This window comes from Accipiter gentilis, chromosome 8 (genome assembly GCF_929443795.1).
Source record: "Accipiter gentilis chromosome 8, bAccGen1.1, whole genome shotgun sequence".
NCBI classification, from domain to species: Eukaryota; Metazoa; Chordata; class Aves; order Accipitriformes; family Accipitridae; genus Astur; species Astur gentilis.
This window is the reverse complement of record NC_064887.1, coordinates 40,025,108-40,166,693: the sequence shown is the minus strand read 5'-3', so window position 1 is coordinate 40,166,693 and position 141,586 is coordinate 40,025,108. Positions and strand designations below refer to the sequence as shown.

Genomic DNA, 141,586 nt, shown 5'->3' with positions numbered 1-141,586 from the left:
TGCAGCGCCAGCAGTGGAGAGGGACAGGAGCCGAGAAGCGTCAGGCAGCGACTGGCAGCTTCTGGGTGCTGTGTCCCGACGCCCAAGGAGTCTTCCCAATGAAGTGTCAGGGCAACTACAAGAGGTGCCAGACCACAGAGGACTTGTGGAAGCTCTTAGGTTGGGATGACACGGAGCCCATGGAGGTTGACCCAGTGGGCGATGAGGAGGAGCCCATGGAGGTTGACCCAGTGGGCGATGAGGAGGAGCCCATGGAGGTCGATCCAATTCCAGCAGACCTAGTTGCGCTCTGCACTGCCGGTTCCAAGCTATGCCCGAAGAAGGGAGCCCGTCGCACTGGGAAGATCTGGCCCCACCCAAGACTCTACCGGCGCGGGACCACCTTCTCACCAGTGGGCAGGTATGCTTGGGGGTGGTGGGAAGCCGTGGCCTTGGTGGAGCCAGCCTGTGCGTGGCTCCCAGCCATCACTCGATCATTTCCTTTCTCTCCCTTGAAATACGGTGGAGCTTCAAGCGCTGCTTGGGCTCTTCCTCCCCACCCTGCACTCCCCCGCTGCCCCTGATATTCATCAGGTATCTCCCTTGTCCTTTTCAGCGTGTGGGTGGCACAGCACCGGAGGGTCACGCTACGGAGACGATCTGCGGCGAACAGACACCCCGTGCTGGGCACCACTCTCACCAGCAGAGTTTGCAGAACCCAGAGGATCAAAGCCTTCCTCAGATCCCTCCTCCTCAAATAAATCTCTTCTAACCTTGGCTTTGTGGTGCTTTCTTGGGGGGGGGGGTGTGTGTGGGGTGGTGGGGAAAGCGCTGGAACAAGAGGGGGCAACGCTTTGTGGAGGCCTAGCACCCAAGAGCGGCTCAGGGCCCTGAGCTCTGGAAATGGCCTCCCTCTCCTTCTCGAGACCATCATCTCAGTCACTCGCAGCCCGGTTAGAGTCGGAGAATCATAGACTCGCAGAATGGTTTGGGTGGGAAGGCCCGCTAGACAGCCAAGTGGGTTTTGCTGAGCAGCAGAGAAGCTGCGATCGGCTGATGAGCGGGTCAAAAGTGGTTTAAGTGGATTTAAGATTCGGCTCAACGGGGCGCTGGGCCATCTTCCCTAGACTGTGCTTTTGCCATGAAAGGTTGGGCCTGGTGACCCTTGAGGTCCATTCCAACTTAGATTCTATGATACTAATACATAATTTCAAGCGATGTTCCTGCTGCTGCGCTCTGCCCGGCTTCCCCTTCTCCCACCGCTCATTGTGATGGTACCACATCGCCGATCCCAGGCTGTGCCTGAAGAAAAGAGCCCATCGCGCTGAGCGGTTCTGGCCCTACCCAAAACTCTATCCTATGGGCGAGGGCCGAGCCTATGGCAGTGGTCAGCCCCCCCAACAGAAAGCAGCCAAGAGGGGGCAAAGAACAGAGGTATGCTGCGGTGGGAAGCCGAGGCCTGAGCACGGCTCTCCACCGCCACGTCCCCACTGTCCCCTGCAGGCCTGCCATCCTGAGATGGTCCCTCCGCTCCCCCGGCACGGCAGTGGCAGAGCCCACAGGCTCGGGAACCAGCACCCGCAGGGCTCGGCCTGCCGCTGCCGCAGCAGGTCCGTGCCGGCTCCGCACGCACATGGAGCAAGGGCTGTCCATGCCTGGGAGCGCTCAGCTGCTGCACAGCCCAGCCCGGGGCTGCGCTGCCCTCTGTCCATCCTGCGGGCACCAGGTTTGGTGCCCAGCGACCGAGAGGATCGCCCCTCCTTGGGGGCTATCAGAGAGCTCTGATGTCCATGAGCGAGGGGGGGTGGGGAAAGCAGGGAGGTTTGCCGGGAAAGGAAAGGTCTGACGCCCTGTGGGGACAGCACTTGGCCGCTTACCTCACAGAGGTCCCAGAACCATTTTTTAAAATTTATTTATTTATTTAATTTTATTTTATTTATGTATTTTACTTATTTATCTATTTCATGGTCTTTATTTCTTTCATTATTTATTTAATTTTATTCATTCATTCATTCATTCATTCTTTCATTCAATTTTTTACTGTACTTTAAACCATTTATTTATTTATTTATTTATTTAGATATCTTTTTACCCACCCCCATGTATCGTCCTTTGGATTGCACAGCAGAGGGTGCCGGCTGGAGCATTCAGCCTCCCACCAGGGCCCGGGCTGGAGACCAGAGGCTATGGCCAACCAGCTCGGTCCGATCACAAACTGATGGCAAATTCTGCCAACGCCAGGCGTGGGGCAGCCCACCAGCAGGCGGAGAGCCACCAGGGCTCTAAGGGTTTGCTCTGATCGCAGGCAGCCGTGGCCGGAGAAGTAAGTTGGCCATGGCAGAGCCAGCGGCTGCTTCGCCTTCTGTCGGCCAGAGCAGCCGTTCCTCCCCCAAGCACGCGCGGGGCGGCGGGAGGTGTGGAGAGCGGCTCCCAGCACAGCGGGACTGGGCAGGGGCAGAGCACCTCAGCCCCAGGCACCCTGCTCTTCCCAGGCAGGTCCTTTTTCAGGCCAGGCACCCGGCAGCCAAAGGGACGCACGCTCGGCCGTGCGCTTGGGCCGACATCACAATGGCCTCCCGATGTCGCGGGCCTGGGCCGACATCACAATGGCCTCCCGATGTCGCGGGCCTGGGCCGACATCACAATGGCCTCCCGCTGTCGCGGCCTACCTCACTGCCCATTGTCCCCCACCCTATAAAAAGGCAGACCTGGCCCTGGCCACCACTCGCAGAGCTGCTTGCGCCTGCAGCGCCAGCAGTGGAGCGGGACAGGAGCCGAGAAGCGTCAGGCAGCGACTGGCAGCTTCTGGGTGCTGTGTCCCGACGCCCAAGGAGTCTTCCCAATGAAGTGTCAGGGCAACTACAAGAGGTGCCAGACCACAGAGGACTTGTGGAAGCTCTTAGGTTGGGATGACACGGAGCCCATGGAGGTTGACCCAGTGGGCGATGAGGAGGAGCCCATGGAGGTTGACCCAGTGGGCGATGAGGAGGAGCCCATGGAGGTTGACCCAGTGGGCGATGAGGAGGAGCCCATGGAGGTCGATCCAATTCCAGCAGACCTAGTTGCGCTCTGCACTGCCGGTTCCAGGCTATGCCCGAAGAAGGGAGCCCGTCGCACTGGGAAGATCTGGCCCCACCCAAGACTCTACCGGCGCGGGACCACCTTCTCACCAGTGGGCAGGTATGCTTGGGGGTGGTGGGAAGCCGTGGCCTTGGTGGAGCCAGCCTGTGCGTGGCTCCCAGCCATCACTCGATCATTTCCTTTCTCTCCCTTGAAATACGGTGGAGCTTCAAGCGCTGCTTGGGCTCTTCCTCCCCACCCTGCACTCCCCCGCTGCCCCCGATATTCATCAGGTATCTCCCTTGTCCTTTTCAGCGTGTGGGTGGCACAGCACCGGAGGGTCACGCTACGGAGACGATCTGCGGCGAACAGACACCCCGTGCTGGGCACCACTCTCACCAGCAGAGTTTGCAGAACCCAGAGGATCAAAGCCTTCCTCAGATCCCTCCTCCTCAAATAAATCTCTTCTAACCTTGGCTTTGTGGTGCTTTCTTGGGGGGGGGGGTTGTGGGGTGGTGGGGAAAGCGCTGGAACAAGAGGGGGCAACGCTTTGTGGAGGCCTAGCACCCAAGAGCGGCTCAGGGCCCTGAGCTCTGGAAATGGCCTCTCTCTCCTTCTCGAGACCATCATCTCAGTCACTCGCAGCCCGGTTAGAGTCGGAGAATCATAGACTCGCAGAATGGTTTGGGTGGGAAGGCCCGCTAGACAGCCAAGTGGGATTTGCTGAGCAGCAGAGAAGCTGCGATCGGCTGATGAGCGGGTCAAAAGTGGTTTAAGTGGATTTAAGATTCGGCTCAACGGGGCGCTGGGCCATCTTCCCTAGACTGTGCTTTTGCCATGAAAGGTTGGGCCTGGTGACCCTTGAGGTCCATTCCAACTTAGATTCTATGATACTAATACATAATTTCAAGCGATGTTCCTGCTGCCGCGCTCTGCCCGGCTTCCCCTTCTCCCACCGCTCATTGTGATGGTACCGCAATGCCGATCCCAGGCTGTGCCTGAAGAAAAGAGCCCATCGCGCTGAGCGGTTCTGGCCCTACCCAAAACTCTATCCTATGGGCGAGGGCCGAGCCTATGGCAGTGGTCAGCCCCCCCAACAGAAAGCAGCCAAGAGGGGGCAAAGAACAGAGGTATGCTGCGGTGGGAAGCCGAGGCCTGAGCACGGCTCTCCACCGCCACGTCCCCACTGTCCCCTGCAGGCCTGCCATCCTGAGATGGTCCCTCCGCTCCCCCGGCACGGCAGTGGCAGAGCCCACAGGCTCGGGAACCGGCACCCGCAGGGCTCGGCCTGCCGCTGCCGCAGCAGGTCTGTGCCGGCTCCGCACGCACATGGAGCAAGGGCTGTCCATGCCTGGGAGCGCTCAGCTGCTGCACAGCCCAGCCCGGGGCTGCGCTGCCCTCTGTCCATCCTGCGGGCACCAGGTATGGTGCCCAGCGACCGAGAGGATCGCCCCTCCTTGGGGGCTATCAGAGAGCTCTGATGTCCATGAGCGAGGGGGGGTGGGGAAAGCAGGGAGGTTTGCCGGGAAAGGAAAGGTCTGACGCCCTGTGGGGATAGCACTTGGCCGCTTACCTCACAGAGGTCCCAGAACCATTTTTTAAAATTTATTTATTTATTTAATTTTATTTTATTTATGTATTTTACTTATTTATCTATTTCATGGTCTTTATTTCTTTCATTATTTATTTAATTTTATTCATTCATTCATTCATTCATTCATTCAATTTTTTACTGTACTTTAAAACATTTATTTATTTATTTATTTATTTAGATATCTTTTTACCCACCCCCATGTATCGTCCTTTGGATTGCACAGCAGAGGGTGCCGGCTGGAGCACTCAGCCTCCCACCAGGGCCCGGGCTGGAGACCAGAGGCTATGGCCAACCAGCTCGGTCCGATCACAAACTGATGGCAAATTCTGCCAACGCCAGGCGTGGGGCAGCCCACCAGCAGGCGGAGAGCCACCAGAGCTCTAAGGGTTTGCTCTGATCGCAGGCAGCCGTGGCCGGAGAAGGAAGTTGGCCATGGCAGAGCCAGCGGCTGCTTCGCCTTCTGTCGGCCAGAGCAGCCGTTCCTCCCCCAAGCACGCGCGGGGCGGCGGGAGGTGTGGAGAGCGGCTCCCAGCACAGCGGGACTGGGCAGGGGCAGAGCACCTCAGCCCCAGGCACCCTGCTCTTCCCAGGCAGGTCCTTTTTCAGGCCAGGCACCCGGCAGCCAAAGGGACGCACGCTCGGCCGTGCGCTTGGGCCGACATCACAATGGCCTCCCGATGTCGCGGGCCTGGGCCGACATCACAATGGCCTCCCGATGTCGCGGGCCTGGGCCGACATCACAATGGCCTCCCGCTGTCGCGGCCTACCTCACTGCCCATTGTCCCCCACCCTATAAAAAGGCAGACCTGGCCCTGGCCACCACTCGCAGAGCTGCTTGCGCCTGCAGCGCCAGCAGTGGAGAGGGACAGGAGCCGAGAAGCGTCAGGCAGCGACTGGCAGCTTCTGGGTGCTGTGTCCCGACGCCCAAGGAGTCTTCCCAATGAAGTGTCAGGGCAACTACAAGAGGTGCCAGACCACAGAGGACTTGTGGAAGCTCTTAGGTTGGGATGACACGGAGCCCATGGAGGTTGACCCAGTGGGCGATGAGGAGGAGCCCATGGAGGTTGACCCAGTGGGCGATGAGGAGGAGCCCATGGAGGTTGACCCAGTGGGCGATGAGGAGGAGCCCATGGAGGTCGATCCAATTCCAGCAGACCTAGTTGCGCTCTGCACTGCCGGTTCCAGGCTATGCCCGAAGAAGGGAGCCCGTCGCACTGGGAAGATCTGGCCCCACCCAAGACTCTACCGGCGCGGGACCACCTTCTCACCAGTGGGCAGGTATGCTTGGGGGTGGTGGGAAGCCGTGGCCTTGGTGGAGCCAGCCTGTGCGTGGCTCCCAGCCATCACTCGATCATTTCCTTTCTCTCCCTTGAAATACGGTGGAGCTTCAAGCGCTGCTTGGGCTCTTCCTCCCCACCCTGCACTCCCCCGCTGCCCCCGATATTCATCAGGTATCTCCCTTGTCCTTTTCAGCGTGTGGGTGGCACAGCACCGGAAGGTCACGCTACGGAGACGATCTGCGGCGAACAGACACCCCGTGCTGGGCACCACTCTCACCAGCAGAGTTTGCAGAACCCAGAGGATCAAAGCCTTCCTCAGATCCCTCCTCCTCAAATAAATCTCTTCTAACCTTGGCTTTGTGGTGCTTTCTTGGGGGGGGGGGTTGTGGGGTGGTGGGGAAAGCGCTGGAACAAGAGGGGGCAACGCTTTGTGGAGGCCTAGCACCCAAGAGCGGCTCAGGGCCCTGAGCTCTGGAAATGGCCTCTCTCTCCTTCTCGAGACCATCATCTCAGTCACTCGCAGCCCGGTTAGAGTCGGAGAATCATAGACTCGCAGAATGGTTTGGGTGGGAAGGCCCGCTAGACAGCCAAGTGGGATTTGCTGAGCAGCAGAGAAGCTGCGATCGGCTGATGAGCGGGTCAAAAGTGGTTTAAGTGGATTTAAGATTCGGCTCAACGGGGCGCTGGGCCATCTTCCCTAGACTGTGCTTTTGCCATGAAAGGTTGGGCCTGGTGACCCTTGAGGTCCATTCCAACTTAGATTCTATGATACTAATACATAATTTCAAGCGATGTTCCTGCTGCCGCGCTCTGCCCGGCTTCCCCTTCTCCCACCGCTCATTGTGATGGTACCGCAATGCCGATCCCAGGCTGTGCCTGAAGAAAAGAGCCCATCGCGCTGAGCGGTTCTGGCCCTACCCAAAACTCTATCCTATGGGCGAGGGCCGAGCCTATGGCAGTGGTCAGCCCCCCCAACAGAAAGCAGCCAAGAGGGGGCAAAGAACAGAGGTATGCTGCGGTGGGAAGCCGAGGCCTGAGCACGGCTCTCCACCGCCACGTCCCCACTGTCCCCTGCAGGCCTGCCATCCTGAGATGGTCCCTCCGCTCCCCCGGCACGGCAGTGGCAGAGCCCACAGGCTCGGGAACCGGCACCCGCAGGGCTCGGCCTGCCGCTGCCGCAGCAGGTCTGTGCCGGCTCCGCACGCACATGGAGCAAGGGCTGTCCATGCCTGGGAGCGCTCAGCTGCTGCACAGCCCAGCCCGGGGCTGCGCTGCCCTCTGTCCATCCTGCGGGCACCAGGTATGGTGCCCAGCGACCGAGAGGATCGCCCCTCCTTGGGGGCTATCAGAGAGCTCTGATGTCCATGAGCGAGGGGGGGTGGGGAAAGCAGGGAGGTTTGCCGGGAAAGGAAAGGTCTGACGCCCTGTGGGGATAGCACTTGGCCGCTTACCTCACAGAGGTCCCAGAACCATTTTTTAAAATTTATTTATTTATTTAATTTTATTTTATTTATGTATTTTACTTATTTATCTATTTCATGGTCTTTATTTCTTTCATTATTTATTTAATTTTATTCATTCATTCATTCATTCATTCATTCAATTTTTTACTGTACTTTAAACCATTTATTTATTTATTTATTTATTTAGATATCTTTTTACCCACCCCCATGTATCGTCCTTTGGATTGCACAGCAGAGGGTGCCGGCTGGAGCACTCAGCCTCCCACCAGGGCCCGGGCTGGAGACCAGAGGCTATGGCCAACCAGCTCGGTCCGATCACAAACTGATGGCAAATTCTGCCAACGCCAGGCGTGGGGCAGCCCACCAGCAGGCGGAGAGCCACCAGGGCTCTAAGGGTTTGCTCTGATCGCAGGCAGCCGTGGCCGGAGAAGGAAGTTGTCCATGGCAGAGCCAGCGGCTGCTTCGCCTTCTGTCGGCCAGAGCAGCCGTTCCTCCCCCAAGCACGCGCGGGGCGGCGGGAGGTGTGGAGAGCGGCTCCCAGCACAGCGGGACTGGGCAGGGGCAGAGCACCTCAGCCCCAGGCACCCTGCTCTTCCCAGGCAGGTCCTTTTTCAGGCCAGGCACCCGGCAGCCAAAGGGACGCACGCTCGGCCGTGCGCTTGGGCCGACATCACAATGGCCTCCCGATGTCGCGGGCCTGGGCCGACATCACAATGGCCTCCCGATGTCGCGGCCTACCTCACTGCCCATTGTCCCCCACCCTATAAAAAGGCAGACCTGGCCCTGGCCACCACTCGCAGAGCTGCTTGCGCCTGCAGCGCCAGCAGTGGAGCGGGACAGGAGCCGAGAAGCGTCAGGCAGCGACTGGCAGCTTCTGGGTGCTGTGTCCCGACGCCCAAGGAGTCTTCCCAATGAAGTGTCAGTGCAACTACAAGAGGTGCCAGACCACAGAGGACTTGTGGAAGCTCTTAGGTTGGGATGACACGGAGCCCATGGAGGTTGACCCAGTGGGCGATGAGGAGGAGCCCATGGAGGTTGACCCAGTGGGCGATGAGGAGGAGCCCATGGAGGTTGACCCAGTGGGCGATGAGGAGGAGCCCATGGAGGTCGATCCAATTCCAGCAGACCTAGTTGCGCTCTGCACTGCTGGTTCCAGGCTATGCCCGAAGAAGGGAGCCCGTCGCACTGGGAAGATCTGGCCCCACCCAAGACTCTACCGGCGCGGGACCACCTTCTCACCAGTGGGCAGGTATGCTTGGGGGTGGTGGGAAGCCGTGGCCTTGGTGGAGCCAGCCTGTGCGTGGCTCCCAGCCATCACTCGATCATTTCCTTTCTCTCCCTTGAAATACGGTGGAGCTTCAAGCGCTGCTTGGGCTCTTCCTCCCCACCCTGCACTCCCCCGCTGCCCCCGATATTCATCAGGTATCTCCCTTGTCCTTTTCAGCGTGTGGGTGGCACAGCACCGGAGGGTCACGCTACGGAGACGATCTGCGGCGAACAGACACCCCGTGCTGGGCACCACTCTCACCAGCAGAGTTTGCAGAACCCAGAGGATCAAAGCCTTCCTCAGATCCCTCCTCCTCAAATAAATCTCTTCTAACCTTGGCTTTGTGGTGCTTTCTTGGGGGGGGGGGGTGTGGGGTGGTGGGGAAAGCGCTGGAACAAGAGGGGGCAACGCTTTGTGGAGGCCTAGCACCCAAGAGCGGCTCAGGGCCCTGAGCTCTGGAAATGGCCTCCCTCTCCTTCTCGAGACCATCATCTCAGTCACTCGCAGCCCGGTTAGAGTCGGAGAATCATAGACTCGCAGAATGGTTTGGGTGGGAAGGCCCGCTAGACAGCCAAGTGGGATTTGCTGAGCAGCAGAGAAGCTGCGATCGGCTGATGAGCGGGTCAAAAGTGGTTTAAGTGGATTTAAGATTCGGCTCAACGGGGCGCTGGGCCATCTTCCCTAGACTGTGCTTTTGCCATGAAAGGTTGGGCCTGGTGACCCTTGAGGTCCATTCCAACTTAGATTCTATGATACTAATACATAATTTCAAGCGATGTCCCTGCTGCCGCGCTCTGCCCGGCTTCCCCTTCTCCCACCGCTCATTGTGATGGTACCACAATGCCGATCCCAGGCTGTGCCTGAAGAAAAGAGCCCATCGCGCTGAGCGGTTCTGGCCCTACCCAAAACTCTATCCTATGGGCGAGGGCCGAGCCTATGGCAGTGGTCAGCCCCCCCAACAGAAAGCAGCCAAGAGGGGGCAAAGAACAGAGGTATGCTGCGGTGGGAAGCCGAGGCCTGAGCACGGCTCTCCACCGCCACGTCCCCACTGTCCCCTGCAGGCCTGCCATCCTGAGATGGTCCCTCCGCTCCCCCGGCACGGCAGTGGCAGAGCCCACAGGCTCGGGAACCGGCACCCGCAGGGCTCGGCCTGCCGCTGCCGCAGCAGGTCCGTGCCGGCTCCGCACGCACATGGAGCAAGGGCTGTCCATGCCTGGGAGCGCTCAGCTGCTGCACAGCCCAGCCCGGGGCTGCGCTGCCCTCTGTCCATCCTGCGGGCACCAGGTATGGTGCCCAGCGACCGAGAGGATCGCCCCTCCTTGGGGGCTATCAGAGAGCTCTGATGTCCATGAGCGAGGGGGGGTGGGGAAAGCAGGGAGGTTTGCCGGGAAAGGAAAGGTCTGACGCCCTGTGGGGACAGCACTTGGCCGCTTACCTCACAGAGGTCCCAGAACCATTTTTTAAAATTTATTTATTTATTTAATTTTATTTTATTTATGTATTTTACTTATTTATCTATTTCATGGTCTTTATTTCTTTCATTATTTATTTAATTTTATTCTTTCATTCATTCATTCATTCATTCAATTTTTTACTGTACTTTAAACCATTTATTTATTTATTTATTTATTTATTTAGATATCTTTTTACCCACCCCCATGTATCGTCCTTTGGATTGCACAGCAGAGGGTGCCGGCTGGAGCACTCAGCCTCCCACCAGGGCCCGGGCTGGAGACCAGAGGCTATGGCCAACCAGCTCGGTCCGATCACAAACTGATGGCAAATTCTGCCAACGCCAGGCGTGGGGCAGCCCACCAGCAGGCGGAGAGCCACCAGAGCTCTAAGGGTTTGCTCTGATCGCAGGCAGCCGTGGCCGGAGAAGGAAGTTGGCCATGGCAGAGCCAGCGGCTGCTTCGCCTTCTGTCGGCCAGAGCAGCCGTTCCTCCCCCAAGCACGCGCGGGGCGGCGGGAGGTGTGGAGAGCGGCTCCCAGCACAGCGGGACTGGGCAGGGGCAGAGCACCTCAGCCCCAGGCACCCTGCTCTTCCCAGGCAGGTCCTTTTTCAGGCCAGGCACCCGGCAGCCAAAGGGACGCACGCTCGGCCGTGCGCTTGGGCCGACATCACAATGGCCTCCCGATGTCGCGGGCCTGGGCCGACATCACAATGGCCTCCCGATGTCGCGGCCTACCTCACTGCCCATTGTCCCCCACCCTATAAAAAGGCAGACCTGGCCCTGGCCACCACTCGCAGAGCTGCTTGCGCCTGCAGCGCCAGCAGTGGAGCGGGACAGGAGCCGAGAAGCGTCAGGCAGCGACTGGCAGCTTCTGGGTGCTGTGTCCCGACGCCCAAGGAGTCTTCCCAATGAAGTGTCAGGGCAACTACAAGAGGTGCCAGACCACAGAGGACTTGTGGAAGCTCTTAGGTTGGGATGACACGGAGCCCATGGAGGTTGACCCAGTGGGCGATGAGGAGGAGCCCATGGAGGTTGACCCAGTGGGCGATGAGGAGGAGCCCATGGAGGTCGATCCAATTCCAGCAGACCTAGTTGCGCTCTGCACTGCTGGTTCCAGGCTATGCCCGAAGAAGGGAGCCCGTCGCACTGGGAAGATCTGGCCCCACCCAAGACTCTACCGGCGCGGGACCACCTTCTCACCAGTGGGCAGGTATGCTTGGGGGTGGTGGGAAGCCGTGGCCTTGGTGGAGCCAGCCTGTGCGTGGCTCCCAGCCATCACTCGATCATTTCCTCTCTCTCCCTTGAAATACGGTGGAGCTTCAAGCGCTGCTTGGGCTCTTCCTCCCCACCCTGCACTCCCCCGCTGCCCCCGATATTCATCAGGTATCTCCCTTGTCCTTTTCAGCGTGTGGGTGGCACAGCACCGGAGGGTCACGCTACGGAGACGATCTGCGGCGAACAGACACCCCGTGCTGGGCACCACTCTCACCAGCAGAGTTTGCAGAACCCAGAGGATCAAAGCCTTCCTCAGATCCCTCCTCCTCAAATAAATCTCTTCTAACCTTGGCTTTGTGGTGCTTTCTTGGGGGGGGGGGTTGTGGGGTGGTGGGGAAAGCGCTGGAACAAGAGGGGGCAACGCTTTGTGGAGGCCTAGCACCCAAGAGCGGCTCAGGGCCCTGAGCTCTGGAAATGGCCTCTCTCTCCTTCTCGAGACCATCATCTCAGTCACTCGCAGCCCGGTTAGAGTCGGAGAATCATAGACTCGCAGAATGGTTTGGGTGGGAAGGCCCGCTCGACAGCCAAGTGGGATTTGCTGAGCAGCAGAGAAGCTGCGATCGGCTGATGAGCGGGTCAAAAGTGGTTTAAGTGGATTTAAGATTCGGCTCAACGGGGCGCTGGGCCATCTTCCCTAGACTGTGCTTTTGCCATGAAAGGTTGGGCCTGGTGACCCTTGAGGTCCATTCCAACTTAGATTCTATGATACTAATACATAATTTCAAGCGATGTTCCTGCTGCCGCGCTCTGCCCGGCTTCCCCTTCTCCCACCGCTCATTGTGATGGTACCACAACGCCGATCCCAGGCTGTGCCTGAAGAAAAGAGCCCATCGCGCTGAGCAGTTCTGGCCCTACCCAAAACTCTATCCTATGGGCGAGGGCCGAGCCTATGGCAGTGGTCAGCCCCCCCAACAGAAAGCAGCCAAGAGGGGGCAAAGAACAGAGGTATGCTGCGGTGGGAAGCCGAGGCCTGAGCACGGCTCTCCACCGCCACGTCCCCACTGTCCCCTGCAGGCCTGCCATCCTGAGATGGTCCCTCCGCTCCGCCGGCACGGCAGTGGCAGAGCCCACAGGCTCGGGAACCGGCACCCGCAGGGCTCGGCCTGCCGCTGCCGCAGCAGGTCCGTGCCGGCTCCGCACGCACATGGAGCAAGGGCTGTCCATGCCTGGGAGCGCTCAGCTGCTGCACAGCCCAGCCCGGGGCTGCGCTGCCCTCTGTCCATCCTGCGGGCACCAGGTATGGTGCCCAGCGACCGAGAGGATCGCCCCTCCTTGGGGGCAATCAGAGAGCTCTGATGTCCATGAGCGAGGGGGGGTGGGGAAAGCAGGGAGGTTTGCCGGGAAAGGAAAGGTCTGACGCCCTGTGGGGACAGCACTTGGCCGCTTACCTCACAGAGGTCCCAGAACCATTTTTAAAAATTTATTTATTTATTTAATTTTATTTTATTTATGTATTTTACTTATTTATCTATTTCATGGTCTTTATTTCTTTCATTATTTATTTAATTTTATTCATTCATTCATTCATTCATTCTTTCATTCAATTTTTTACTGTACTTTAAACCATTTATTTATTTATTTATTTATTTAGATATCTTTTTACCCACCCCCATGTATCGTCCTTTGGATTGCACAGCAGAGGGTGCCGGCTGGAGCACTCAGCCTCCCACCAGGGCCCGGGCTGGAGACCAGAGGCTATGGCCAACCAGCTCGGTCCGATCACAAACTGATGGCAAATTCTGCCAACGCCAGGCGTGGGGCAGCCCACCAGCAGGCGGAGAGCCACCAGGGCTCTAAGGGTTTGCTCTGATCGCAGGCAGCCGTGGCCGGAGAAGGAAGTTGGCCATGGCAGAGCCAGCGGCTGCTTCGCCTTCTGTCGGCCAGAGCAGCCGTTCCTCCCCCAAGCACGCGCGGGGCGGCGGGAGGTGTGGAGAGCGGCTCCCAGCACAGCGGGACTGGGCAGGGGCAGAGCGCCTCAGCCCCAGGCACCCTGCTCTTCCCAGGCAGGTCCTTTTTCAGGCCAGGCACCCGGCAGCCAAAGGGACGCACGCTCGGCCGTGCGCTTGGGCCGACATCACAATGGCCTCCCGATGTCGCGGGCCTGGGCCGACATCACAATGGCCTCCCGATGTCGCGGGCCTGGGCCGACATCACAATGGCCTCCCGATGTCGCGGCCTACCTCACTGCCCATTGTCCCCCACCCTATAAAAAGGCAGACCTGGCCCTGGCCACCACTCGCAGAGCTGCTTGCGCCTGCAGCGCCAGCAGTGGAGCGGGACAGGAGCCGAGAAGCGTCAGGCAGCGACTGGCAGCTTCTGGGTGCTGTGTCCCGACGCCCAAGGAGTCTTCCCAATGAAGTGTCAGGGCAACTACAAGAGGTGCCAGACCACAGAGGACTTGTGGAAGCTCTTAGGTTGGGATGACACGGAGCCCATGGAGGTTGACCCAGTGGGCGATGAGGAGGAGCCCATGGAGGTTGACCCAGTGGGCGATGAGGAGGAGCCCATGGAGGTTGACCCAGTGGGCGATGAGGAGGAGCCCATGGAGGTCGATCCAATTCCAGCAGACCTAGTTGCGCTCTGCACTGCTGGTTCCAGGCTATGCCCGAAGAAGGGAGCCCGTCGCACTGGGAAGATCTGGCCCCACCCAAGACTCTACCGGCGCGGGACCACCTTCTCACCAGTGGGCAGGTATGCTTGGGGGTGGTGGGAAGCCGTGGCCTTGGTGGAGCCAGCCTGTGCGTGGCTCCCAGCCATCACTCGATCATTTCCTCTCTCTCCCTTGAAATACGGTGGAGCTTCAAGCGCTGCTTGGGCTCTTCCTCCCCACCCTGCACTCCCCCGCTGCCCCCGATATTCATCAGGTATCTCCCTTGTCCTTTTCAGCGTGTGGGTGGCACAGCACCGGAGGGTCACGCTACGGAGACGATCTGCGGCGAACAGACACCCCGTGCTGGGCACCACTCTCACCAGCAGAGTTTGCAGAACCCAGAGGATCAAAGCCTTCCTCAGATCCCTCCTCCTCAAATAAATCTCTTCTAACCTTGGCTTTGTGGTGCTTTCTTGGGGGGTGTGTGTGTGTGGGGTGGTGGGGAAAGCGCTGGAACAAGAGGGGGCAACGCTTTGTGGAGGCCTAGCACCCAAGAGCGGCTCAGGGCCCTGAGCTCTGGAAATGGCCTCCCTCTCCTTCTCGAGACCATCATCTCAGTCACTCGCAGCCCGGTTAGAGTCGGAGAATCATAGACTCGCAGAATGGTTTGGGTGGGAAGGCCCGCTCGACAGCCAAGTGGGATTTGCTGAGCAGCAGAGAAGCTGCGATCGGCTGATGAGCGGGTCAAAAGTGGTTTAAGTGGATTTAAGATTCGGCTCAACGGGGCGCTGGGCCATCTTCCCTAGACTGTGCTTTTGCCATGAAAGGTTGGGCCTGGTGACCCTTGAGGTCCATTCCAACTTAGATTCTATGATACTAATACATAATTTCAAGCGATGTTCCTGCTGCCGCGCTCTGCCCGGCTTCCCCTTCTCCCACCGCTCATTGTGATGGTACCACAACGCCGATCCCAGGCTGTGCCTGAAGAAAAGAGCCCATCGCGCTGAGCGGTTCTGGCCCTACCCAAAACTCTATCCTATGGGCGAGGGCCGAGCCTATGGCAGTGGTCAGCCCCCCCAACAGAAAGCAGCCAAGAGGGGGCAAAGAACAGAGGTATGCTGCGGTGGGAAGCCGAGGCCTGAGCACGGCTCTCCACCGCCACGTCCCCACTGTCCCCTGCAGGCCTGCCATCCTGAGATGGTCCCTCCGCTCCCCCGGCACGGCAGTGGCAGAGCCCACAGGCTCGGGAACCGGCACCCGCAGGGCTCGGCCTGCCGCTGCCGCAGCAGGTCCGTGCCGGCTCCGCACGCACATGGAGCAAGGGCTGTCCATGCCTGGGAGCGCTCAGCTGCTGCACAGCCCAGCCCGGGGCTGCGCTGCCCTCTGTCCATCCTGCGGGCACCAGGTATGGTGCCCAGCGACCGAGAGGATCGCCCCTCCTTGGGGGCTATCAGAGAGCTCTGATGTCCATGAGCGAGGGGGGGTGGGGAAAGCAGGGAGGTTTGCCGGGAAAGGAAAGGTCTGACGCCCTGTGGGGACAGCACTTGGCCGCTTACCTCACAGAGGTCCCAGAACCATTTTTTAAAATTTATTTATTTATTTAATTTTATTTTATTTATGTATTTTACTTATTTATCTATTTCATGGTCTTTATTTCTTTCATTATTTATTTAATTTTATTCTTTCATTCATTCATTCATTCATTCAATTTTTTACTGTACTTTAAACCATTTATTTATTTATTTATTTATTTAGATATCTTTTTACCCACCCCCATGTATTGTCCTTTGGATTGCACAGCAGAGGGTGCCGGCTGGAGCACTCAGCCTCCCACCAGGGCCCGGGCTGGAGACCAGAGGCTATGGCCAACCAGCTCGGTCCGATCACAAACTGATGGCAAATTCTGCCAACGCCAGGCGTGGGGCAGCCCACCAGCAGGCGGAGAGCCACCAGGGCTCTAAGGGTTTGCTCTGATCGCAGGCAGCCGTGGCTGGAGAAGGAAGTTGGCCATGGCAGAGCCAGCGGCTGCTTCGCCTTCTGTCGGCCAGAGCAGCCGTTCCTCCCCCAAGCACGCGCGGGGCGGCGGGAGGTGTGGAGAGCGGCTCCCAGCACAGCGGGACTGGGCAGGGGCAGAGCACCTCAGCCCCAGGCACCCTGCTCTTCCCAGGCAGGTCCTTTTTCAGGCCAGGCACCCGGCAGCCAAAGGGACGCACGCTCGGCCGTGCGCTTGGGCCGACATCACAATGGCCTCCCGATGTCGCGGGCCTGGGCCGACATCACAATGGCCTCCCGATGTCGCGGGCCTGGGCCGACATCACAATGGCCTCCCGCTGTCGCGGCCTACCTCACTGCCCATTGTCCCCCACCCTATAAAAAGGCAGACCTGGCCCTGGCCACCACTCGCAGAGCTGCTTGCGCCTGCAGCGCCAGCAGTGGAGCGGGACAGGAGCCGAGAAGCATCAGGCAGCGACTGGCAGCTTCTGGGTGCTGTGTCCCGACGCCCAAGGAGTCTTCCCAATGAAGTGTCAGGGCAACTACAAGAGGTGCCAGACCACAGAGGACTTGTGGAAGCTCTTAGGTTGGGATGACACGGAGCCCATGGAGGTTGACCCAGTGGGCGATGAGGAGGAGCCCATGGAGGTTGACCCAGTGGGCGATGAGGAGGAGCCCATGGAAGTCGATCCAATTCCAGCAGACCTAGTTGCGCTCTGCACTGCTGGTTCCAGGCTATGCCCGAAGAAGGGAGCCCGTCGCACTGGGAAGATCTGGCCCCACCCAAGACTCTACCGGCGCGGGACCACCTTCTCACCAGTGGGCAGGTATGCTTGGGGGTGGTGGGAAGCCGTGGCCTTGGTGGAGCCAGCCTGTGCGTGGCTCCCAGCCATCACTCGATCATTTCCTCTCTCTCCCTTGAAATACGGTGGAGCTTCAAGCGCTGCTTGGGCTCTTCCTCCCCACCCTGCACTCCCCCGCTGCCCCCGATATTCATCAGGTATCTCCCTTGTCCTTTTCAGCGTGTGGGTGGCACAGCACCGGAGGGTCACGCTACGGAGACGATCTGCGGCGAACAGACACCCCGTGCTGGGCACCACTCTCACCAGCAGAGTTTGCAGAACCCAGAGGATCAAAGCCTTCCTCAGATCCCTCCTCCTCAAATAAATCTCTTCTAACCTTGGCTTTGTGGTGCTTTCTTGGGGGGGGGGGGGGGTGTGGGGTGGTGGGGAAAGCGCTGGAACAAGAGGGGGCAACGCTTTGTGGAGGCCTAGCACCCAAGAGCGGCTCAGGGCCCTGAGCTTTGGAAATGGCCTCTCTCTCCTTCTCGAGACCATCATCTCAGTCACTCGCAGCCCGGTTAGAGTCGGAGAATCATAGACTCGCAGAATGGTTTGGGTGGGAAGGCCCGCTCGACAGCCAAGTGGGATTTGCTGAGCAGCAGAGAAGCTGCGATCGGCTGATGAGCGGGTCAAAAGTGGTTTAAGTGGATTTAAGATTCGGCTCAACGGGGCGCTGGGCCATCTTCCCTAGACTGTGCTTTTGCCATGAAAGGTTGGGCCTGGTGACCCTTGAGGTCCATTCCAACTTAGATTCTATGATACTAATACATAATTTCAAGCGATGTTCCTGCTGCCGCGCTCTGCCCGGCTTCCCCTTCTCCCACCGCTCATTGTGATGGTACCACAACGCCGATCCCAGGCTGTGCCTGAAGAAAAGAGCCCATCGCGCTGAGCGGTTCTGGCCCTACCCAAAACTCTATCCTATGGGCGAGGGCCGAGCCTATGGCAGTGGTCAGCCCCCCCAACAGAAAGCAGCCAAGAGGGGGCAAAGAACAGAGGTATGCTGCGGTGGGAAGCCGAGGCCTGAGCACGGCTCTCCACCGCCACGTCCCCACTGTCCCCTGCAGGCCTGCCATCCTGAGATGGTCCCTCCGCTCCCCCGGCACGGCAGTGGCAGAGCCCACAGGCTCGGGAACCGGCACCCGCAGGGCTCGGCCTGCCGCTGCCGCAGCAGGTCCGTGCCGGCTCCGCACGCACATGGAGCAAGGGCTGTCCATGCCTGGGAGCGCTCAGCTGCTGCACAGCCCAGCCCGGGGCTGCGCTGCCCTCTGTCCATCCTGCGGGCACCAGGTATGGTGCCCAGCGACCGAGAGGATCGCCCCTCCTTGAGGGCTATCAGAGAGCTCTGATGTCCATGAGCGAGGGGGGGTGGGGAAAGCAGGGAGGTTTGCCGGGAAAGGAAAGGTCTGACGCCCTGTGGGGACAGCACTTGGCCGCTTACCTCACAGAGGTCCCAGAACCATTTTTTAAAATTTATTTATTTATTTAATTTTATTTTATTTATGTATTTTACTTATTTATCTATTTCATGGTCTTTATTTCTTTCATTATTTATTTAATTTTATTCATTCATTCATTCATTCATTCTTTCATTCAATTTTTTACTGTACTTTAAACCATTTATTTATTTATTTATTTATTTAGATATCTTTTTACCCACCCCCATGTATCGTCCTTTGGATTGCACAGCAGAGGGTGCCGGCTGGAGCACTCAGCCTCCCACCAGGGCCCGGGCTGGAGACCAGAGGCTATGGCCAACCAGCTCGGTCCGATCACAAACTGATGGCAAATTCTGCCAACGCCAGGCGTGGGGCAGCCCACCAGCAGGCGGAGAGCCACCAGGGCTCTAAGGGTTTGCTCTGATCGCAGGCAGCCGTGGCCGGAGAAGTAAGTTGGCCATGGCAGAGCCAGCGGCTGCTTCGCCTTCTGTCGGCCAGAGCAGCCGTTCCTCCCCCAAGCACGCGCGGGGCGGCGGGAGGTGTGGAGAGCGGCTCCCAGCACAGCGGGACTGGGCAGGGGCAGAGCACCTCAGCCCCAGGCACCCTGCTCTTCCCAGGCAGGTCCTTTTTCAGGCCAGGCACCCGGCAGCCAAAGGGACGCACGCTCGGCCGTGCGCTTGGGCCGACATCACAATGGCCTCCCGATGTCGCGGGCCTGGGCCGACATCACAATGGCCTCCCGATGTCGCGGGCCTGGGCCGACATCACAATGGCCTCCCGCTGTCGCGGCCTACCTCACTGCCCATTGTCCCCCACCCTATAAAAAGGCAGACCTGGCCCTGGCCACCACTCGCAGAGCTGCTTGCGCCTGCAGCGCCAGCAGTGGAGAGGGACAGGAGCCGAGAAGCGTCAGGCAGCGACTGGCAGCTTCTGGGTGCTGTGTCCCGACGCCCAAGGAGTCTTCCCAATGAAGTGTCAGGGCAACTACAAGAGGTGCCAGACCACAGAGGACTTGTGGAAGCTCTTAGGTTGGGATGACACGGAGCCCATGGAGGTTGACCCAGTGGGCGATGAGGAGGAGCCCATGGAGGTTGACCCAGTGGGCGATGAGGAGGAGCCCATGGAGGTTGACCCAGTGGGCGATGAGGAGGAGCCCATGGAGGTCGATCCAATTCCAGCAGACCTAGTTGCGCTCTGCACTGCCGGTTCCAAGCTATGCCCGAAGAAGGGAGCCCGTCGCACTGGGAAGATCTGGCCCCACCCAAGACTCTACCGGCGCGGGACCACCTTCTCAGCAGTGGGCAGGTATGCTTGGGGGTGGTGGGAAGCCGTGGCCTTGGTGGAGCCAGCCTGTGCGTGGCTCCCAGCCATCACTCGATCATTTCCTTTCTCTCCCTTGAAATACGGTGGAGCTTCAAGCGCTGCTTGGGCTCTTCCTCCCCACCCTGCACTGCCCCGCTGCCCCCGATATTCATCAGGTATCTCCCTTGTCCTTTTCAGCGTGTGGGTGGCACAGCACCGGAGGGTCACGCTACGGAGACGATCTGCGGCGAACAGACACCCCGTGCTGGGCACCACTCTCACCAGCAGAGTTTGCAGAACCCAGAGGATCAAAGCCTTCCTCAGATCCCTCCTCCTCAAATAAATCTCTTCTAACCTTGGCTTTGTGGTGCTTTCTTGGGGGGGGGTGTGTGCGTGGGGTGGTGGGGAAAGCGCTGGAACAAGAGGGGGCAACGCTTTGTGGAGGCCTAGCACCCAAGAGCGGCTCAGGGCCCTGAGCTCTGGAAATGGCCTCCCTCTCCTTCTCGAGACCATCATCTCAGTCACTCGCAGCCCGGTTAGAGTCGGAGAATCATAGACTCGCAGAATGGTTTGGGTGGGAAGGCCCGCTCGACAGCCAAGTGGGATTTGCTGAGCAGCAGAGAAGCTGCGATCGGCTGATGAGCGGGTCAAAAGTGGTTTAAGTGGATTTAAGATTCGGCTCAACGGGGCGCTGGGCCATCTTCCCTAGACTGTGCTTTTGCCATGAAAGGTTGGGCCTGGTGACCCTTGAGGTCCATTCCAACTTAGATTCTATGATACTAATACATAATTTCAAGCGATGTTCCTGCTGCCGCGCTCTGCCCGGCTTCCCCTTCTCCCACCGCTCATTGTGATGGTACCACAACGCCGATCCCAGGCTGTGCCTGAAGAAAAGAGCCCATTGCGCTGAGCGGTTCTGGCCCTACCCAAAACTCTATCCTATGGGCGAGGGCCGAGCCTATGGCAGTGGTCAGCCCCCCCAACAGAAAGCAGCCAAGAGGGGGCAAAGAACAGAGGTATGCTGCGGTGGGAAGCCGAGGCCTGAGCACGGCTCTCCACCGCCACGTCCCCACTGTCCCCTGCAGGCCTGCCATCCTGAGATGGTCCCTCCGCTCCCCCGGCACGGCAGTGGCAGAGCCCACAGGCTCGGGAACCGGCACCCGCAGGGCTCGGCCTGCCGCTGCCGCAGCAGGTCCGTGCCGGCTCCGCACGCACATGGAGCAAGGGCTGTCCATGCCTGGGAGCGCTCAGCTGCTGCACAGCCCAGCCCGGGGCTGCGCTGCCCTCTGTCCATCCTGCGGGCACCAGGTATGGTGCCCAGCGACCGAGAGGATCGCCCCTCCTTGAGGGCTATCAGAGAGCTCTGATGTCCATGAGCGAGGGGGGGTGGGGAAAGCAGGGAGGTTTGCCGGGAAAGGAAAGGTCTGACGCCCTGTGGGGACAGCACTTGGCCGCTTACCTCACAGAGGTCCCAGAACCATTTTTTAAAATTTATTTATTTATTTAATTTTATTTTATTTATGTATTTTACTTATTTACCTATTTCATGGTCTTTATTTCTTTCATTATTTATTTAATTTTATTCATTCATTCATTCATTCATTCTTTCATTCAATTTTTTACTGTACTTTAAACCATTTATTTATTTATTTATTTATTTAGATATCTTTTTACCCACCCCCATGTATCGTCCTTTGGATTGCACAGCAGAGGGTGCCGGCTGGAGCACTCAGCCTCCCACCAGGGCCCGGGCTGGAGACCAGAGGCTATGGCCAACCAGCTCGGTCCGATCACAAACTGATGGCAAATTCTGCCAACGCCAGGCGTGGGGCAGCCCACCAGCAGGCGGAGAGCCACCAGGGCTCTAAGGGTTTGCTCTGATCGCAGGCAGCCGTGGCCGGAGAAGTAAGTTGGCCATGGCAGAGCCAGCGGCTGCTTCGCCTTCTGTCGGCCAGAGCAGCCGTTCCTCCCCCAAGCACGCGCGGGGCGGCGGGAGGTGTGGAGAGCGGCTCCCAGCACAGCGGGACTGGGCAGGGGCAGAGCACCTCAGCCCCAGGCACCCTGCTCTTCCCAGGCAGGTCCTTTTTCAGGCCAGGCACCCGGCAGCCAAAGGGACGCACGCTCGGCCGTGCGCTTGGGCCGACATCACAATGGCCTCCCGATGTCGCGGGCCTGGGCCGACATCACAATGGCCTCCCGATGTCGCGGGCCTGGGCCGACATCACAATGGCCTCCCGCTGTCGCGGCCTACCTCACTGCCCATTGTCCCCCACCCTATAAAAAGGCAGACCTGGCCCTGGCCACCACTCGCAGAGCTGCTTGCGCCTGCAGCGCCAGCAGTGGAGAGGGACAGGAGCCGAGAAGCGTCAGGCAGCGACTGGCAGCTTCTGGGTGCTGTGTCCCGACGCCCAAGGAGTCTTCCCAATGAAGTGTCAGGGCAACTACAAGAGGTGCCAGACCACAGAGGACTTGTGGAAGCTCTTAGGTTGGGATGACACGGAGCCCATGGAGGTTGACCCAGTGGGCGATGAGGAGGAGCCCATGGAGGTTGACCCAGTGGGCGATGAGGAGGAGCCCATGGAGGTTGACCCAGTGGGCGATGAGGAGGAGCCCATGGAGGTCGATCCAATTCCAGCAGACCTAGTTGCGCTCTGCACTGCCGGTTCCAAGCTATGCCCGAAGAAGGGAGCCCGTCGCACTGGGAAGATCTGGCCCCACCCAAGACTCTACCGGCGCGGGACCACCTTCTCAGCAGTGGGCAGGTATGCTTGGGGGTGGTGGGAAGCCGTGGCCTTGGTGGAGCCAGCCTGTGCGTGGCTCCCAGCCATCACTCGATCATTTCCTTTCTCTCCCTTGAAATACGGTGGAGCTTCAAGCGCTGCTTGGGCTCTTCCTCCCCACCCTGCACTGCCCCGCTGCCCCCGATATTCATCAGGTATCTCCCTTGTCCTTTTCAGCGTGTGGGTGGCACAGCACCGGAGGGTCACGCTACGGAGACGATCTGCGGCGAACAGACACCCCGTGCTGGGCACCACTCTCACCAGCAGAGTTTGCAGAACCCAGAGGATCAAAGCCTTCCTCAGATCCCTCCTCCTCAAATAAATCTCTTCTAACCTTGGCTTTGTGGTGCTTTCTTGGGGGGGGGTGTGTGCGTGGGGTGGTGGGGAAAGCGCTGGAACAAGAGGGGGCAACGCTTTGTGGAGGCCTAGCACCCAAGAGCGGCTCAGGGCCCTGAGCTCTGGAAATGGCCTCCCTCTCCTTCTCGAGACCATCATCTCAGTCACTCGCAGCCCGGTTAGAGTCGGAGAATCATAGACTCGCAGAATGGTTTGGGTGGGAAGGCCCGCTCGACAGCCAAGTGGGATTTGCTGAGCAGCAGAGAAGCTGCGATCGGCTGATGAGCGGGTCAAAAGTGGTTTAAGTGGATTTAAGATTCGGCTCAACGGGGCGCTGGGCCATCTTCCCTAGACTGTGCTTTTGCCATGAAAGGTTGGGCCTGGTGACCCTTGAGGTCCATTCCAACTTAGATTCTATGATACTAATACATAATTTCAAGCGATGTTCCTGCTGCCGCGCTCTGCCCGGCTTCCCCTTCTCCCACCGCTCATTGTGATGGTACCACAACGCCGATCCCAGGCTGTGCCTGAAGAAAAGAGCCCATCGCGCTGAGCGGTTCTGGCCCTACCCAAAACTCTATCCTATGGGCGAGGGCCGAGCCTATGGCAGTGGTCAGCCCCCCCAACAGAAAGCAGCCAAGAGGGGGCAAAGAACAGAGGTATGCTGCGGTGGGAAGCCGAGGCCTGAGCACGGCTCTCCACCGCCACGTCCCCACTGTCCCCTGCAGGCCTGCCATCCTGAGATGGTCCCTCCGCTCCCCCGGCACGGCAGTGGCAGAGCCCACAGGCTCGGGAACCGGCACCCGCAGGGCTCGGCCTGCCGCTGCCGCAGCAGGTCCGTGCCGGCTCCGCACGCACATGGAGCAAGGGCTGTCCATGCCTGGGAGCGCTCAGCTGCTGCACAGCCCAGCCCGGGGCTGCGCTGCCCTCTGTCCATCCTGCGGGCACCAGGTATGGTGCCCAGCGACCGAGAGGATCGCCCCTCCTTAGGGGCTATCAGAGAGCTCTGATGTCCATGAGCGAGGGGGGGTGGGGAAAGCAGGGAGGTTTGCCGGGAAAGGAAAGGTCTGACGCCCTGTGGGGACAGCACTTGGCCGCTTACCTCACAGAGGTCCCAGAACCATTTTTTAAAATTTATTTATTTATTTAATTTTATTTTATTTATGTATTTTACTTATTTATCTATTTCATGGTCTTTATTTCTTTAATTATTTATTTAATTTTATTCATTCATTCATTCATTCATTCTTTCATTCAATTTTTTACTGTACTTTAAACCATTTATTTATTTATTTATTTATTTAGATATCTTTTTACCCACCCCCATGTATCGTCCTTTGGATTGCACAGCAGAGGGTGCCGGCTGGAGCACTCAGCCTCCCACCAGGGCCCGGGCTGGAGACCAGAGGCTATGGCCAACAAGCTCGGTCCGATCACAAACTGATGGCAAATTCTGCCAACGCCAGGCGTGGGGCAGCCCACCAGCAGGCGGAGAGCCACCAGGGCTCTAAGGGTTTGCTCTGATCGCAGGCAGCCGTGGCCGGAGAAGGAAGTTGGCCATGGCAGAGCCAGCGGCTGCTTCGCCTTCTGTCGGCCAGAGCAGCCGTTCCTCCCCCAAGCACGCGCGGGGCGGCGGGAGGTGTGGAGAGCGGCTCCCAGCACAGCGGGACTGGGCAGGGGCAGAGCACCTCAGCCCCAGGCACCCTGCTCTTCCCAGGCAGGTCCTTTTTCAGGCCAGGCACCCGGCAGCCAAAGGGACGCACGCTCGGCCGTGCGCTTGGGCCGACATCACAATGGCCTCCCGATGTCGCGGGCCTGGGCCGACATCACAATGGCCTCCCGATGTCGCGGCCTACCTCACTGCCCATTGTCCCCCACCCTATAAAAAGGCAGACCTGGCCCTGGCCACCACTCGCAGAGCTGCTTGCGCCTGCAGCGCCAGCAGTGGAGCGGGACAGGAGCCGAGAAGCGTCAGGCAGCGACTGGCAGCTTCTGGGTGCTGTGTCCCGACGCCCAAGGAGTCTTCCCAATGAAGTGTCAGGGCAACTACAAGAGGTGCCAGACCACAGAGGACTTGTGGAAGCTCTTAGGTTGGGATGACACGGAGCCCATGGAGGTTGACCCAGTGGGCGATGAGGAGGAGCCCATGGAGGTTGACCCAGTGGGCGATGAGGAGGAGCCCATGGAGGTCGATCCAATTCCAGCAGACCTAGTTGCGCTCTGCACTGCTGGTTCCAGGCTATGCCCGAAGAAGGGAGCCCGTCGCACTGGGAAGATCTGGCCCCACCCAAGACTCTACCGGCGCGGGACCACCTTCTCACCAGTGGGCAGGTATGCTTGGGGGTGGTGGGAAGCCGTGGCCTTGGTGGAGCCAGCCTGTGCGTGGCTCCCAGCCATCACTCGATCATTTCCTCTCTCTCCCTTGAAATACGGTGGAGCTTCAAGCGCTGCTTGGGCTCTTCCTCCCCACCCTGCACTCCCCCGCTGCCCCCGATATTCATCAGGTATCTCCCTTGTCCTTTTCAGCGTGTGGGTGGCACAGCACCGGAGGGTCACGCTACGGAGACGATCTGCGGCGAACAGACACCCCGTGCTGGGCACCACTCTCACCAGCAGAGTTTGCAGAACCCAGAGGATCAAAGCCTTCCTCAGATCCCTCCTCCTCAAATAAATCTCTTCTAACCTTGGCTTTGTGGTGCTTTCTTGGGGGGGGGGGTTGTGGGGTGGTGGGGAAAGCGCTGGAACAAGAGGGGGCAACGCTTTGTGGAGGCCTAGCACCCAAGAGCGGCTCAGGGCCCTGAGCTTTGGAAATGGCCTCTCTCTCCTTCTCGAGACCATCATCTCAGTCACTCGCAGCCCGGTTAGAGTCGGAGAATCATAGACTCGCAGAATGGTTTGGGTGGGAAGGCCCGCTCGACAGCCAAGTGGGATTTGCTGAGCAGCAGAGAAGCTGCGATCGGCTGATGAGCGGGTCAAAAGTGGTTTAAGTGGATTTAAGATTCGGCTCAACGGGGCGCTGGGCCATCTTCCCTAGACTGTGCTTTTGCCATGAAAGGTTGGGCCTGGTGACCCTTGAGGTCCATTCCAACTTAGATTCTATGATACTAATACATAATTTCAAGCGATGTTCCTGCTGCCGCGCTCTGCCCGGCTTCCCCTTCTCCCACCGCTCATTGTGATGGTACCGCAATGCCGATCCCAGGCTGTGCCTGAAGAAAAGAGCCCATCGCGCTGAGCGGTTCTGGCCCTACCCAAAACTCTATCCTATGGGCGAGGGCCGAGCCTATGGCAGTGGTCAGCCCCCCCAACAGAAAGCAGCCAAGAGGGGGCAAAGAACAGAGGTATGCTGCGGTGGGAAGCCGAGGCCTGAGCACGGCTCTCCACCGCCACGTCCCCACTGTCCCCTGCAGGCCTGCCATCCTGAGATGGTCCCTCCGCTCCCCCGGCACGGCAGTGGCAGAGCCCACAGGCTCGGGAACCGGCACCTGCAGGGCTCGGCCTGCCGCTGCCGCAGCAGGTCCGTGCCGGCTCCGCACGCACATGGAGCAAGGGCTGTCCATGCCTGGGAGCGCTCAGCTGCTGCACAGCCCAGCCCGGGGCTGCGCTGCCCTCTGTCCATCCTGCGGGCACCAGGTATGGTGCCCAGCGACCGAGAGGATCGCCCCTCCTTGGGGGCTATCAGAGAGCTCTGATGTCCATGAGCGAGGGGGGGTGGGGAAAGCAGGGAGGTTTGCCGGGAAAGGAAAGGTCTGACGCCCTGTGGGGACAGCACTTGGCCGCTTACCTCACAGAGGTCCCAGAACCATTTTTTAAAATTTATTTATTTATTTAATTTTATTTTATTTATGTATTTTACTTATTTATCTATTTCATGGTCTTTATTTCTTTCATTATTTATTTAATTTCATTCATTCATTCATTCATTCATTCTTTCATTTAATTTTTTACTGTACTTTAAACCATTTATTTATTTATTTATTTATTTAGATATCTTTTTACCCACCCCCATGTATCGTCCTTTGGATTGCACAGCAGAGGGTGCCGGCTGGAGCACTCAGCCTCCCACCAGGGCCCGGGCTGGAGACCAGAGGCTATGGCCAACCAGCTCGGTCCGATCACAAACTGATGGCAAATTCTGCCAACGCCAGGCGTGGGGCAGCCCACCAGCAGGCGGAGAGCCACCAGAGCTCTAAGGGTTTGCTCTGATCGCAGGCAGCCGTGGCCGGAGAAGGAAGTTGGCCATGGCAGAGCCAGCGGCTGCTTCGCCTTCTGTCGGCCAGAGCAGCCGTTCCTCCCCCAAGCACGCGCGGGGCGGCGGGAGGTGTGGAGAGCGGCTCCCAGCACAGCGGGACTGGGCAGGGGCAGAGCACCTCAGCCCCAGGCACCCTGCTCTTCCCAGGCAGGTCCTTTTTCAGGCCAGGCACCCGGCAGCCAAAGGGACGCACGCTCGGCCGTGCGCTTGGGCCGACATCACAATGGCCTCCCGATGTCGCGGGCCTGGGCCGACATCACAATGGCCTCCCGATGTTGCGGCCTACCTCACTGCCCATTGTCCCCCACCCTATAAAAAGGCAGACCTGGCCCTGGCCACCACTCGCAGAGCTGCTTGCGCCTGCAGCGCCAGCAGTGGAGCGGGACAGGAGCCGAGAAGCGTCAGGCAGCGACTGGCAGCTTCTGGGTGCTGTGTCCCGACGCCCAAGGAGTCTTCCCAATGAAGTGTCAGGGCAACTACAAGAGGTGCCAGACCACAGAGGACTTGTGGAAGCTCTTAGGTTGGGATGACACGGAGCCCATGGAGGTTGACCCAGTGGGCGATGAGGAGGAGCCCATGGAGGTTGACCCAGTGGGCGATGAGGAGGAGCCCATGGAGGTTGACCCAGTGGGCGATGAGGAGGAGCCCATGGAGGTCGATCCAATTCCAGCAGACCTAGTTGCGCTCTGCACTGCTGGTTCCAGGCTATGCCCGAAGAAGGGAGCCCGTCGCACTGGGAAGATCTGGCCCCACCCAAGACTCTACCGGCGCGGGACCACCTTCTCACCAGTGGGCAGGTATGCTTGGGGGTGGTGGGAAGCCGTGGCCTTGGTGGAGCCAGCCTGTGCGTGGCTCCCAGCCATCACTCGATCATTTCCTCTCTCTCCCTTGAAATACGGTGGAGCTTCAAGCGCTGCTTGGGCTCTTCCTCCCCACCCTGCACTCCCCCGCTGCCCCCGATATTCATCAGGTATCTCCCTTGTCCTTTTCAGCGTGTGGGTGGCACAGCACCGGAGGGTCACGCTACGGAGACGATCTGCGGCGAACAGACACCCCGTGCTGGGCACCACTCTCACCAGCAGAGTTTGCAGAACCCAGAGGATCAAAGCCTTCCTCAGATCCCTCCTCCTCAAATAAATCTCTTCTAACCTTGGCTTTGTGGTGCTTTCTTGGGGGGGGGGTGTGTGTGGGGTGGTGGGGAAAGCGCTGGAACAAGAGGGGGCAACGCTTTGTGGAGGCCTAGCACCCAAGAGCGGCTCAGGGCCCTGAGCTCTGGAAATGGCCTCTCTCTCCTTCTCGAGACCATCATCTCAGTCACTCGCAGCCCGGTTAGAGTCGGAGAATCATAGACTCGCAGAATGGTTTGGGTGGGAAGGCCCGCTCGACAGCCAAGTGGGATTTGCTGAGCAGCAGAGAAGCTGCGATCGGCTGATGAGCGGGTCAAAAGTGGTTTAAGTGGATTTAAGATTCGGCTCAACGGGGCGCTGGGCCATCTTCCCTAGACTGTGCTTTTGCCATGAAAGGTTGGGCCTGGTGACCCTTGAGGTCCATTCCAACTTAGATTCTATGATACTAATACATAATTTCAAGCGATGTTCCTGCTGCCGCGCTCTGCCCGGCTTCCCCTTCTCCCACCGCTCATTGTGATGGTACCACAACGCCGATCCCAGGCTGTGCCTGAAGAAAAGAGCCCATCGCGCTGAGCGGTTCTGGCCCTACCCAAAACTCTATCCTATGGGCGAGGGCCGAGCCTATGGCAGTGGTCAGCCCCCCCAACAGAAAGCAGCCAAGAGGGGGCAAAGAACAGAGGTATGCTGCGGTGGGAAGCCGAGGCCTGAGCACGGCTCTCCACCGCCACGTCCCCACTGTCCCCTGCAGGCCTGCCATCCTGAGATGGTCCCTCCGCTCCCCCGGCACGGCAGTGGCAGAGCCCACAGGCTCGGGAACCGGCACCCGCAGGGCTCGGCCTGCCGCTGCCGCAGCAGGTCCGTGCCGGCTCCGCACGCACATGGAGCAAGGGCTGTCCATGCCTGGGAGCGCTCAGCTGCTGCACAGCCCAGCCCGGGGCTGCGCTGCCCTCTGTCCATCCTGCGGGCACCAGGTATGGTGCCCAGCGACCGAGAGGATCGCCCCTCCTTGGGGGCTATCAGAGAGCTCTGATGTCCATGAGCGAGGGGGGGTGGGGAAAGCAGGGAGGTTTGCCGGGAAAGGAAAGGTCTGACGCCCTGTGGGGACAGCACTTGGCCGCTTACCTCACAGAGGTCCCAGAACCATTTTTTAAAATTTATTTATTTATTTAATTTTATTTTATTTATGTATTTTACTTATTTATCTATTTCATGGTCTTTATTTCTTTCATTATTTATTTAATTTTATTCATTCATTCATTCATTCATTCTTTCATTCAATTTTTTACTGTACTTTAAACCATTTATTTATTTATTTATTTATTTAGATATCTTTTTACCCACCCCCATGTATCGTCCTTTGGATTGCACAGCAGAGGGTGCCGGCTGGAGCACTCAGCCTCCCACCAGGGCCCGGGCTGGAGACCAGAGGCTATGGCCAACCAGCTCGGTCCGATCACAAACTGATGGCAAATTCTGCCAACGCCAGGCGTGGGGCAGCCCACCAGCAGGCGGAGAGCCACCAGAGCTCTAAGGGTTTGCTCTGATCGCAGGCAGCCGTGGCCGGAGAAGGAAGTTGGCCATGGCAGAGCCAGCGGCTGCTTCGCCTTCTGTCGGCCAGAGCAGCCGTTCCTCCCCCAAGCACGCGCGGGGCGGCGGGAGGTGTGGAGAGCGGCTCCCAGCACAGCGGGACTGGGCAGGGGCAGAGCACCTCAGCCCCAGGCACCCTGCTCTTCCCAGGCAGGTCCTTTTTCAGGCCAGGCACCCGGCAGCCAAAGGGACGCACGCTCGGCCGTGCGCTTGGGCCGACATCACAATGGCCTCCCGATGTCGCGGGCCTGGGCCGACATCACAATGGCCTCCCGATGTCGCGGCCTACCTCACTGCCCATTGTCCCCCACCCTATAAAAAGGCAGACCTGGCCCTGGCCACCACTCGCAGAGCTGCTTGCGCCTGCAGCGCCAGCAGTGGAGCGGGACAGGAGCCGAGAAGCGTCAGGCAGCGACTGGCAGCTTCTGGGTGCTGTGTCCCGACGCCCAAGGAGTCTTCCCAATGAAGTGTCAGGGCAACTACAAGAGGTGCCAGACCACAGAGGACTTGTGGAAGCTCTTAGGTTGGGATGACACGGAGCCCATGGAGGTTGACCCAGTGGGCGATGAGGAGGAGCCCATGGAGGTTGACCCAGTGGGCGATGAGGAGGAGCCCATGGAGGTCGATCCAATTCCAGCAGACCTAGTTGCGCTCTGCACTGCTGGTTCCAGGCTATGCCCGAAGAAGGGAGCCCGTCGCACTGGGAAGATCTGGCCCCACCCAAGACTCTACCGGCGCGGGACCACCTTCTCACCAGTGGGCAGGTATGCTTGGGGGTGGTGGGAAGCCGTGGCCTTGGTGGAGCCAGCCTGTGCGTGGCTCCCAGCCATCACTCGATCATTTCCTCTCTCTCCCTTGAAATACGGTGGAGCTTCAAGCGCTGCTTGGGCTCTTCCTCCCCACCCTGCACTCCCCCGCTGCCCCCGATATTCATCAGGTATCTCCCTTGTCCTTTTCAGCGTGTGGGTGGCACAGCACCGGAGGGTCACGCTACGGAGACGATCTGCGGCGAACAGACACCCCGTGCTGGGCACCACTCTCACCAGCAGAGTTTGCAGAACCCAGAGGATCAAAGCCTTCCTCAGATCCCTCCTCCTCAAATAAATCTCTTCTAACCTTGGCTTTGTGGTGCTTTCTTGGGGGGGGGGTGTGTGTGGGGTGGTGGGGAAAGCGCTGGAACAAGAGGGGGCAACGCTTTGTGGAGGCCTAGCACCCAAGAGCGGCTCAGGGCCCTGAGCTCTGGAAATGGCCTCTCTCTCCTTCTCGAGACCATCATCTCAGTCACTCGCAGCCCGGTTAGAGTCGGAGAATCATAGACTCGCAGAATGGTTTGGGTGGGAAGGCCCGCTCGACAGCCAAGTGGGATTTGCTGAGCAGCAGAGAAGCTGCGATCGGCTGATGAGCGGGTCAAAAGTGGTTTAAGTGGATTTAAGATTCGGCTCAACGGGGCGCTGGGCCATCTTCCCTAGACTGTGCTTTTGCCATGAAAGGTTGGGCCTGGTGACCCTTGAGGTCCATTCCAACTTAGATTCTATGATACTAATACATAATTTCAAGCGATGTTCCTGCTGCCGCGCTCTGCCCGGCTTCCCCTTCTCCCACCGCTCATTGTGATGGTACCACAACGCCGATCCCAGGCTGTGCCTGAAGAAAAGAGCCCATCGCGCTGAGCGGTTCTGGCCCTACCCAAAACTCTATCCTATGGGCGAGGGCCGAGCCTATGGCAGTGGTCAGCCCCCCCAACAGAAAGCAGCCAAGAGGGGGCAAAGAACAGAGGTATGCTGCGGTGGGAAGCCGAGGCCTGAGCACGGCTCTCCACCGCCACGTCCCCACTGTCCCCTGCAGGCCTGCCATCCTGAGATGGTCCCTCCGCTCCCCCGGCACGGCAGTGGCAGAGCCCACAGGCTCGGGAACCGGCACCTGCAGGGCTCGGCCTGCCGCTGCCGCAGCAGGTCCGTGCCGGCTCCGCACGCACATGGAGCAAGGGCTGTCCATGCCTGGGAGCGCTCAGCTGCTGCACAGCCCAGCCCGGGGCTGCGCTGCCCTCTGTCCATCCTGCGGGCACCAGGTATGGTGCCCAGCGACCGAGAGGATCGCCCCTCCTTGGGGGCTATCAGAGAGCTCTGATGTCCATGAGCGAGGGGGGGTGGGGAAAGCAGGGAGGTTTGCCGGGAAAGGAAAGGTCTGACGCCCTGTGGGGACAGCACTTGGCCGCTTACCTCACAGAGGTCCCAGAACCATTTTTTAAAATTTATTTATTTATTTAATTTTATTTTATTTATGTATTTTACTTATTTATCTATTTCATGGTCTTTATTTCTTTCATTATTTATTTAATTTCATTCATTCATTCATTCATTCATTCTTTCATTCAATTTTTTACTGTACTTTAAACCATTTATTTATTTATTTATTTATTTAGATATCTTTTTACCCACCCCCATGTATCGTCCTTTGGATTGCACAGCAGAGGGTGCCGGCTGGAGCACTCAGCCTCCCACCAGGGCCCGGGCTGGAGACCAGAGGCTATGGCCAACCAGCTCGGTCCGATCACAAACTGATGGCAAATTCTGCCAACGCCAGGCGTGGGGCAGCCCACCAGCAGGCGGAGAGCCACCAGAGCTCTAAGGGTTTGCTCTGATCGCAGGCAGCCGTGGCCGGAGAAGGAAGTTGGCCATGGCAGAGCCAGCGGCTGCTTCGCCTTCTGTCGGCCAGAGCAGCCGTTCCTCCCCCAAGCACGCGCGGGGCGGCGGGAGGTGTGGAGAGCGGCTCCCAGCACAGCGGGACTGGGCAGGGGCAGAGCACCTCAGCCCCAGGCACCCTGCTCTTCCCAGGCAGGTCCTTTTTCAGGCCAGGCACCCGGCAGCCAAAGGGACGCACGCTCGGCCGTGCGCTTGGGCCGACATCACAATGGCCTCCCGATGTCGCGGGCCTGGGCCGACATCACAATGGCCTCCCGATGTTGCGGCCTACCTCACTGCCCATTGTCCCCCACCCTATAAAAAGGCAGACCTGGCCCTGGCCACCACTCGCAGAGCTGCTTGCGCCTGCAGCGCCAGCAGTGGAGCGGGACAGGAGCCGAGAAGCGTCAGGCAGCGACTGGCAGCTTCTGGGTGCTGTGTCCCGACGCCCAAGGAGTCTTCCCAATGAAGTGTCAGGGCAACTACAAGAGGTGCCAGACCACAGAGGACTTGTGGAAGCTCTTAGGTTGGGATGACACGGAGCCCATGGAGGTTGACCCAGTGGGCGATGAGGAGGAGCCCATGGAGGTTGACCCAGTGGGCGATGAGGAGGAGCCCATGGAGGTTGACCCAGTGGGCGATGAGGAGGAGCCCATGGAGGTCGATCCAATTCCAGCAGACCTAGTTGCGCTCTGCACTGCTGGTTCCAGGCTATGCCCGAAGAAGGGAGCCCGTCGCACTGGGAAGATCTGGCCCCACCCAAGACTCTACCGGCGCGGGACCACCTTCTCACCAGTGGGCAGGTATGCTTGGGGGTGGTGGGAAGCCGTGGCCTTGGTGGAGCCAGCCTGTGCGTGGCTCCCAGCCATCACTCGATCATTTCCTCTCTCTCCCTTGAAATACGGTGGAGCTTCAAGCGCTGCTTGGGCTCTTCCTCCCCACCCTGCACTCCCCCGCTGCCCCCGATATTCATCAGGTATCTCCCTTGTCCTTTTCAGCGTGTGGGTGGCACAGCACCGGAGGGTCACGCTACGGAGACGATCTGCGGCGAACAGACACCCCGTGCTGGGCACCACTCTCACCAGCAGAGTTTGCAGAACCCAGAGGATCAAAGCCTTCCTCAGATCCCTCCTCCTCAAATAAATCTCTTCTAACCTTGGCTTTGTGGTGCTTTCTTGGGGGGGGGGTGTGTGTGGGGTGGTGGGGAAAGCGCTGGAACAAGAGGGGGCAACGCTTTGTGGAGGCCTAGCACCCAAGAGCGGCTCAGGGCCCTGAGCTCTGGAAATGGCCTCTCTCTCCTTCTCGAGACCATCATCTCAGTCACTCGCAGCCCGGTTAGAGTCGGAGAATCATAGACTCGCAGAATGGTTTGGGTGGGAAGGCCCGCTCGACAGCCAAGTGGGATTTGCTGAGCAGCAGAGAAGCTGCGATCGGCTGATGAGCGGGTCAAAAGTGGTTTAAGTGGATTTAAGATTCGGCTCAACGGGGCGCTGGGCCATCTTCCCTAGACTGTGCTTTTGCCATGAAAGGTTGGGCCTGGTGACCCTTGAGGTCCATTCCAACTTAGATTCTATGATACTAATACATAATTTCAAGCGATGTTCCTGCTGCCGCGCTCTGCCCGGCTTCCCCTTCTCCCACCGCTCATTGTGATGGTACCACAACGCCGATCCCAGGCTGTGCCTGAAGAAAAGAGCCCATCGCGCTGAGCGGTTCTGGCCCTACCCAAAACTCTATCCTATGGGCGAGGGCCGAGCCTATGGCAGTGGTCAGCCCCCCCAACAGAAAGCAGCCAAGAGGGGGCAAAGAACAGAGGTATGCTGCGGTGGGAAGCCGAGGCCTGAGCACGGCTCTCCACCGCCACGTCCCCACTGTCCCCTGCAGGCCTGCCATCCTGAGATGGTCCCTCCGCTCCCCCGGCACGGCAGTGGCAGAGCCCACAGGCTCGGGAACCGGCACCCGCAGGGCTCGGCCTGCCGCTGCCGCAGCAGGTCCGTGCCGGCTCCGCACGCACATGGAGCAAGGGCTGTCCATGCCTGGGAGCGCTCAGCTGCTGCACAGCCCAGCCCGGGGCTGCGCTGCCCTCTGTCCATCCTGCGGGCACCAGGTATGGTGCCCAGCGACCGAGAGGATCGCCCCTCCTTGGGGGCTATCAGAGAGCTCTGATGTCCATGAGCGAGGGGGGGTGGGGAAAGCAGGGAGGTTTGCCGGGAAAGGAAAGGTCTGACGCCCTGTGGGGACAGCACTTGGCCGCTTACCTCACAGAGGTCCCAGAACCATTTTTTAAAATTTATTTATTTATTTAATTTTATTTTATTTATGTATTTTACTTATTTATCTATTTCATGGTCTTTATTTCTTTAATTATTTATTTAATTTTATTCATTCATTCATTCATTCATTCTTTCATTCAATTTTTTACTGTACTTTAAACCATTTATTTATTTATTTATTTATTTAGATATCTTTTTACCCACCCCCATGTATCGTCCTTTGGATTGCACAGCAGAGGGTGCCGGCTGGAGCACTCAGCCTCCCACCAGGGCCCGGGCTGGAGACCAGAGGCTATGGCCAACCAGCTCGGTCCGATCACAAACTGATGGCAAATTCTGCCAACGCCAGGCGTGGGGCAGCCCACCAGCAGGCGGAGAGCCACCAGAGCTCTAAGGGTTTGCTCTGATCGCAGGCAGCCGTGGCCGGAGAAGGAAGTTGGCCATGGCAGAGCCAGCGGCTGCTTCGCCTTCTGTCGGCCAGAGCAGCCGTTCCTCCCCCAAGCACGCGCGGGGCGGCGGGAGGTGTGGAGAGCGGCTCCCAGCACAGCGGGACTGGGCAGGGGCAGAGCACCTCAGCCCCAGGCACCCTGCTCTTCCCAGGCAGGTCCTTTTTCAGGCCAGGCACCCGGCAGCCAAAGGGACGCACGCTCGGCCGTGCGCTTGGGCCGACATCACAATGGCCTCCCGATGTCGCGGGCCTGGGCCGACATCACAATGGCCTCCCGATGTTGCGGCCTACCTCACTGCCCATTGTCCCCCACCCTATAAAAAGGCAGACCTGGCCCTGGCCACCACTCGCAGAGCTGCTTGCGCCTGCAGCGCCAGCAGTGGAGCGGGACAGGAGCCGAGAAGCGTCAGGCAGCGACTGGCAGCTTCTGGGTGCTGTGTCCCGACGCCCAAGGAGTCTTCCCAATGAAGTGTCAGGGCAACTACAAGAGGTGCCAGACCACAGAGGACTTGTGGAAGCTCTTAGGTTGGGATGACACGGAGCCCATGGAGGTTGACCCAGTGGGCGATGAGGAGGAGCCCATGGAGGTTGACCCAGTGGGCGATGAGGAGGAGCCCATGGAGGTCGATCCAATTCCAGCAGACCTAGTTGCGCTCTGCACTGCTGGTTCCAGGCTATGCCCGAAGAAGGGAGCCCGTCGCACTGGGAAGATCTGGCCCCACCCAAGACTCTACCGGCGCGGGACCACCTTCTCACCAGTGGGCAGGTATGCTTGGGGGTGGTGGGAAGCCGTGGCCTTGGTGGAGCCAGCCTGTGCGTGGCTCCCAGCCATCACTCGATCATTTCCTCTCTCTCCCTTGAAATACGGTGGAGCTTCAAGCGCTGCTTGGGCTCTTCCTCCCCACCCTGCACTCCCCCGCTGCCCCCGATATTCATCAGGTATCTCCCTTGTCCTTTTCAGCGTGTGGGTGGCACAGCACCGGAGGGTCACGCTACGGAGACGATCTGCGGCGAACAGACACCCCGTGCTGGGCACCACTCTCACCAGCAGAGTTTGCAGAACCCAGAGGATCAAAGCCTTCCTCAGATCCCTCCTCCTCAAATAAATCTCTTCTAACCTTGGCTTTGTGGTGCTTTCTTGCGGGGGGGCGGTGTGTGGGGTGGTGGGGAAAGCGCTGGAACAAGAGGGGGCAACGCTTTGTGGAGGCCTAGCACCCAAGAGCGGCTCAGGGCCCTGAGCTCTGGAAATGGCCTCTCTCTCCTTCTCGAGACCATCATCTCAGTCACTCGCAGCCCGGTTAGAGTCGGAGAATCATAGACTCGCAGAATGGTTTGGGTGGGAAGGCCCGCTCGACAGCCAAGTGGGATTTGCTGAGCAGCAGAGAAGCTGCGATCGGCTGATGAGCGGGTCAAAAGTGGTTTAAGTGGATTTAAGATTCGGCTCAACGGGGCGCTGGGCCATCTTCCCTAGACTGTGCTTTTGCCATGAAAGGTTGGGCCTGGTGACCCTTGAGGTCCATTCCAACTTAGATTCTATGATACTAATACATAATTTCAAGCGATGTTCCTGCTGCCGCGCTCTGCCCGGCTTCCCCTTCTCCCACCGCTCATTGTGATGGTACCACAACGCCGATCCCAGGCTGTGCCTGAAGAAAAGAGCCCATCGCGCTGAGCGGTTCTGGCCCTACCCAAAACTCTATCCTATGGGCGAGGGCCGAGCCTATGGCAGTGGTCAGCCCCCCCAACAGAAAGCAGCCAAGAGGGGGCAAAGAACAGAGGTATGCTGCGGTGGGAAGCCGAGGCCTGAGCACGGCTCTCCACCGCCACGTCCCCACTGTCCCCTGCAGGCCTGCCATCCTGAGATGGTCCCTCCGCTCCCCCGGCACGGCAGTGGCAGAGCCCACAGGCTCGGGAACCGGCACCCGCAGGGCTCGGCCTGCCGCTGCCGCAGCAGGTCCGTGCCGGCTCCGCACGCACATGGAGCAAGGGCTGTCCATGCCTGGGAGCGCTCAGCTGCTGCACAGCCCAGCCCGGGGCTGCGCTGCCCTCTGTCCATCCTGCGGGCACCAGGTATGGTGCCCAGCGACCGAGAGGATCGCCCCTCCTTGGGGGCTATCAGAGAGCTCTGATGTCCATGAGCGAGGGGGGGTGGGGAAAGCAGGGAGGTTTGCCGGGAAAGGAAAGGTCTGACGCCCTGTGGGGACAGCACTTGGCCGCTTACCTCACAGAGGTCCCAGAACCATTTTTTAAAATTTATTTATTTATTTAATTTTATTTTATTTATGTATTTTACTTATTTATCTATTTCATGGTCTTTATTTCTTTAATTATTTATTTAATTTTATTCATTCATTCATTCATTCATTCTTTCATTCAATTTTTTACTGTACTTTAAACCATTTATTTATTTATTTATTTATTTAGATATCTTTTTACCCACCCCCATGTATCGTCCTTTGGATTGCACAGCAGAGGGTGCCGGCTGGAGCACTCAGCCTCCCACCAGGGCCCGGGCTGGAGACCAGAGGCTATGGCCAACCAGCTCGGTCCGATCACAAACTGATGGCAAATTCTGCCAACGCCAGGCGTGGGGCAGCCCACCAGCAGGCGGAGAGCCACCAGGGCTCTAAGGGTTTGCTCTGATCGCAGGCAGCCGTGGCCGGAGAAGGAAGTTGGCCATGGCAGAGCCAGCGGCTGCTTCGCCTTCTGTCGGCCAGAGCAGCCGTTCCTCCCCCAAGCACGCGCGGGGCGGCGGGAGGTGTGGAGAGCGGCTCCCAGCACAGCGGGACTGGGCAGGGGCAGAGCACCTCAGCCCCAGGCACCCTGCTCTTCCCAGGCAGGTCCTTTTTCAGGCCAGGCACCCGGCAGCCAAAGGGACGCACGCTCGGCCGTGCGCTTGGGCCGACATCACAATGGCCTCCCGATGTCGCGGGCCTGGGCCGACATCACAATGGCCTCCCGATGTCGCGGCCTACCTCACTGCCCATTGTCCCCCACCCTATAAAAAGGCAGACCTGGCCCTGGCCACCACTCGCAGAGCTGCTTGCGCCTGCAGCGCCAGCAGTGGAGCGGGACAGGAGCCGAGAAGCGTCAGGCAGCGACTGGCAGCTTCTGGGTGCTGTGTCCCGACGCCCAAGGAGTCTTCCCAATGAAGTGTCAGGGCAACTACAAGAGGTGCCAGACCACAGAGGACTTGTGGAAGCTCTTAGGTTGGGATGACACGGAGCCCATGGAGGTTGACCCAGTGGGCGATGAGGAGGAGCCCATGGAGGTTGACCCAGTGGGCGATGAGGAGGAGCCCATGGAGGTCGATCCAATTCCAGCAGACCTAGTTGCGCTCTGCACTGCTGGTTCCAGGCTATGCCCGAAGAAGGGAGCCCGTCGCACTGGGAAGATCTGGCCCCACCCAAGACTCTACCGGCGCGGGACCACCTTCTCACCAGTGGGCAGGTATGCTTGGGGGTGGTGGGAAGCCGTGGCCTTGGTGGAGCCAGCCTGTGCGTGGCTCCCAGCCATCACTCGATCATTTCCTCTCTCTCCCTTGAAATACGGTGGAGCTTCAAGCGCTGCTTGGGCTCTTCCTCCCCACCCTGCACTCCCCCGCTGCCCCCGATATTCATCAGGTATCTCCCTTGTCCTTTTCAGCGTGTGGGTGGCACAGCACCGGAGGGTCACGCTACGGAGACGATCTGCGGCGAACAGACACCCCGTGCTGGGCACCACTCTCACCAGCAGAGTTTGCAGAACCCAGAGGATCAAAGCCTTCCTCAGATCCCTCCTCCTCAAATAAATCTCTTCTAACCTTGGCTTTGTGGTGCTTTCTTGCGGGGGGGCGGTGTGTGGGGTGGTGGGGAAAGCGCTGGAACAAGAGGGGGCAACGCTTTGTGGAGGCCTAGCACCCAAGAGCGGCTCAGGGCCCTGAGCTCTGGAAATGGCCTCTCTCTCCTTCTCGAGACCATCATCTCAGTCACTCGCAGCCCGGTTAGAGTCGGAGAATCATAGACTCGCAGAATGGTTTGGGTGGGAAGGCCCGCTCGACAGCCAAGTGGGATTTGCTGAGCAGCAGAGAAGCTGCGATCGGCTGATGAGCGGGTCAAAAGTGGTTTAAGTGGATTTAAGATTCGGCTCAACGGGGCGCTGGGCCATCTTCCCTAGACTGTGCTTTTGCCATGAAAGGTTGGGCCTGGTGACCCTTGAGGTCCATTCCAACTTAGATTCTATGATACTAATACATAATTTCAAGCGATGTTCCTGCTGCCGCGCTCTGCCCGGCTTCCCCTTCTCCCACCGCTCATTGTGATGGTACCACAACGCCGATCCCAGGCTGTGCCTGAAGAAAAGAGCCCATCGCGCTGAGCGGTTCTGGCCCTACCCAAAACTCTATCCTATGGGCGAGGGCCGAGCCTATGGCAGTGGTCAGCCCCCCCAACAGAAAGCAGCCAAGAGGGGGCAAAGAACAGAGGTATGCTGCGGTGGGAAGCCGAGGCCTGAGCACGGCTCTCCACCGCCACGTCCCCACTGTCCCCTGCAGGCCTGCCATCCTGAGATGGTCCCTCCGCTCCCCCGGCACGGCAGTGGCAGAGCCCACAGGCTCGGGAACCGGCACCCGCAGGGCTCGGCCTGCCGCTGCCGCAGCAGGTCCGTGCCGGCTCCGCACGCACATGGAGCAAGGGCTGTCCATGCCTGGGAGCGCTCAGCTGCTGCACAGCCCAGCCCGGGGCTGCGCTGCCCTCTGTCCATCCTGCGGGCACCAGGTATGGTGCCCAGCGACCGAGAGGATCGCCCCTCCTTGGGGGCTATCAGAGAGCTCTGATGTCCATGAGCGAGGGGGGGTGGGGAAAGCAGGGAGGTTTGCCGGGAAAGGAAAGGTCTGACGCCCTGTGGGGACAGCACTTGGCCGCTTACCTCACAGAGGTCCCAGAACCATTTTTTAAAATTTATTTATTTATTTAATTTTATTTTATTTATGTATTTTACTTATTTATCTATTTCATGGTCTTTATTTCTTTAATTATTTATTTAATTTTATTCATTCATTCATTCATTCATTCTTTCATTCAATTTTTTACTGTACTTTAAACCATTTATTTATTTATTTATTTATTTAGATATCTTTTTACCCACCCCCATGTATCGTCCTTTGGATTGCACAGCAGAGGGTGCCGGCTGGAGCACTCAGCCTCCCACCAGGGCCCGGGCTGGAGACCAGAGGCTATGGCCAACCAGCTCGGTCCGATCACAAACTGATGGCAAATTCTGCCAACGCCAGGCGTGGGGCAGCCCACCAGCAGGCGGAGAGCCACCAGGGCTCTAAGGGTTTGCTCTGATCGCAGGCAGCCGTGGCCGGAGAAGGAAGTTGGCCATGGCAGAGCCAGCGGCTGCTTCGCCTTCTGTCGGCCAGAGCAGCCGTTCCTCCCCCAAGCACGCGCGGGGCGGCGGGAGGTGTGGAGAGCGGCTCCCAGCACAGCGGGACTGGGCAGGGGCAGAGCACCTCAGCCCCAGGCACCCTGCTCTTCCCAGGCAGGTCCTTTTTCAGGCCAGGCACCCGGCAGCCAAAGGGACGCACGCTCGGCCGTGCGCTTGGGCCGACATCACAATGGCCTCCCGATGTCGCGGGCCTGGGCCGACATCACAATGGCCTCCCGATGTCGCGGCCTACCTCACTGCCCATTGTCCCCCACCCTATAAAAAGGCAGACCTGGCCCTGGCCACCACTCGCAGAGCTGCTTGCGCCTGCAGCGCCAGCAGTGGAGCGGGACAGGAGCCGAGAAGCGTCAGGCAGCGACTGGCAGCTTCTGGGTGCTGTGTCCCGACGCCCAAGGAGTCTTCCCAATGAAGTGTCAGGGCAACTACAAGAGGTGCCAGACCACAGAGGACTTGTGGAAGCTCTTAGGTTGGGATGACACGGAGCCCATGGAGGTTGACCCAGTGGGCGATGAGGAGGAGCCCATGGAGGTTGACCCAGTGGGCGATGAGGAGGAGCCCATGGAGGTCGATCCAATTCCAGCAGACCTAGTTGCGCTCTGCACTGCTGGTTCCAGGCTATGCCCGAAGAAGGGAGCCCGTCGCACTGGGAAGATCTGGCCCCACCCAAGACTCTACCGGCGCGGGACCACCTTCTCACCAGTGGGCAGGTATGCTTGGGGGTGGTGGGAAGCCGTGGCCTTGGTGGAGCCAGCCTGTGCGTGGCTCCCAGCCATCACTCGATCATTTCCTCTCTCTCCCTTGAAATACGGTGGAGCTTCAAGCGCTGCTTGGGCTCTTCCTCCCCACCCTGCACTCCCCCGCTGCCCCCGATATTCATCAGGTATCTCCCTTGTCCTTTTCAGCGTGTGGGTGGCACAGCACCGGAGGGTCACGCTACGGAGACGATCTGCGGCGAACAGACACCCCGTGCTGGGCACCACTCTCACCAGCAGAGTTTGCAGAACCCAGAGGATCAAAGCCTTCCTCAGATCCCTCCTCCTCAAATAAATCTCTTCTAACCTTGGCTTTGTGGTGCTTTCTTGCGGGGGGGCGGTGTGTGGGGTGGTGGGGAAAGCGCTGGAACAAGAGGGGGCAACGCTTTGTGGAGGCCTAGCACCCAAGAGCGGCTCAGGGCCCTGAGCTCTGGAAATGGCCTCTCTCTCCTTCTCGAGACCATCATCTCAGTCACTCGCAGCCCGGTTAGAGTCGGAGAATCATAGACTCGCAGAATGGTTTGGGTGGGAAGGCCCGCTCGACAGCCAAGTGGGATTTGCTGAGCAGCAGAGAAGCTGCGATCGGCTGATGAGCGGGTCAAAAGTGGTTTAAGTGGATTTAAGATTCGGCTCAACGGGGCGCTGGGCCATCTTCCCTAGACTGTGCTTTTGCCATGAAAGGTTGGGCCTGGTGACCCTTGAGGTCCATTCCAACTTAGATTCTATGATACTAATACATAATTTCAAGCGATGTTCCTGCTGCCGCGCTCTGCCCGGCTTCCCCTTCTCCCACCGCTCATTGTGATGGTACCACAACGCCGATCCCAGGCTGTGCCTGAAGAAAAGAGCCCATCGCGCTGAGCGGTTCTGGCCCTACCCAAAACTCTATCCTATGGGCGAGGGCCGAGCCTATGGCAGTGGTCAGCCCCCCCAACAGAAAGCAGCCAAGAGGGGGCAAAGAACAGAGGTATGCTGCGGTGGGAAGCCGAGGCCTGAGCACGGCTCTCCACCGCCACGTCCCCACTGTCCCCTGCAGGCCTGCCATCCTGAGATGGTCCCTCCGCTCCCCCGGCACGGCAGTGGCAGAGCCCACAGGCTCGGGAACCGGCACCCGCAGGGCTCGGCCTGCCGCTGCCGCAGCAGGTCCGTGCCGGCTCCGCACGCACATGGAGCAAGGGCTGTCCATGCCTGGGAGCGCTCAGCTGCTGCACAGCCCAGCCCGGGGCTGCGCTGCCCTCTGTCCATCCTGCGGGCACCAGGTATGGTGCCCAGCGACCGAGAGGATCGCCCCTCCTTGGGGGCTATCAGAGAGCTCTGATGTCCATGAGCGAGGGGGGGTGGGGAAAGCAGGGAGGTTTGCCGGGAAAGGAAAGGTCTGACGCCCTGTGGGGACAGCACTTGGCCGCTTACCTCACAGAGGTCCCAGAACCATTTTTTAAAATTTATTTATTTATTTAATTTTATTTTATTTATGTATTTTACTTATTTATCTATTTCATGGTCTTTATTTCTTTAATTATTTATTTAATTTTATTCATTCATTCATTCATTCATTCTTTCATTCAATTTTTTACTGTACTTTAAACCATTTATTTATTTATTTATTTATTTAGATATCTTTTTACCCACCCCCATGTATCGTCCTTTGGATTGCACAGCAGAGGGTGCCGGCTGGAGCACTCAGCCTCCCACCAGGGCCCGGGCTGGAGACCAGAGGCTATGGCCAACCAGCTCGGTCCGATCACAAACTGATGGCAAATTCTGCCAACGCCAGGCGTGGGGCAGCCCACCAGCAGGCGGAGAGCCACCAGGGCTCTAAGGGTTTGCTCTGATCGCAGGCAGCCGTGGCCGGAGAAGGAAGTTGGCCATGGCAGAGCCAGCGGCTGCTTCGCCTTCTGTCGGCCAGAGCAGCCGTTCCTCCCCCAAGCACGCGCGGGGCGGCGGGAGGTGTGGAGAGCGGCTCCCAGCACAGCGGGACTGGGCAGGGGCAGAGCACCTCAGCCCCAGGCACCCTGCTCTTCCCAGGCAGGTCCTTTTTCAGGCCAGGCACCCGGCAGCCAAAGGGACGCACGCTCGGCCGTGCGCTTGGGCCGACATCACAATGGCCTCCCGATGTCGCGGGCCTGGGCCGACATCACAATGGCCTCCCGATGTCGCGGCCTACCTCACTGCCCATTGTCCCCCACCCTATAAAAAGGCAGACCTGGCCCTGGCCACCACTCGCAGAGCTGCTTGCGCCTGCAGCGCCAGCAGTGGAGCGGGACAGGAGCCGAGAAGCGTCAGGCAGCGACTGGCAGCTTCTGGGTGCTGTGTCCCGACGCCCAAGGAGTCTTCCCAATGAAGTGTCAGGGCAACTACAAGAGGTGCCAGACCACAGAGGACTTGTGGAAGCTCTTAGGTTGGGATGACACGGAGCCCATGGAGGTTGACCCAGTGGGCGATGAGGAGGAGCCCATGGAGGTTGACCCAGTGGGCGATGAGGAGGAGCCCATGGAGGTCGATCCAATTCCAGCAGACCTAGTTGCGCTCTGCACTGCTGGTTCCAGGCTATGCCCGAAGAAGGGAGCCCGTCGCACTGGGAAGATCTGGCCCCACCCAAGACTCTACCGGCGCGGGACCACCTTCTCACCAGTGGGCAGGTATGCTTGGGGGTGGTGGGAAGCCGTGGCCTTGGTGGAGCCAGCCTGTGCGTGGCTCCCAGCCATCACTCGATCATTTCCTCTCTCTCCCTTGAAATACGGTGGAGCTTCAAGCGCTGCTTGGGCTCTTCCTCCCCACCCTGCACTCCCCCGCTGCCCCCGATATTCATCAGGTATCTCCCTTGTCCTTTTCAGCGTGTGGGTGGCACAGCACCGGAGGGTCACGCTACGGAGACGATCTGCGGCGAACAGACACCCCGTGCTGGGCACCACTCTCACCAGCAGAGTTTGCAGAACCCAGAGGATCAAAGCCTTCCTCAGATCCCTCCTCCTCAAATAAATCTCTTCTAACCTTGGCTTTGTGGTGCTTTCTTGCGGGGGGGCGGTGTGTGGGGTGGTGGGGAAAGCGCTGGAACAAGAGGGGGCAACGCTTTGTGGAGGCCTAGCACCCAAGAGCGGCTCAGGGCCCTGAGCTCTGGAAATGGCCTCTCTCTCCTTCTCGAGACCATCATCTCAGTCACTCGCAGCCCGGTTAGAGTCGGAGAATCATAGACTCGCAGAATGGTTTGGGTGGGAAGGCCCGCTCGACAGCCAAGTGGGATTTGCTGAGCAGCAGAGAAGCTGCGATCGGCTGATGAGCGGGTCAAAAGTGGTTTAAGTGGATTTAAGATTCGGCTCAACGGGGCGCTGGGCCATCTTCCCTAGACTGTGCTTTTGCCATGAAAGGTTGGGCCTGGTGACCCTTGAGGTCCATTCCAACTTAGATTCTATGATACTAATACATAATTTCAAGCGATGTTCCTGCTGCCGCGCTCTGCCCGGCTTCCCCTTCTCCCACCGCTCATTGTGATGGTACCACAACGCCGATCCCAGGCTGTGCCTGAAGAAAAGAGCCCATCGCGCTGAGCGGTTCTGGCCCTACCCAAAACTCTATCCTATGGGCGAGGGCCGAGCCTATGGCAGTGGTCAGCCCCCCCAACAGAAAGCAGCCAAGAGGGGGCAAAGAACAGAGGTATGCTGCGGTGGGAAGCCGAGGCCTGAGCACGGCTCTCCACCGCCACGTCCCCACTGTCCCCTGCAGGCCTGCCATCCTGAGATGGTCCCTCCGCTCCCCCGGCACGGCAGTGGCAGAGCCCACAGGCTCGGGAACCGGCACCTGCAGGGCTCGGCCTGCCGCTGCCGCAGCAGGTCCGTGCCGGCTCCGCACGCACATGGAGCAAGGGCTGTCCATGCCTGGGAGCGCTCAGCTGCTGCACAGCCCAGCCCGGGGCTGCGCTGCCCTCTGTCCATCCTGCGGGCACCAGGTATGGTGCCCAGCGACCGAGAGGATCGCCCCTCCTTGGGGGCTATCAGAGAGCTCTGATGTCCATGAGCGAGGGGGGGTGGGGAAAGCAGGGAGGTTTGCCGGGAAAGGAAAGGTCTGACGCCCTGTGGGGACAGCACTTGGCCGCTTACCTCACAGAGGTCCCAGAACCATTTTTTAAAATTTATTTATTTATTTAATTTTATTTTATTTATGTATTTTACTTATTTATCTATTTCATGGTCTTTATTTCTTTCATTATTTATTTAATTTCATTCATTCATTCATTCATTCATTCTTTCATTCAATTTTTTACTGTACTTTAAACCATTTATTTATTTATTTATTTATTTAGATATCTTTTTACCCACCCCCATGTATCGTCCTTTGGATTGCACAGCAGAGGGTGCCGGCTGGAGCACTCAGCCTCCCACCAGGGCCCGGGCTGGAGACCAGAGGCTATGGCCAACCAGCTCGGTCCGATCACAAACTGATGGCAAATTCTGCCAACGCCAGGCGTGGGGCAGCCCACCAGCAGGCGGAGAGCCACCAGAGCTCTAAGGGTTTGCTCTGATCGCAGGCAGCCGTGGCCGGAGAAGGAAGTTGGCCATGGCAGAGCCAGCGGCTGCTTCGCCTTCTGTCGGCCAGAGCAGCCGTTCCTCCCCCAAGCACGCGCGGGGCGGCGGGAGGTGTGGAGAGCGGCTCCCAGCACAGCGGGACTGGGCAGGGGCAGAGCACCTCAGCCCCAGGCACCCTGCTCTTCCCAGGCAGGTCCTTTTTCAGGCCAGGCACCTGGCAGCCAAAGGGACGCACGCTCGGCCGTGCGCTTGGGCCGACATCACAATGGCCTCCCGATGTCGCGGGCCTGGGCCGACATCACAATGGCCTCCCGATGTCGCGGGCCTGGGCCGACATCACAATGGCCTCCCGATGTCGCGGCCTACCTCACTGCCCATTGTCCCCCACCCTATAAAAAGGCAGACCTGGCCCTGGCCACCACTCGCAGAGCTGCTTGCGCCTGCAGCGCCAGCAGTGGAGCGGGACAGGAGCCGAGAAGCGTCAGGCAGCGACTGGCAGCTTCTGGGTGCTGTGTCCCGACGCCCAAGGAGTCTTCCCAATGAAGTGTCAGGGCAACTACAAGAGGTGCCAGACCACAGAGGACTTGTGGAAGCTCTTAGGTTGGGATGACACGGAGCCCATGGAGGTTGACCCAGTGGGCGATGAGGAGGAGCCCATGGAGGTTGACCCAGTGGGCGATGAGGAGGAGCCCATGGAGGTTGACCCAGTGGGCGATGAGGAGGAGCCCATGGAGGTTGACCCAGTGGGCGATGAGGAGGAGCCCATGGAGGTCGATCCAATTCCAGCAGACCTAGTTGCGCTCTGCACTGCTGGTTCCAGGCTATGCCCGAAGAAGGGAGCCCGTCGCACTGGGAAGATCTGGCCCCACCCAAGACTCTACCGGCGCGGGACCACCTTCTCACCAGTGGGCAGGTATGCTTGGGGGTGGTGGGAAGCCGTGGCCTTGGTGGAGCCAGCCTGTGCGTGGCTCCCAGCCATCACTCGATCATTTCCTCTCTCTCCCTTGAAATACGGTGGAGCTTCAAGCGCTGCTTGGGCTCTTCCTCCCCACCCTGCACTCCCCCGCTGCCCCCGATATTCATCAGGTATCTCCCTTGTCCTTTTCAGCGTGTGGGTGGCACAGCACCGGAGGGTCACGCTACGGAGACGATCTGCGGCGAACAGACACCCCGTGCTGGGCACCACTCTCACCAGCAGAGTTTGCAGAACCCAGAGGATCAAAGCCTTCCTCAGATCCCTCCTCCTCAAATAAATCTCTTCTAACCTTGGCTTTGTGGTGCTTTCTTGGGGGGGGGGGGGGTGTGGGGGGTGGTGGGGAAAGCGCTGGAACAAGAGGGGGCAACGCTTTGTGGAGGCCTAGCACCCAAGAGCGGCTCAGGGCCCTGAGCTCTGGAAATGGCCTCCCTCTCCTTCTCGAGACCATCATCTCAGTCACTCGCAGCCCGGTTAGAGTCGGAGAATCATAGACTCGCAGAATGGTTTGGGTGGGAAGGCCCGCTAGACAGCCAAGTGGGATTTGCTGAGCAGCAGAGAAGCTGCGATCGGCTGATGAGCGGGTCAAAAGTGGTTTAAGTGGATTTAAGATTCGGCTCAACGGGGCGCTGGGCCATCTTCCCTAGACTGTGCTTTTGCCATGAAAGGTTGGGCCTGGTGACCCTTGAGGTCCATTCCAACTTAGATTCTATGATACTAATACATAATTTCAAGCGATGTTCCTGCTGCCGCGCTCTGCCCGGCTTCCCCTTCTCCCACCGCTCATTGTGATGGTACCACAACGCCGATCCCAGGCTGTGCCTGAAGAAAAGAGCCCATCGCGCTGAGCGGTTCTGGCCCTACCCAAAACTCTATCCTATGGGCGAGGGCCGAGCCTATGGCAGTGGTCAGCCCCCCCAACAGAAAGCAGCCAAGAGGGGGCAAAGAACAGAGGTATGCTGCGGTGGGAAGCCGAGGCCTGAGCACGGCTCTCCACCGCCACGTCCCCACTGTCCCCTGCAGGCCTGCCATCCTGAGATGGTCCCTCCGCTCCCCCGGCACGGCAGTGGCAGAGCCCACAGGCTCGGGAACCGGCACCCGCAGGGCTCGGCCTGCCGCTGCCGCAGCAGGTCCGTGCCGGCTCCGCACGCACATGGAGCAAGGGCTGTCCATGCCTGGGAGCGCTAAGCTGCTGCACAGCCCAGCCCGGGGCTGCGCTGCCCTCTGTCCATCCTGCGGGCACCAGGTATGGTGCCCAGCGACTGAGAGGATCGCCCCTCCTTGGGGGCTATCAGAGAGCTCTGATGTCCATGAGCGAGGGGGGGTGGGGAAAGCAGGGAGGTTTGCCGGGAAAGGAAAGGTCTGACGCCCTGTGGGGACAGCACTTGGCCGCTTACCTCACAGAGGTCCCAGAACCATTTTTTAAAATTTATTTATTTATTTAATTTTATTTTATTTATGTATTTTACTTATTTATCTATTTCATGGTCTTTATTTCTTTAATTATTTATTTAATTTTATTCATTCATTCATTCATTCATTCTTTCATTCAATTTTTTACTGTACTTTAAACCATTTATTTATTTATTTATTTATTTAGATATCTTTTTACCCACCCCCATGTATCGTCCTTTGGATTGCACAGCAGAGGGTGCCGGCTGGAGCACTCAGCCTCCCACCAGGGCCCGGGCTGGAGACCAGAGGCTATGGCCAACCAGCTCGGTCCGATCACAAACTGATGGCAAATTCTGCCAACGCCAGGCGTGGGGCAGCCCACCAGCAGGCGGAGAGCCACCAGGGCTCTAAGGGTTTGCTCTGATCGCAGGCAGCCGTGGCCGGAGAAGGAAGTTGGCCATGGCAGAGCCAGCGGCTGCTTCGCCTTCTGTCGGCCAGAGCAGCCGTTCCTCCCCCAAGCACGCGCGGGGCGGCGGGAGGTGTGGAGAGCGGCTCCCAGCACAGCGGGACTGGGCAGGGGCAGAGCACCTCAGCCCCAGGCACCCTGCTCTTCCCAGGCAGGTCCTTTTTCAGGCCAGGCACCCGGCAGCCAAAGGGACGCACGCTCGGCCGTGCGCTTGGGCCGACATCACAATGGCCTCCCGATGTCGCGGGCCTGGGCCGACATCACAATGGCCTCCCGATGTCGCGGGCCTGGGCCGACATCACAATGGCCTCCCGATGTCGCGGCCTACCTCACTGCCCATTGTCCCCCACCCTATAAAAAGGCAGACCTGGCCCTGGCCACCACTCGCAGAGCTGCTTGCGCCTGCAGCGCCAGCAGTGGAGCGGGACAGGAGCCGAGAAGCGTCAGGCAGCGACTGGCAGCTTCTGGGTGCTGTGTCCCGACGCCCAAGGAGTCTCCCCAATGAAGTGTCAGGGCAACTACAAGAGGTGCCAGACCACAGAGGACTTGTGGAAGCTCTTAGGTTGGGATGACACGGAGCCCATGGAGGTTGACCCAGTGGGCGATGAGGAGGAGCCCATGGAGGTTGACCCAGTGGGCGATGAGGAGGAGCCCATGGAGGTTGACCCAGTGGGCGATGAGGAGGAGCCCATGGAGGTCGATCCAATTCCAGCAGACCTAGTTGCGCTCTGCACTGCTGGTTCCAGGCTATGCCCGAAGAAGGGAGCCCGTCGCACTGGGAAGATCTGGCCCCACCCAAGACTCTACCGGCGCGGGACCACCTTCTCACCAGTGGGCAGGTATGCTTGGGGGTGGTGGGAAGCCGTGGCCTTGGTGGAGCCAGCCTGTGCGTGGCTCCCAGCCATCACTCGATCATTTCCTCTCTCTCCCTTGAAATACGGTGGAGCTTCAAGCGCTGCTTGGGCTCTTCCTCCCCACCCTGCACTCCCCCGCTGCCCCCGATATTCATCAGGTATCTCCCTTGTCCTTTTCAGCGTGTGGGTGGCACAGCACCGGAGGGTCACGCTACGGAGACGATCTGCGGCGAACAGACACCCCGTGCTGGGCACCACTCTCACCAGCAGAGTTTGCAGAACCCAGAGGATCAAAGCCTTCCTCAGATCCCTCCTCCTCAAATAAATCTCTTCTAACCTTGGCTTTGTGGTGCTTTCTTGGGGGGGGGGGGTGTGTGGGGTGGTGGGGAAAGCGCTGGAACAAGAGGGGGCAACGCTTTGTGGAGGCCTAGCACCCAAGAGCGGCTCAGGGCCCTGAGCTCTGGAAATGGCCTCTCTCTCCTTCTCGAGACCATCATCTCAGTCACTCGCAGCCCGGTTAGAGTCGGAGAATCATAGACTCGCAGAATGGTTTGGGTGGGAAGGCCCGCTAGACAGCCAAGTGGGATTTGCTGAGCAGCAGAGAAGCTGCGATCGGCTGATGAGCGGGTCAAAAGTGGTTTAAGTGGATTTAAGATTCGGCTCAACGGGGCGCTGGGCCATCTTCCCTAGACTGTGCTTTTGCCATGAAAGGTTGGGCCTGGTGACCCTTGAGGTCCATTCCAACTTAGATTCTATGATACTAATACATAATTTCAAGCGATGTTCCTGCTGCCGCGCTCTGCCCGGCTTCCCCTTCTCCCACCGCTCATTGTGATGGTACCACAACACCGATCCCAGGCTGTGCCTGAAGAAAAGAGCCCATCGCGCTGAGCGGTTCTGGCCCTACCCAAAACTCTATCCTATGGGCGAGGGCCGAGCCTATGGCAGTGGTCAGCCCCCCCAACAGAAAGCAGCCAAGAGGGGGCAAAGAACAGAGGTATGCTGCGGTGGGAAGCCGAGGCCTGAGCACGGCTCTCCACCGCCACGTCCCCACTGTCCCCTGCAGGCCTGCCATCCTGAGATGGTCCCTCCGCTCCCCCGGCACGGCAGTGGCAGAGCCCACAGGCTCGGGAACCGGCACCCACAGGGCTCGGCCTGCCGCTGCCGCAGCAGGTCCGTGCCGGCTCCGCACGCACATGGAGCAAGGGCTGTCCATGCCTGGGAGCGCTCAGCTGCTGCACAGCCCAGCCCGGGGCTGCGCTGCCCTCTGTCCATCCTGCGGGCACCAGGTATGGTGCCCAGCGACCGAGAGGATCGCCCCTCCTTGGGGGCTATCAGAGAGCTCTGATGTCCATGAGCGAGGGGGGGTGGGGAAAGCAGGGAGGTTTGCCGGGAAAGGAAAGGTCTGACGCCCTGTGGGGACAGCACTTGGCCGCTTACCTCACAGAGGTCCCAGAACCATTTTTTAAAATTTATTTATTTATTTAATTTTATTTTATTTATGTATTTTACTTATTTATCTATTTCATGGTCTTTATTTCTTTCATTATTTATTTAATTTTATTCATTCATTCATTCATTCATTCTTTCATTCAATTTTTTACTGTACTTTAAACCATTTATTTATTTATTTATTTATTTAGATATCTTTTTACCCACCCCCATGTATCGTCCTTTGGATTGCACAGCAGAGGGTGCCGGCTGGAGCACTCAGCCTCCCACCAGGGCCCGGGCTGGAGACCAGAGGCTATGGCCAACCAGCTCGGTCCGATCACAAACTGATGGCAAATTCTGCCAACGCCAGGCGTGGGGCAGCCCACCAGCAGGCGGAGAGCCACCAGGGCTCTAAGGGTTTGCTCTGATCGCAGGCAGCCGTGGCCGGAGAAGGAAGTTGGCCATGGCAGAGCCAGCGGCTGCTTCGCCTTCTGTCGGCCAGAGCAGCCGTTCCTCCCCCAAGCACGCGCGGGGCGGCGGGAGGTGTGGAGAGCGGCTCCCAGCACAGCGGGACTGGGCAGGGGCAGAGCACCTCAGCCCCAGGCACCCTGCTCTTCCCAGGCAGGTCCTTTTTCAGGCCAGGCACCCGGCAGCCAAAGGGACGCACGCTCGGCCGTGCGCTTGGGCCGACATCACAATGGCCTCCCGATGTCGCGGGCCTGGGCCGACATCACAATGGCCTCCCGATGTCGCGGGCCTGGGCCGACATCACAATGGCCTCCCGATGTCGCGGCCTACCTCACTGCCCATTGTCCCCCACCCTATAAAAAGGCAGACCTGGCCCTGGCCACCACTCGCAGAGCTGCTTGCGCCTGCAGCGCCAGCAGTGGAGCGGGACAGGAGCCGAGAAGCGTCAGGCAGCGACTGGCAGCTTCTGGGTGCTGTGTCCCGACGCCCAAGGAGTCTCCCCAATGAAGTGTCAGGGCAACTACAAGAGGTGCCAGACCACAGAGGACTTGTGGAAGCTCTTAGGTTGGGATGACACGGAGCCCATGGAGGTTGACCCAGTGGGCGATGAGGAGGAGCCCATGGAGGTTGACCCAGTGGGCGATGAGGAGGAGCCCATGGAGGTTGACCCAGTGGGCGATGAGGAGGAGCCCATGGAGGTCGATCCAATTCCAGCAGACCTAGTTGCGCTCTGCACTGCTGGTTCCAGGCTATGCCCGAAGAAGGGAGCCCGCCGCACTGGGAAGATCTGGCCCCACCCAAGACTCTACCGGCGCGGGACCACCTTCTCACCAGTGGGCAGGTATGCTTGGGGGTGGTGGGAAGCCGTGGCCTTGGTGGAGCCAGCCTGTGCGTGGCTCCCAGCCATCACTCGATCATTTCCTCTCTCTCCCTTGAAATACGGTGGAGCTTCAAGCGCTGCTTGGGCTCTTCCTCCCCACCCTGCACTCCCCCGCTGCCCCCGATATTCATCAGGTATCTCCCTTGTCCTTTTCAGCGTGTGGGTGGCACAGCACCGGAGGGTCACGCTACGGAGACGATCTGCGGCGAACAGACACCCCGTGCTGGGCACCACTCTCACCAGCAGAGTTTGCAGAACCCAGAGGATCAAAGCCTTCCTCAGATCCCTCCTCCTCAAATAAATCTCTTCTAACCTTGGCTTTGTGGTGCTTTCTTGGGGGGGGGAGGTGTGTGGGGTGGTGGGGAAAGCGCTGGAACAAGAGGGGGCAACGCTTTGTGGAGGCCTAGCACCCAAGAGCGGCTCAGGGCCCTGAGCTCTGGAAATGGCCTCCCTCTCCTTCCCGAGACCATCATCTCAGTCACTCGCAGCCCGGTTAGAGTCGGAGAATCATAGACTCGCAGAATGGTTTGGGTGGGAAGGCCCGCTAGACAGCCAAGTGGGATTTGCTGAGCAGCAGAGAAGCTGCGATCGGCTGATGAGCGGGTCAAAAGTGGTTTAAGTGGATTTAAGATTCGGCTCAACGGGGCGCTGGGCCATCTTCCCTAGACTGTGCTTTTGCCATGAAAGGTTGGGCCTGGTGACCCTTGAGGTCCATTCCAACTTAGATTCTATGATACTAATACATAATTTCAAGCGATGTTCCTGCTGCCGCGCTCTGCCCGGCTTCCCCTTCTCCCACCGCTCATTGTGATGGTACCACAACGCCGATCCCAGGCTGTGCCTGAAGAAAAGAGCCCATCGCGCTGAGCGGTTCTGGCCCTACCCAAAACTCTATCCTATGGGCGAGGGCCGAGCCTATGGCAGTGGTCAGCCCCCCCAACAGAAAGCAGCCAAGAGGGGGCAAAGAACAGAGGTATGCTGCGGTGGGAAGCCGAGGCCTGAGCACGGCTCTCCACCGCCACGTCCCCACTGTCCCCTGCAGGCCTGCCATCCTGAGATGGTCCCTCCGCTCCCCCGGCACGGCAGTGGCAGAGCCCACAGGCTCGGGAACCGGCACCCGCAGGGCTCGGCCTGCCGCTGCCGCAGCAGGTCCGTGCCGGCTCCGCACGCACATGGAGCAAGGGCTGTCCATGCCTGGGAGCGCTCAGCTGCTGCACAGCCCAGCCCGGGGCTGCGCTGCCCTCTGTCCATCCTGCGGGCACCAGGTATGGTGCCCAGCGACCGAGAGGATCGCCCCTCCTTGGGGGCTATCAGAGAGCTCTGATGTCCATGAGCGAGGGGGGGTGGGGAAAGCAGGGAGGTTTGCCGGGAAAGGAAAGGTCTGACGCCCTGTGGGGACAGCACTTGGCCGCTTACCTCACAGAGGTCCCAGAACCATTTTTTAAAATTTATTTATTTATTTAATTTTATTTTATTTATGTATTTTACTTATTTACCTATTTCATGGTCTTTATTTCTTTAATTATTTATTTAATTTTATTCATTCATTCATTCATTCATTCTTTCATTCAATTTTTTACTGTACTTTAAACCATTTATTTATTTATTTATTTATTTAGATATCTTTTTACCCACCCCCATGTATCGTCCTTTGGATTGCACAGCAGAGGGTGCCGGCTGGAGCACTCAGCCTCCCACCAGGGCCCGGGCTGGAGACCAGAGGCTATGGCCAACCAGCTCGGTCCGATCACAAACTGATGGCAAATTCTGCCAACGCCAGGCGTGGGGCAGCCCACCAGCAGGCGGAGAGCCACCAGGGCTCTAAGGGTTTGCTCTGATCGCAGGCAGCCGTGGCCGGAGAAGGAAGTTGGCCATGGCAGAGCCAGCGGCTGCTTCGCCTTCTGTCGGCCAGAGCAGCCGTTCCTCCCCCAAGCACGCGCGGGGCGGCGGGAGGTGTGGAGAGCGGCTCCCAGCACAGCGGGACTGGGCAGGGGCAGAGCACCTCAGCCCCAGGCACCCTGCTCTTCCCAGGCAGGTCCTTTTTCAGGCCAGGCACCCGGCAGCCAAAGGGACGCACGCTCGGCCGTGCGCTTGGGCCGACATCACAATGGCCTCCCGATGTCGCGGGCCTGGGCCGACATCACAATGGCCTCCCGATGTCGCGGGCCTGGGCCGACATCACAATGGCCTCCCGATGTCGCGGCCTACCTCACTGCCCATTGTCCCCCACCCTATAAAAAGGCAGACCTGGCCCTGGCCACCACTCGCAGAGCTGCTTGCGCCTGCAGCGCCAGCAGTGGAGCGGGACAGGAGCCGAGAAGCGTCAGGCAGCGACTGGCAGCTTCTGGGTGCTGTGTCCCGACGCCCAAGGAGTCTTCCCAATGAAGTGTCAGGGCAACTACAAGAGGTGCCAGACCACAGAGGACTTGTGGAAGCTCTTAGGTTGGGATGACACGGAGCCCATGGAGGTTGACCCAGTGGGCGATGAGGAGGAGCCCATGGAGGTTGACCCAGTGGGCGATGAGGAGGAGCCCATGGAGGTTGACCCAGTGGGCGATGAGGAGGAGCCCATGGAGGTCGATCCAATTCCAGCAGACCTAGTTGCGCTCTGCACTGCTGGTTCCAGGCTATGCCCGAAGAAGGGAGCCCGTCGCACTGGGAAGATCTGGCCCCACCCAAGACTCTACCGGCGCGGGACCACCTTCTCACCAGTGGGCAGGTATGCTTGGGGGTGGTGGGAAGCCGTGGCCTTGGTGGAGCCAGCCTGTGCGTGGCTCCCAGCCATCACTCGATCATTTCCTCTCTCTCCCTTGAAATACGGTGGAGCTTCAAGCGCTGCTTGGGCTCTTCCTCCCCACCCTGCACTCCCCCGCTGCCCCCGATATTCATCAGGTATCTCCCTTGTCCTTTTCAGCGTGTGGGTGGCACAGCACCGGAGGGTCACGCTACGGAGACGATCTGCGGCGAACAGACACCCCGTGCTGGGCACCACTCTCACCAGCAGAGTTTGCAGAACCCAGAGGATCAAAGCCTTCCTCAGATCCCTCCTCCTCAAATAAATCTCTTCTAACCTTGGCTTTGTGGTGCTTTCTTGGGGGGGGGAGGTGTGTGGGGTGGTGGGGAAAGCGCTGGAACAAGAGGGGGCAACGCTTTGTGGAGGCCTAGCACCCAAGAGCGGCTCAGGGCCCTGAGCTCTGGAAATGGCCTCCCTCTCCTTCCCGAGACCATCATCTCAGTCACTCGCAGCCCGGTTAGAGTCGGAGAATCATAGACTCGCAGAATGGTTTGGGTGGGAAGGCCCGCTAGACAGCCAAGTGGGATTTGCTGAGCAGCAGAGAAGCTGCGATCGGCTGATGAGCGGGTCAAAAGTGGTTTAAGTGGATTTAAGATTCGGCTCAACGGGGCGCTGGGCCATCTTCCCTAGACTGTGCTTTTGCCATGAAAGGTTGGGCCTGGTGACCCTTGAGGTCCATTCCAACTTAGATTCTATGATACTAATACATAATTTCAAGCGATGTTCCTGCTGCCGCGCTCTGCCCGGCTTCCCCTTCTCCCACCGCTCATTGTGATGGTACCACAACGCCGATCCCAGGCTGTGCCTGAAGAAAAGAGCCCATCGCGCTGAGCGGTTCTGGCCCTACCCAAAACTCTATCCTATGGGCGAGGGCCGAGCCTATGGCAGTGGTCAGCCCCCCCAACAGAAAGCAGCCAAGAGGGGGCAAAGAACAGAGGTATGCTGCGGTGGGAAGCCGAGGCCTGAGCACGGCTCTCCACCGCCACGTCCCCACTGTCCCCTGCAGGCCTGCCATCCTGAGATGGTCCCTCCGCTCCCCCGGCACGGCAGTGGCAGAGCCCACAGGCTCGGGAACCGGCACCCGCAGGGCTCGGCCTGCCACTGCCGCAGCAGGTCCGTGCCGGCTCCGCACGCACATGGAGCAAGGGCTGTCCATGCCTGGGAGCGCTCAGCTGCTGCACAGCCCAGCCCGGGGCTGCGCTGCCCTCTGTCCATCCTGCGGGCACCAGGTATGGTGCCCAGCGACCGAGAGGATCGCCCCTCCTTGGGGGCTATCAGAGAGCTCTGATGTCCATGAGCGAGGGGGGGTGGGGAAAGCAGGGAGGTTTGCCGGGAAAGGAAAGGTCTGACGCCCTGTGGGGACAGCACTTGGCCGCTTACCTCACAGAGGTCCCAGAACCATTTTTTAAAATTTATTTATTTATTTAATTTTATTTTATTTATGTATTTTACTTATTTACCTATTTCATGGTCTTTATTTCTTTAATTATTTATTTAATTTTATTCATTCATTCATTCATTCATTCTTTCATTCAATTTTTTACTGTACTTTAAACCATTTATTTATTTATTTATTTATTTAGATATCTTTTTACCCACCCCCATGTATCGTCCTTTGGATTGCACAGCAGAGGGTGCCGGCTGGAGCACTCAGCCTCCCACCAGGGCCCGGGCTGGAGACCAGAGGCTATGGCCAACCAGCTCGGTCCGATCACAAACTGATGGCAAATTCTGCCAACGCCAGGCGTGGGGCAGCCCACCAGCAGGCGGAGAGCCACCAGGGCTCTAAGGGTTTGCTCTGATCGCAGGCAGCCGTGGCCGGAGAAGGAAGTTGGCCATGGCAGAGCCAGCGGCTGCTTCGCCTTCTGTCGGCCAGAGCAGCCGTTCCTCCCCCAAGCACGCGCGGGGCGGCGGGAGGTGTGGAGAGCGGCTCCCAGCACAGCGGGACTGGGCAGGGGCAGAGCACCTCAGCCCCAGGCACCCTGCTCTTCCCAGGCAGGTCCTTTTTCAGGCCAGGCACCCGGCAGCCAAAGGGACGCACGCTCGGCCGTGCGCTTGGGCCGACATCACAATGGCCTCCCGATGTCGCGGGCCTGGGCCGACATCACAATGGCCTCCCGATGTCGCGGGCCTGGGCCGACATCACAATGGCCTCCCGATGTCGCGGCCTACCTCACTGCCCATTGTCCCCCACCCTATAAAAAGGCAGACCTGGCCCTGGCCACCACTCGCAGAGCTGCTTGCGCCTGCAGCGCCAGCAGTGGAGAGGGACAGGAGCCGAGAAGCGTCAGGCAGCGACTGGCAGCTTCTGGGTGCTGTGTCCCGACGCCCAAGGAGTCTTCCCAATGAAGTGTCAGGGCAACTACAAGAGGTGCCAGACCACAGAGGACTTGTGGAAGCTCTTAGGTTGGGATGACACGGAGCCCATGGAGGTTGACCCAGTGGGCGATGAGGAGGAGCCCATGGAGGTTGACCCAGTGGGCGATGAGGAGGAGCCCATGGAGGTCGATCCAATTCCAGCAGACCTAGTTGCGCTCTGCACTGCTGGTTCCAGGCTATGCCCGAAGAAGGGAGCCCGTCGCACTGGGAAGATCTGGCCCCACCCAAGACTCTACCGGCGCGGGACCACCTTCTCACCAGTGGGCAGGTATGCTTGGGGGTGGTGGGAAGCCGTGGCCTTGGTGGAGCCAGCCTGTGCGTGGCTCCCAGCCATCACTCGATCATTTCCTCTCTCTCCCTTGAAATACGGTGGAGCTTCAAGCGCTGCTTGGGCTCTTCCTCCCCACCCTGCACTCCCCCGCTGCCCCCGATATTCATCAGGTATCTCCCTTGTCCTTTTCAGCGTGTGGGTGGCACAGCACCGGAGGGTCACGCTACGGAGACGATCTGCGGCGAACAGACACCCCGTGCTGGGCACCACTCTCACCAGCAGAGTTTGCAGAACCCAGAGGATCAAAGCCTTCCTCAGATCCCTCCTCCTCAAATAAATCTCTTCTAACCTTGGCTTTGTGGTGCTTTCTTGGGGGGGGGAGGTGTGTGGGGTGGTGGGGAAAGCGCTGGAACAAGAGGGGGCAACGCTTTGTGGAGGCCTAGCACCCAAGAGCGGCTCAGGGCCCTGAGCTCTGGAAATGGCCTCCCTCTCCTTCTCGAGACCATCATCTCAGTCACTCGCAGCCCGGTTAGAGTCGGAGAATCATAGACTCGCAGAATGGTTTGGGTGGGAAGGCCCGCTAGACAGCCAAGTGGGATTTGCTGAGCAGCAGAGAAGCTGCGATCGGCTGATGAGCGGGTCAAAAGTGGTTTAAGTGGATTTAAGATTCGGCTCAACGGGGCGCTGGGCCATCTTCCCTAGACTGTGCTTTTGCCATGAAAGGTTGGGCCTGGTGACCCTTGAGGTCCATTCCAACTTAGATTCTATGATACTAATACATAATTTCAAGCGATGTTCCTGCTGCCGCGCTCTGCCCGGCTTCCCCTTCTCCCACCGCTCATTGTGATGGTACCACAACGCCGATCCCAGGCTGTGCCTGAAGAAAAGAGCCCATCGCGCTGAGCGGTTCTGGCCCTACCCAAAACTCTATCCTATGGGCGAGGGCCGAGCCTATGGCAGTGGTCAGCCCCCCCAACAGAAAGCAGCCAAGAGGGGGCAAAGAACAGAGGTATGCTGCGGTGGGAAGCCGAGGCCTGAGCACGGCTCTCCACCGCCACGTCCCCACTGTCCCCTGCAGGCCTGCCATCCTGAGATGGTCCCTCCGCTCCCCCGGCACGGCAGTGGCAGAGCCCACAGGCTCGGGAACCGGCACCCGCAGGGCTCGGCCTGCCGCTGCCGCAGCAGGTCCGTGCCGGCTCCGCACGCACATGGAGCAAGGGCTGTCCATGCCTGGGAGCGCTCAGCTGCTGCACAGCCCAGCCCGGGGCTGCGCTGCCCTCTGTCCATCCTGCGGGCACCAGGTATGGTGCCCAGCGACCGAGAGGATCGCCCCTCCTTGGGGGCTATCAGAGAGCTCTGATGTCCATGAGCGAGGGGGGGTGGGGAAAGCAGGGAGGTTTGCCGGGAAAGGAAAGGTCTGACGCCCTGTGGGGACAGCACTTGGCCGCTTACCTCACAGAGGTCCCAGAACCATTTTTTAAAATTTATTTATTTATTTAATTTTATTTTATTTATGTATTTTACTTATTTACCTATTTCATGGTCTTTATTTCTTTAATTATTTATTTAATTTTATTCATTCATTCATTCATTCATTCTTTCATTCAATTTTTTACTGTACTTTAAACCATTTATTTATTTATTTATTTATTTAGATATCTTTTTACCCACCCCCATGTATCGTCCTTTGGATTGCACAGCAGAGGGTGCCGGCTGGAGCACTCAGCCTCCCACCAGGGCCCGGGCTGGAGACCAGAGGCTATGGCCAACCAGCTCGGTCCGATCACAAACTGATGGCAAATTCTGCCAACGCCAGGCGTGGGGCAGCCCACCAGCAGGCGGAGAGCCACCAGGGCTCTAAGGGTTTGCTCTGATCGCAGGCAGCCGTGGCCGGAGAAGGAAGTTGGCCATGGCAGAGCCAGCGGCTGCTTCGCCTTCTGTCGGCCAGAGCAGCCGTTCCTCCCCCAAGCACGCGCGGGGCGGCGGGAGGTGTGGAGAGCGGCTCCCAGCACAGCGGGACTGGGCAGGGGCAGAGCACCTCAGCCCCAGGCACCCTGCTCTTCCCAGGCAGGTCCTTTTTCAGGCCAGGCACCCGGCAGCCAAAGGGACGCACGCTCGGCCGTGCGCTTGGGCCGACATCACAATGGCCTCCCGATGTCGCGGGCCTGGGCCGACATCACAATGGCCTCCCGATGTCGCGGGCCTGGGCCGACATCACAATGGCCTCCCGATGTCGCGGCCTACCTCACTGCCCATTGTCCCCCACCCTATAAAAAGGCAGACCTGGCCCTGGCCACCACTCGCAGAGCTGCTTGCGCCTGCAGCGCCAGCAGTGGAGCGGGACAGGAGCCGAGAAGCGTCAGGCAGCGACTGGCAGCTTCTGGGTGCTGTGTCCCGACGCCCAAGGAGTCTTCCCAATGAAGTGTCAGGGCAACTACAAGAGGTGCCAGACCACAGAGGACTTGTGGAAGCTCTTAGGTTGGGATGACACGGAGCCCATGGAGGTTGACCCAGTGGGCGATGAGGAGGAGCCCATGGAGGTTGACCCAGTGGGCGATGAGGAGGAGCCCATGGAGGTCGATCCAATTCCAGCAGACCTAGTTGCGCTCTGCACTGCTGGTTCCAGGCTATGCCCGAAGAAGGGAGCCCGTCGCACTGGGAAGATCTGGCCCCACCCAAGACTCTACCGGCGCGGGACCACCTTCTCACCAGTGGGCAGGTATGCTTGGGGGTGGTGGGAAGCCGTGGCCTTGGTGGAGCCAGCCTGTGCGTGGCTCCCAGCCATCACTCGATCATTTCCTCTCTCTCCCTTGAAATACGGTGGAGCTTCAAGCGCTGCTTGGGCTCTTCCTCCCCACCCTGCACTCCCCCGCTGCCCCCGATATTCATCAGGTATCTCCCTTGTCCTTTTCAGCGTGTGGGTGGCACAGCACCGGAGGGTCACGCTACGGAGACGATCTGCGGCGAACAGACACCCCGTGCTGGGCACCACTCTCACCAGCAGAGTTTGCAGAACCCAGAGGATCAAAGCCTTCCTCAGATCCCTCCTCCTCAAATAAATCTCTTCTAACCTTGGCTTTGTGGTGCTTTCTTGGGGGGGGGAGGTGTGTGGGGTGGTGGGGAAAGCGCTGGAACAAGAGGGGGCAACGCTTTGTGGAGGCCTAGCACCCAAGAGCGGCTCAGGGCCCTGAGCTCTGGAAATGGCCTCCCTCTCCTTCTCGAGACCATCATCTCAGTCACTCGCAGCCCGGTTAGAGTCGGAGAATCATAGACTCGCAGAATGGTTTGGGTGGGAAGGCCCGCTAGACAGCCAAGTGGGATTTGCTGAGCAGCAGAGAAGCTGCGATCGGCTGATGAGCGGGTCAAAAGTGGTTTAAGTGGATTTAAGATTCGGCTCAACGGGGCGCTGGGCCATCTTCCCTAGACTGTGCTTTTGCCATGAAAGGTTGGGCCTGGTGACCCTTGAGGTCCATTCCAACTTAGATTCTATGATACTAATACATAATTTCAAGCGATGTTCCTGCTGCCGCGCTCTGCCCGGCTTCCCCTTCTCCCACCGCTCATTGTGATGGTACCACAACGCCGATCCCAGGCTGTGCCTGAAGAAAAGAGCCCATCGCGCTGAGCGGTTCTGGCCCTACCCAAAACTCTATCCTATGGGCGAGGGCCGAGCCTATGGCAGTGGTCAGCCCCCCCAACAGAAAGCAGCCAAGAGGGGGCAAAGAACAGAGGTATGCTGCGGTGGGAAGCCGAGGCCTGAGCACGGCTCTCCACCGCCACGTCCCCACTGTCCCCTGCAGGCCTGCCATCCTGAGATGGTCCCTCCGCTCCCCCGGCACGGCAGTGGCAGAGCCCACAGGCTCGGGAACCGGCACCCGCAGGGCTCGGCCTGCCGCTGCCGCAGCAGGTCCGTGCCGGCTCCGCACGCACATGGAGCAAGGGCTGTCCATGCCTGGGAGCGCTCAGCTGCTGCACAGCCCAGCCCGGGGCTGCGCTGCCCTCTGTCCATCCTGCGGGCACCAGGTATGGTGCCCAGCGACCGAGAGGATCGCCCCTCCTTGGGGGCTATCAGAGAGCTCTGATGTCCATGAGCGAGGGGGGGTGGGGAAAGCAGGGAGGTTTGCCGGGAAAGGAAAGGTCTGACGCCCTGTGGGGACAGCACTTGGCCGCTTACCTCACAGAGGTCCCAGAACCATTTTTTAAAATTTATTTATTTATTTAATTTTATTTTATTTATGTATTTTACTTATTTACCTATTTCATGGTCTTTATTTCTTTAATTATTTATTTAATTTTATTCATTCATTCATTCATTCATTCTTTCATTCAATTTTTTACTGTACTTTAAACCATTTATTTATTTATTTATTTATTTAGATATCTTTTTACCCACCCCCATGTATCGTCCTTTGGATTGCACAGCAGAGGGTGCCGGCTGGAGCACTCAGCCTCCCACCAGGGCCCGGGCTGGAGACCAGAGGCTATGGCCAACCAGCTCGGTCCGATCACAAACTGATGGCAAATTCTGCCAACACCAGGCGTGGGGCAGCCCACCAGCAGGCGGAGAGCCACCAGGGCTCTAAGGGTTTGCTCTGATCGCAGGCAGCCGTGGCCGGAGAAGGAAGTTGGCCATGGCAGAGCCAGCGGCTGCTTCGCCTTCTGTCGGCCAGAGCAGCCGTTCCTCCCCCAAGCACGCGCGGGGCGGCGGGAGGTGTGGAGAGCGGCTCCCAGCACAGCGGGACTGGGCAGGGGCAGAGCACCTCAGCCCCAGGCACCCTGCTCTTCCCAGGCAGGTCCTTTTTCAGGCCAGGCACCCGGCAGCCAAAGGGACGCACGCTCGGCCGTGCGCTTGGGCCGACATCACAATGGCCTCCCGATGTCGCGGGCCTGGGCCGACATCACAATGGCCTCCCGATGTCGCGGCCTACCTCACTGCCCATTGTCCCCCACCCTATAAAAAGGCAGACCTGGCCCTGGCCACCACTCGCAGAGCTGCTTGCGCCTGCAGCGCCAGCAGTGGAGCGGGACAGGAGCCGAGAAGCGTCAGGCAGCGACTGGCAGCTTCTGGGTGCTGTGTCCCGACGCCCAAGGAGTCTTCCCAATGAAGTGTCAGGGCAACTACAAGAGGTGCCAGACCACAGAGGACTTGTGGAAGCTCTTAGGTTGGGATGACACGGAGCCCATGGAGGTTGACCCAGTGGGCGATGAGGAGGAGCCCATGGAGGTTGACCCAGTGGGCGATGAGGAGGAGCCCATGGAGGTTGACCCAGTGGGCGATGAGGAGGAGCCCATGGAGGTCGATCCAATTCCAGCAGACCTAGTTGCGCTCTGCACTGCTGGTTCCAGGCTATGCCCGAAGAAGGGAGCCCGTCGCACTGGGAAGATCTGGCCCCACCCAAGACTCTACCGGCGCGGGACCACCTTCTCACCAGTGGGCAGGTATGCTTGGGGGTGGTGGGAAGCCGTGGCCTTGGTGGAGCCAGCCTGTGCGTGGCTCCCAGCCATCACTCGATCATTTCCTCTCTCTCCCTTGAAATACGGTGGAGCTTCAAGCGCTGCTTGGGCTCTTCCTCCCCACCCTGCACTCCCCCGCTGCCCCCGATATTCATCAGGTATCTCCCTTGTCCTTTTCAGCGTGTGGGTGGCACAGCACCGGAGGGTCACGCTACGGAGACGATCTGCGGCGAACAGACACCCCGTGCTGGGCACCACTCTCACCAGCAGAGTTTGCAGAACCCAGAGGATCAAAGCCTTCCTCAGATCCCTCCTCCTCAAATAAATCTCTTCTAACCTTGGCTTTGTGGTGCTTTCTTGGGGGGGGGAGGTGTGTGGGGTGGTGGGGAAAGCGCTGGAACAAGAGGGGGCAACGCTTTGTGGAGGCCTAGCACCCAAGAGCGGCTCAGGGCCCTGAGCTCTGGAAATGGCCTCCCTCTCCTTCCCGAGACCATCATCTCAGTCACTCGCAGCCCGGTTAGAGTCGGAGAATCATAGACTCGCAGAATGGTTTGGGTGGGAAGGCCCGCTAGACAGCCAAGTGGGATTTGCTGAGCAGCAGAGAAGCTGCGATCGGCTGATGAGCGGGTCAAAAGTGGTTTAAGTGGATTTAAGATTCGGCTCAACGGGGCGCTGGGCCATCTTCCCTAGACTGTGCTTTTGCCATGAAAGGTTGGGCCTGGTGACCCTTGAGGTCCATTCCAACTTAGATTCTATGATACTAATACATAATTTCAAGCGATGTTCCTGCTGCCGCGCTCTGCCCGGCTTCCCCTTCTCCCACCGCTCATTGTGATGGTACCACAACGCCGATCCCAGGCTGTGCCTGAAGAAAAGAGCCCATCGCGCTGAGCGGTTCTGGCCCTACCCAAAACTCTATCCTATGGGCGAGGGCCGAGCCTATGGCAGTGGTCAGCCCCCCCAACAGAAAGCAGCCAAGAGGGGGCAAAGAACAGAGGTATGCTGCGGTGGGAAGCCGAGGCCTGAGCACGGCTCTCCACCGCCACGTCCCCACTGTCCCCTGCAGGCCTGCCATCCTGAGATGGTCCCTCCGCTCCCCCGGCACGGCAGTGGCAGAGCCCACAGGCTCGGGAACCGGCACCCGCAGGGCTCGGCCTGCCGCTGCCGCAGCAGGTCCGTGCCGGCTCCGCACGCACATGGAGCAAGGGCTGTCCATGCCTGGGAGCGCTCAGCTGCTGCACAGCCCAGCCCGGGGCTGCGCTGCCCTCTGTCCATCCTGCGGGCACCAGGTATGGTGCCCAGCGACCGAGAGGATCGCCCCTCCTTGGGGGCTATCAGAGAGCTCTGATGCCCATGAGCGAGGGGGGGTGGGGAAAGCAGGGAGGTTTGCCGGGAAAGGAAAGGTCTGACGCCCTGTGGGGACAGCACTTGGCCGCTTACCTCACAGAGGTCCCAGAACCATTTTTTAAAATTTATTTATTTATTTAATTTTATTTTATTTATGTATTTTACTTATTTATCTATTTCATGGTCTTTATTTCTTTCATTATTTATTTAATTTTATTCATTCATTCATTCAGTCATTCTTTCATTCAATTTTTTACTGTACTTTAAACCATTTATTTATTTATTTATTTATTTAGATATCTTTTTACCCACCCCCATGTATCGTCCTTTGGATTGCACAGCAGAGGGTGCCGGCTGGAGCACTCAGCCTCCCACCAGGGCCCGGGCTGGAGACCAGAGGCTATGGCCAACCAGCTCGGTCCGATCACAAACTGATGGCAAATTCTGCCAACGCCAGGCGTGGGGCAGCCCACCAGCAGGCGGAGAGCCACCAGGGCTCTAAGGGTTTGCTCTGATCGCAGGCAGCCGTGGCCGGAGAAGGAAGTTGGCCATGGCAGAGCCAGCGGCTGCTTCGCCTTCTGTCGGCCAGAGCAGCCGTTCCTCCCCCAAGCACGCGCGGGGCGGCGGGAGGTGTGGAGAGCGGCTCCCAGCACAGCGGGACTGGGCAGGGGCAGAGCACCTCAGCCCCAGGCACCCTGCTCTTCCCAGGCAGGTCCTTTTTCAGGCCAGGCACCCGGCAGCCAAAGGGATGCACGCTCGGCCGTGCGCTTGGGCCGACATCACAATGGCCTCCCGATGTCGCGGGCCTGGGCCGACATCACAATGGCCTCCCGATGTCGCGGCCTACCTCACTGCCCATTGTCCCCCACCCTATAAAAAGGCAGACCTGGCCCTGGCCACCACTCGCAGAGCTGCTTGCGCCTGCAGCGCCAGCAGTGGAGCGGGACAGGAGCCGAGAAGCGTCAGGCAGCGACTGGCAGCTTCTGGGTGCTGTGTCCCGACGCCCAAGGAGTCTTCCCAATGAAGTGTCAGGGCAACTACAAGAGGTGCCAGACCACAGAGGACTTGTGGAAGCTCTTAGGTTGGGATGACACGGAGCCCATGGAGGTTGACCCAGTGGGCGATGAGGAGGAGCCCATGGAGGTTGACCCAGTGGGCGATGAGGAGGAGCCCATGGAGGTTGACCCAGTGGGCGATGAGGAGGAGCCCATGGAGGTCGATCCAATTCCAGCAGACCTAGTTGCGCTCTGCACTGCCGGTTCCAGGCTATGCCCGAAGAAGGGAGCCCGTCGCACTGGGAAGATCTGGCCCCACCCAAGACTCTACCGGCGCGGGACCACCTTCTCACCAGTGGGCAGGTATGCTTGGGGGTGGTGGGAAGCCGTGGCCTTGGTGGAGCCAGCCTGTGCGTGGCTCCCAGCCATCACTCGATCATTTCCTCTCTCTCCCTTGAAATACGGTGGAGCTTCAAGCGCTGCTTGGGCTCTTCCTCCCCACCCTGCACTCCCCCGCTGCCCCCGATATTCATCAGGTATCTCCCTTGTCCTTTTCAGCGTGTGGGTGGCACAGCACCGGAGGGTCACGCTACGGAGACGATCTGCGGCGAACAGACACCCCGTGCTGGGCACCACTCTCACTAGCAGAGTTTGCAGAACCCAGAGGATCAAAGCCTTCCTCAGATCCCTCCTCCTCAAATAAATCTCTTCTAACCTTGGCTTTGTGGTGCTTTCTTGGGGGGGGGGGGGGGGGGTGGTGGGGAAAGCGCTGGAACAAGAGGGGGCAACGCTTTGTGGAGGCCTAGCACCCAAGAGCGGCTCAGGGCCCTGAGCTTTGGAAATGGCCTCTCTCTCCTTCTCGAGACCATCATCTCAGTCACTCGCAGCCCGGTTAGAGTCGGAGAATCATAGACTCGCAGAATGGTTTGGGTGGGAAGGGAACTTTAAAAGTCATCGAATCCAGCCCCCCTGCTATGAGCAGGGATACCTTTAACTAGAGCAGGTTGCTGAGAGCCCTGTCCAATGTGACCTTGAATGTTTCCAGGGATGGGGTAGCTACTGCTTTACTGGGAACCGACGCCCATCTTTCTCTACTCTCATTCCCTGCACCTAGTCTGAATCTCCCCTCTTTTAGTTTAAAATCATCACCGCTCTTTTTGTTTAAAACCATCACCCCTTGTTCTCTTGCGACAGGCCCTACTGACAAGTCTGTCCTCCGGTTCTCCAGAGCCACCAGATATGGTGCAAACCTTTGTGCCAATCTCCACGCAAACCAGCCCAAGGTATTCAGGGAAGCATAGGCGGTGTTGCAGACACGTAGTTCTTCAAAGAGTCCCCCCCTGCCCTGTTAAAATCCCAAACCGGCACCACCAACACGGGGGTTCTGTGTGCCCCCAGGGTGGACAGCCCACCCACAAGGGGTCTGCCAAGGGGAAGCCTGTTCCTACCTGCCACACAGCAGCTCTGAGTGAATCTCCACCTCTCCCACCCGCTCTGGTTACTCACGGCTGCAGGGAAAACCCTCCCCTGCTGCCCAAACCTCTCCTCCCATGTGACCACAAGGAGCACTGTGGTGTGGGGCTGCCCAGAGCCCAGGCTTGCTGCTCGAGAAACAAGACTGGGACCAGAAGCTGCGCCTGGGATCGAAGCTACTCCTTTATTATAAATCATGCCGTTACGTCGCTCCTCCTCAGAGTTAGTACGTTAAACATTTTTCATTATATATATATCTCATCTATATAAAAATGTGAAAACACCCCTCCCCTCACCAAAATGTCAGAAGGGAGCGTGGCACCGGGAAGGAAGACAAAGGAAGGCCCGCTCGACAGCCAAGTGGGATTTGCTGAGCACCAGAGAAGCTGCGATTGGCTGATGAGCGGGTAAAAATACAGATGGTAGAATAACACATGATGGCTGGTAGGGCAGAGAGGTTTGTTCTGGTTAAAGAGGGCTCTCCCCCTCCCTGCACCCTAGGGATGACCCCTAAGGGGAACAGAACATAGCTTGGACAAGATCTCCCTTCTTTGTGATGCAGAAAGGCCTGAAAATAATGACAATAATGATAAAAAACCCCACATGCTTTGTCGATTGGGAATTCAGGTCTCTTCAGCTCTCCTCCACAGGCCGTGGTGGCCCATGGAGAAGACATGTGTCAGGTGTCAGCCCAAATTTGGCTAGGAGGTGTCCTGGAGGAGTTTCAAGCCTGCTCCTTTCCCATCACTGGAGGTCTCCTGGGGGCAGAGGAGTGGGTGGCACTGGGACCAATAGCCCAAGTCCACAGCGGTGTGCAACAAGGCTGCCTTTGGAGGCAAAGCACCTTTTGGAGGCAAAGCACCTTTCAGAGGCAAAGCACCTTTGGACTAAAGCACCTTTGGAGGCAAAGCAGCCGTGGAGGCCGTGGCGTTTGGTGGGGAGGGCCCTGCTAGGACCAGGCAGAGTGGTCCTGCAGTTACGGCTCGGCAATGGGGACACAGTGACCAAGACAGTTCTCGTCCTGCATCCTCCTTTGCTTTGCTTCCTGCAGCCTGGCACGTCCTTGATGCCTGTTAAGTGACTGCAACCCTGAGCACGACTAGGCCATGACCTCAGCTCGTGCTTCGAGGTGTTTCTGGAATAAAAAATGGTCATAATAGTGATAAGGACTTTAAGGAAAAATAGGGGGACACCCCAATCAAAGTAGGTTGTTAAGAGAGTTTGAATAACCCCCTCTCCCAGTTAAACTGGTGTCACTGCTCTGCTCACTGAGTGACCTGCTCTCTGTCCCCTGCTGCACGTCCCAAGGTGACAGGATGCAAACCAATAAAACAAAATTCCTGCTCCAGCCCCACTCCCCACAGCAGCTTATCTTCATCCATCGCCCAGAGGCCACAAGCCATGCTTGTCACCCGTGGCACCTGAAACCTCCTCCCTGTCTGCCCTGGGATCCCCGAGGGAAAGGCAGCAGCCCCCGGTGCGCTCAGCCTCCCCAAGGAGGCCCCACTGTAGGCCACGATGCCCCGTGATGCCCTTGGGACACGGGCGCAGAACAGGACAAGGCAAGAGCAGGGCGAGTGGTGCCGCTTTGGTGGCTGTCTCGGCGTCTGCAGGACCTGGGTCCGCTACTAATAAATAACAATGTCAGAATTTCAAGTAATGTCCCTGCTGCCGCGCTCTGCCCAGCTTCTCCCTCTCCCACCGCTCATCGACCGGCTCCTGTCACACTGGGCCGTGGCGGTGTCTGCAGCGGCTGGCAGTGGTTTAACTGGGAACCTGCCATTGTGAAGCTCGGGGGCGAAGGGTGCATGTCTTTGGGGGACGGGTTTGGGTGACGCCGGCTCCCACTGGAAGCACGACCAGTGTCTGTGTTGGACCCAGGGGAGATTGCCGGGGCAGAGAGGAAGGGTGCAGCTCGGCGGCCCTCCGGCGCAGTTTTTGCCTTCCAGTTTTCCCATGGGGGTCACACTGCATCCCTAGTGCCCCTGGCATGTTTTACAGCACATCTGTCGGAAGTAGGTCCGGCTGCAGAACTTGAACTTCAGGACGAGAGGGCAGTAGGCCACCTTGTTCACATCCTTGCACTCTGGATGGGCGACAGAGGGAAGTAGGGTTACAGCTGCCTTGAGGAGCCCCAGGGGGGACTTCTAACTAGCACTATGCAAGCTCTTTTGCACCCTGATGCCCAGCTCCTGGGGGCTTTTCGCCAGGAAGCTGCAAGAGGCAGCTGTGTTGAAGAAGCTACTGAGAACCTCTCTACTGAAAGCCTCTCTTTGCCAAAGTGCAGTTACTTCATTTATCAGTGTCACGGCATGCCAGTTTGGCCTGGGACCAGAGGGGACAGCATCAGGTCTCCCCATGAGAGCCTCACCCCACAGCACCTAGACCCCAACTCGGGCTGTGCTGGCTCCGGTGTCCCTGTACCACATAACCCCCCAAGGCTGGCAGTGCTCTGCGTTTCCCTCCCCAGTCCCCTTGTCTCCCTCATACCTTCAGGGTTGTCCGTAGGTCCCGATTCGCACTTGGTCTCGCACTGCTGCATGCCGGGTGGCTGCAGTGTCTCCACACAGTCGCTGGATGGCTGCCCGGTGTGAGCCAGGCACTGGACGGATCTTCTTTGCTGGCCAAGGCCACACTGCGCAGAGCACTGCCGGGAAACAGCACAGCACGGAGCTGTGGTGGCTGCCATGGCTTTAATAACATGGGGGGAGAGGGCACAGCCAGATCTTAGGAGGAGCAAAGGGTCTTAGGAGGATGCAGTTGTCCCTTCCCTCACCAGCAGCCGCAGGGACCTCGCTGGTATGGCTGAGTGGGCGACCCCGCTTCCTGAAAAGCTTGGTTCGAACCTCCAGGACTCAGTGAAGGTCTCTCCATCCAGCCCTAAATCACCAGCCTTTCCCAGGCCTCCTGCACCCTGATGTCACCCTGCAGCTTGAGGGGTGTTAGAGGGAAGGGAGGACTGTCAGCATCACCCCGCTGTAGGCACCAGGCTGGGCTGTGGCAGGTGGACCAGCAGCGGCCCCACTTGCAGCCAGCCCAGCCCGCCTTTGCAGCCCATCGCTGCCACTGCACTGCACTGCTCCCTCTCCTCACTGCCCTGCTGCCCTCCAGATACCCGTGGGGGCCCTCCAACAACTGTGGGGCCCTGCTAGGCCCAGGAGACTCCCTGAACCAGCTGTGCACTTGGGCCACCACCACAATGGCCTCCTGAGCCAATGGAGGGCAAAGAACTGCCGCAGAGTCCTGCTGCCCCCCAGATAGTTGTGGTGGCCACATTGGGTTCTGCTGGCAGGTAAAAGCCTCGTGTGACTAGGATTTGAGGGGCTGGGGAGACAGAATCTTCTTCAAAAACCTCAAGAGAAGGATTGTCCCTACCTCTCCCCACTCGCCAGTCACCCAGCGCGGCGGTGGGCAGCGCCGCAGGTTGCACCTCATGCTGGTCGGCGGCTTGGAGCCTTCATAGCACTGGGAGGTGGGCAGAGTTGCACTGTGGTCACCACTCTTGCAGAGGACGATGCGGTGGCGGAAACCTGGTCCACAGCTTGGGGTGCACTGCAAAGAGAGGACACGTGGTCAGGATGTATGGCAAAGACCAGAGAGAGGCAGCACTGGCTCTCCCCACCAGTGCTCCCACCTTGCCTGTCTCCTGAGCTTCAAGACCATTTCCCACATTATGCTCTCCATGCAGCCATCGCTAATGCTCTGGCCTAGTGACTGACTCTGTCCCCCTAAGGACCAGTGCTATCAGAGAGGTGAGGGCCGATGTTAAGCACTTACCTCAGACCAGTCCAGAGCAACCCACTCTGGAGGACATGTCTGGTTATGGCAAGGCTCAAGCATCTTTGGCCGTGGATGGGTGCAAGAAGCATCATCCAAGGTCTTCTCCTCAGTGGCAGAGATCTTACGCTTGCAGAAGACACTGCGTGTGCGGACGCCTTCATTGCAACTTCGGCTGCATTCAGACCAGTTCCCAATCACCCAGCTGGAGACAGATAAAACAGCAAAGTTGTGAGGGGCACAGAGGCCCATGCTTGTCCCCATACTCCTGTACACAGCCCTGTTCCTACTCTGACCACAGCCTCCCAGGCAGCTCTTGCTGAATCACAGAGTTCCTCCACATCTCCCTTTCCTCTTCAAGAGAGGGTCAAGGGCCAGCCAGGGAGGGGCTGGGACAATTTCTGAGGAACCACACTGAGTATCTGCTCTGCACCAAAGTCCAGATGGGGAGGGCTCCTTTCTGCAAGTAGCTCAGTAGCGCAGGGAGGAGGCCACGCTACAGAGACCACCCTCAGCCAACACACCATGTTCTTGGCATATCTCTCACCGAGCAAGGCACGGTGTAGCCTCGTGCACAGAGCACTGTGGTGGAGATAGGTTTCTGCTCTCTGCATCACCACTGCCCCTTCCCCACAGCAATGCACTTGGGCTGTGCAGATTGTGCACTGTATTGTGGTCATGATGGGGCACAGAGGAGAAGACTGTCCCCTCTCTGCACCAGAGCTGCTCCAGCCAGGTAGTGTTACCCCTGGGTACTGTGGCAGGGGACTCTGACTTGGCAGTGGTAGAGAGGGGGGAATTTCACCCTCCTCCACACTGGCTTTTCCACCCACACTCCCTCGATCTGCTCCAAGCTATGGTACTCACGCCGGGGGGCACGGTTCGGTATTGCACGGCCTCTGCCGCTCTGGCATTTTAGTTTCAGGGCTACAGAAATGGTTGAAGACAGTTGAGCCATCAGAAAGTTTCTTGCATACCACAGATTGGATCTGGCTGCCTGCCAAGAAAAAAGAGGCAAGGGGGAAAGAGAGGAGCACCCTGAGGCTAGCGCTGAGCCAGGCTGCATGTACAAGCCCCACAGCTCTGCTCCCACATGGGCAACGTGACGGGGCAGCCACTTGTCACTGCACTTCATCAAGCCTGAATCTGCTTCTCTATTTGTATCCAAGGCCTCCTTTGCCTCTAACATCTCCAGAAAAATATGGATGGAGTGAAGGCTCACCAGCCAGGGCACAACCTGGTAGAGTTTGCAGAGGATGGAGGATCAAAGTGTCCCAAGGACCTCATCCTCAAATAAACCTGTTCTAACCCTGGTCTTGTGACACCTTCTGGGCAGTACTGGGGGAATAGCTGGAACAAGAGGTGGCAACCCTTTGTCAAGGCCTAGCACACAAAACCGGGCCAGGGCCCTTAGCTTTAAACAGGGAACATTATTAAGCCTTGCTCTTGAAAGTGCCTCTTTCTCCTGAATACCAGCTCAGTCACTCACAGCCACGTTCTCCAAAGCCACAAGACATGGCACAAACCTTTGTGTCAATCCCCACAAGAACTAGCCCAAGGGATTCAGGGAAGCATCAGTGGTGGTATAGTTCACAGACATGTAGATCTGAAGGCCAAAGGGGCTGTTGTGACCAGCTAACCTGTTACGCATTGCACAAGTAAATGAATCCCAAGCATATCATGCCACCTTCCATCACCTCTACCACCAACACCTGTGGTCCAGCCAAAGAATGGCATCCAGATTGTTTGCCCTGACACTCTGCCCACAAGATCATGCTAACTGACACCAGCTCGCATGTGGCTGAGTGCAGGGTGGGAATATGTAGAAACTTGAGAGCTCCTTCAGAGCAAAGCAGATGCTAACATCTGTGCGCTGTCTCATGTGACCCAGATACTGTGCATGGGGGTCACAGGAGGGCAGACACACATGTTCCTCCCAGGTGACACGGGGTCAAACCTCACCCCCTGCACACAGCACTGAGCATTTGGTCCACGGGGTGTAGTGCCAGGAATACTGGTTCGAGGCATCCCTGCCAATGGGCGCATTGAACTTGTACCGGATCCCCTGCAGCTCTGTCCGCACAAGGACCTGCAAAGAAAGGCACCACCAAGGCATCAGTGCCACTGAAGTCCAGCATGGTCGTGACTGTCCAGATGGCATCCCACAACCTCAGGGCACTCTCTAAAATCCAGGGCAGCTGAAATCTCCCCCCCCGCTTCCCTTTCCAGTCCTTTCCAGCATTGACATGGCAGCCACCAGTGATGACAGTAGTGTAGCCATGAAGGTGACATGATCAGAGATCATTCCAAAGCCTGGCAGATTAGGGAGGGAGACCTGAGAATTTAGCCCAGTTTACCCCTGCTATCTGTGCCCCTTTACTCCAGACAGCAAGGACAGGGACTGATCAGCTCCAATTCCCATCTAGTCACAGCAAGGTCTCTTTAGTCCAGACCAGGCCCATACCAGGTATGGGTATGAAGGAACCGTGTTACCAACCATGACAAAGAGGGTGATGTTGGTGGGTCCCAAGGCCTCCAGGGACTCAGGCTCCTCTGGGGATCTCCTGTAGTGGAACGTTGTGCCTGCAATGTCAAAGCGCCGCGGTGGGTCGATGGAGAGCTTCCCATTGATGTAATACTCGCCGCTCTCCCCTCTCAGCGCTGTGAGGACAGAGAAGCAAGGATTAGCAGAAAGGCTGAATGCACCTGCATCCAGCTTCGGCCAGGCGCTTCTCATCTGCCAGGCTCAGAGCACTGCTACAACGGAGGGTAAATGTCATCAGCCTCATTTTACAGGGACAGAATAGGCGGAGCAAATAAAGTAGGTGCCTGGGTCAGGGTCACAGAAAATCACTAGCAGAGGTGGGACCCATCGTCTTGTCTCAGCCTGCCCACCACCTCACTGGTGAAGGATAACACTGTGGGGAGCTCAGCCAGCTACCCGGGGTGGTGATGGGGACAACCGGCAGTGTGACATACTGTGGCCATGAAGCCACGCTGAAATCCAGCTGTGCAAACTGGGTCTTGGCAGCTGGGGCTACTGGAGGAGGCTGGTCCCCAGGAGCCTGGCTGTGGTTGCCCAAGCGAGTCGCTAGAGGGGGATCGGCTCGCTTGCTCGTCCCCACTCGCATTCCCACGCTCTCCCTGCTTGCTCTCTGCCACCAACACCACTCTTTGTCACTCCTGCCCTCACTGCTGGCAACGACCTCATTGCCGTGATGCTCTGGGGCAGGGAGGATGCTTTGTACCGATGAGGATGCTCCCTCTGCTCCCACTGGGGTGCAGGGACAGATGCTGGAGTGGGAGAGACTGGTGGCAGCAATCAATAGTGATATGAACTTGGGCTGTGCCTCCAGTGCACAGAAATCCAGTCTGGATTGACACGAGGAGTCCCCGGTATACATAGGCTGGATATAGAGGGATGTCGGCATCTCTCAACCCAGCAAAGGGATCTGGCCTGGAGGGATGCGGTCAGGAGAGCCCTGCTGTGATCTCCCACCGGTGCCAGCATCCAGGCAGGCTCCAGCTCCTGCAGAGCCACTGCAGAGGCACCCAGCAGCAAGCCAGCAGTGAGCACCCCCCCCATGATCACTGTCGACGGCTTGGAGGACAGGGGAAAGAAAAAAGCCCATTGTAAAAATGAGCTAGAGTCTGGCTGGAAAATTAAGCCCAAGGAAAATGTGAGCAGGTCTATTTTTAATTCCCAGCCCAACATGCTGGCGGAGGGGGGAATGCCAAGGAGCCACAGACAGCGCCAGGAACGGCGGGGTGTGGGGTTTGCTCAGGGTTACACTGCTGAACAGTGAGCGCAGGACGGAGGCAGCGCTGCAGCAAGACAGGGGCTGTGCGGGCCACACTGTTATGGCCCACACTAGCGTGGGACACGCTGCCCTGCCAGTAGGCCCGCTGCCTTCCTCTGCCCCCAACCCCAAGCTGGGACCCCCAACCCCATCCTCTGCTGCAGTAAGAGGTTTTCCTTGCTGGGCCTTTCCTATGCCCTATTAACTGCAGGGAAATGGCAGACCAAGGGGGTGTCTGGCTGGGATTTCAGCATCCCCCAGCCCCATCTCACCTAGGTAGTTGATGGAGAGGTTCAGCTCCCGGATGTCGATGTGGACGGAGCCCTTGGGAATCTGGATCACCTCCTCGTAACCTGTGAGACAACCCGGGGCTGGTGAGCAGTGATGCTCAGCCTCTGAGCCCAGAGCCAACCCTGCCCTGGGCTGGATGGGAGTGTGTGCCACCCCGTTACCCATGGGTTAAACACTAAATGAGATGCTGGCAGTGCAGAGTTGTTCGTGCAGCCACCCACTGCAATTAAACGGAAAAAGCACTATGGCCCCCCAGGACAGTGGCTTGCTTGCTTTGCAGTGCAGGCTTTCGTGATCACACCAGCCATGCTGGGGAGGTGCTGTGGAGCTGGGATCTCCATGGGCATCTCCACAGCCTGGCTTGAGGGCAGCATGAGCTGCGGAGGAGGGAAGGAGCTTGGCCCTCTGTGCCAGGGACTTGGGTGCCAGTGGTGGCTGGGGCATGGCTTGGTTGGTGAACAGGAGTGATTTGCTCCCTGCTTGCAGCCTGGTCCTACCCTCTGGGGTGTTTCTCTGGGATATGTCCCTGCCTGTCCTGCACATCCCCAGGAGGTGAAATTGAGGAGGGACTTGAGTGTGGGTGACGCTGGCTGCGCTGGCCAGGCCGCTTGCTCCCTACCTCCCTCCGGCAGAGACTGGTTGAAGACGCCCTCAACGGTCTCACAGGAGCTGCCGTCTCCCCCACACACGCGACACTTGTCCTCCTTTGAGTCAGAGCCCAGGACACGGTCACAGCCCACATGCTGGAGGAAGGAGCAGCAGGGAATTAGCCATCCTGGTGGGGCCTTGTCCTTCCCACACCTGACCTGCAGCATCCCAGGGAGCCCATCCCTGGGCTCCACCTCACTCCCCTCCATTGCACTGTACAGCAGGCAGCACTCAGCAACATCACCTCTGCCCAGCCCCATCTTTCTGCCACTCCTCACCAGGGGCAGCCCTGGGAGGTCTCTCTCCAGGGCTGGGGGGGGTGAACGCAGAAATCCTGTGACTGTGGGATAAGGCAGAGATCAAGGTGCCTGCATGGAGCTGGTGGAGCTGCAGCAGCCCAAGGAGAGCTGTGTCCCTGCAGCACCAGCATCGCGGCAGAGAGCCCATGTGAAGCCTCTGGCTCTGCCCTGCTGCCACAGTACGTGGGCTAGCAAGCGGGTTACCAGCACAGCTGTAGCTGCCTATGGTGCAATCCCCGCCTTTGTTCCACAGTATGTTCAGCCCCATAGAGACAAAAAGATCCCAGAGACACAGGAAGGGAGACAGACAGAGACAGAGAGGGAGGCTGTCTGCCTGACTGCTGGGGGACATTTGCCACTCCCACAGCGCTTTCTTATAATTAAACTTTTATAGCCCTCCAGATCCCATTTCAAGGGAAGTATCAAGTGCCTGGGGCTACATAGGCTGTAAATGCAGAGACGCATTGCTAACGCAGGCCAATGTGGCAACCGGTGCGTGGAGAGCGGAGAGGCAAAAGTCCAGAGGTGGATGTGCTCCTGCTCCCACAGGTCAACCAAGAGCCCAGGCAGAAGGATGCCTGTGTCTGTGTGGGCGGGTGGAGGGCAGCACTCCCCTGCCCAAGGGCCTGCCCTTGCTTTCCCATCCCGAGTCTGTCCCAGACGCCGGCAGCACCTTGCACTCCCCATTGACGCAGATATCGTTGGAGTCCTGCCGGCACGGTGTCCCATCCACCACAGCTGCAGCTCGTTCTGTGTAGAAGTTGAAGCCCTCAGCCAGGCAGTTGAGGGAACAGGCTTTCACACCCCCTGGGAAAGAAGCAGAGGTTCAAATGATGCCGCCAAGGAGAGAGAGGAAAGATGTGGAGAGCCAGACCTGGATAACAGCTGCCTTACCCTCAGCCTCCCCATGCCTCCATCCTGTTCCTGGCCCACTGCACAGCTCCAGATGCTCAGGAGGATGTCCCTGTCTGTCCCTGCCAGGCAGAGGGACCCAGGCACCCTCCTTATTGATCAGCACTGAGTCAAGGCCCTTGAACTGGACATCGACACATGGTAAGACGTTGTGCCTTCTGCACAGCCTGGGAAACATGGACTGTATGTGACAGGGAAGTAAACAAACTGACCTGTTCTTATCTAGTGTCGGTCACTCCTGGGTCTCCTGGCACTTTACAAGGGCTGTTGACACCCTTGTGCCCATTTTACAGACAAGGAAACTGAGGCAGCAGCTCTTAAGCAACTTGTCCAAAGTTTTTCAGCTCCTAGACCAGTTACTAGGCCAGAGCAACCACTTCTTTCTGTTCAAGGCTGGGGGATACTGAGTCCTTCACAGCAAAGACAATGACAGCAGCATGAGGCCAAAGGGGAAGGATGCTCAAGCTATAGCTAAATTACTGGCTTCCCAACACCCCTTGCCAAAGCACCATCTAAAGAAGAGAGACTGGATATCTGTATATTGGCTTATGGTATCCGGGAACAGGATGTGGGACTGGTTATGGAAGGAGACACCTGAGCAGAGCAGTTTCCTGGTGCAGATTGTGGTATTTGCTGCTTTTACTGAGCATCCCAAAGAGACCCAACAGCCTGCATGACCCTGGCAGAGAGATGCGTGCCTGAGCTGTGGCAGTTCACTCCTGCAGGCACCGGCAACAGTTGTGAGCCATGTGCCAGAGCTGGGAAGCACCTAGGTCGGGAGCAACTGAAATCTGCAAAACTTGCAACTTGATACAGCACATCAAATGGGCAGATGGAGGGGAGGGGTGGCCCAGCTGTGCCTCGGAGCACCCGAACGCAGCTGGGGGGAAGAAAGAGCAAAGCCAGGAGAGGGAGGAACAGGAGGAGACATGAGAGGGGAATTCAGCAGCTTGGAGGCATGCTGTCGAGCAGGATGCCTGGACAAGCCCCTAGAGAAGGTGCTCAATCAACCCTCCTCCTGGAGAGCCAAGCCTCTCTGCAGCACCTCGGACTCTCTCCTGCCTGGCGAGGGAGCTCCAGGGCCACCGAGGGTGACAGCGCAGGCATGACCCTGAAAACTCACAGCCATCCAACCACAGCATGCCTGAGCCCCTGGTCTGTCCAGCCAGACCTCAGGTGCAAAACATCACCAGCACGGCAAGAAAACATGAGTCACAAGGGACCTATGCTGGCTGCAGAATCTCCCAGCTTGGAGAGAGAGTGCCACTGAGTCCCACCACCAACTGCACACCCCACACATTAAACTGTCCCACCAGCCTGGGAGAGGGGCTTGTGCTGGCCCTTCCTGAGATGTATCTGTGATTTAGCCAGTGCTTGCTGGCTCGGGAACATCTCTCCTGCTGGTGGCCTCGCTCCTGGCAGCCCAGCCTTGTGCTCCGTCAGCTGGGTGGGACCCTTCATCCCTGCCCACATGCAGCATTAAGGCCGTGCTCAATCCTGCCATCACTGGAGTGCAGGACAGACTATGCAATGAAAAAGAGTTGAGAAACAGCCAGAAACCTGGGCTTTTGTTTCAGAGTTCTCAGATGGGTTTGCTAAGCTATTCACATGCACTCCCTAATCCCTTCCTTGTCTCCAGCTACAAGGTAAAGCAAGACCCATTGCAGACACCTTGCAGTTCCCTGGTGGGCAGCCAACCTCTGCCACAGCCTGTTTCTGCCTCTTTGCCAGCCCTGGTTCCATTTTAGTAGCTCCCAATCAGCTGCATGATCCTACTTTCTATCATAACTCCTCACCACTGCTGCCCTATGCCCAGCCTCCTCCAGCAGCAAGCAGCCCTGAGTGTAATCATCAGTCTTGAAAGAGGAGCCCGTGGGGAAAACTGGAATAAAAAAATATAACAAGTCAGAGGAAAAATTTAAAAAAAAAAAGAAAGAAAAGAGGGAAAACAAAAGATTGGGGATTGGCGGCATGAGGCCATATTTCTGCCTTTGCCTTAAGTGCCTGACTTTGTTACTGGGCTGCAAAAATGGTGTGAGAGCATGAACTCAGCTCATTGCAGAGCCAGGGGTGTCCACAGGGGTTTTCTCATTGCCCTCCCCTTGCTGGAGCCCAGGAGGATCTATGTGTGTGCACATATGTGCATGCACGCTTAAATCCCTAACAATTTAACCTTCTTTTGAGGTGAGATCAGCAGAGATGGAGGAAAGCGTGTGGAAGAGAGCAAGCCCTCAGTGCTGGGACAGTTGCCCCAGTTCCAGCCTGTCACTGGCAAAGACCCATCACTGGTGATGCAGGCCCTGTATCCTGGTGGCTCCAAGCATCTTATGTGCACAGAAGGAGCCTGGGTGGCAACTGCTGAGCAGGGGAAACTCGGCACCCATCACCTTCCTGCCTGCAAGAGCTTACAGCAGGTGCTGGACTTGGGGGTCCATGCACAAAGCTGGGACTTGGGGTCCTGTGGTCATGCCGCCACCCAGCTGCTGCTCCATATTGGACAAATCCCTACTGGTTCTCCTCATCTGGCCACTTAGGAAAGGCTTTCAGATGGAGAATTGCTGCCCTTAAAAGAAAAAGTCCTATGGAACAGAAATGGGGAAAGGGAGAATGAAGGAGGAGGGGAGAGAGAGAGGGACAACCTTGCATTGGTAGCTACGTCCTGACTGCGACTGCTCCAGTGAGCCAGCTGGGCCACCTGAGCTCAGGACCAGTCTCCAACACACCTTCCCTGGTGACAATTTCCAGGCAGGATTTGCCTTTGGCAGCCAGATCACCCTCCCACTGATCAGAGGAAAGGGGGGCTGGTATCACTGCCCAGTGTCTGTTAGGAACTGCAGTTTCCTCGGTGCTCAGCTGGCCAAGAGGTACTCAGATGGTCTGGGCATCACCTTGTCCTTGTTAAGGTGGTTCCTTAAAAAGGCAACTTTCTAAAGCCCTAGACCAGTGACAACTCTGTCCCCCCACAACAGCAACACTGACCACAGCAAACAGGGTGAATTTCAGATCCCAGAAAGATCCTTTGAAACAGCACGACATGCCTTGACATTCCTGGAGATGGGAATTAAGGACTGTATTTTCAACAGCAGCCAGGATCCAGACCCTCCTCCCCCAGTACGTGAACTATCTGGTGGGAGCTGCGCTTTTTGGGGTGGAAGCGTTAGGTCTGGCCGAGCAAGGCAGTGCTCTACATCTTCCCAGGCCAGCTCACTGCTGCCCAGTGATACCCACATCCACAGGGCACAAGTGGGATCCTCAGCACAAGCCCATGGGGCGTTTGGCGGCAAAGAGGCAGGAGAGGCTCTACAGTGCCTGTTGTCACCTGTGCAAGGTGCGTCCACCACCATGGGAGAAAAGCCCACTTCCACAGAAAGAGTGGGACCCCCTTAGCCTGCCCACTGCCTAGTGAATGTTACTATTAATTGACTGGGAAACAAGCAGCAGACAAGACCATACAACCCTATAGGGCACAGGGCCTGACATAAACACTGTGCAGGTCCCCAGGCCCCTGCTCCCAGAGAGGCAACCCCCCCGGTCATGCATGGGCCCACAGAGAGCTGCCCACCCTTCGCTTTGGGCTTAGTCCAAGGTACTGCTTTTAATCTTTAATATAGCTATTAAAATAGAATAGAATAGAATATTTTCAGTTGGCTACACAGTGCCTCAGAGGATGTTTTGCTCCTCCTTCCTGCCCTGTCCCATAGAGGAATTAAAGCGCATTACAATTTATGATGAGCAATCTCCTGTTTTCTGCAAGCCCCTGCTCCTCCCCATCTCTCTCCCAGCCCCGTGAGCTGCTCCACTCTCCCTTGGCTCTTGCATCCGCCAAGAGCAAAATGAATAACTAAGCGAATAAAGCAAAATAAACAAACAATTAAAGCCGCGTTCCACGAGGTATCTGCTGACTGTTGAGCTCTGAAAGGCTGAGCTCAGCGCTTCTCGCTGGGGCTGTGTCTTGCGATCCCGGGGTCTGGGCTCCAGGACTGTTATAAATCACCTCCAGGAAAACACACTGTACCAGCCCTGTGCAAAACCCAACCTCAACTTGCCAGTGACCCGGCGGCTGGCATCAGGCTTTCAGTGGGTGGCTCCTTCCCATCCCAAATTCCCTGCGGGATCGGTGTCCTCCCCCATCCAAGCCAGCAGGGTATTCTTTGTCTTCAGGGTGGGGGTGCTTCGTGCCCAGGACACTTCCCTGAACCGATGTGGGGCCAGTGCCTGATGGGCAAATGGCACAAGCACCCCTGCACCCCTGCATCTTTCGGCAAGGGGGTGGCTCAATTGTGCAGTGCCAAAGGCAGTGGCTGAACTAAGCAGGGGAAGAGGCTCAGCAGAGGGCCAGGGTGGTGAATGGCTCCCGAAGCAGGGACACGTGCCCAAAAGCAACCTGAAGAGCAGATATGCTACCAGCTGGAAGGTGGAATGCCTGGGGACGAGGCTGCCAAGGATGGATCCTGGGGGGCTGCTTGTGCCAGTAGGGAGGGAGGGACTGACATGTGCCACTCCAGAGCAATCTGGGCACCACTGGAAGAGCCCAGGAGGGACTGAGGGAGGGAGATGATGGCCAGCCCTCATTGCCTCCCCAATGCTGGGGTAGGGATGCCTTCTAGCACAGGGGCTGCAGGGAGAAAACATGGGTCCTGAGAGCAAAACACCCGTGGCAAAGGCAAGACAAGAGGGGGCTGTTCCCTGGGGGTCTGATCTATGACATGGAGACGGTGGAGGTGCAAGGGACACTCCCTCCCTCCCCCACACATGTGCCTCTGACACCCAAATGACACCAAGTATCACAAAATCCTGCAGGAAAGTGAAGATGCAAGTACTCATGCTGGTAAAGTCATAGTCATAGACTTACAGAGAGGTTTGGGTTGGAAGGGACCTTCAAAGACCATCTAGTCCAACCTCCACCCCTTGCCGTGGGCAGGGACAACTTCCACTAGATCAGGTTGCTCAAACCCCGTCCAATCTGACCTTGAAAACTTCCAGGGATGAGGCACCCACAACTTTTCTGGGCAACCTTTTTCAGTGTCTCACCACCCTCATCATACACTGTTTCTTCCTTATGTCCACTCTAAACCTACCCTCTTTCTGTTTAAGACTGTTACCCCTTGTCCTGTCACTATAGGCCTTGGTAAAATGTCTCTCTCCATCTTTTTTATAAGCCCCCTTTACGTATGGAAGAGCTGCAATCAGGTCTCTCCTATCCTGACCAGAGCATCCAGATTTGGGCAAAGAATTTCGTAGGTGGAGGGGAACAGTGATGACACCTTACCACCTCCACAGTCCCAACTGATCTGAGGGTCCAGTGTGGACAGCCCATGCCATGAAGAGTTGATTCTGCTAATCCCAGCTGACAGCTCCCAGGCAGGTGGGTGTCAGCACACATGATTTCTTGAGAACTGGGAGATGGCTACTCTGCTGGCCAGGGGCTTGGCTCCCAGAACAGGCTGAGGAGCTGCAGCTTCTAGCACCTCTCTCCTCAAGTGAATGTGCCTCGGTTTCCTTACCTGGGCCACCTCAGAGGAAGACAGTGATACCCTTTGACACTGAATAAACAAAACATAACTGCCAAACAGCATGGCTCCTCATGACCATTACCCACAGACAACCTGGGGAACTGAGACAGGTCACTCCCAGATCCCTTCAACACATGATCATGCCAACGCTCACAGCCTCCTGGGAAGGGGACAGGTTTCATCACCTTATTTTATGGAAGAGGAAGCTGAAGCAGAGGGAGAGGAAGGGGCTTTTTTTGAAAGCCAAAGCAAAAATCCGTGTCAGAGCCAGATTACAATTCAAGGGCTGATGTTCAACTGGCCAACTGTCCCCTGGACTCAAACCACTGGGCCATGCCTGGGGAAGAGAGAGGTCTGAGCAAGGGCAGATCCAGCCTGCGGGGCTGTCTTCTACCTTGGCATCCATTGGGGTCTTTGTGTGACTTACTGCTTTGCAATTTTATTACATTTTTATTGATCCATCCCCTGCAGCCTCAGCACATCTGCTCCAGCTGCAGGAGCCCCGCTGGGAGGTGTGCTTATTTACACAGCTGTGAAGGATTTCCCCAGTCAAGTTCATTAACTACATGAAGGAGACGCGCTGTTCTTTCTCATTATTAAGAGATTTCTGCCACAGAAGCCTCCTCTCTCCTCCTTTCCTCACTAGACACTTGTGCAGGACACAGGAGGACTGACCTGGGGAAGAAGGGAGCGCTGCTTTTTTGAGGATCCACCAGTTCGCATCCCCTCCGCCCGTGCAGGAGCTGGAAGCTTTACCTGCCTGTGCAGAGAGGGCTGCCCTGTTTTCTCCCCATCAGGTACCAGACACTAACAACTCCCTTTTCTTGTCTTCCTCTTTGGTCCCTCAGCAGTTAAGGAAACAGACTTGAGGAAAGAAACTAACAGCTCCGATGCTGCTAGGATTGTTTCTGGCAGAGCAATGAAGTTAAAAGGCAATAGTACAGGGGTAAGTGACCCAGCACGGGGGGGCACGGCAGGATGGTCACGGGCCAGGCGCCTGGAGGGATTCACATCGATCTGCAGTCGTGCAAGGGGGAGGCAGCACGCCCCAGGAACACGGAGTGGGCAGCCTGCGGGAACTGGGCTAGCGGAGGTGGTGACTAACTGCCCACCAGACCATGAGACCTGTCCTTGCAGAGAGTGAGGGACAGCAAAGCCATGCACAGCCCTGAGCCAATTCCGCCTGAGCCAAGGGATGCTCAGCCCAGTCCCAGCACTCACCTCCACGGTATGTCTTCCAGGTGTAGTACTTCCCTCGGAAGGGGACGTTATCGAATTCGGCACACTGTAGCTCTCTGAAGTCCTGGGAGCCCGGCGGGCAGTCCTGCAGCCACACAGCCAGCAATCAGTGTGTTGGCAGGAGCAGCCTGCCTTATCAGCTAGGAGGGCAGAAGCTGCTACAGAGCTCCCAGCTGCAACTAACACCAGCAGTTCAAGGAAATGGACACCAGCTCTGACAACTGGACACTGCTACAGTATGGCAGGAACATCCTTCCTGCAAAGCTAAACACTTTGAAGATGAATGGCATGAGCCCTTGGGCCCCAGCTTGTCTGTCTGCAGATGCAACACCTGCTTTTGTGAGCAATCCTTTAAAAGCTAGGTGCAAAGCCCAGGGGAAGCAATGGGGAGCCATTTATTTTCCTCACTACCAGCCTGCGGATGTTAAAGCTACCACTTCCCAGGTCCAAAGCTTCATTGATCTTCCCTGCAGCACAGCTATTTCTCTGCTCCCCTTGAGGTTTAACCCTGGGAAGCAGGGTGCTATACCGCATTTTGTGAGCCACTTTCACCTGACCAGGCCTGCACTTGCAGCGTGCGAGAGGCAATCGCTGTCATGTCAGTGCTGGAAGCCTCTGATCTCTCCTCCTTTGCCTTGTTATCTTTCCAGGCCCCTTCTTGATGCCGAAGCCCTGCAGGGACGTACCGCCCACCCGCCCTCTAAGCCAGCTCGCAGCTGGTGCAGGCGTGCATCGTCCTGTTTGGCTTTCCCCATTGCAGGATTGCTGCCGGCACAGCGTGGCTCACCCCTACCCAGCTGCCTTCTCCTGTGGGTCCCACAGCTGCACATAACGCCCCACATCCATGCAGAGAGGGCTCATCCCCACCTGCTTGTTGCGACACAGCGCTGCCTGCCCCACTGGCAAAGCCCTGCTAGCCCACCGCTGCCCCTCTCCCCGAGCCTGGCAGTACTCACATCGGTGTTGCAGGACCGGTACCGTTTCCGCTCTCCCAGGCAGTACTTTCCTCCAATTGTGGGCCTGCCAAACCAAGAACAAGAGGGGAGAACCAGCTTAGGGCAGTGAGCCACATTTGTGGCAGGTGGCTGCCCCAAGTTTGCAGGAGCACCATGGCTTTTCCCAACCCTGCTCTGCTGCAAGGATGGATCCCGCCTGGAGGGGCTGCTGCAGAAGCGCAGTGCCCCAGCTGACTTCACACGCTCAGCCGCAAGCGTACAGTGGAGTTGTACAAGTGGCTTTGGGTCTGTGGCTGCAGACCCAACACCAAAGCAAGAGCAGCTAGCTGCTGTGAAAGCAGGACATGGGATTTGTGTGCGGGAGTCAAGATCTTCCCAGGACCTGAGTGCAGAGCTGCACAGGCACCTGGCTGCTGCCTTCCCCATTGACCTGAACAGTGATGCTGTACAGCCAGGACAAGGCAGGGCCATGCCAACACAACCACACACATGTACACCTACCGTGGGCTGTCACAATGGCGAATGGATGACGATACGCCTCCGCCGCATGTCCTGCTGCACTCTCCCCAGGACGACCAGGCTCCCCAGGCACCATCCACCCCCTCCGGTCGGGTGCCAAAAGGCACACACTCCCTCTTGTAGCACCACTGCGGAAAGACAGCTTTAAACACCCTGAGCACAAGGTCTCCTCCTCCCAGAGCGCTCCTGAGCCTCCATCAGACATGGCAGCCAGTTCAGGGCTGCGATCCGATTTGATCCTGTGAAATCCGAACTCAGAGCTGTGCTGGCCTTGGAGCCAACTTCTCCATTGCAGATGGCATTCTCCTCTCCCTGGGTACCCTCTCCTCTGAGTCACTCTGTCACCGTTTGCACACACTGTGTACTCGGGGCTCACAGGGGTGGTGGGACCAGTGCCCCCCCCCCCTCCCCCCCAAACCCCAGTGCACCATCATGTGAGGAAGACAGCCATGGGCAAGTGGGTCACATTCCCACTTCTCCTCTAAAGAGGTCCTGGGCACTTGGGTCAATCAGGGTGACACATGAACAGGGACACGTAAAAGCACACACCTCACTGCCTATAAAAGCATGCGGCAGTGAGTCCCAGGTGGGACTTGGACTGGAGCTGCTGCTACTGGGCAGCAGGGCCAGGATCCCTGGGGGGCACGGACACCTCTGCTGCCAGCTGCTCCCTCCCAGGATGGAGTGAGTTTTGTATGTGTACTTGGAGCTCAAGTTGTGGTTAATATGTTAAAATGACCCGATTTGCAAAAGGTCCAGACTAAAATGAAGTTTTGACTGTAATAACAATGTTGTCGTGTCATTGTTCTGCTGAGGATCCTTAAAGAATCTGCCTGCCCCCATCCTATTGGGTGACAGATGCTCACAGAAACTTGCCTATGAAATATTTCCCTTGGACCTGGAAAGCGTCCTGCACCCCCTGGAGTCAACAGTGATGCAAGGAGCAGGACACTGCCAGACCTGCTGCCGTTCTCTGGGCACGGTGCCGGACACCATGCCTCAGGGGCTGAGATAATCCCAGGAAGGAAGAAACCGCTGTGTGCTCCTTCCAGGGGCTGATAACCCACCCTGGAGCTGCTGGCACGGCCTCTCCCAGCTCTTTCTGAGCCAGGCTCTCCATGGGCAGCACAGCCAGCAGGGAAAAATGAACCATGACCTCCTAGGACACTAAGCTAGTGACCTCCTTGCACACCAGTGCCTTTCCAAAGGTGAGGACCCATGCAGAGGAGATCCTCTGCAGGCACAGCCTTTCTGGTGTTCCTGCTGTTGCTCCAGACTGGAGGTACTGGAGCTGCTGCTTCTGCAGGCAGGACCCAGGAGCCTGACCAGCCCCTGCAAACCCTACCATGCACTCAGGACTCCTGTGAGCATCAGCGATGGGCTCTGACCTTGCACCCTGGCTGCTGGGAGCAGACCCTGGCTCGCTCTCCTGCGGCAATCACAGACATGTGCTGGCTGTGAGACCAGATATGAGCTGGGGGCATGTGGGGAGGGAGGATGCGTAATGAAAGGCATCCTCACAGGGTGTGCTGATCATAACCTGTGTAACAAGTGCTAGATTAATGAAAATTTAAAAAAAAACAAAAAAAAGAGAAAAGAAAACCAAAACAGGCAGGGAAGGAGCCAGCAAGACAGTGAACCTGCTATCTGAGCAGCCAGGCTGCTGGGGGCACCCCTAAGGCAGCAGAAACTACCACCAGATCCAGGCCTGAAGTCACTCACTATGGGTTCTTGGAGTAAAACAGGTGAAGCCACAACAACCACAGGGAATCAGTTTAAAAAAAAGAAAAAAAAAAGAAAAAAGGAGAATTTGGGAGGAAGAAACTACCAGAGGTCTGGGATGTGGGCACCACCCAACAGAGCTTGGCTCAGTCTTCCCCCCCCACTGCTTCCCCAGCTGGGTGGCAGAGCTCAGAAACTCATCTTATCTCTCCTTTAATCTTGCATACCTTAAATAGCTTCTATGCCCTGATCCTTCCCTCTGCTTTCCCCAGCTAGAAAGGGAGAAGCCAGGGAACACCTCAGAGAGCTTCTCCAGCCAAGGGTTGATGTCTGAGGGCTCAGCTGGCTGGCAAGCGCAGGGGCCACCAGCCAGGAGCTTCAGCTGGTGAAGGTGCAGAAGCTTAATAGAAAGGTGCATCTTCTTTCACCCAAGGGTATTGAGTCACTTCTAAAGCATGAATTAATACCAAAGGATAAACAGAGGCACAGGAAGGTAACTGGGGGTTCAAACTGAGTCAGTATCTTCACTGGGAATAGCTCCCATGAGTCCTGGGCGCTGTGACTGCTTGTCACTTCACTTCTCTTAAGACTTTTGAAGAACTTTGGTTAAAAAACAACTAGTAAGTGGGGGGGGGGGGGGAAAGATATTTAAAAGTGGGAAAAGCTGGTAAAAAAAGATAACTGGTAGAAAAAAATTGCCATTGTATATGGTAAATCAGGGGATTGTTTGATTGCAGCAGGAATGTTCAGCCCCAGGAGCTACCTACTCCTTTTCGACCTAATTTCCAGCAGAACTAAGATAACTGTTTGCAAAGAATAATGCATTTGTCAAAGCCATCCTCTTTCCTGCACATCAGCTTCTCCAGCTTCCTAAGAATTTGAAATTATTCTTTAATTACTTAGGAATTATTTTTCCTCTAGTGGAAAAACACATGCCCATTTAATGGAGAAAGTCCCAGTCCCAATTCTCCATTGTCCCAATTATTACTTGGTTTGCAAAAGCACTTTGTTTTAACAGCGCTACACACTTGCTTTATATTGGCGCAAACGGGTGTAGGAGGTGCAGGGATCAAAGCGGTACGAAAAATCAAGTCAATATTCACTTTCAAAGTATATGGTGATGAAAAATCCTACACTCCTCTCTCAACTGAGTCTGAAAAATGAAGGTTTCATCATATCTAGCCTTGCAAGGCAATTTTTCACAAGTTCCTCTGAAAGCATGTTATAAACCCACTGTCCCTCCTGGGGAAAAGGGCGAAAATTGCTTTTCTCACGACAGCCAGGAGACCTCAGCAGACCTGAGAACAAGATGTTCATCTACAGCATATGGCATTGCTTGAGGTCACCTTACTGTGCCTCCTAGGTGAGACCAAGAAGCTCACTGGACCAGGGACTTCATATTCTGCATTTCCAGCAATATGCAAGATGATCTGTACTTTGGGACAATTACGGACCCCTGTGCTCCTTGGCACATCCCAGCCTCCCCTCGTGCTGGCGAGGAGGGTGGGGGTGGCTCCAGGTTCTGGGAGGCAGGGGAGGACAGGCTGGTGGGTGCTCTTAAATCAACACCGTGCCCACCAATGCAAACAATAATCCCAGTTATCGCTGGAGGAGGGGATTCAACCATTCACTGTCAACTTGCTGTGGTGCCCTGAGCTTCCTTACCCCCTTTTCAATGGTGTTGGTTTGGCATATGGTCCCCTCAGCAGCAGGGATGCTGTTGGTTATGCAGCGGTTGCTTTTACTCAGACACCATAACTCACTGCAGACTTCCTGGAAAGAGAAAGATTTGGGGGGAGAGAGGGGGAGGGAGGAAGAAAGAGACAAAGAAACAAAGCCAAGGTTAGGATTCACTTGTGCTAGGGGCTGCAAGGCTGGGGCAGCAACACTCCGGTGTGCTTGAGAAGCACCAGCTGGGCTGGGACACAGGGACAGGAGTGTTTTCAGCATGGTGGGGGGAAAATGAGATGAAATCTTGGAAGGTGTTGCCAGCTGCAGTCACCCCAAGGCCACTGACAGCTCACCCTCTGACAGCTCCCCTCTCTGGACTAAGACCTAAGCACCTCTCCTGTGGCTGGGGTTCTCTGGATTTGGAGGTTCTATTGTGCTCAGGTACCAGAGCTGGTTCCGAAGCCAGCCCGCACAGCCAAAATTGGTCTTTGTGCCACAGAGGACACATCTCCTTGGACATCCCGGTGAGGCCCAAGCTAATCCTGCTGTGCTCCACCTGACCCCTCTCCTCAGGACTGAGGGATGTTATCTTTTTTGGGACTGTGCAGTGGAGGCCAAGCCCAAGGCCCGATTCCTAGCACCTGCCATGAGCATCCCTATATCACATGGGTCCAGATCCGCCACATGGATCCAGATCTGCCTCTGTGGGAAGCTGGGACTCCCTGGGAGCATCAACACAGCACATCTGTCACCTGCTACAGGAATGTACTGCAGGTCACAGCGTGACTGACTTGTGTACTGGCAATCTGCAGCCACCCTAACAGTCCTAAAAGGGAAGACTCCTCTGGAAGATTTAGAGCCATTTTCAGAATAATCAGAATAACACCAGATCTGAGCTAGCCCTTCAGCAGTTCCAGAAGTGGGCACTTCTGCTCTCTGGCTCTGCGAGGTGCAGTTGGGTCCACAAAGTGGGCTGGGCTGAGGACTCCAGAGCTCTTTCCAGGAGGTTTCCTGAGCCACAGATCCTGAGCTTTCAGCCCATCCTGACCTCTCAAATCATGAGCAAACAAAAAGCTTCTCTTGGCTGTTTCAGAACCCACCCAAAAGTTAGGTTCACAACAGAGACTCTGCAAAGTTGTCACACCTGCTAAATCAGAAAGTCCAGGCCCTTTGAAACAGCTCTGCCACTAAATCAACCAGGCTGGACTTCAACACCTGCAAACTGCAAAGCAACACCTAAAATCCAGAGCTGAGTTTCCTGCTAGTCACCATCCCGCTCCTATTACTACTGAAACAAGCCTATGGAAAAACTTGCTGCTGATTTCAGAAAGCAGTGTGCTGTGACTTAGGCTATACGTGAAAGTATTGAACAGTTTGAAACATTGTCAATGAAGGAAACGATCTCGAAATGCAAGACCAGAGCCTGAACAGCCACAGCTGCTGCTAATGTGCTCCCAGCACACACTGGTGCCACTGTCGGTGCACACCAATGCTGCGGCATGGGCTGAAGGACCCGGTGTGCTCTGTGCTGCATGCTCTGGTGCCAGCACAGCAACTGCCTAGCCTCCTGCTTGCCCCTGTGGCAGCATGACCTGCAAGACAGCTCCTGCAGGCTGCCTGCCTCCAGTCAGGTAGCAGCCTGTTCATCACCCCTCCGGGCTCGGTTCAGCTTTGCAGCAAGGCATTCCTCCACCCCACCAACCAAGGGCTGTGCTCTAAACATTAACCGATACCCCCGCAGGATGAACTGACTCAACAACTGGGAATCTTGTGTGCTGGTACGAAGAAGTGTAAAAAGATGAGCTCAGGATTTCTCTGCTTCCCTCCTGTTCCTGGGGTTGTGATAGCAGAGTGCCACAGGGTGAGCCAGTAAAGGAAAATACTGCGGAGTCTGCGCTGAGGACTGCAGCTCCGAGACGCAAAGGGATTTTGGTTCCCAACTCCTTCACCAAAGCCCAGCTGCAGCTGGTTTTAACCAGTGAAAGGAGAAAGTCTTCCCATCTTCAAAAGGCATCTACCCCTCCATACTGCTCTTGAAGAGCCAGCATGACTATTGGGAAATAGGAGCTCCTGTATAGCCTCTTCTCTCTGTGTCACCAAGGGAGAGGACTTCCCAGCTTCAACCAGTGACATGTGTTTGCTCTGTCCCCATTATACCTATTAATCATCTGCTCTGTATTGGCATGGAGGAAGGGATGCTGCTGTGTTTGCACCATCACCCTGGAGTTTGTTTATATAAGGCACAGGATGGGTGGACTTACACATTTACCCAGCTTTATCTGCACATGCTTGAGCCCTTACGCCCTTTGGGTTTCTCCCAAACAGCACGCAAGACTGGGCTAGAAGGGTCATCACAAGGACATCTTGTGCTTTTGTGATCCTTGTATATATACAGGAAGCATCTGCCCGAGTTAAAAATCAGCTGGGAAACAGGCATGTAAATGTGGAAAGGCCTCTAGCTCAGCTGAGGAGGGGCACAGACCACAGACAGTAGCACCTGAACATCAGATACCACAAACATGTTATTCGGACCCAGACTTCTGCTGCTGCTCTGGGTGCCTCATGAGACTGCATCTGCCCCATGTACAGTGGGCTCTGGGCCCCTGGGCCATGTTGAAAGAGCACTGGACCAGGGAGAGCCAAACTTTGCCCTTTGTTCACCAAGATGAGCTGGTGAGAACACCAGGAGGTGGTTTAGTGTTTAACCATACTAAATAGATGAACACTCAGTTCACATCGGGTCACTTCAATGGCAGCATTGGGCTTATATTTACATGGTTGCAAGAGAAACTAAACTGTGGTCTGATATGTTTCCTCCTTCACAGCTTTCCAGGGCTTGGACTGGGATGGGTACACATACATGTGTGTCCATCAGACAACACAGCTGCCCATATATCTCACTGCTGGCTCCTCTGTTTTCTCTGAAGTGGATGTGTTAAGGAGTTCAGTTAGTTCAGTGCAGATGCTTCCCCCTCACCACTATGCTCAGATAGTTGGCAATGTCCAGTAGGTTAAGAACAGCAAAATGTCAGGCTGAGATCCAGAAAGACTCTTTTCTCTTGAAATAACCTTTCCTTTCAGTGGTTTCCTGGATTCAAAGATCAGGGGATGGCAGCATGATGGCAGGGGTGGCTTAGGTGGGCAGCTGTCCCTCAGACGTACCTACAGCCCATCGACCCTCCTCATCTGGAAGAAAGATGTTTCTCCTCCTAAGTTTGTGCGAGCAGTATAATGACTTCTAGTAAGGATTATGAAAAATATGTGTGTACAAAGCCTCACTGACAGGGGAGTCTGGATGAGGGGACTGCAGCTTGGCTTTCAGCTGCAACCCTTGGGGACCAGCAGCAGCCAAGGTATCAGGCAGAGGCAAGAGATCTCTTCCCATGGGACTAATTTGACCGAAACTGAGCTGGGGTCAACATTTGTGGATGGTAAACGACTTCCTCTGTCCTCTCACAGGGAAGCAAGGCAAAAAGCTCACAGGGAACATGCCAGTGCCCTTCATTTGAAGCAGGACAGCAAAGCGATGTGGGCAGCAAAGGAACGGCCCCACGGCCCTTTGCCCTTGTAGCCCCCATCCTCCACCCCCTGGGAACCGATAGTAAAGCAGGAAGGCTCTCTACCCCATATTTACACTGGCGAGATTTAACTCCGTACTGGAAACGGCACTGCTCATCTGCATCGTAGGCCTGTCCTGGAGCCACAGTTGGGTAGATAAAGTCTTGCTTGGGAGGAGCATTGTTCAGGCATAATCCCATCCCGGAGCTGGAAACAAGAAATGAGAATCAGAGCTCAGAAAGGCTTATAGGAGAGTGTTGCGGTGGAGGACCAGCAGCAGGCACTCCCAGCTCCGCACAGGGCTGAGCTCTCACATGCTTGACTGCTTGTGGGGGGGATAACTCTACCAGCCTCCTCTGGGCGAAACTGCTGCTGAGAAAGTGCTCTGAAGTCTTTCTATCTGTGCCCTCAGGGCTGGGAAGCACATGCTGGTTCCTACGTAACTCTGGAAGTTTTAATCTGAGGGTTTTGCGTGCTATCGCCAGCGCCTGGCTGTCCCCACAGGTTCCAGGGCCAGCAGACAGAGCGTGACAGCATGCAGGCAGGCGTGTGCCCAGGACCCTTCCGTGGGCAGCGGGTAGGCAGAGGGGCTGCCCTCCCATCCCGTGACTGCAGAGCCCCAGCTGAGAGCAACCAGAGGTGCTGAGCATGGAGAGCCCCTGCTCTCCAAGCCTGTACTTCTGCATGCCAGAGCTTTGTAGGAGCGTCCAAATTTTGCAAGGAACACGCCTTTCCCTCCCCCTTCCTTGCTGCTCTCTGAGCTCTCTCTAAATCAAGGCCCCTGTCACTCCCCCGGCCCCGAATCCTGGGGTCTTGCGTGCACCACAGCCCCATCCCGGTGGAGGCTCCTGGGGCTGCACTCAGGTGGGGGTGGCCAGCATAAACCATGGGGAAGGACAACATGAACTCGCCGTCCTCTGCCAGCCCTGCCGATACCTTGGGGTTACCTGAGGACAAGGCAGCCTCCGCTGCGGTGCTTTCCCAGCACTGTCCATGTTTTGCTGTGGTGCATGTCCAGGGGTCAAGAGCAAGGGGGACAGGTTTTACTGTGGCCAAACGCAAGCCACCACATGCGGGATTTGGTGATGAGCCATGCGGTTTGGCTAAGCTTTGCTGGACAGTGAGGCAGACGGCAGCCCTTTGGGGAGCCTTGCCTTCGCTGCTTCTCTTGCAGCGTTCCAACAGCAGTGTCACAGCAGTGTCCACCAGTAGAGGTCTGGTAATCAGACTCCCTGGGGACTTCCCTGAACAGTGACACCACATACTTGCTTCTTCCAATCATGACTCAAGTCCTACCCAGTCCTTCTGTTAGATAGTGCCCGTATCCTACCAAAAACCTCACCAAAATTGATCCTGACTGCTCATTTCGTGATAGAAACACTGGGGACTGTCTAAACCCTGCATGAGAAGCTCTTTCAGGCTGCAGAGGCATGACTCAGGCAAGGTGATAATATCAAAACTCTGGGACTTAGGAGCCTAAATCTCTTCTCCCAAATGCTAAAGATGCTTTAGAAAAAAAAACCCAAACCCTTTCTCCCACACTGCTTCTTCACACCTGAAAACTCTCCCCAGTGTCCAGAGAAGCTGCCTACACCATGCAGACCCAGTCCTGTCTCCAGATCTTTCTTCCCCACCACACCAACTCTTCTCTGCAATTCCTGGCTGAACTTCAGGAACATCCAAATGCCTCCAGAGCTATTGATTTATTTGTGAAATTTCTGGAAGTGGGGAACCTAAAAAAAGGTCTCACAGCTGCAAGGTAAATGGGGTTAGTGTCCTCAGCAGGCAAGCAAACCATGGGAAAGTCTAAAGGAAGGAAGGAATGCACATGCTTCTTGGGACAGGATGAGGTGCTGGGAGACAAGACAGAACGTGCATGGGCTGTGTGCTTTGGGGCTTTTCTTTGGCTTTACCCACTGCTCACAAGTGACTGTGAGATGCTGCAGGTGTGTACTGGTTGTGAGGTAGAAGGAAGGGCAAGGTGAGATGGATTCCTTACTCCAGGAAGCTGGTGATGTAATCCCTGCTGCACGTGGACCATACAAAAGGATTGGTCTTCATGGTGATGTGAGCAGCCATGAGCTTGGCTGTTTCTTGCCCACGGGAGCCACAGCTGTTGCCGACTCCATCATGATTCATGCCAAACCTAGAAAGCATCACCAAGGTAATAGAGAGATGATCAGCTGCTGCATTTTTTACACATCTGGATCATCCACAGGAAGGATTTTTCAGCTCCTTTTGGCAGGAACAAACCAACAGGGGCCCTTCGTTGTGACAGCCACTCTGCAGGCACAGTACTCACGTGTGGCCAATCTCGTGGGCAATGGTGAAGGCTGTGGCCAGGCCAATGTCCTCATTGATGCTGCAGCTTCGTTCTCGTTCGCACATCCCACCGACAGGGGCCAGGCCTAGGGAAGCCAGACAGAGCTGTCACATAGAGTCAGCACAAAGCATTTGCAGGGGCCATAGGTGGTATTTGGGGACTAACTGATGTGTTTCACACTCACTAACACTGAGCACAGCCCGCTGTCACTAACAAGTTTCTTCCCACTGGTTATACTACTGGGCTTTGGGATGGACCCATGGCTCTTATGGGCTGTGGGCACATGGTCACTCAGCACTGTCAACTAAATTAACAATGACAGGCTTGGAAATGCTAAGAAAGGGTCAAAATCCTCTGAATTTCACATCCAAACCCCAGACTATGTGCAGAAGGGGAGCAAGTCCTCGTCACACCACCAGCACTGCTGGTGGGGGAACCTGAGATCAGCTGCACCAGCACCTGGGCATCCAAACCTGGCCAGAGCAGCCTGGACAACTGAGTAAGCCAGGATCCAACCTGTCCATCTGCACTTGGTTCTGGCTGACACCCACCATGATCAGGAATCCAGCCTGGCTCCATCTGGAGGGCTGGATCATGCAGAAATCCCCCTGAATCACGGCAGCAGATTCCCCTAACCCTCTGCCTATACACTGTCCTACCAACACAGGCTGTGCCCACTGCACTGCGCCAGGGGAGGAACAGTCTCTGTTAAAGGAATGAATTGAGCCATCATGGCACCTCCGGCTTCCATTTCCCTCCCAGGCACCTCATCTGCAGTTGCATCAGGTCAGAGATCCACCAACTTTTCCTTTTTAACTGTGGTGATTCAGAGCAGCAATCCCTCCCTGACTGCTTAGTCTAGACCAGGGCACGACAAATTAGGAGCTACAGCCAGAGAGAACTGCAGGGTCTGTCTACGTCTAGCAGTTTAAATAAAGAACTCCCTTTATAGTCATCACAAAAAAGTCTTATTTCTCTCTGCTAAGCCAGGAATACTCCACTAGGCTATGGACCAACCCTAGATGCGAGTGGTTCTTAATCATCAGGCTGGACCTGACCCAGGGATATAACAGAGAAGCGTTCCAGAACCCATCTGTCCTCCGGGTTGCTGCTTTTAGTGTTTACAGAAGTAAGGAGGCTACACAATCAAGCAGACTGGAAACCACTGGCCTATTCCTGGCTCCATGGCCAGTGCTCGCAGTAGCATTGGGCAAGTGCTTCCCCTCAGCCTGATCACTAGGAAAGGGGATGGCACAGCCTGCCCTTGCCACGCTCCGAAGATGCGTGAGCTAGTGAGAAGTGCTGCTGAAGGGGCAGCAAAATCCTACCTACCCAGGGTGCCACACGGTTTATTCTTGTAGATGCAAATGTCATATCTGCAAAGAAAAGAAGGCAGCATTAAGAACACTTACAATGTCAGTGGCTACAAAATAGCGCATCTACATTTCACTGATGTGTTCACATTCAAAACACTTCAAAACAGCCCATGGCTCATGCAACACTTCTGGAATGGAAAGTACCGACTGTAACAGGTAAGATGCCTCTGATCTGTATTGTACAACACTCTCCCCAGGCTGAGACTCACTGTGGATTTTTAATGACAGCTTCTGTCCCTTAACTATGAGGCAGCGCTGAGTGGGGTCAGAGGTTTGGTTTTGATGAAATGTGGTAAATCAGCAGGGACAATGCTATCACAACCTTGAAGCTCTTTGGGTTTGGGTGGGTGGTCCAACTCTGCTCACTAGCACCCAGTGCACTCCCAGGAGCTGGCCAATTCTCTCCTGGGAGGCACCAGGTTCAGGGATCTGCCCCAGCAGCACAGGGTGAAAGAGGACAGGGCCAGCCTCTTGTCTGTAAACTCAGGTCCCTTGCAGGAAACCATATCAATCAAATATGTAATTCTGAAAATTTTTTTGAAAAATAAGGAAAACATTTCAGTTTGAAAACATGTTCCATTTCAAAACCCACTGTGGTTTCATTAAAATGCTAAAGTGATTTTTTTTTTTTTTTCAGTTTAGTTCTTTACTGAGAATTTTCCAAACAAATTCAATATGGGTTGATTCAAGATGACTCTTCCCTATGTTCCTGGCCTCGACTTCCAGCCATTGCATCAAGGAATCAACTGTTTGCACATCGTTAGCCGTGTACAAGGAAAAGCTAAACGAGGACAGCAAAGTAAAATCTCCTCCAAATTGAAATGCAGCACCCTTGCAATGGAACATGGTAGCAGCTCCAAAAGAGACGAGTTTAGGCTAGAGAGTGAATATTATCATTTAATTGCAGAGACGAATTGCAGGGCCCTCCCCTCCCTCTCTCTGTTCAAATACCTTCTCCAGAAGGTGAGGCTCCCCCAACATTTGGGTCTTTGTAAAACCCGGGCTGAAAGGAGCAAGGCTAACACTGAAATCCGCGTAGGGCAGGCAGGTGGGAAGACCAGCAGCAACTGGGCTGGGACACCCCAGAGCTGGGTTGGGGTGTTGCTCCTTAGCCCTGAGGTGCATTTCAACCTGAGTGTGAGCTGGGCTCAGAGCACTGAGCATGCTGACCACGGTGCGGGTCTGGGGGACACCCACATGGCGAGCAGGACCATCTGACCCTGGCAGCCCTATGGGGATGAGAGTGGGGAGGAAGCAAGCTGAAAGCACATGATGGGTTAAGCATAACATGTTCCTGGTGATGGCTCCTGTCCCTTTGGCCCCTGGCGCTCTCTGGAAGTGTCCAAACCTCTCACCCCTGGCACAAAACCAAACGAGTGAAAAACATTTGTTGCTTTGTTTTGAGTGAATACCATTAAAGCCTTCGGAGGCTCTGGTTTGACACGTCCCTGCAAGAGAAAAAAGCCCACAGCTCAGCAAGATGTTATCGGGAGACGGGGAATTTATTAGAGATGGGGCCGGATGCACTGGTGCTGTCCAAGCCTGGCGTGGCCGGCCCAGCGAGTCGCTTCGGGTTAGCTCAAACATCTGGTGGGAGGCTGAAGAACTCGGATCTGGCATTTCCTTCCCTCCTCCAGGTGTGGCGGGAGGGAAGAAAAAGCAGACGCCACAGCCCTGGCAGGGTGAAAAGCTGGGGCTGAGGGGCCTTTCTCTCACTGCCCTTGGTTTCTCCCCAGGCTGCTGTTCCTCTGCCCAAGCAGGGTTTATGTGGGCACTGGAGAGCCAGTGTCCCAGGAGCAGCCGGCAGCACGGCTGAGAGCTGCCTCTCAGCACCCTTCGTCCCTTCCATCTTTCTAGCTCTCCCTTCAGCATCCTTTGTCCTCCCAGCCACCCCTCTTGTCCCTTCCACTGTCCCTGTTGTCCTCTCTGCATCTTCTTTCCTTCTGACCATCCATCTGCCCTTCCAACTGTCCCTCCTGTACCCTCTGCTGCTCCAGGCTCAAGCACCCACCTATTCTGATGGGGGTTATTTGTCCTGCATGTGAAGGTTCAGACCCCTTCACCCAACTATGGAGGTCTAATTCAGCATCCACATTAAGCTTCTGACCTAGACCGTTGTTACAGGAGTGCAGAGACACAGGCAGGGCAGGACTGCTCTTGTCCTAAGGGAGTTGGGATGAAGTCACTATTTCAAGGGTGTCCATCAGCTACCAAGGAGAGAGTTCAGCCCTACATGTAGGCACCTAAATGAGGTGATGCAAATCCTATACTGGCTGGAGGCACTCTGTCACTCTCATGATGCTCACGTCCCACTTGTACCCTCTTCCCCATCTTTCACAGCAAGGGCAGATGGGGCTCTCCATTTCAGTAGGATGACCGATGCTCCACGACTCTGAGGTGGGTTCCCACACAGGCCCAACACTGCTGTACACACTACGCCATTGACTTTTGGTGCACAAATACCCGTGGCTGCAAATTAAGCTCCTGGAGAGCACAACAAAGACTGAGGGAAGACACTGGAGGATGATAACTATCTCAACTGCAACATTCTGCATCGCTGCAAGGGAACCGGCAAGTGGCCAGCATGAGGGACAGCCACTGCCAGGCGGCTTGTGGTGGGGGAGCACGTGGGAAGGAAGCCCTGGATGAACCACTTGGACAGAGATAGAGGACAACTGCACAAAGGACACTCCCAATGAAGACAGTGCTGCCAGGGCTAGGCTCAGCCTTACCTGGTGATCAGCACTGCAGTGTCGTGGTTGGCTATGCCATTCTCAGGGATAGCATTCCCATTGCCATTCCTGTTCACAATGGATTTCTGCCACTTGCAGAAGCTGTCCAGGGATTTCCCGGCGTGGTGGTTAATCTCCAGTGTGGGCTAGAATGGAAGTAATATAACAGTGTGTTCCCAGGAAAGCTCTGATATGAAGGCACTACCTATTCCCATGGCAGCAGAGCACTGACTCCAGTCCAGATGCCCCCACCTTTTCATGGAGGCCATGGGAAAGGAAGACTTTAGGAGGACTAAAGCTACTTAAACCTCCCTAAAGCCACCTTACCACAGAGACAGTCCTCAGAGTCCCAGAGGTCTCCTCAACCCATAGCCTGAACCCAGTCCCCAGTTGCCACTGAGAGGATGTGGTACACGAAGCAGACTGCACTGGGGGGACCTATCGGGGGTGACATCCAAGGGGAACACACAGACCCACAAAGGAAGCACAAACACAGGACAGAAGTGGCTCAGCAAAGCCCACCTTACCTGATCCTCAGTGAGGAGGATCAGCCGGGTCACCAGGATATTGACAATATTGCCCAGACTCGAGTCCTGGAAAAGTTTGGCAACCTGACCTCCAAGAAACAAGAAAAGACGAGTCTTAAAAATGAGCTCACTGGCTGGGTGACAGTGCAATTGGTGGGTGAGCTGGCAAGTGCTGGGCACCTGGTGGAGGGAGACAGGGCTGCTTCGTCAGCGTGGGCTGCAGGGTCTGAACACCATTTTTTTAGAAAGCAGAAATGTGTATGGGACTCCACATTACCACTTGGATTGCAGAGCCTCCTAAACCATGTTCAGACCTCAGTGCCTCCTTCTGGGGAAATTCAAGCAGTGAAGCTGACATCCCACAGCACCTGGTCCTTGCCTGGAGCTCAGGTGGGGAAGCCCACAGTCCTGGCATTACACAGCCACGAGGACGAAGCTTTGCTGACTGCCCATCAGCAGGGGATGACACAGCATCTCTCAGAAATCTGCCACCACATGATGGGTATTTTAGAGCAGATGAAACAGTTAGAAACAGTATTGTTTTAAAATCTGGCATCTGCTTTAGAAATGCAAACAGAGTAAGCCATGAAAAGAGATCCTGCAGAGGACAGGACAAAGAACCATCACAGAGGGGCTTTCAGTGGTTTGATGGATAACTTCCAAGCCTATCTCACCTCACAGGAGGATTCAGCATGGCCAATTCAGGCTGTTAATGCATCTAGCCTGGTATCCTGCCGCCAGCAATGACCCAAATCTGATGCTGCAGAGGAAGCTCCTCTGCAGTAACCCAGAGACACAGGCAGCATGGTATGGAAGAACGAGGGTATTTCTCCCTACCTCTCATGCTGATCAGCCCCCAGGCGTGAGAGCTCACTGTCCTTATGCTTTCCCATGTGTTTCTCAGCTTGGCTGGCCCTATTTGCAATGCTAATTTGAGATGAGAGATGCTGTTCAAAGAAAGGGCTTTGTTCTCCCAGTCCAGATCTGGCCTGTAGCATGGTCAGACAGGCCAGAGTTTACCTCTCCTACAGTGCCTCCCCTATACAACAGAGAGTCCCTGCAGGCTCCAGAGTATCACTGCTCATGAGCAGCAGCAGCATGTCAGGATTTTTGACCCAAACATCTTGCTCTGGGGATGGGGAGAAGCCACTGCCATCCTGGAACAGATCTGATTTCCCCACTATGTTCCCATCCCTCCTGTCTTCTTGCAGGAAAAGCACATGGCACCCTCTGCCAAACCCAGACATTCGGGGTGACGAACAGGATTTATTCCTGCTTGCTCTCTGCTGCTGGGTGTGTGAGCCCCTGGGGTCCACCAAGGTTCATGATGTGGTTATAACACTTACAATATTCATGATGGCCAGGATGTACTGCTCTATGTCCCGCCGCCCGTGGTACCCCACCATCATTTTGTCAGCTACCACCAGGGTCTCCACGTAGCGCTCTGTGCTGACGGATCTCTTCAGGGGCAGCTGGCCTCGCTGGCTGTGGTTGCCCGATGGCTTGAGAGGGGAAGGCTTCAGCGTCCGCAGCCACCAGTGTCTCCCTTTCCAGGGCTTCTCATCTGAGGAGGGAAAAAGATTTTTCTGTTGTCCTCCAGCAGCAATTCAGCAGCACACAGAGGTGATGGGTGCACAGTATGAGCTTGGTTTCAGGGAAGGAAAGGCTATTGCGAGGCTCTTTATGCACCACATACAGACACAGCAAACGCCCCCACTGCCATCGGCTGGATCTGCTGAGCTCTTCCTACTGCAGCTCAGGGCTGGCTCTGTGCTCCTGTCGGCCCCACTGGCATCCTGGCTGCCCTCCTGCCCAATTGCTGCCCAGTTGCTGCCCACAGAGGTGTGCACCCGTCCTGCTGCGTCAGCCCCACACAACACTTCACTGCCTCCATGCTGCAAGACCCTGCCCTCACCTCTGTCACAGGGAAGAGCAGTGTGGATTTAGAAACTACACAGACATAATCTGAAAATAAAGCCATTGCAGATCATTTCCTCTTTCCTTTTCCTGCCAGGACTTGAATTTAGGACTTGGCTTTTCCTCCACAGAAATGGCTGCAGCCTCCAAAGCAGCAGCAGGTTTGTAGGACTTTGCTCCAGGCTTCAAGTGCTACTGACCTGACCCTACAGATGTCCCCAGCAGGGCCACCAGCTCCAAACCCATGGCCTGGAGACCACCACAGGGTAGGAGACCTGACTGGGAGATTACAACCACTCTCCTGCCCTGTCAAGAGAACCGGCTGAATCCCCCTCCTCTGCTCTGATGCTGGATCATCAAACATCCAGCAAGACTGTGAAGATGGACAGATCACAGGCAGCCCCACAGCCTACCAGCTCCGGCCCCTCCGGCTGATCAGAGGGAGCTCATGGGGGTGCTCAGGACCCAGCTGTGCTGGGCAGGTTGGGACAGGTCCATCCTGCGGGGCGAGGGGACAGGGTGGCTTTGCTGGGGCCAGTTGCGCTGTGGTTGTTCTGAACTGTATTTGGCCTGTGGCTCCCACTGCATGGTCTTTGCTTTCCAAGAAGCAATTAGGAACTAGCTAACTTTTGTCTGGAAGCTGGGGAATGTGGCAAAAAGTCAGCAGAAGGGGAGTCTGCTGGCGCTTCATCCAACATGACTTTGGGAGCTGGGACAGAAGGAGCCAGGCCAGAGAAGCACAAGTTGACTTGAGAGATGCTGGCAGGTCTGGGGACACTCGGAGCCTGCTCAGAGCAGGCTGGCAGTGCCCCAGTGTCTCCAGAGGTTCCACTCCTTCCCAGCAGTGACTCCTCATCTGGTCAAGCGTCACCACTGGGGCACTGGATGAACATCCTGAAGTGACACACAAACCTGCCAGGACCAACTGGGAACAGCTCTGCTTCTGCTTCCACAAACCCTAATCCATAAAACGTGAGCTGGCCCCTCTGCAGGGATGGCATCTCCTCTCATCCTTACGGAGCCAGGGGAAGCCTCTGTAAACTGACGGAGCAGCATTCTGTGTACATGCAACATTTTGGGTAGATGGAGAAACTTTGCACATTCACAAGGGACGGGGATTTCAGCCAGGCTCTGGGACGCAGACTGACTGCTAGCAAGGATGAGTAGGGCACAGGCACGTGGGGAGAGGCCAGTGCAGACCTGTGTGAGTCCTTTAGGAAGTCAAGGCTTGTAAGCATAGAAATGGGGTAGATGTGCAATTGTCATCCTCTGTAAACATCTCCTAGAGCCCACTGTGACTAACCAGATCCCACATCCCACCCTACAAGGCATCTTTCCACCTGCTCTCTAACAGCAGCATATATATCTCCATGTGGACACAATCTTCAGTGACTAAAACCCAAAGACAAATCTCTGCTGAGCATGCATAAGCTACGATTTCTCAATACCTTGTAAATCGGCCAGATCTGGGAGGATTTTTCTTAAGAACAATAAGACACAGCTTTTTCTTTTCTATTCCGTGCTCTATTTCCAAATTTAAAAGCCTTGCTGCGAAGAAGAGAGTACAAGAACTTTCCAAAGACCAAGCCACCAGAAATCTTTAACGTGGGTAAAAGTAAATACAGAAAACTTTCTTGAATGCAGGAGATTTGATTCTTTGCCATATAGAGCAGTGTGGACCTTCAAAGCCTGGTCTACTGGGACTTTACCAGCCTGCCCTGGGATGGATTGAGGATGTGTTGGCGGGTACAGATACCTAGCACGCCACAGGCTGCATCCATGTGTGGGTACTGGAGAGATGATCGCTTGTACACGACATGGGGGCTGCCCTTGCCCTCGCTGCCTGTGCTGACATTGGCTCCCGGGCTCAGCGGTTCAATGAAATATTCCTCCTCATCTGCGACGATCACCCCATGCTGCAGAAGGAAAGAGACAGAAGGCAATAAAAGAGGTGGAGAGAGAACTGGGTGACATACTGATGGCTTCTCATAATGAGCTTTTTGATGATTAACCACTGAATTTCTGGGGACTGACAAATACTTTTGAGAATGTGAAAGAATCCTCCACTTAAGCACAAACACTGAACTATATGAACCTACAGACCAGAAAAAAACTGAGACAGATGGTGGTGGATGCCTTCGGACATCTGTGTTCACCAAAGTCCTCTGGAAATCACAGTCTTTCCTTGCAAAATTATGAATGAGTTATTTCCTATTCCACCCACTCAGTCTAATTGAGAGCTGTCTGTGGGATCTTAAATACCATACCTTCAAATAGCAGCACAACTCAGCAGTGAGAACTACCTCGTATACTTTTCAACCTCACCAAAGAACCTTTGAAAGCAGCTCAGGACCATTATCACCAGCTGGAAAACTCAGGTACAGAGCTTCAGGGAAGAGGCTTTTGAGAAACACACTGAATCTTTAAAATCTGAAGTCTGATTAGCAGTGAGGTAACCAGCAGGAGCCACAACCTTTCTCTGCCGCCTGAAACCTGGGTTGTGCCCCGCAGGCATCACTCCCCCTTTTACACCTCTGACTGGCCACCTCAGTCAGGTGATCTTGTTTCTGCTCCCTTATTTGTTTTTTGTTGTTCTCCCTTATTTTATTCTTTGAATGAATCTCAGCTGTGAGCCCAGACTTTGCTCTCTGTGAGTGGACCCACTTGTGAGACAGTGACACCTAGGCAGGAGCAGAACCCAGCAGGATGAGCAGCCAAACCCACCAGGTGCTTGCAAGAGCTCTCCGCTGCAGCTGATCTTATCCTCACAGCAAGGATACCTTCTACCTAAAAGACCTGAGCAACCTAAAAAGTTTCTTGCAGCCCAACATGATTCAAGTAGAAACTCCATTGCTGTAACAATTCCTGCCACTGAATCTCACCTAACTCCAAGAAATGTGGGTGTGCTATCAGCTGAACATTACCAGCAAGCAACCGAGGCACAGAAACATTCCTGGCATTGCTCAAGGAGGACAAGAAGTATCCCAAAAGTCTAAAACCCATGTTACCTGGCTGTCCTCCCACTCCCTGTGTGCAAGCATAGTTCTGGGTGCAGCAGCACCCCCGTCCTGCCACCAGCTCTGCACCAGTGCTGTCTTTTGGATGTCACAGCACTTTACCAGCTCCCCTCTATGCAAGAAGGACGGAAGCCCTGATCTGCCAGGCCAAGGAGTGGGGAAGCAGGTCTCTGTAAAACATCTTGAGGTCCTTGCATGGAAGGCACCACCTGCATAACTGCATTATTGCTGGGCTTTTGTGGAGGAGAGCCTCTCTGGGGTGAATGCTGCCTCCATAATAGGTCTCTCCTCCTCTCCCTCCCTGCCATGAAAGCTGAATCGGGGCAGTGTGTGCACAGTGAAGTCCCCATCTCCAGAGTGCCGGGGGATTTCCTCCTGCACCAGGCTCTGTTGCTCTTGGCTCAGCTCCACCTTTTCAAACACAAGCGAGGTACTGTGAGGTTAGCCTGGCGAAGGCTCCGGCGGAAAGCCGAGTGTCGGCCTGCGAAGCCAGCTGGCTGCCGGCTTTGTGGGATGGGGAGAAGGAGGTCACCACCGGCGTGGGGCAGAGCAGCAGGAGGGGAAAGCACGTCCTGCCTGAAAACCATGTACCACTAGAAAAGGGCCGTTCTTACTTAAACCCGGAGCCTCTGCAGAGCACGAGAGGCAGGAGGCTCCACCACTGGCCTGGCATCCTTCGGCAATGAAGCTTGACCATCACAGGAGTCTGAAAACTGCCCCATTGCTGACCCCAAAGACCGAGCTCTGAGGTCCGGGTGCTGGACGTGACACAAGCCTGTTGAAAGGGGGCGGCGAGAAGCCCTTAGAGAGATCCCTGTGGTTTGTGGGGGAGCTAAACTGGATATCCTGTCTATGATTCACCCAGGTCATCTGCAGAGCAGGGATGGTTTATGCTATTAGCTTATAACCACACTTAAGAAAAGCACAGCCACATACTGCAATTCAGCAATTCCACCTCCTTGTACATACACATGAGCAGCTCAATGTTAGCCTCAGCAGCGGGGCCATCTGCCTTGCTCCAAGCATTCAATGTTCATGCTGACTTCAGGAGGGCTTTTCAGGTGAAAGCACAATTTCAGCACAGACACACAGAGTTGAAAACCTGGCCTTTAAACTGTCCTTTGATGATCTCTGACACAGGAGGTAAGAGAGTGGCATTTCTCTCCTAAAGTTGCTTTCTCCTCGCTGTGATTTTTTTGATGGCAGGACAAGGGTCCTTGGGATCTCATGCAGCCATTGGGATGAAACATGGCTTTGCTTAAGACAGGGATTTCAGCTCCTGGCCAGGCTGAGGCAAAGCTGCCCGGGCTGCTCCCTGCAGGCTCCAGCTGCTTCGTGCTTGGCCCTGCTGGCGGCTCACGGCTCTGCATGTTTTGGAAAATGGACCGTTTTGCCCTTTGATCCAACAACTTAAGCCTGGGTGACTTTCCCCCCAACTCAGCCTGAAGCTCAGTGGTATGCCCTCTATGGGAGATGCGTGAGGTGAGCCATGCTGCCTGCCTGCCCTCAGGCTGGGGTGATGGTGCGTGTGGCCGGTAAGACGAGTCAATGGGAGCATGCCCAGATATTGGCAGTTCAAAGATGGGGTGCTGTAAGGTGTGAGTTACGTCTCAGGCAATTGAAAACAAAGCAGTTTTACAGCGGTACACCTTCCAGACACAGAAATTGCTTAGGGATGTCAGCGTTTGAGGACAGGAGGATGGCTTGGGGTGTGTTACCTGTTTTCACAGCTTTGTGTTGGACACCTCTGTGGATCCACTCATCACTTTCCCTCCTCCTCATGCACAGCTCACCCTGTAATCAGCACCTGCTCCTTGCTTGTGCCCATTCAAAAACACAACACACAACTGCCTTTGCATCATCAGTGAGTCAGGTCTGCACAAACATGGGTCACTGTGTGTAGTCCCCCCTTAGCACGTGTCAGCATGAACCTGAACCTTGAGACCTCAGCAACTGGAGATTCTCTTCTGTCCCTATCTGTCCCCTCCAAAGCAGACTGATGCCTGCCTGGAAGGGAGCGTGCTGCGCCTGAGGGACGGCATGAGCGGATCAGCTGTTACTGATCAACCAGAGCTCTGCAACAGGTCTTCTCCAGTGGTAAATACAGCCCCTACTCTGCCAGCTAAAAAGACGACAGACTCCTCTTGTCCAAATTCCTGACCCTATCGTCCTCACTAACCCAGAAGACCTCCTCCCCTCTCCTTGGTGATGTCCATAGCTCTCAAGGGCAGAAGGACAGAGTTCAGGAAAAGGAGAGGTTGTTGGATGACCCTCCATCCCTCTTTGTGCCTGGCTGCATTTTCCTCCAGACAGCCCCTGGTATCTCTCCAGAGCTAAACACAGCCTGTGGACTAAATTATCCCAGTACAAGTGCTGCCGGGCCATTGCTTGCCCTGGACTTGCTGCCCTCTGAAGTGGGAAGGTGCCAGTTCCGTTCTAAGCCAGCAGCATCCAGCTCACCCTTCAGTGCTTTTGTAAATACCAGTAAATTGTCTAGGACTTCAGCAGAGTTCCCATATCTAAACAAAGGGCTAACTAGAGAACCAAGAGTTTATGCAGCTCTGATTTTTGGCTGTGATATAGAAACATTAGACTCTGATATAATGAGTCAGATTCTCATTTCTGTTAATAACCCACAGCACTGTTCTGGCAGTGTAATTTAGCAATAAATCAAATATGAATTCATTCCCGTTTGGAAGCTCTTCCACCCTGCCAGAATACTGCTAAGAGGTGGGGCCGTAGCATAAATATGAAGCTGGTCTACAGAGTCTTTTTCTACATGTTACCCCTCCAAGGGAGCCATCATCCTTCGGATTCGCTAACAGGGTATGTTTGCTCCATCCCTCCATCTGGCAGGTCATGAAATGTGCTTTGTGAGCCAGAAATATCAGAAAATCACAGAAAAATAAGGATGGAAGTCCTTAGTCTATTCCCAGTGCTGGAAGAGCCAATGAATCATACCTGGAGTATTTCTGAGAGGCATCTGTCTGGCCTATTCTTAAAGATCTCCAGTGACGTAGGGGCCACATACTCTCCAAGCAATCTATAGTGCAGAGCTCAGCTATCCTTACCACTAATGTCTACCATTAAGCTTTCTTGCTGATATTTAAGACCATCATGTCTAGTCCTAGCTGTTAGGACATGCAAAGCCAATCATTCCCACCCTCTTTGCAGTAGCCTTGCTGGTTTTGAGGAATGCCATCTTGCCCCTCTTGATGTTCTCTTTTTCATATTGAAAAACTGATTATTTCAGGTTTTCCCATAGAATTCACATTTTTAGCTCCTGAAATCTGGACAGAAGTGACTGGGAACCCCAAGAATTTATCTGCAGTTGTAAGGATCTGAATGCATTTTTGACATTCCCAGTTGTCCTGTGAAATTCCTGCCCTCCTGCACTTCTTCCTCACTAGCACGTGAAACATACCTTTTTCTGTTGCTGTTGGAAGTGGAGGGGAGAGTTGTGTGAGAGCCAGAATAATGGTCTAGAGTCTGGATTATCCCATTCCAATTAAAATCAATGGAAAAATGCCCACTGACTTTGGTAGAAACTAGACTACAAGCGAAACATGGATCAGGAACCCCTACTGATGTAATGAAGGGATGTGGCTTTCTTCACTCTCAGCTGATGCCAGTGTGCAATATTCTAGCTTGACACCAACCCCATGCCTTTCCCACCACCACCTGCTGGAGCCAGGTGCTGGGACCCAAACTGGGTTGCACTTCTACAGCAAAGATCAAAGAGGCTGCAATCAGCTCTGCTTTATGGGCAGCTCTAGTTGTTAGTATTCCCCTTGGCTGGGCAAAATACAGAGACTCACCAGTCCATTGCAGTTGCTGATGGCGACCTTTGAGTTCAGGTACTGATCCTGCAAGTGGCCTGCATAGTGGCAGTCTTCGTGGAAATCGTGTTGCCAGTCCACGCCATCTCGCTTCCAGTATTCGACAGTGAAGTGCTCAGCCAGTAGGTTGGAGTGCAGTGTCAGGTTGAGGAGGAACTGGGTTCGGTGGGCAGAGACTTTGTAGAAAACCTGTTGTTCAGATGGCTCGTAGGGCAAGGAGCCCAGACTGCGCCGAGGACGTTGCTTCAGCTGGCTTCTCACGTCAAAGGTGAGGAAATCCCCGTTTTGGTCCACTTGGATGGGGAACGCAATTTCATAGTGATCGAGACTGGAGAGGAACTCCTCTGGGGAGGGAAAGCAAACATAGGAGGAATGACATTCTGCAAAGAGAGTCAGAGTAAAACACCCAGCGACTTGAGCACGGAGCCAGCTGTGCCTGAGCATAACTGAGCGGCAGCCAGCGCAAGGTGGAGAGACAGGGTCCTGACACAGAGGGTCTGCTCTGTCCAGCCTGCAGGACCTTTAAGGTATTCCAAATAGCCTTCAGCATACACAGCCTTGGGGTATCAATAGGCCTTGAGCCTATGGAGCATAATCTTCTTCCTCTGCAGGTGATGGGAGAGAAACACACTGGTCCAAGAGGCTATTCAGGACACCCAAATTCTGGCTCTGGACCTGGACTATCCCCCATCTCTCCATCTCCACTGGGCAGAGGGATTCAAGGTCATGCAGAGTCATACTCTGTGGTTTGGAGGGTTATTTTAACCTGGACCCTTTCAGTAACAAAGCTAGCAATAAGTTCTCTTCAAAATGAGCCAGAACAAGCCTTGGGGTGACAACATCTCAGGAGAAGACAGTCTTGCTAAGGAACTGTGGGGTTCTTCAGAACATCTACAGCTGCCACGTGGACCTGCTAACTCTGCTTTGATAACTTGCATAATAACAGCACCATACCAGCCTCCCCGATCACAGCAGCATTAGTGCATTAGGTACTGGGCATCCTCCTAAGAGGCACAAAGACAATGTCCTTGCAATACCAATCTTGCAATCAAAATAAAAAAGAAGGTAACCAGAATGCCCAGCTGTGCTGAAAAGGCAGCAAGAAAAGAAGTCAGACATCCCAATTACCCAGCCAGGTCTCTATCTATGACACCATCCTGCCTTCCCAGCTCACCAGCTTGGTGCTCTTTATCATATCAGCCTGGCTTAGCACCTTCTCTTGGGGCACTTGAGTCTTTGAGCCTGTCTCGTACCACTTAGGAAATATGCTCTGACAAGGTCACTGTCCAAAACGTCTGCCTGCACTCACACGGTAACGCAACACTTTTGGCTGTCAAAGAAATTGGCACTCTGCAACCTCAACAGAAATTTCTCATTTTCCAAGCAAAATGTCACAGGGACTGCCAGATTGGATCTGACTGGAGGTCTAGCTGTCTCTTACAGCCGTCAGTACCAGAGGCTTCAGCAGAGGATGTAAAAAATCATGCACTGGACAGGAAAGCTCCCCCCGTCACAGGGTGTTCTTCTGAACCCCTCATGGCTGGAGGTTCATGGAGTGGGAGAGGATTTGACCTCTTTTCACTCTGGAAGATTCTTACTGTGCTTTCTGCATCCTATTTGTAGTTGTTTCCTAAGCAAACAGGAGGGGCCAGGCTGCTCCAGGGTGGCTGCATTTTGCCTGGCTCCACAGCACCCATCTTCAAAGCCTTCCCAGCCATCATAAATTTTGACTCCAAATTACACTTTTACCACATGGCAGCACCGGAAAGTTTCCTTTTCCTCTAGTGTGTTTTCCAGTGTGGGAGCCTGACAGAGTGGTTTCCTTGGCCACCGGTAATGGGACAGTCCTTCCCACCAGCTGGGTTTAGGGGTTAGCTCCCATCCTTCCAAACCATAAGCACTTCTGGCACCTTTCCCTTGCCTCGACAAGCCAGAAGTAATTATTAGTTTTTTTAACTTCCTGTGCTCCAGCTTCTCCTGCATCACACCGCCTCACGTGTGATGCAGCCGGGCAAACAAGAGTGACTATTTGCACTTAAGCAATGACCTCAGGCTTGGAAAAATTTGCTATCGGAAGTGTCTTGTTTTTCTTTTTCCCTCTCTGCAGTCCACATGGGCTTGCAAAATAATGAATTGGAAGGAGGTTTGTGCACACAGTGGCTAGAAAGGGCCTGGGACCCTGGGCTGCAGTCTCTGATCCTGACCTGCAAGGTATGTCCAGGAGGAAAAATAAGTGTTCAGAGTCTGGGGATGAGGCTGTGTGTGAGAACCTATTTTTGCTGTAGTGCCGGTCATGGTGCATCCTCTCAGGGATGTCACCCTGGAAACTGAGGCACAGGAAGAAAGATCTAAGAGCAGTCCCCTGCATCACATGAGTGTTTTAGGAAGTGATGTTTTAGAGTGAGGATGCCACAAATGGAAAAAATAATGAAGAGAGACTTTCAACACAAGGAAGAAGCCAGTGTCCTCATCCAGTATTACAGCTGGCTCCTTCCTCTCCTCTAAAAATGTAAAATATTAGATTAGGCTCTAAGAGATCAGGATCTCTTTTACTCCTTAACCCTGTGTATTCTACCCAACATCATGGATGTTTCCTAATTCCTCATGTGCTCATCCCCATCCCTGCCTTGGTCATCCTCCCCATACTACAGACCCAGTGTTGGAGCTCCCAACAGCACTGTTTGGCCCTTCCTTTCAGAAAAGCCATCATGTACCCTCTGAACTCTCAGCCACTTCACGCTGTATTAATAGATCTTGGCCCAAAACGTGCAGTACTGCATCCACTGTATCACACGGGTTTGCAATGGTGATAAGCAGCCTGGTGTTTCCAGAGAGCTGTCAAACTGCTTTGGAAGAGATGCTATAAAAAGCCTTTCTCTAGGAAAACCTGCCCATGGCTCTGTGGGATTCTGGGCACCCCTGAAGGACTACAAACCTCCTAGGAGAGGGTATGGGAGAAAGCCGGGAAGCAGGAGAGATGGGGTGTGGGGAGAGGTACCTCATTACCCCATTTTTGGTGGAAAGGGAGCACACATCTACAGGGGCAGGGATGGCAGAGGAAGGGAAAGGGCACAGGGGAGGCAGAGGGATAAGCCAAACAAAAAGAAGAAGAGAGGGAAGGTGAAAGTGAAGGAGGGAGGATTTTGTTCTCTCCTTGTATGTTCACCATTGCCTCTTTCCTTACAGAGCTGCTTAAAGGATGAAATGGAAGCAGATGTTTGCTCTGGTCTTGTCACCAGAGCAAAGAGGAGCCCTGGCTGCAGCCCAGACATGATTCCTAAGGGATGGCTGTGGAAAACGCTATGGGATCCCATGGCTTGAGGCTGCCCTGGCATTGTGACAGTCTCACTACATCCTCCAAGGGTCCAGTGGTTTACATGTGAGCTGGGAGCACTGAGATTAGCCTCACCTAACGTTCTATAAAACAGGGAATGTCTAATCTATCCCTACAGTTAAACTAAGGTACTAGTAGAAAATTTCCTTTTGATTAAAAAACATTGAGCAATGGTGAGCATGTGCTGAATACTTGGTCAATTATTTCAGCTGCTGTTCCCTGCACTGTTCAAAACTGCAGCCTGAGTGTACCCGTTACATCTGAATCTCGTTACATCTTTGCTGGCTTGAAGAAGCCTTCAATGCTAGGCTGCTATTTCCCACAAAGATAATTACAGCTTATGACTATGATAAGTTAATGGTTTTCCTGCATAAAACAAATACACTGATCTGAGTTGTGCACACAGGGCACGTGAATCCTGCTCTGCTGCTAACTGGAGCAAGTCACTTGGTCAAAATCAGTGGGTTGTTGAAAACACTGGCCTTTAGCCTCCATGCCTCCAACTGCTAAGAGGAGATAACAGCGTTTCACCCTCTTGAAAGAGTGTTGTGAGGATTATGTACTTACTATCTCAGTAGCGTGTTGAAGAGAAGTGTTGAGTAACCTCAATAGCCTGACGCCAACTGTTCCGGATGCAGGGAGCCTAAAAAAGCGCTCTGACAGCAAGAGAGGTCCATGGGGCAGCCTGACCCTTGGGACTGGACAGGGACTGGGGAAGGGACAGGCTTCAGCCCCCAGCTTGGAGGTCCCTTGGCACCACACTCCCAGCAACATCACAGGCTGAGATTCATCCCCCAGACCTGGTTAGGGGAAGCCAGCATCTAGGAGAGCATAAATGCATTAACTGTAATTTCAGTGAGCCCTTGGGTTTAGACCAATGTGTATCAGCAAACGGTGCGGGGACTCGTCAGTGAGGGAGGATTTGAGCTGCTGTGAGTCAGGATGGAGGCGATCTGGCAGCAAAGTTCCCATCAGAGCGTCGCTGCACTGTGAACGCGGTGCTGCAGATGGAGGGAGGTGTGAACTGACGGACGCAGGAGGCCCAGAACAGTCACCCCAGGCATTGCCAGAGACTTTGGCGAAAACGACCAGAAACCGTGTTTGTTTCAGATTCAAGAAAATCTGCCTGTGTAACCTTGCACGTTGCACAGCGCCTGCACAGCATGTAGCTCTGTGTCTGACTGCCTCTCGTTTCACCCAGCACAAGCTGCAGTATGGCAGTGCCCCATGTTTAGCAATGAGACAGTGCTCAGACCCAGGATGGCTTTTGGTTGCCTTTCTTCCTCCTTCCAGTTCTGCTTCACGTGACAACCCATGGCCATCGTAACTACAGCCCGATGGTGTTGCACTACTCAACAGCCTGGGTACATCGCCGACTTTGGTCCTGTTGCATTTAATCTGGGCACATGTGGTATTTCAGGATTATGGATGCGTGAGTAACTGCCAAGGTTTTAACACCTTGCACAGATAAATGTCTAACTTCGGAGGTCTTTTTTTTCACCTCTGGTGCCTGATGGGATGTTCGTATTGCCTCTTAAAATATGGTCACAGAAGCAAATTAGTATTAAGCAATTTAACTACCCTGTGTTACCTGCCCATGCTGTATTTGTACTCTAGGCTGGGTACAGGGCAGCCCACCTCACTTTCCAGTACCTTCACTCCTAACCTGGAATAAAATAATGTACAAAGGCACAAATCTATGTACAAGAGACCCACATTCTGCTTTCCTTGCAATCACTTGCACGCGTGGCTCTGTATTTGAACAGAAGACCATTAGAAACACACAGACATACAAGACAGGTACAAAGTGCTCATGCTTGAGCAGGTTTAAGCATTTACTAATGGTAGCACTTACAGAAATGTGTGTGCAAACTAAAACTACTCCTCTAGCAGCACACGTCTGTCCAGATTCAGCTATGTAGAGTATTTGTATGCTCCAGCAGAGACCTCCATCCCTGCACATGCAGAGGACTGCTTGCAAGCGCACCGGCTGGCTGCACACACACAACCCTCCTCGTAACAAAGCCTCTATTCATCCAAGGATGCGCCGCTCCACCCGACTGGAAGGGGAGCTTCCTCTATTGCTACCACATCTCCTTTGCTTTCTAAGCCTGTACGTGGCTCTCATCCTACACAGACCCTACTGCTCTGAATTCTGCAAAAAGTCAAGGAGCGTAACATCTGAGAGCAAAACACATCCTTCCCTTGGAGGTCAACGGAAAACACCTGCAAATTCATCAGGAGGAGCTCTGCTGCAGTACAGCAAGCAGAGCAGAGTTCGAGGTGTCTCCACCTACTCCTCAGCACAACATTACCCTAATACCTCCCCCGGGGCCAGCATTACAGTTTCTGCCAGCAGAGGCGGGTGGATCCAGCTCCCCTTCCCACTGCGATCCTTACCTTGTGACTGGAACGTGTAACCGGGAAAGTTGCACACAGCTGCAGTGAAGATGACAGTCCATGTGAGAAGCCTCCAAGCTATTGCCATGGTTAGCGATGCTTGTCTCAGTGCAGGGAGTATTGTGCCAGCTGAAAGGGCGCTGTCCCAACATGTCTCTCCCTCAGCCACCGCTTATGTAGAAACAGGAGTCCTCGGTCCCTCCGCAGGCATCCTCGGCCGCTCCGTGCTCTCCCCAAAGCAGCGAGGCCGACGGTGTCTTTGCAGTGTGCTGTGCCTGGGCCAGCGCAGTGGGGTCAGCATGGGCTAATTCGAACTGCAGGCTCTCGGTGGCATCGCCCCTGCAAAGGAAAGGGTGGGGATGAGTGAACGGGTCAGACAGGCAGAGAGGAAACAATGGATGGAGGAGACAGACACAAGGGGGAAAATGGTGTGCAGGGTGAACAAGGAAAGCCCAATCTTAGAGAAGGGAAGAGTGGGATGGAAAGAAAGAAAGGGCAGAGAAGGACAAGAAGTGAATGCAAATGCAATTAACCGCATCAGGTCACAGCATTGGAAAGCTACATTATCCTGCTACAGGGACACTGCACACCTGGGTGCTCTCTTAGGGGTGAACTCTGCTCCCAGCACAGCCCCCGCACCTCTCTGACAGCAGCAGTAAAGGGCTGGTATATACCTTTTACTTGAGGAAAGGAGCTTAGAATAAATGGGAACCCTTTGTCCTGTGGCAACACCCACAAGGAAGTGCAGACCGAAGAGTGACCTGGTCTCAGTTACCTGAGCTCTTAAAGGAGAGCACAAAATAAAAGCATTAGCAGGGTGGTAGTGAGCAGCAACCTATAAATCCTCTCTACTCCAGTTTCCCTGGCTTTAAAATACAATTTAATGACTGTCACTGCACTGAGAGAAGAGCACTTGCTCTCAGTGTATTGGCTAAACCTAAAAAAGTGATTGAAAACAAAGGACCCATTCAGTGAACTCACCCTTACCCTCAGCTCTATCCACAAATGGATCGTGAGATTCCAATTGTATTTGTTATTTAAAATGATTTGCTAATTGCTTCAGTGAAAGATTTTTGGCTTGCAGATAATTTCCACTCAGTCTGAGGCAATTATACAAAACTCACATAGTGCTGGAGAGTTGCATAAAGCCTGTGGTTTTTGTTTCTATCCAGCGATTAGATGACGTATGCAATGAATATGGCACATACCTAACTACTGCCCGGAGAATCCCAAATACCTGAACAACGATACTCTGCTTGAGAACAGCCCCGCAGCAAAATGCAAATTTTCCTGCAAAGGCTACAGATGAATACATACTGAAGTCTGACTTCAGACTGGTGATGCAGCTACAACTTGCACAGCAGCAGACAGTGCTGGAGCACAGCAGGGACAGGCAGGACAGATGATCCTGAGCTCCTGGGAAGATGAGGCTTGGCTGGAGATGGGAGGATTGTGCTCTTTGCAAAGGTGTCAATAGCCGTGGCATGTGTGTGGTCCTCATCCTAGTAAGAAAACACTTGGAATAACTTCATTAACCCTTGCCTCGCTCTGCTCTTGTGTGCTTTAAATAGCAAAGACTAACTACTGGCTAGAGTGCAGGGCAAGAGAGCCCGATTCCTCCTCAGGTCTGCCACACTTTCCTTTACCTTGTGCCTTCAGGGGAGTCTGCAATTTATTTCTACTTCTGTTTTCCCATCTCTACTATGCAGTCAAAGCTATTTGTGCTGCAGGGGCTTGGAATAATACCCTTCACATGCCAGAGACTAAATAGGTGAGGTACAAGAAGAAATCAGAGAGATGATTCCTGCCCCAATAATTAATCTAAATAAGTTAATGATTTTTCCCTACTAGACAGAAACGTTGGGAGGAATAATGATGCATCTTTAAACCACAATTTGGAGTTCCATATTTTAAATGTTAAGATTTTTAACTGTTTATTTACAGTTAAAAAGGCCAAAGACCACCAGAGAGGCCTTGGGCTGGTCTCCCCAGTCACATTTGGTGCCACTTGCCAGGTCAGTTTCTGCAAAGCCCAGATATAACATCCACGGTGGCAGCCTCGAAGACTGTGCATGCTATCAGTAACCATGAGAATAAACTGCCTAAATCTCATCTTGGCTGCTCCGCTCACCCATGACAGGTAAAGGGAAGCAGGCAGTGGAGGCAAGAGGGTTGGGCAGGAATTCTTCTGCCCTCTTCCACCATGAAATCAGGATGCTGAGATCGGCACCGTGGGTCCATAAGTCAATATCCACCTGGTGAAAGCATCCTCTGTAGTGTCACCCCCCAGCTGTGGCGCAGAGAGGGCAGGGCCAGGGCCACAGCAACACACGGCCAAGTGCCGTGGATGCTGCAAGCTGCTCTGTGCCCACTCCCCGCAGGGCTGCGGGAAGTGAACTGGAAAAGGGAGAAGGTGAAACGAAAGCTGGGCGTGCTGCAGCCCTCTCCTAAGTCAGCATTTTTCAGCATCTATTAAAGCTTGAGATTCCAGCTTTATATCCTGTCACGGCTCCAAGGTCTGCGGACAGAAAGCCGCTCAGCTGAAGTGTATTTTCTCCTGGGCTTCACACTACTAATTTTTCTTGTTTTCCAGCTGTTGAACCCGCTTCCTCAAGGCTGTCGTTATTTCCCGTCCTTCCTCCGCCTCTCCGCGACCCTGAGCCGCGGCAGTCGTGACTGGTGCCCTCATCTCCCCTCTGCCCTTCCCCTTCAGTCCCAGTTCCTCGGCATCCCCTGGAACAGGGGCCGGGAGGGAGCTGCAGGCGCCAAGACCCCACAGCCCTGACCCTGGGGGAAGGAGGCACGTTTGGAGCAGCACAAGTCAGGAATTACAGCTGCAAAATTCCCGTAAGCTGGGCTGGGGGAAGGGCCCAGCTTCGATTCCTCCCTGCACACAGCAAGGAAAACATGGCCCCTTCCCAGCGGCGCTTCACTTCTGAGACCCCAATGAGCCCGTCTCTTGCAAGAGAAGGACCCATAACAAGGAGGAGAGAGCTGGAGGAGTGCGGGCTCCACGGCTGCTTCAATACGTATAAAGTTTTCCATAACCTCACTTTTCAGATTTTGCTTTCCGAGTAGCAGCGACCGGCAGGCGCGGACAAGCCTGAGGAGCCCAGGCCCGCACGGGGCAGAGGGGGACAGTGGGATGGCGAGGTCTCACAGGCCGAGATGGAGGGGCCACGGGGAGGCCCGGGGCAGAGGGTGACCTCTCCGGTCTCGTGCCTCCCTCGCTTGGGCCGGTTCCGATTTGCTCCTTCCCGAGGAATTCGTTGTCCTTGGCAGGCGCCCCGCGAGCGGCTGACGCTCCCCGCTCCTCGCGCCAAGGTGGCTTTCGCCGCGTGAACCCGTGGGCTGGGCCGGGCCGCCCGCGTGAGGAGGCGGCAGCGGCGGCGGCGGCGACGAGGGGAGCGGGGGGACGATGGCACTGGAGCCGGTGGTGGCTTTGAGGTCAACTCTTCCCACACCAAAAACACGCGAGAAGGCGGGGGGTGGGGGGTGGGGGGTGGGGCTGGGGAGGGGGTTTAAAATTCAAGCTGGAATAAAGCAAAGAGAGAAGAGAAAAAAGAAAAACAGATGACAACTGTTACTAATTTCAACATCGGGGCTGCAGACAGAATTCCCTGAAAGCCCGGCTTTTTGGCCGGGGAGGCAGCTTTATGGGAAGGTAATAGGAAGCAGATGGGCTCTGCTCAGGGCCAAGAGGAAGGTTCAAGGTGCCTCCTAGTGCAGAGAAGAGGAATTTAACTGCTTTTAAAGATGCAGGGCCCGGCGGCTTCCAGGTTTCTCATCCAACTTTTGCAAATTATGAGCTCAGGTGTCCTTTTCCCTTTTTTGAGAGAGAAATAAATACAAACACAGATTTCTGCTTCCAGCTGTCCCCAGTGGGAGGAAATACTTGCAGTGCACCCCCCCCCAGCCCCCGGCCCTTCTACCGACATCTTCCCAACATGCAGCAGCCGCACTGCTTCACCCCCAACAGCGTTTCTGGGCTGTGCTATTAGCAACGGCATTAACAAATGAATGAAAGTCACCAGCCTTCACGGTTACTTCTTCTTTCTTCTGTAAAATGGGGTACCAGCACTTCCTAACCATGCCAGGGTTATCGCGATGCCACGTCCCACAGCTTGGCCAGGTTCAGCCCTGGCTCCCTCCTGACCCTACCAAGGTGCTGAGCAGCACTTCAGACCCCGCAGGAGGGCAGCTATGTGGCCTTCATGCGCAGCTTCTGCAAACACAGCACCATGGAGATTTCTGCTCCTCCATCCACTCCAACTTGAAATTGTCCTACCAGTTTAAAAGTTATCATCAGGGAGGGAAGAGCTGCAAACACACGGCTTGCTCCATGGGCCTTATTTTCTTTGGAAACCAAGCTAAATACAGTGGGGACTGCAGGGTGCTGGGATGTGTGGCTCACAGGCTCTGCCAGTGCCATGGAGAGACATTTGGCAGCTGCATTGCCAGACTTCTCAGGCTTGCCCACTACCTGCACGGACCCCCTGCTCCATGCAGTGGCCTCTTACCTACCACTTGTTATCACAGCTGCCCACTGCGGCCACACAGCAAACCATACAGTGCCTGTAGCTCATGGATGCCAATCCTAAGGTTGCCATGTTTTCTGAAAACACAGCACCCTCCACACCTTCTGTCACTGCTTCGTGGAGGCCCACAAGTTTTGGCTGTAAGCCCTTGGCTGAAATTTACTTCCCAAATACTGCCACAAGGCAGAAGGACAACTAACTCCTCTGTGTGGTCTCTAGGGACTGTCCCGGTTTCAGCCCATGCTGCTCCGTTCAGGGGACACTCGGAAAACCACCATGTGCCTGTCGCTGCCTGACCCACAGAGCTGGGTGCCAGTGGGGTCAGAGCAAGGGGACGCCCAGACTACTAGCCCCATGTCTACCTCCCTGCAAGAGGAAGCACACAGGGGGGCTTACAAAAAGCACGAGGGCTGAGGACATCGTTTAATTGGGGACTGGAACATCTTAAAAGCAAAAGCCCTGGTGAACTCTGCAAGGCAGTGACTGAAGGCAGCCTTGCCCAGGTCTCCAGAGACAACTCAGTGGCACCTTTGTGCGGTCAGCCTTGCAGAGAGCTGCATGTGCTGGTGGCCACCTCTGGCACCAAGGTATCCAGCATCCATCCAAAGGCAGCTAGCAGAAAACACAGAGTCATATGGCTCCGGCCAGATATAAAAACACCACATACCAAAACCAGAGTCCTCAAGGAAAATTAGTTGTTTTCTCACACTTTCAACCAAGCCCATCAAACATCAACTTCCATGCAGCCAATCTGCATGCCTAATTTAGCAAGCTTCTTGGTCCAGATCAGAGGAGTGGACAATGTCGGCCAGTCACTACCGTAGCAAGAAATCAGAGCTCAGCCCTTACAGCCAGGCACAGCCAGGGCCTGTTTGCAATTCACATCCAAAGGGGACATCTCCTTCCTCTCCCACTGCTGCACCCAGCCGCTCTCTGTACTGCCAGCTCTCCCATCTCCACCTGCACCTCTGGCCTCTCCTCACCATCCGCAGGGGAAGAGGGAGACAAGGAAAGCCACCAACGCCACTCCTGGCTCCTTTCCTTGAAACTGTTCCTGAATCACATCTCACCATTTCTACCTCCCTCCTTCTCACCCCCTCCCCTCTGCACACCCCAGGGTATGGCAAGAGGCAGGTCCCTCTCTCTGGGTGCTGGGTTGCCACTGCAGCTGTGTGCTTGCTGCTGGCTGGGGGCTGCTGGCCCGCTGTGCTCCCCTGGGGCGGTGGGTGTTTCATGCGTGCGCAGTCACCACCCCAGCTCCCGGCAGGTTCCTGCACGTTCCTGAGGACAGAGTAAACAGTGCTGTTCCCCCACACAATGCTGCACCTCCTGCGGCAGGGGGTGAGAGGCCAGGGGGGTGGTGAGCAAAGGGGTGGATGCAAAGCTTCCCGAGACCTCCCGGGCTTGCAGCAAGAGACCGTCCTGATATTCCCAGCAAAATATTTGGCTGGACCTGCTAAGTTGAAAACATGCTGAGTTGCAGATGGCAGAAGTCTTTTTGCAGTCATTCTGCCAGCATGACAGGACTTCCACTGGGAAGTCATTTCTCAGCTCTGGAGTAGCATTATGGGTTAAACCCAGAAAAATCAGCAGCTCACTGCTAGGAGCATCAGCTGCAGAATGCGAAAAATGGGTTAAAGTCACAGGTCTGCAGAACTGAAAACAAGAGCTTGAACATTAATCTGCTTTGCTGCTCCAAGCCTGGCTTCTCTGGGGGCACGGCAAGCAAAGAATTAGAAACACGTAGTTATCACTGTTCACCAGAAAACAGCAGCCTCCAGCCATGGGATGGTTACTGCCTACACTGCTCTACAGCAACCCTTTAGGATCCCCTCGCCATCCGTCTGGTTGCTCCTGTTATCAAGTCCACAGTGGAGTAAGGACAAGGGCTTTTGCCTTTGCTTTTCCCTTTCTTGCCGGCATCCACCTGGCTGAGAGGGGACCTATGATACTCACTGCAGTCCACCTTGCTTGTAAGGGCTGTTTCATCTCACCCTAAGATTAGTTCTTTGCAGACACCCACGCCAGCAACTGCAGGGTCAAATATAGAGTTTGCCCGGAGGAGAGATGCTGCTTTCACACTGTTAAAATAAGGTCTAACCCCATCCAAAGGTGCTCACCAGCAATGTGGGAAATCCAGACTGATGCTGCCAGTCTGAACCTGAGAGGTGAGGGGTCTAAGACCAGGTCTCTGTCCTGCTGCCAGCACCCTGGTATCAGCCCAGGCAAGCAGGGGAGAATACCCTCGCTGCCCTCAGACCACCAGCTCCCTCTCACAGGCTAGCTGCTGCACTCCACACCGGGCCCTGCTGTGCTCTAGCCGGGCACACCCTCTATCCCTTTGTACAAGCAAGCTTCACAGGGGTTTGGGCTCACTCCAGTACTGTGTGGGAGTATTTTTTTTTAAAAAAAAAAAAAACACGAGAATTGTTTTACAGTCAAGTCTATTCAGTGCAATCTTAGTGAGGACCGCATTGCCCCCTTGCTCCTCTCCAAAATTCAGCAGGATCTTTAATTTCACCAGCAAAGGGGCAAAAGAAACCCATGATAAAGCAAAGGCATATGAGTGGAGAGCCGGGAGCACCGACCTCTCTCTGACACCAACTGCTTTGCTTTCTGGAAATACTATCTCTCTGTTACATAAGGATCTGGCCCTATCTGGAAAGCTGGGGTCATTGCATTTCTCCAAGTGTGGTAAAATGCTTGGAGGTCCTCAACAGGAAAGCATAAGAGAAGTGCCAGCTCATATCATCATCAGGGAGGGGTGTTCGGCACGGGGCAGTGCGAGGCCCGGGGCTGAGCCCAAATTTAGCTGCTAGACCAGTCAACTTCAGCCTGATGTAAGGTGGCTACTGAGCAACCCAGTGCTCCCAGCGTTGGACTTCTTTTGCTTTAAGGAGATGACTCCACCAAGCAGGTCCACTTTCAGACGGGACTTATGCAATAGTCTGGAGCCACTCCATGTGACCCAGACTTCCTGGCCCCCTGCCACCACTCCCCTTGCTGGCTTCAGCCATGCACAAAACAGCAGAATTAAAAAGACAACCGAGCAGTCATTAAAAGAAAGTGCATCTTGCCTACCATACGGTGCCCCTGCCAACTACACGGACCATGCATGTAAGTATGCACATGTCGTCCACATGCATGCAGACCACGACTGCAGCTGTTTGTGTGCAGCTGTGCACGACAACACACGCTATCTGTGCAAGGATACACACTACTTGCAGGCATGTCTGTGTTCGATACCCACACGCCCCTCTGCATGCCATCATGCACCACTGATACCTCTGAATATGCCATGCACGAGTACTGGTTTTATATCTGGCATCTCCGTATCTGTGTCACTGCCTTCTACTTTCATAAAACTACCCCTTCTCTCTGCAGGGTTCACTGCAGCCAGGAGAGAATCCAGATCTTCTGGGCCTCTGCACAACCAGCTCCCTCCCCTACTGCTGTTCCTACCGCTCTTCCTGCACCAGCATGGAGCAAGAAACACAGCTCTGCTGTGCTCAGGATGCCAGGAAACTGCCCCAGGCTTTCAGAAAGGCCAGCAGGACTCACACCCCTGAGCAGGCAGAGAAGCAGACACAGACACAGCCACTGCAACAGCCCAGCACAGCCATCTGCATCCAGGCAGAACTGGCTCCTGCAGCAGCCCTTCAGCAGTCTTTGTGCTTACACAACACAGCAACACACGGCACTGAGCCCTGGGGTTGCATAAAGACAAACATCCTCCTGTGCCAACACTGAGCTCCGCTCACCTGCATAACCACCACCGGCTCTCTCCAGGAGGGATCTGCTCTGAGAAAGGGACGTGCTGTTTGTCCCAGTTCAGGCAGTAGCATGTTTTATACAGTTATACCTTACAAAGACCTGTCACAGCTCATACACCAAGTGTGGCACCCTAAACCTGACTCCTTCGCCAACGTGGCTTTAGGGCAGGGCCGTACCCTGCACATCTGCAGTGCTGTACCTGTGCTGGGACCCTCCAGCAAAGACATGTCTGGTCATCAGACTGGAATTGCTATGCTAGAGGGCAGAGCCCCACTGCAGCCGCCTGCCACGCCACGTGCATCCGTGGTACAGCATGGTCGCATATGCTGAAGCTGGAGAGACAAGAGAGTCCCACTGAGCTTCCTAAGAAGAGCATATGAGGTGACTCCTGTTACCCAGAAGGGCTGGGAGAAGCACCATGGGACCTGCAGTGAGCACAGAGATCAGCAGCTCCTTCTACCACCACCATGGCACAGCAGCCCCGCGGCACAGCAGTGTCTTAACGCCGCACCCAGCAATAGCAGTCCTGGAGAGGGGAAGGGATCCATAGCATTGCCTGTCTCCAGCACCCGTTGCTGATTTGGTCCTGCCAGACTGAATTGAAGAGTAACTGAGGTTGGAAGGGACTCGAGGGGATCTCTGGTTCCACCCTACTCCCAGAACAGGGTTACCTTTGACATTACATCAGGTTTGGATCACAAAACCCAGGCTGTCTCAGGGAGGTCACATACAGAAGTAACTTGGAAGAAATGCAGTGAGCTATGGAGTGGGACCCTAAAGCAGCAAAATCAGTTTGGACCACACTGTCCTTCCAGAAAATCAGAAACATGTCCTTTCAGAGAAGCGGCTGCATCATGGTGACACAGAGAAAGGGACAGAAGCCCTGGCTGGCCAGAGAGGGATCTCATCCTGATCTGCTCTACCTGCCTCGCTGCCTGCTTGGCCGTGTGCTTCCACTGCCTTGGGACCAAGACTCCCTCTCTGCAGCCGTGCAGGCAGCACCCAGCCTTCCAGGGCACAGAGAGCACAGTAACACAAACACACAACCTAGCTTCTGCCACTATCCCTGTAGCCTCCCCACCTTTCAAAGTCTCCCTGCAAGCAGGTGAATGCTACTGGCTTCATTTCACAGCAGGGCAAATCAAGGCAAGTGGAGAAGTGATTTGGCAACAGCCAAGCAGGCAGTCTGTGCAGGACCATGGGGGTCCCCCCACGCAATCACCCTGGGGCCCCCTTCATGCGAGGCAGCATGACCATGACAGTGAGCACCCACAGACCCCAAGACAAGTTACCACAGAGGAACATGCCAGGGGAGCTCTGCAGCAGGATGAAGTCTTGCAGACCACATCGGGCTATGGACTCCCTCCAGCCCTTACAGATCTGGAAGATCTGCAGATCGTTTCCAGGCTCCGGCTCCCTTAAGCGAGCTCCGTGAGATCTGCTGTGCAGAGAGTTTATGGGCCCTTTTCCCCTCCCTGCAGGTTCTCTGTTCAGGGAAACATATGGCCCAGATGGTTTGGATTTGATGGGGTATGGCAGGGTGCAACAGAAAATATGCCGACTCACAAGCATGTGTGGCTTCCTAACGAGGAAGCTGCAGCCCAAAGGCCAGTGAGTACATTTCTCTGTGCCTGGCCATGGAGGAGCTGCCTTCATTCATGTCCAGGAAATGAAGAGCTGCTAACCTCGATAGGACTGAACTCATCTTTTGCACTGTGGTTTTGACCAAAGCCACTTCAAGGTGAAGTCTTGGTCCTGTTGAGGTCAGTGGCACAAGTCCCACAGCAGGAGGCCAGGATTTTACCTGTGAGTTCAGCTCAGCTGGGACCAATATTTATGAATGTTTGATTTCAGAAAAATCTGCAGAACTGCACAGGAATAGATTCATTTTAAGTCATTTTCCCTTTAAAAATTAAGCTACGATGAAGAGTAGGAAATAAAACAGCAGTAACAGTGGGTTGGGATGATAAACAGAAGTGTAAAGACACTGAATAGTCAGACATGGTATAACCCGAGCATTCTTTTCCCAGCCTGGGAGAATGCAGAAGGTAAGAGAGTAGCAGCAACAGAGCAGCCGGACGGAGACCCTGCACATAACACGTGCCACTGACATTGCTCTACTGAAGTCAGACGGAACTAAAATATTTTGGCAGAGTTTCTCAGTGGAGAATCTCTCAATTCTTGAATCGGTTGCAGACTTAATTGAAGGCACTCACAATAACCAAGATGGGAAAATTTGTTTTGATGGTGTCCCTTTAAAACCTCATTCGGTGTTGAAAAATGAGTCTGTACCCAGGCTGGTGGTTTTCCATGTTTCTCACTCCCCAATCACTGCATGAGATCCGACCTGCTTACAGATTCCCAGGAAATGTTTGTAACTACTCGCCCTGCAAACATTTCCTATGGTGGTGGGGTCAAGTGAAGATCTTTCTGACTTGCATATCTTCAGCACATGTGAGCTGACATCATCCAAATCACTAGTGAATTGTTTCTGAAAACTTGACAAATTTGGTCCAAATTCTGTTTAAGTCCATTTATGTTAACTTGAGATCTAGGCAGGACAGGACGTGACAAACACATCCTGCGGTGTTTCTGGCTTAGAATGAACTAATTGCTGGAAACTTGGCAAGAAAAGTGGTTTTTGGAGTTGGGGGTTTCAGATAAGCTTTAGATAAGTGCTTGAACAGAATCATCCCCTGGGTGGGCCTGATGCAACCTGCCCTAAAAAGCCTTCCATGGAGCTGCTCCTGTGGGCAGCTGAGCCCATGCCATCTCTGGACCAGGGCTTCATGTGATGATAAGCACACTTTACTCCTCCCTGTAACAGACTCTGGGTGGCCTTGAGCCATCAGTGATAACAGAGCCTCTCATGTTACAGGTTTGCATGTTGGTACTTAAAAGGCTTCTCGCATGACTAGCAGCCACAGTTTATGTTGAGCAGGCAATACCTTCCCTTAGGGCTACACTTCACCCCATCAACTGCTCGCTCAGTCACAGCTTATCGGGGTCTTCCTCTGCCAAATGAAACAGTTCAGCCCCGGAGTCTTATCTGGGAAAAGCATGATTTACAGGAGATGACAGGACCTTTCCCATTCCACCCAACAAGCAGCTGCTCGGGGAATGCAACCGGAGACGCACCGACAAGCGCTGGAGGTTTTAGGGATCTAAGGAGGAGAAGGAAAGGAGAGGGTGCTGCCGTGGGGCAAAGCAGGAACAACGGGAAGCCAAGGATGGAGCAACCAGAGCACTCAGCATGTTCCATATATGGAGAAACTTTGTGACACTGGAACACTCCAAAAACTGGAGGAAGCCTCACTGACAGAGGCATTTCAGACTAGTCCAGGCAAGGCTATGGCGAGCAGAGCAGAGGGAACACCCCTGCACCAGCTGGGGAATTACCTGGGCGCCCAACAAAGCATTTCCCCTTCTACCATCCACAGCGCGGGGGAGACGAGAAATGAACAAAGACTTCAAAAATCTTATTGTTATCACCCGTCATGCACTAGATTGCACGCTGTCACCACGTGAGCTCTGCTAACAAGAATATTAATGAACAGAATAAGAAACAGATCTCTGGTGTGGCTGAGCTATCTCCAGCCAATATGGGTATTGGCATGGACTGAAACAGGAAAACAAACAGCCTCTGAGCTTTACATCCTTGCATATGCTTGACCAGAAAAGTCCCCCAAAACAAGCATCTGTGTGAAATTTTAAATTTTGCCGCACAGCCACAGCTGGCGCCGAAGCAGGGTACCTGCCCTGGAGCGCGGCTCCGACCAGCACGGCTCCACGCTTCCCTCTTGGTGGATTCTTCCCCTCTGGAAGATATTTGCCAAGGTTATTTTATAAACTCCTTTCTATTTATAGCACAGCTTCTTCAGCTCTAATGAGATAATCTTCTGGCATTTCACCATCACTAATATTTACTTTGATGTTTAAAATAACATGTTCTGAGGGATTGATCTTTTTAAAAAAACCTTTAAAACATAATCAAAGCAAAGAAATATATGACTAGTGCAACAGGGCCAAATGCCTGGTGATGCACACGAAGTTAATGGTATTAAACTTTTTCAGGGCAGACAGTTTATAATCCTCTGACCACACCGTACAGGAGGGAAAGAGGCATTGGCAGCTCCTGAAGATGGAGAGAGACAGCAAAAGAGGGAGAGGGAGTGCAATATGTGTTTATTCTCAGGAATGAAGACGGCAAGGAATGTATAATTCTGCAACAGGGATTATAGCTGTTGCTTTCTGTAACTGAGAGCTTCACCCATGGCAGCTCTGCATAAGAGAATTATATTTTAGAGCAGCAAACATGCAATCAGATGGCTTAATGCAATAAAAAAAGTGGAGTGGTGTGGGGATAGGGGGAGGCGAGGGAGACAGCGCGCGAGTGCAGATGCCTGACTCCTGCTGTCTGCAGACACTTTGAAACACAACCCTGCGTTTTTATGGAAACTCTGAATGTTGGAGAAGGGTGAACATGGTTTTCATTCTCATAAATGTTTTTCCAGCGTGCAATGCTCTTCGGGCTCATTCCTTCTCCAGGGAGACGGTTCTGATTTCAAAGAACATTCGCATTCCCTCCACCCCAGACCACCCCACTCCAACCTCAAACAGTCTTCTCTGGAAAAATTATTTTAAAGAGTGTTTTACCTTTTCTAGTGTTTTCCCTTCTTTCTTCTTTTTCCCCTTTTAATTCCTTGAGCTTCTTTTTTTTTTTTTTTTCTTTTTCCCAGCAGCAGCCAAAAGCTTCTCTCTCCCCCTCAGTCTTGCGCGTGTCAGAAAGTTTCCAGGCTGAGGGTTTATGTCGCCTTCCTCAATAACCTTCTTCTGTCAGACCCAGGCAGCGCTGGAGCTAGAGGCTTTGCTAAAAAGTCTCCTTTCAGGAAGTGAGCAGTAATAAGAGAGCGGCTCGGAGGCAGCATGTATAGGGGCTGCTCAAAAAAAAAAAAAAAAAAGGAGAGAAAAAAAAGAAAAAAAAAAAGAAAAAAAACTTTGCTCAGGAATTTTGCCAGGATTACCCAAAAAAAAAAAAAAAAAAAAAAAAAAAAATCCCCAAACCCACAAGGCTGTAAAGTCCCGCCCTGACTGCTGACATCAGTGCAGAAGGCAGGTCTTGCCTGCAACAGTATAAAACTAATCAGCTAAGCCTTTTTGCGAAGGAGCAGGCAGCGATCTTCCCCAGGCAGCCCTGGCTGCGCGCAGAGCCCCAAAGGCGATGCAGGCAGCTCCCTGGCTGATAAAACATCCCAATAAAAGCGATAAAGCAAAGAGGTCATGCTGATGGTGGCAGACGGCAGACAAAACAGATAAAGCACGCCAGGATTTTTGGTTTTTTCCCCCAACAACGAACAACACTCCCATCCTGCATTTTAACTGTAGCTTTCAAAATGCTTTTAAAAAGCCAGTGCACGTCTGATGAAATGGCCTTAACAAAGGCAGCTGTGCTCTGCAGTAATGTTAGGTACTGGCTTTATATTTTAAAAAGCCCTCAAGAATTTGCGAATGTTTTAAGAAGTCTCTTCCCTCCCAAGTTACATCATTTTTGCCCTGCTGGCTCTTGTGATGCCATAATTTCTCTTGTTCTGCTGCCACCACGGAGTATCCCACAGAGGACAATACATTTCTAAAGTAAAGAATAAACATTGCAAATAATAAAATACGGCTTGTTTAAAAACAAAGCCCTCTCAGGACAAATAAAACAATAAGCAACAATAAAGTGCAGGAGCGCATTTCCTTCTTCCTTCTGAAGTCGTCTTTGAGATTCGAAAGCTGAATACATAAGCCTTGGTAAAAAGAGAATTACCCGGTAATTCTGCAAATATTATAAAAATGGGCCCTTCCAAATTGCCATGTGCTGCCCTGCTTTTCTCTGGATACAGAGAGCGGCCCTGGCGAAGGACACAGGGAAAAGATGGCAGCACCAGGCAGTGGACTTCCAGCCTGAGCCCATCTCTGAGGACAAAGGGACCCCAAAACCATCCTCAAGGAGCCTTTTAGTATAAAAGGATTTGAATGAAGAGTAAGGGGGTGAAAAGTTCCCGGGGGAAGATGAAAGCTAAGTCTTAGACCAAGCTCTCTGAACATGAGGCCCCTCTGCCCAGGAGCAGATCGCAAGGAGGGACTCTCTGGAGGGGGCTAGAGGGTTTGCAGCCCTGTGAAGCATGGTGTGGATGCCAAGTCTGCAGGACAGCCAGCCCTTCCAGACCGCGTGTCCTGCCGTGGCCCTTCTAGGTGGATACATTGCCAAATCCACAGGATCCAGCCCTGGGGCAGGCCTGAGCAGCCAGGGCTCTTGGCGATGGTCCCGGGTGCCACCCAGGCTGACCCAGCACTAGTCTGTAACCACTGACCATTAGATGGGAACGGAGAAAGAAAAAGCCACAAAGGCCTGGCCAGCCCTACGTCCTAATCGGATGCTGGCCATGGCATGCCTAAGAAAACAGACTAAGAAAAAAGCAAGCAGCTGTGGTACTTTTTGCGGTATATCCTCCTACATCCTCTGCTATCAGTAAATGAAGTGCAGGGCTGAAACTAAGCCAGAAGCTGTATCTTTGCATTTAACAGTCATAATTAATTTTCTTCCATGAATTTGTGTAAACCCTTATTGAAGCCCTCTGAACTCTACTCCTTGGATAGAGCAGCAGTGTGACCTGAGCAGGAGAGGCCCTGGTGGGACCTCCTGAGCCTCCACTGGTCTCTGAAGGATTTGGTATTGCCTGGTAGGTGTGCTTGTCCTAATAGCCCTGAGAAAACAAGGGAAAACATTCTTTCCTCCCAGAAGGAGATGCCTGACAGTGGGAGTTCACAGCCCCCAGCTCCACTCTTGGTGCTGCCCCAGCCCCTGGGGCATCCCAACACAAGGGCCACTCTTCCTTACAGGCATTCAGACTGGAAAGGCCTGGCTCTCCATTTGAAAACTGAGTTCAAAGGGACTGCAATTGCTGGGCTGGATTTTTGGCTGGTTCTCTGGCTGGGTGGAAAGAGCGGTTTCCTTCCTCCTCAAGCCGTGCTAGCCATTGTCTGAGCCCCCAAAGCACATACATAAAAGAGCAACTAAACAAAGTATTTGGGGTTTAATTGAATGGTGCTGCTTCTGGCCAGGGAAAAACTAATTGCTCAAAGCGTGGCCTGGTGCCATACCAGGGGCTTTCTGTCTGCTGAAGCTTGTCTCCAAACACTCAGTGTGTAATGAAGAGGGACTGAGGTGCAGACACCCATCTTCCCTGCTCAGCAGTGAGCAGCTCAGTGCTGCCTGTCCCTCTCCCTTCCCAGGGAAACTTACTTTTCCCCGATGTGGGGCCTCTCCAGTCCCTCCTGGGTGGTAAATATAGTATTAGAGACTCCTGACATACAAGGATACACAATCTGTGTGCTTGGGGCCAACCCCCCCCCAGCCCTGTACCCAAAACCCGTACTGCTCTGAGGACCCTCTCATACTCATACCAGGCCAGCTCAAAAACTAGGTCTTACTCCAATCTCGACCTGTCTCTGAAGGGGTGATGGAGCCACCTCAGAGCTGCACACACCTTCCCAAACCAAGGCCTCCAACACCTGCACAAAAGCCTAGAAAACGGGGAAAGGTAAAGGGACCAGATACTCACAGAAAAGAGGCAGAGGGTATTGGTCTCTGCCTGAAAAAAGGGTTTCACAGGCAACCGACAGCCACTACAGTTCATCTCCAACATCAAACAGTGCCAACCAGTTGCTGCCTCTTTCTAGGATAAGGAGGTGAGGATGCATTTCCAGGAGACACTTGAAATCCTCTCCCTCCAGCTCCTCTGCATCTTCCCTCACTCCTGGGATGGAGGGGAGCCCTGTGCTCAGCACAGCACCAGGACCGAGTCCCCGAAGCTCAGCATCCCGGTGACACTGCACCCTCCTGTGGTTACATGTGGCAGAGGCTGCACACTCCGATCCTGCGAGGTCCAGGCTCAGCAGCAGGCTGGTAAGGTCCAGGCTCAGCAGCAGGCTGGTAGAAACCCTGCAGAGATGATGCACCGAACCCTGGGGAAGCACAAAGAGCAACGCTTCCAGACAAACTTGGCGCAGTCCCTTCTCGGTGGTGCGTGCCGATGCCCAAATGCATCCAGCGTGCCCAGCTGCAACACCAGCTTGCACGACGCTGAGGCCAGTGCTCATTTTAAGGCTTGTAAGGCTGCAAACTCTGTCCTGGTTGCCATTAAAACACATAGGGAATGATGCTGAGGCCTGACGGGGTAATTTCGTATAACCATTTTGTACATAAAATAAAAAATTCTCTCTTGCTATGTCTAAACTGCAGGGCCTGGGCAAAGTTCCCAGCTCTGGCTCTACATCACAGCCTGGCCCCAAGTCCATGTTGGGACTAGCTACTTGGCCACAGACTAACCCTTTTTATGGTTGTACAGTACCTAACACAACAACGCTCCATTCAGTCTTTTAGCTACTGCTGTAATAAACAAACTACTCTGCTTTGTTTGTAGCCCAAATACTGCAGGTTGAGAACCTGCAAGTGAAACCAGCTGTAAACAAATGTTTTTGTTTCTCCACTGGTGTAGAGACATGCAAACTAATTGCCCAACAATTAAACTCAGTTTAATTAATCCCAGGTGTTAGATAAAATTGGGTTGATGTCTCCCAAACTTTAACTCCAGCTTGAAGGAGCCACCGCTAACTTTGAAAGCACTACCATCAAAAAGCAATTATCAAGATCATTGTACATTGCGTTAATTTGTGTGGATTTTGGGCAAAGGACAAATGTGCAGGTGAGCCTTGCTGAGGGCTCAGGATTAAGAGCTTTCTGCTCACACTGCAAGGTGGGGTGTGTTGGGATGCTGCATTTTCATGGTTGTAAACTGCCTAAGTGACTCACCTCTTCTCTCTCAGGATCTCACCTTGTCCTTGGAAAAAGCTTTAATACAGATTTCTGAGTAAACATCATGTACAGCTCCATGTGAAAATGTAAACAAAGGGCTCCTCAAGGGGGTATGGCATTTTGTTGCCAAATGGTTGAGTAATGCTCAAGGATAGCTTGCATTTTGCATATCTAACCTTATTACTGCATGTTTTTATTCCAATCAGTCTTGAACATCAGCAAGCTCAACCTGCTACAATCAGGGCCCTAGTCCCAACTTCTTCTACAGTACAGTCTTCTGCCTGCAACAGCGAGACACTTCAGGATTCCTCATCCATCTTGTTGGGACACATCTTTGCATTCAGCAGAAAGGAGTCATGGCACTGTAGCCTTTCTCCCCAGTCACCAAGAGCTGGCCCTGAACATTGATCCTTTACCCATCTCTTCCAAGCTAATGAGCTGTCAGGCGGCAGTGAGCTGTTTACCATGGCTGGTGATGAAACATGGAAATTTTTCCCTTCTGGAAAGGGAGACATGCCCCTGAGGAACAGCTAAAAACCGTGCCAAAAATAAGCACCATTTGGTGGGACTGGAGTTGGATGGTTCCCAGCCCAGCTGTTAGTGTTATGGCCATTTTGACACTACGAAGAGCTAATCAGAAAGCAGGGCAGGAAAAATAGGCCAAGACAGGTTTCTTGTGTTACTGAGCCTAGGTCTTGACCATCACAAACCACAACTCTGAAGCAGCCCTACACAGAAGGCCTTTCTCAGTAGCCTCTGGCCTGGATGTGGAAAATCCAAAGAAACTAAGCTCTCCTTATCCCCTTGTGACTTCCACAGGACAGACCCTGGAATGGCAGAGATACTCATGCAAAAAGGCTCGCTTCCCCATGAACATCTGTTCAATGGGCAAGAAGAGAGCTTTGCTCTCCAGGCAATGTCTTCCTCCAACATGTTTGTTTAAATGACAGCTCTTCACCACCTTCTTCTCATTTGTTTTCTTCCACAGAAGACCCATGCCCTGGCACAGAGAAGGTCTCGGAGCTCTTTCAGTCTTCAGAGCTACACAGCTTTTATTTTCTCTTCTTTCCTTTCCTGTGCAACAAGGAAATAGGTCACATTTCAAAGAAACGAGCAAACGGAGGTTAGTGAATGCCAGACAGCTTACTGGATGGTGTGGCCTGTTCCCCTCGTCTTCCAAAATCAAGACATTCCTCACTCACCAAAGAACATTTTCCCTCTTCTTTCCTTTCTTTCTTTAAAATTGCTGTAACGAAGCCCCGACAAGACATCCCGCCCATCTGCAAACCAGGTAAGAGGCACTTCTTTTGCTGTCGGTATCTTCAGTAGCTGTTACATGACATGGCTGCTTTGTTTCTTGTCTCGTGCATTTCTGCACACCCCAGTAGCATTGGGGGTTTAGTGGCAGGAGGGGAGATCCTGTGAAATGTTGGTGTTAATAGGCCCAGATTAATTCATCGTGTGACTCCTCTAGTTTTTCTACTGATTACTCCATTGGTTTAGGAAAAAAAAAAAAAAAAAAAGGAGCTACATATTCTTTTCGAAGTTAGGCAGGATTTAGATAGGTCAGAAGATGCTGAAGTGATGGCTTGTAGTCCAATATTCAGGGCCAACCATTCTCTTCCCTTTACCTCTGGACATGACATCAAAACTTGTCTCCTTTGGAAGTTTCTCTTTAAACTGCCTGTGAGCCTCAGTGGCAATGTGGGAAGACTTAGGATACCTGGCACCTGCTCCAATGTGCTCCAAATACTTGAGAAGGACTTCAGAGGTTTCCTACAGACAAATACAACAGCAAGTATCCTCAAAAACAGAGGCCTCTGGCAAACTCACATTTACTTCCTTTAATTTTTTTGTCACCTCGTCTGTTATTGCTCTGCACTTTTCTGTGAAAACAGGCACAGTTCCAAGTCCTATCGATTCAAGCACAGTCCATGGTGTTACGGAATAAACTAGAACAAAGGAAAGTTGAGATTAAACCTCAGAAAACATTTCCTAACGGGCAGATCTACTAGACTGTGGAATAAACACTGCAGGGACTCAAGGAAAACCCATCACATGGGCAGAACTGGAGAGGGGACTGGAGAAGGGATCAGGCAGAAGGCTCCTTCACTGGCAGGGGGATGAACAAACTGATCTACAAGGTTATACTTTTTGATATATTTACGATTTTTTGTATTTTCAACCTTTCATCATCCTTTTTCCTCATGAGAAGAGAAGGTGCCCAAGTGCCTGAAAAGCTTGTTGATGCTCTCGGGAATAGGATTTCCTAAAGAAACATGGATGATGCCACAGTAGTGTTTAGAATCCACACATATATGCATATGTGCATTTAAGGACTTTTAAAAGTTAATTCCCATTAAGACCTTAACCAAAAAGAGGGTTTCCTGAGAACTCTCAGATAGAAAGGATTATGCCACAGTCTCTGTACTGCCCTGTAAGGCAACCAGCCTCACAAAGAGCAGAAAACCTTTGAAACACCAGGCTCTGTGCATGATCTAAGCCCATTCAACCAGCTACATAAAACTTGGCTTGAGCAGAAAAAGTCTGAGAGGGCCAGTGTGGTCAGAAAGGACAACAGATGTGCCATTTAAGCCAAGCTTTGACTCACACAAAACCCTGAACAGGTGGGACCAGCAGCACAAAAGCAGAGATACCAATGGCAAAGGATGCCACTGAGAGGATTTTTTTCACCTCTAAAATTGCGTGGGTCTGAGTTGAGTAACATGACTGGGAACAGAAAGATACATGAAGCAGCTAGGGCAGGCATTATCAAGGGGCAATGCAGAAAATTAATCTTGAGGGTTGGAAATACACAAAAGTACAGATAGCTGTTACCAAGCAATTTAATGTGTGTGTGTCCCCCGCCTTTGTTTACTACTTGCTTTCCCAGGAATCTCTGCTAACTCATATGGTAGCATTAGATGGGCTACATCAAACAGACTAGGTTAGGAATTAAAGTATAATACTTGTTTAGTCCTTTCCTCACCAGTGCAGGAATATGCATTTTTAAACATAGTTTTGATCACTGAATGTGCTTACTTAGTCTTGAAATATTCCCCAGAGGTGCCAAGAAAGGCCCTGCTGGGTATGGAATTGAATGGGTACAGCAGAGACCAGGGCCAGGCTGGAGAGAGACCAGAACATAAGACCAGGGGCCATGGATAAAATAGTCAGCTTTCTACAAACTCCATACAGAGCTAGCAAACAGAGTAAAGAGGTAGTAAGGATGAAGCATGAACTAAGGTCTTAGATAACTCTACTTCCCTAAATCCTATTCAAATCATTGGAAGAAAAAGCCTTTGCCATTATTATTTAAAATAAACAAAAAGCCCTGTGCAGACCTAGCCCACTATTTCTCTATGCTTGTTTTACACTTGGAAAATAAGAAGTAGCAAGCTGCCCGTTAGTGGAGCATTTCAACATTCAGAACAGACCTTTTCACATAGGAAATGACTGATTGTGAATGCAAACTTCCACTACCACCTGCAAGTCACACGCTTTGCCCAAATGCATGCTGGTCACATAAAAAACACATACTTACCCTTCAGAGCTAATAAGCTTTTGCAAGAAGAGCAGAGCTGGTGAAGTCCAAGTCTTTAGCTTCCCCTGCCTCCAGCTGTATTAATTTTCCTCTTCAGAATTTCCTCTTCAGCAATTTCCTACGACCACCCTGTAAGACTGTGCAGTCTGAAGTTTATGTTTAATCCTCATTACACCAGTAAAGGAATAGCCTCACTCTGCTTTGAAATGGTGTTCAAAGAAATCCTGAACAACAGCGATGAGGCAAAGTTTGCGCTCCCACTCTGATGAAGACTGTCGCTAACCATCAGGACAACATTTTACACCTGAAGTTTTGGAAGCTTAGCTGGATCTTGCAGAACTCCCCTCTTTGTTGCAGATTAGACTTCCAGCTTGGATTAATCTTTTGTCTTTTAAAACTCCAAACAGAACAACTGATGCTCAATAAACTTTGCTGTTGAGTTGCAGATGACTGTTAGGCTCTGAGCTGTCTTTCTACTTTATTTGCCTAGTTTATAACCTTAAAGCCACAAGCTGCCAGGTCTGCCAGTGCAGTGCCCTTGGCTCTAATTAGACACAGTGTAGTTTACCACTGCTTGGGCCCTTTTCTACAGGGCTGGGAAGATATTTCCTGGGACGTTAAACATGCCCTTGGCAATACAAGAACCATTTCCCACTTCCCTGTGGCTACTTTAGTGAGTAGCACGTGCCGAAGAGCAAGCGTGGGGACCTTAAATTCATCACCTAACAGAGCATTTTCAGAAGACCCTGGTGAAGCATGACATCAAACTGCTTCTGACTGTTGAAAGGAAGCGTTGCTAATTGCCATCGTCTCCCAGTTCATACCAGGGCAGCTTAGCCAAAGACCTAGTTTCATCACTCACAGAGGACTGAAGCCTCTTAAGCCAGCCTGCGTAACAGCCTGTGGCTTCTAACAGGATCAAGGTGCCTAATTTTCTGCAATTCTGCTGATCAGTGCCTACCTCTGCACTATGTTCACCGTGCAGAAATATCGGAGCTGGCTTAGGGACTGGAAACATCTGGCTGCAGTCACCCAGTGCAATACTAATGCAGGATCTTTGCAGGCAATAGGCACTAAAAGGCAGCCGCAGCTACTAAAAACTTCTCTGTGCCATTAGCCAGACCCCGCATGAGCTGAGGCAGCCGATTCACCCAGGACCTTCTGCAGGTGCATCAGAACACAGGGACCCTTTGCAGCAACCCAGTACTTGGGACACTACTCCTGAGCATGCAAAAAACCACGCTCACAGGACAGAAGCTATTAGCAACTGCATAGCTAATCTGGACCTGAAGGGCTGGCAGGAGGGTTTATAAACTTTCTCAGCTGATAACAGAATTGCTTTAGCAGGGACAGATGCACATAAGCCACACAGTATGAATGCTATAGAAGTTGAAACTTTAGGCAAGACCTGTCACTTGTATCTTGGGACATACACATAGCTCTTTTTATTCTGAATGATCCTCAAGTACATCAGAAAGCAATCACTTCATCTCCTGGGTGCCCCAGAGGGGACAAGACAACATACAATTGTTGCAGCGAGTTAATAACTCAAACAGATTTAGGAGTCTGGCACAATAAAGGGGGTAAGAGGCTTCAGATAATGCTGTATTTTTCTGAAAATTCCACAGGATTTTAAAACAGCACAAGAAACTTCAGTTCTGAGCCTCATTGGCCATAATAAAGAATGCATAAAGATGACAAACTGACTATTTTTCCAAGGCCCATCCTAGATCATCTAGAGATGCAATGTGCTTACTGTGATAGGCAGCATAATACGAAAGCAAGCATGTTACTTGGGAGAACTCCAGCCCACAGCATTACTGTGGCAAGAGCTCTTCTGCCTCCCTCAACCTCTTTATCTACAGGAGAGGGATCATTAATGCCATCCCTCAGCCACCTAGAAATATAGAAGAATTGAAAGGTGGCACATGGGTGCAGAGCACATTCACCATCAGCACATTTTCAAGGACCAAAGTTCTCCTCGTCCTGGACAAAACCTGGGGTAAAGCCTTTGAAGGGACAGGGAACAGTCCTGGCTCTTAGGAGAATCACTCACTACCTGCCAGGTTTTCCAGCTGAGAGCACTGAAGCACAGCAAGGTTACAAAGCAGACGAGCAATTTTAAAGCCTTCCTGGACACATACTGAGAAAATCCTCTTTCACAAGAGTTAAAAGCCTGAAGCAGAACATTGAGCCTTCCAGTTGATCTGCTGGGAGCATTAGCAGGTCTGATCAGATCTCCACTAGCGCTGCAGCAGGATGGAGTCGATGGGGCATGCTGGATTCTGCCCGGGGCTGCTGGAAGGGCCCTGGGTCAGGCAGCACTGGGATGAGCTGCAAAACTGCAAAGCAGAAACAACTGAGCAGCAAAACAACCGAGCTGCCGTTTCTGGGGTTACATTATCCACTAACTATGAGTACTCAAGCACCTGGATAATATTAGCAAACATAGCCTCAAACCTTATTTTATGAGGATTTGCCCCCAAAAAATCACTCTCCCCAAGCACTTAGGGTTGTTTCTGCCTGTCAACAATTAACTGGACAGAAAAGCACATGAGAGAGACAAAGCTGGAAGAGATACCAGACCCATCATCTATCAGTCATTGATGCAAATCCCGAGCTCAAAGCTTGGATAAAGTCCTTCTGCATCTGACATGCCTAACACAACCGCATTTGGCCAAAAAGAACAGGAGACTGAAGCCAGCTGAGTATTTTAAACCCTTAAAGTCTTTTAAAAAAACAACTTATTTGTACTTCTGAAAATCTTCTAAATAATCCCTTAGCAGAAGCCTATTAAGTAACAAAGTTGTGATAGGTTGGGCCAGTAAAGAACAGATTATTCAGTTTTTTCCTGCCCATCTGTTATCCTGCTCCTACCTGCCTCTTCTCCATCTCAGTAGAAAACTCCCAGTGTGTGGCTCTGGAGCAGATCACACTGGAATGTAAAAAGTTGAGATCTGCAGGGCAGATGGAAAGTTAACAAATTTGGGTTATTTTTGTTGTTATTTTTTGTTTGTTTGGTTGGTTGGGTTGGGTTTTTTTGAGTGAAAATCAGGACCCTTTTCCCATCAGATGTTTGTGCAGATCCTGAAGATTACTTGTGAAGACCTACATATATGGTTTGCCCCTCATTTCTTATCTGAAGAGATTATAATCTTTCACGCCCAGAGCTAAGGCGGCAGAGGTAGGAGTACCCAGGATAAACATTATATGACAACTAGAGCCTTATTTTATTAAGTTAATACAGCTCTAGGGAGGAGTGTGAGACTATGCACGTTTCTACAAACCAATGGAAGAAGCGTCCTCCCCAAATCCTACATCAGATGTTCAAGGTCCTGTAGCCATTGTCATGTCAAGTGATAAAGGACAGAGGGGTATCGACAAGGGTCCTGCCAGAGTCAAACTGTGCAGACGGGTACTCAGCACAAACTCCAGTGCTGTGGCTGAGCTGGGAAAGGAGCCAGCAAACACTGCCCCAAGGAACATAATTTTGATGCAGGAAGAGACAATAGTCTAGAGAAAAGCCCTACAGCCACAGCAAAATGTGGCAATACGTGCCAGAGGCAGAGGCAAAATTTTCAGGGGTGTTCAGTGGTGCCAGCATCTCTCCAAAATCACGTTACAAGGCCAGGGTTAAACAGTACGGGGCACTTCTGGGAACTCAGCTGGGCCCACACAGGGCACGACATGCCCTGCACAGCTGCCAGTGCCCTAGCTTCCCTGGGACCTGGAAGGATTTCCACTCGGTCTCTGCTGAGAGTGCTGAAGAAAAGCCTATTTGCAACTAATTGTTGCTGCTGAGACACACCCGCTATGAACCGGGCTGCAAGAGCAACAACAATTCTGCTAGCAGTGCCCAAACAACGGCCAGGTGGGAACATCCAGCCTGTCCCACCATGGCTGGATGCAATCCAGCAGCCCAGAGGGCTCTGCAGCACAAAACCCCGTTCCTCAGACCACACTGTTCTCCTTGGAGAATTTGTTTTGATGGGTTATTGGCATCCTGCACATCCAGCTGACAAGGGAAGGTTGCAGGAGGGTGAAGCAGAAGCTAAGTGACCAGAAGGTTTTCTGTAAGACAGCGTTAACCCTCTGCTGCTCATTTTAGTGTCTTGCATCCAAGAGGGAAAAGAGGATGGGTGCTTGCAACAGGATGTTCAGCTGCAAGGTTAGTTCAAAGTTAGTTTTGCTTGGTGGAAAAGTTAAGGGAGATGGTGCATTTTGCCAGTGTAAGAGCGGACTGAGCACTGGTAGACATTGATTAATTGAACCTCCTGTTGACAGTATAGAAAGGACAAAAGCTAAGAACTTACCAGACCATGGAGAATGAGCTATTTTTTCACCTTAGTCATCACGTAGCTGATCACTGAGCCACATTATAAAAATGTGCCAGAGAATATTTACTGCTGTGCATGTAACCCTAGTCTGCGAGCAAGTAGAGGACTTCATTCTCATTTCAGACACTGCTGTTCAACAAAAGACCACAAAAAATGTCAACAGCGGAAGCAAAATGCTTCTGCATTCAGTGTTTTTTAGTTTTCCACAGAACACTGGCTGAACTGGAAATTACATTGGCCAGAGAAAGAAATTGAAAGTATTATTTTCCCTAATGGAACTCAGAATTGCAGAACTTAAAATATGGGAAAGTCCTATTAGCTCATCCCAGTTTCTTCCTGCCTGTTGAGGATTGTTCCCTACAGTACATTTTCTGATCCAGTGTTAAGTGACTACCAATGGGACTCCCACCATTTCCCCCGTTCCACATCCTGATGAATCTTCTTGCTAGGAAACGTTTCTTGATAACCAGACTTTCTTTCCACTGATTAATATCTTCTCCTTTATCCCCATATCATCTTATTGGCACATCCAAAACAGCTTTTCCTCTCTGAAAGATGATCATGCTTTTTAGATACTTCTACCTTGCTCTCAAATTTTCCCCTGTCACTCTAATGTGTGTACTCCATCCCTAAGAGCTGTACTCATTAATCAGTCCAGTCAGGCCCTTCATCACTTTCATTGCTCTCTTCTGAACTTGCAAGGTTTCAAACACTTCTACTGTCAAATCACCTACTGAAGTAAGCGATCTCAATAGCACCAAGATGCATGCTGGGATCATGTTTGCCACTGGTACTGAACCATACGGGTGGTATTTATTTTATTTTTTTATTTTTTAAACTGCAAGAACTGTTTTGGTCTGTTCCATGTAAACAAAACTCATCTTCATATGTCTGAGATGTAATGAGTGCACCCAGTGCTCTGCCAGCCTCTTCCCCACCTGGCAGCAGCTTTCACCCACTCTACTTACAGTAATAGTCTGTTCATAAAAGCCAGTGCTATGGCTGCAGCGCCGGTGGCAAACACCAGATGCCCAACACATTCATTTTGTCGTGTTTGGATCTGCTGCTAGCCCCCTTTGCCTGGGCTTTCAAAGTGAGATTGAGAAACCCTGTGACTCACGACCATTAGAGCCCATGGCACTTCTGCAAGCGCAGAGAAGTTGCTTTGGTGTCTCAGCCAACTTCTGAGTTGGATATTTATACTCTGCCTGCCTAAATCCCCTCTAGCAGTGCTAGAAAAGGTTTTCTCCCTATTTCAGGCACTCCCGTGCCAGCACTGCAGAGCACAAAAGCTGCTGTGTCCCATATTGGGGGTAGCTGCATTGGAAGGTGAGGATGAACCATCTCTAACATCTGCTTCAGAGATGTTTGGAGAGCCACTGCAGCAATGCTGGCTCCATACGGGTGAGCTGTAACATACACCTGACATGCCCCCAAGCAGAACCCCCTATCCAGTGGCTGTGTACACTTTTGGGGCGGTTCAGGGCACATGGAAGCCTTTGTCTGGGCCAAAGCCCAGGTGATAAACACATGGCACTGACACAGCACAGGTATGACCTGGCTCAGTACTGGCTTGAATGACAACTGCCTGCTTCCCTGTCCCCATCCTCCTCCTCTCCAAGCGGGACTTGCGGAGCTCCAGGGGTGGCTTCAGAGGAGGATTATAAACCAGAATACACTTATGAAGTGCCACATCTGCATAACGATATTGTCCAGAGTGAGAATACCTTAAAAATACATCTTGTATAGCAGACAGAGAAGAAGCCAGGCAGTTTTGGACAGACCAATCAATGTCTGACAGTATCTACCATATGAAAGAGCCCAAGGACCAAAGCAGAGGAGAGTCTATGCTCAGTGGGGAGATTTTACTGACAGAGACACAGTAACTGTTTCCTCTCCAGGTTAAATTAAGGCAGAATGATTAAAGGACTGAAACCCGACCAGCAGCTCAGCACTAGCCTACACCTCAGATGCAATGTATTTTAAGTGAATCAGGTTTTAACTCATATGAAGCATTTAAGAGGAACTCTTAACTGAAGGCTGGTCAGCAGGTGGGTGAGCCCCCCAATGTTACCTCCAGACAGCTTGCCTCCCCACCAGTAGACCTGATAACCCAGCACCCTACCAAGTACAGTACAAAAAGTCAGCGCCCCATCAGGAAGGCATCATAGCCCAGTGGCTGCAGAGCCCTGTACACCAGGAGCCAAGGAACAAGATTTTGGAGCTCTACATCTGACTTGATTGCAACTGTGCATACAACAGTCCTCCTGTCCTCAATTTGCCTCTCTCTCTTCCTCCCCTGTATTTTCTTCGTCCTAGGCTTTTGAGGACAAAAAGACTGAGCACTCCTGTGCCATGCAGACAATGGCTGTTATCTTCCAGGGAGTCTCTAGGCAATGCAAAAAATAAATGCTGCTAAATTTTAAGCTCAGCTGTTACATTTATTTTTAAATGGCAAAGGCAAAGCATAAATGCAGATGTTTATGTAACAAAACCACCATCATTTTGTGGTTGGAAACGGAGTTGTCAGCCACTTCACCACATGGAGCAGGGAGGGTGGCAGAGGTGAGGCAGCCACATTATTCAGAGCAGCATTGCACCTGCTCAGCAGGTTTCGGTCCTTCCAGAGAAGGTACCCACTGAGCACCATCAGAAGGACCCAAGGCAGTGCAGGACACAATAAAGTGATTTCCAGTAAGATGCATCACAGCCAGTGCTCTCAGACCAACACTCCTCAAAGCCCTCTGTGTCACCTTTACCGCACCCTGCTGAGGGCTGTGCTGGCCATAGTAGTGCCAAGGAGTGGACTCAAGCCACAGGCTTACCACCAATCTCTCACATAAATACCTCATGTAATATTCCTGCAGCTTGCCACTCCCCAAAAGCTCTGTACTGGCAGGAGTCAATCTCTAGGCCCATGATGTTGTGTCATTATTTAAGCAAAAGCCCTTCGCAAGGTAATGCAGGGAGGCCAGGTAGAAGCAAGCAAAAAACCAGAGCCTTTCTCCTCCAACTTATGCATAAGTCACTGCAGTTTTCTGTCCTTGGCTCCATGAAGCCATCTGCTAGACCCAAAACCCAGAGGATCCTGCTGGAGTACCGACTCTTCTCTCTGGTTAGTTGTCAACACCAGCTCCACCTTGGTGGCAGGGTCAAGCTCTGTGCTCATTCATCCCCAGGACAAACAGCGTGACATCATTTTTTTTAGACACAATGACCCATAGCTGAGTTATCAGACCACAAGAGCACTAGGGAAT

At 54.8% G+C, this 141,586-nt stretch overlaps 1 protein-coding gene across 2 annotated transcripts; it reads right to left on the bottom strand.

Annotated features, from left to right (window-relative positions):
- Positions 1-66,981: 66,981 nt before the first annotated feature.
- Positions 66,982-129,289, bottom strand: ADAMTS10 (ADAM metallopeptidase with thrombospondin type 1 motif 10). Of its 2 annotated transcripts, none has more exons than XM_049808594.1 (26): positions 129,196-129,289; positions 126,245-126,525; positions 113,277-113,615; positions 107,522-107,886; positions 102,443-102,602; positions 100,116-100,333; positions 98,770-98,853; positions 98,243-98,388; positions 95,467-95,510; positions 94,114-94,219; positions 93,811-93,957; positions 91,877-92,018; positions 88,248-88,355; positions 84,843-84,988; positions 84,342-84,405; positions 83,368-83,470; positions 76,395-76,528; positions 75,394-75,517; positions 74,756-74,836; positions 73,181-73,344; positions 72,646-72,772; positions 71,551-71,680; positions 70,684-70,888; positions 70,337-70,458; positions 69,397-69,553; positions 66,982-68,992 (listed from the first exon to the last, which is right to left on the bottom strand). In XM_049808594.1, the coding sequence occupies exons 3-26, from the start codon at positions 113,362-113,364 to the stop codon at positions 68,978-68,980; spliced, it is 3,180 nt and encodes a 1,059-aa protein (XP_049664551.1). In that variant the 5' UTR covers positions 113,365-113,615; positions 126,245-126,525; positions 129,196-129,289; the 3' UTR covers positions 66,982-68,977. The 2 variants fall into 2 exon arrangements, with proteins under 2 accessions (XP_049664551.1, XP_049664550.1); XM_049808593.1 differs by having other exon boundaries at positions 70,282-70,458; positions 129,196-129,286.
- Between the last annotated feature and the right edge of the window lie 12,297 nt (positions 129,290-141,586).

Bases quoted from the DNA above. Each gene is read 5' to 3' on its own strand.
- ADAMTS10 (XM_049808593.1), bottom strand. From the start codon at position 113,364: ATGGCAATAGCTTGGAGGCTTCTCACATGGACTGTCATCTTCACTGCA. The intron at 94,220-95,466 runs GTAGGTAGGATT...TGGCTTCCCTAG, and splicing joins TAAACCGTGTGGCACCCTGG to GCCTGGCCCCTGTCGGTGGG. The intron at 88,356-91,876 runs GTAGAGAGCCTT...TTCTCTTTCCAG, and splicing joins CTCGCCAGTGTAAATATGGG to GAAGTCTGCAGTGAGTTATG.